This window comes from Saimiri boliviensis, chromosome 5 (assembly GCF_048565385.1).
Source record: "Saimiri boliviensis isolate mSaiBol1 chromosome 5, mSaiBol1.pri, whole genome shotgun sequence".
Taxonomy (NCBI): domain Eukaryota; kingdom Metazoa; phylum Chordata; class Mammalia; order Primates; family Cebidae; genus Saimiri; species Saimiri boliviensis.
In genome coordinates this window covers 116,693,790-116,837,968 of record NC_133453.1, presented here as the reverse complement: position 1 = coordinate 116,837,968, position 144,179 = coordinate 116,693,790, and the positions used below count along the sequence as shown (strand labels likewise).

Sequence of the window (144,179 nt, the reverse complement as noted above, 5' to 3'; positions counted from 1 at the left end):
AAATGGATCTGCTCTGTCCCAGCCTATAAATACCGGATCAATCCAAGAAGCTGAGGGTGAACAACATCCTTCTGCTTTCTGATCAAGTAAGAGATAAATCTAGGTTTTTCTTCCTGGATACTAGTCTCTTCTTTGCCAAATGGCTAGTCTTGTCTTCAAGGAAAAGGGCAATCCCAGGGGCTTTGTAAATTGAATATTCAGCAACTCCAGGTGCAGACATCCCTACATGCATGAGCAGAGCACCCCTCTGAGTCAGCTTTGCACCAGCTGGGGGGCATACAAAGAAGGAGAGAAGAATGAGCAGGAACTGTGGGGACACTTCTCAGAGATGCTAAAAGGGGCGAGGAAAGCTGAGAACGGATGTGCGTTCATGCAATAGGTATTTACTGAGCACCTACTATGAGCCAGGCAGTGCTCTAGACATTAGAGATACAGAACTGAATAAAACATAAAAATCCCTGCCCCAAGAAGAGCTCACATTTCTTTTTTGAGACGGAGTTTCGCTCTTGTTACCCAGGCTGGAGTGCAATGGCGCGATCTCGGCTCACCGCAATCTCTGCCTCCTGGGTTCAGGCAATTCTCCTGCCTCAGCCTCCTGAGTAGCTGGGATTACAGGCACGCACCACCATGCCCAGCTAGTTTTTTGTATTTTTAGTAGAGACGGGGTTTCACCATGTTGACCAGGATGGTCTCGATCTCTCGACCTCGTGATCCACCCACCTCGGCCTCCCAAAGTGCTGGGATTACAGGCTTGAGCCACCGCGCCCGGCCAGGAGCTCACATTTCTATGGTAGAAGACAGTTACTGAAAAACAGACCTAAAAACTCTATTTTATAGTGTTCAAAGGTAATACAGCCTATGGGGGAAAAAAAAAAAAGAAAAATAAAGCAGGTACATGGATGAGGACTGGGAGTGATCAGGGTGGGCGGAACAGAGATGACGACCTTTCAGCAAAGACTTGAAGGAGGTAGGGAGGGTCCAGGCACAGGGAACGGCAAGGGTCAGCATCCTGCCAGATCTATCTGAGGCAGGACTGAGTGTGAGCAGAGTGAGGGAAACAAGATGAGGGTGGCGAGCAGGCCAATCACACTGGGCTGTGGCTATTGTGAGGACTTTACTTTTGCTGGGAGAGGGGGTGAGTTTTGAGCAGAGGAGAAATGTGATCTGGCAAACATCTTAAAGGATGGCTCCGACTGCCCTGCCCTTGGCAGAGGACACCAGAGTCTGGCCCATTGAAGGTGCTCAACAAAGCTCAGCACATTGCACTCCTCCACAGAGTAGGAAAAGGCTCGTCTGCTTTGGGGAACTTGGCCCTCAAGTTTCTGGAAACACTGACCCCATGCCAGGTGAGACAAGCTCACACTCAAGGCCCTCTTAGTCTGGGGCAGTGGACAGAACAAGCACAAAAGGCCGACGGCATGGGTGGTGCTCTCACTGCCAAGGTGTGTGGGCCTAAGTAGGGCATTACTTTCCCTCCCTCCCTCTCTGTGGGAAATGTCAGGCCCCTCAGTTTTTTCCAGCAGGAATTCATGTTCCTTTTAGGATAATCCTCTATAGACCTCTGCCTCTCCGCCCCACCTTGCTCATGGAGAGCCCCATAAAAAGACACTGGTTCCCAGGGATTTTTCCAAAGATGCTGGAAGACCTCTCAGTGTTTGCATTTTCCAAGCTTCGTTTCCTCATGCTGTCCCTGGGCATTAACGGAAGGATATTCAGGGATCTCCATTAGCAGGAGAAGACATCAAATAAACAGCTACTGTGCAGGGGAGAGGGACATGCTAGGGGCACCAGAGGGGGCTGGGAACTGGGTCTTGTCTTCTCAAAGTTTACAACCCACTGCAGGGGCCACTCGCCAGCCCTGGCACCCTAAGGGCAGGAACCTCCACTGGGCACCTGTGTCCCCAGCACTGGGAACACTGTTTGGCACCCGGACACCGTGCACGTTAAATGGATAAAGGACCTTGAGAACTGCCACAGGAGGTGTTGCCCTGGGGCAAGGTGGGAGGGAAAGCTCTTGAAGAGAAAGAGAGGCTCTGGCCTTGGGCCCTGGAGAGCCAGGAGGTCGGTACCAGGCAGGAGGAAAGCTGTGAAGGGGAAAGCAAGCAGCACCTGGCCTGCGGGTGGGTCTTGGCGGGGTTGGGGGTGGAGGGAGAGGCCCTCACCACAGCACCCACCCCACAGGGAGACCAGAGCTTTGCCTCCTCCTCCCCACCGAGCCCTCTGGCCTCCAGGAGGCTTATCTCCCTGATAGAGGCTGACTCCCCAGAAAACAGGATTCTTCGACTTCCTAAAAATAACCTGAAGCTCCTTATCAGAGGCTAACAGAATATGCCTCCCCAGGAATACTCTAGAAAGAGTATCAGGGGTCAGGAACCCCCATCAGCCTCCAGGAATCTGAGCAGAAAAGCCCGGGTCTCGTCACCTATAAAGAGAACACCTGGGGGCAGCAAGTGTGACCGTAGGTGAGAAAGGGCTTCAGACCAGGGTGCACACCTAAAGAAAGGTGCCGGCAGACAGCCTCGCCTACTCACAAAGCCCTGCCTCACTGCTGTGCTGTGAAACCATCTGCATTGGAAGTGGAGAGGGCAGCGGGCAGTGCCCCAGGGCAGGGGGATGCCTTGAGGGGAAGGAAGGGACGGGTAGAGTTTCAGAGCCCAGAAGGCCTAGACAAGGAGGCAGCTCCAGGAGAAAGGTGCCTGCCATCTGCAGGTCTTGGAACCTGAGGACTGCTGGGAAGGGTCAAAAGTCGGCCCTAAGGGTGAACAAGTGACAGAGATGGGCAGAACCCCCACCGCCTGGGCACAACCTTGTTGAGAAGGAAGGGATTCGGACCCAATCTGGTGCCCTGATCTCTTCCCCCCTGCAACTTTGGCTGCTGACCTCGGTTATAAAATGGACAAGCATTCGAGGTGCTCCTTAGGTTAAGAGAGGGGGCCTAGAGGTCACCCTGGCCTCGGCGCCCTCCCTTGCCGGGTTAAGAGGCTGTCCCGGAGTTCTGCTCACTTCAGCTGTGTGCTGGGCACTGCAAATCAGGAAGTGGCGGGGCTGGCTGGGGACCTCACGCCTGGGACCAGGGGAGGAGGGTGGTTGGACACAGCCACCGCTGCCAGGGCTGCAGGGCTGGACCGGGAGCGAGGGCCCGGCGGCTCCCGATTGCGTTCCGCGGGGAGGTGGCCGAGCCGGATAAGCTGCGGCGGGCTGGCGGGCGGCCACCTAGTCTGCAGGTCCAGCCCTCCCGGGCGGGTGGGGCGCGGGAGAGGAGGAGCCTCGGGCCGAGCCACTGCCTTCGCCGCGGGCCTTCAGCTGCCGTGGTTGCTCAGAGCTGCGGGCCGCAGAGGTGAGTGACCCCTTCCCCGATCGCCGCGGGGCTGCGGGCTGCGCCTGGTCCCCAAGACGCCCGCCCGGTTGCACCCTGCGCCCTCGCCGCGCGGAACCTGGGTGCCGCCACACACCTGGAAGCGACCCCCGTTCCCTGGACTGAGCCACGTGCGCCAGGCGGCAAAGAAACCGGGTTCCGGCTCCCCCATCCAGCGTGCTTTCCTTCCCTAGGCGCGGAAGCCGCTTGCGCCACGCAGGGTGGGCAGGGCAGGCGGCGACAGTGGCGGGGAGCAGGCTCCTGAGCCCGGGTGCAGATGTGGGCGCCCCTCCGGGCGGCCCCGGCTGAGTCCACAGGTCCCGTGTGCCCCACGGCTGGGACTCTGGCCAGCGGTCCCAAAGGAGAGCTGGCAGCTGTGGGCGGGATCTTCCAGACTCTTCCTCGCCAGACTTCCCACTGCCTTCGCAGCCGGGCAGGGCAGGGACAGGGGCTGGGCAGGGGCGCCCGACCTTAGTCCCAAGGAAGAAGAGGTCGGCTTGACCAGTCCCTTCCTCTGCTCGCGTAGCTCTTGCCTGGCAAAGTTCCCCCTCCTCCTCACTTCCCCGAAATTTGGGGACAGCCTGCCCGGAGAGGTGTGGTTGGAACTTTGGTCACTCTGGGTAAATGAAAGGGAGGGTGTGCTCGGCTAATATGCCCTTTGGGGGCCAGGAAGCCAAATCCGTGGGGAGAAGCAGGAAGGTCCTGCTGGAGCCCTGGCAGAGGGCACAGAGAGGCCTCCTAGGTATCCAGGGCCACCTCAGAGATGGGCTCCAGAAGTGGGGGTTCTGGAAATATCCCCAGGGAGGTATTTCTGTCCATCAGAATGCAGCCATAATTTAATTAACAGCAGACATTCCCATTTATGTGTGTCAGGCATCTTGCTAAGGGCTTTGCACACAATATCGCTGTTAATCCTCACAACAGGAAGGCACCATGATCTCTTGTTAAAGATGGGGAAACAGCCTGAGAGTATCCACATATTTTGCAAGGATACACAGCTAGCAAGTTGCAGAAGTAGGATTTGAACCCAGATTTATCTGACTTGGAAGCCAAGAGGAATTTACCGGTGGGGTGAGACAGGCTATGTCCTCAAGAGGATTCTGGCAACCCCAAGAATACAGTGTTGGGAGCCAGAATGTCCGCAAAACCAAAAGGTCCCACCTGGGTGTGTCCTCTCAGTCACCTGCAAGGTTTGTTAAAAAGAAAGATGCCCAAGTCCCACCCGAAGCTGGCTGAATTAGCCAGGAGCATCTGGAGGACCCGAACTGTGTCTTCTCATCCCTGTCCCCGGTGGCCTGCACAGGGACTGGCAGAGGCACTTAATCAATGTCTGATGGTTAAATGGCCAGAATAGGGTAGATAGTGTCACTAAGGTCCTGAAGGGGCTTGAATGGAATAGGTGGCCTCAGCCGGGCAATCTGGCAGAAGGTATGGAAGTAGCACAGGCTGATCCTGGCCTCAGAGCCAGCAGGGAGCTCAGGCAGGGCCACCTGCCCACCTGGGGGTTGAACAGCCTGCCCCAGGTTTGCTGAGGTCCCCAGGACCAGTCCAGGTCAAGCTGGACCACACTCTCCAGCCTAGAGATATCAAACAGGTAGGTTCCTCTCCCATTTGTATCTCATGTCCTTGGCCCACAGCCCTTCCCTCCTTGAATTTATCAGAGACCAGGGTGCTGCGTAGGGCTTCAAGCAGTTAAAAAGCGAAAGTTCCTGAGTGAAGTCCAAAGGCGCACACCTGAGCCCTGGGTGGGGAGACTGCTGCTGGCTGAGTGCAGGGGAGAGAGTCTGGCTTTGGAGTCAGATGGATGGGTCCAAATCTCAAATCTCAGCTCTTTACTCTGTGGCATGAAGCCCTCAGCTCTCCAAACCTCTGTTCATCTGTAAAACCTTGCAAAGAGCTTCAAACAGGATATTACCATAAAACAAGGCTGCCTGCCTCGGGGACTAAGTGTGTGAAGTGCTGAGTTTGAGAAGTGTAGTAAATATCAGATCCCTTTCTTCACCTCAGGTTTGTGTGTTAACCAGGCCCAGTGCTTTACCAGACTGAACCACTGGGTTTCTTAGAGAAGGTAACTGAGGCCCAGAGAGTGGCCTCCGGGTTCCGTGTTCTGTGGCAGAGCTGGCCTTAGCTCCAAGCCCCGGGGTTCCCAGCTCAGTCTCAGCAGCTGCCTCCCAGCCTCGCAATCTATGCTGCCTGCTGCATTCCTTGTCAGCTGCAAATGAACAACTGAGCGGGCTGGGGTGAGGTTCAGGCAGGCTGGGGCAGGGGAAGGAAGCAGCCCGTTCAGGGAGTCGGGCTCCCCGGTCTTCCAGCTGAGGCTGGGTCCACTCTTTCCTGTCCACCCATTGTGCATAGTGCCCAGGTCTTCCCGGGCTGGGCAAGCCTGAGCTGAATAGGTTGAGCACTCTATGAAACTGCTTTCTAGCATCTAGACCAGGGAGGTGCCTCTTGATTTAAAATGAGCATGTTTACCAGTTTAAGTAGTTATTACAACCAAAGGCCAGCCTGGCTCCTTTCCTCTCTCTAGGGGTTGGAGGGGTATGTGCCTCTTTTTCCCATCCTACCCCACCCCTGCCAACTCTGTTCCAATTTGGATGGCTGTGGAGATTGCAGAGCTTGAAGAGGAGACAGGAAGGGATCTAGGTGGTTTTCAAACACTGGACTGCAGAAGTCCTGCTTCCTCCCATCTATCTCCTGCAGCCAGGCCCACCCACCTGTCCAACACAGCATTCCACAGATCCCAGGCCTCTGTGACATGCCACACCACCACCATCCCGCCTGAAATGCCAGTCCTCATGCCTCACATTCAGCCTCCCATGTGCCAGCTCCCAGCCAAGCACTTTATAGGAGCTCATTTGTACCTGGAGACTCTTGGGAGGTTGATAGTGTTATTCTCACAACCATGTGACTTTCCAAGTACATATGGACCCCAACCTCTTTTTTCTACCCCTAACCTGAGATTCCTAGCCACTAACTAACAGCCACATTCACCTGTCTAAATTCTGTCTCATTGTTTATTCATTCAACAAACACTTACTGAGCACTAACTTTGAGCCAGGCACTCTAAGACCAGCTGAGTCCTGCTCCTGGCAGAATGAGTGTCACTGTCATTAACCACCCCACAAACACCCATGCTCTCTGCGTACTTGTGAATCTGAGTGAGGAGACACAATGAGGGTGACACCCAGGACTATAGCGCATGTGAGCCAGGATGCAAAGCCAGAGACACGCCTCCCCTCACCCGCTAAGCTGGAGGGATCAAGCACTGTGCCTGCCGTCAGGGCCGACTGCTCATGGATCAGAAACCCTTGCATTGCCACTTCAACCCAGGGGCAGAGTGTGTTCCTCTTCAGATGTGGCCGGGTCTCATGAGCACTGCTCTGAACGGGTCAGGCGTTGGTTGCTTCAGCACTAAGAACACTGTCATTGGAGAATTGTTCCATACTCAATTCTTCCCAATCAGTCTGTCTTCCGCATGCCCACAGTCACCTGACAGTGTGGGCAACAGGTGCGCACTGAGTGTTCCGCAACCAGCCGGTCGCTTACTGCATCCTTCTGCTTAATGAGAGTCAGGTGGGAGTTCAGCAAAGAGCACATGCTTAAGCCTTCTTATTAAACACATAAAAAAAATACTGCCCCAAGATTATAAAGCAGACCTCGGCACATGTAAAGAGATTTGGGGTTGATGGATGGGCCCACTAAGCTTTATTTGATGGTGTCAGCTGTCTTGGTTCATGTGTAGACAGCAGGGCTCCCAAAGCCGGCATGCTGGAGTCTGTGAGGGAAAAAGCATCCCATTTCTTTTATTTGTTTGTTTGTTTGTTTGTTTATGTATTTATTTATTTATGACAGAATCTCGCTCTGTCACCCAGGCTAGAGTGCAGTGGTGCCATCTCAGCTCACTGCAACCTCTGCCTTCTGAGTTCAAGCGATTCTCCTGCCTCAGCCTCCAGAGTAGCTGGGATTACAGGTGTGCACCACCACACCTGGCTAATTTTTGTATTTTTGGTAAAGATGAGGTTTTGCCATATTGGCCAGGCTGGTTTTGAACTCCTGACCTCAGGTGATCAACCCACCTTGGCCTCCCAAAGTGCTGTGATTACAGGTGTGAGCCACCATGCCTGATGGCTTCCCATTTCTATAAGCATCTAACTGGTGTGGCGGCTGGTAGACTGGGGAGCAGTGTGTGATTTTCCTGGTGGGCTTGAGAAGGTAACGGTATACCCCCAGTCAGGGTGAAGGTTTCTGAAGGTGAACTCTGGGTGCACAGCTGGAGAATGCAGTGGCTGTGAGCTGGGCCCTCCCAGTGAGATCTGGCCTGCACATTGCCACAGTGAGCTTGCTGGCATCTGAAGAGGCTTTCTGGGTGACCGCCCAGGCCTACATGTGGGTCAGTACTACAATAGATGCAGTGGGTCTTGAGGTGACCCAACTGTCCATCGAATTGCCCCAACCTGGGTGTGAGGCCAGAGCAGCTGTGGGAAGCCACACCAGGCCCTCTGGAGATGGTCCTATGGCCCTTGGAGATGTCTCCGGATTGGCCAGAAAGAAGGTGGTGTCTGGAACTGCAAGGGAAGGAAGCAAGACAGTGCTGGAGCTGGCAGCCAGAGATGGGGGTGATGGGCTGGGAAGGGGCGGGTACTGGGGAAAGCCCTGCCTTCCTGGTGCTGCCAGATCTGAAGGGTGGAGGTTAGAAACCGTGCATCATCCCTCATGCTGGTGTGAGTTCCAGTGGGGCTGCTGCTGGTCCTCCCGTGACTTCTAACATCTGGTGTGGCTGTGGGGCGGTGCTGAGAGGAGGGGATGTCCTGAGGTTGAGGAAGCTCAGGGTGCAGCTAAGGTCTGAGAACGCCAGGGCGCAGGTGTCCCAGAGGACCTTGAGCCCTCCAGGAACACATACTCTCCAGCTCCTGTCACTCAAAAGTAACAGAAAGGTTTGCTTTCCCCAGATGTGGTTTCCTCACAGAGCAGCTTCTCCAAGGGCATCTGGAGATCCCCCCATCCCTGCAGCTTTGATAGGGAAACAGAGTCCCATCCACCCCACACCAACATACTGAATCAGAGACTCTGGGCCTGGGGCTTCCCAGAAACCCACCCACTTAAACTGCCCAGGCGATTCTGGTGCTGATGAACATTTGAAAGCATTGCCTGAGACCCACTGGCTCAACAGGTGTCTACCAGCTTCACCTAAGCAAAGCGCGATGTGAGGGGCTGTGAGGACGTGCAGGGGTGGAAGGCACATAGGTCCCTCCCTTGGCTAGCATGCCTGAGTGACCATGGAGCACCTAGAGTAGCAGAGGAGCCACTGGCAGTGAGTGGCCACAGCAGAGCAAGGAAAGGTGCACACAAGAGCAGTCCTAAGGAAGACATGTGTTTGGGTTTCACATTCAGTGTTTAATCTTCAGGACAGAGAGGGAAAGCAACCTGCCCAAGGTCACACAGCTAGCACATGGCTGGACCAGAATTCACACACAGCTCTGTCCAGCTAGGTCCACCAACTAACACAGCTGCCTCTCTAAATTCAAAGCAGGGAGAGATTGTTGGGGGCGGGGGGGTGGGTAGGATGGCAGGTGCCTTATGTGCCATCTTATGTGCTGGATCTTAAAGGAAGGGGGATTGGGATGGGCCAGGAGGATGTCCAGGTTTGAGATGGAAGGAATGCCATTGGCTATGGTGAGGGGTGGACTAGGCAGGGACTGGAAGGAGGGGTAGTGGAAGTCAGTTCCTGACTCCTGGCCAGTGCTAGACTCCTCAGAGATTCAGGAATCTAGTCCTGCCCACATGAGCTTCCACTCTAGCAGGAGACAGGACCCCCAGGGAGCCACAGCAGTCAGAGAATAATAAGGCTCTGTCCTACTGTTTGGTGATGATATAGGAAACCTGCCCAGAACCTGTTTACCAGATGCTCAGGGATACTTAGATGTGCCCTATTCCAGGAACACTAGGTTCCAAACAAGTTGAAAAACAGAATACGTTTGTCTCTAAGAACGGACTTGGCATAATTCACTTTAACAATACAACAGCCTCCAAACCTCCAGCCTCCTTTGAGGTGCTGATGGGCCCCTGGGACCCGCTGAAAAGCCATCCCCAGCCAGGAGAAACATGCCTGTGTCTTCTTCAGGCCCCGTCCGTGCTTTGCCCTAGAGACAAGTGCTGTCGTCTGTTTCTGGGTCTCTCTGTCTGTCTCCCCAGTGTGAGCACTGACAGGCGAGTAAAGATGACAGTGAAGCCTTTGTGGGCACCAAATGCTGAGAACGTTATTACTAAGCCAGTGGCAGCCATGGTGACTGCAATAAATTTCCCCCACAGAAATGGATAAATTGCCACTTTCTGCAGCCATTGTTTGCCTTTGTATCCCGAAGAGTAAATACCTCCCTTTCTTTCTCTCTCTCACGTGTGTGTGCTCATTAGATGACATTTATTCATTTCATGCATCCTGGGTTCTACTGGTCGTCCCACCTCAGTTCCTGTAGCAAAGAGACTTGAGTCTGAGCCACTAATTATCACCAGTGAGGTTCCCTCCCCGAGCAGGAAGCAGCAGGCCGGAGCTGCGCTCTCTCAGTGCACTCTCCAACCAAGCATCCGTCACCACTCCCAGGCCGGTCCCTGTGGCCAAGAGCTGGCGTGCAGGCTTCGGGGAGACAGCCGGCTGTGCAAGCCCCTGGCAGGCCCCTCGCCTTCTGAGAAACCAAAAATCGGAACCAAAGCCAGGCTGTCCTGGTTGTCCAGGTTGGAGACTGAGCCAGAAGGGGTACTTGCCTCACAGTGAGGCTGTCCAGTGACCTGAGAGCCTCAGACCCTCCCGTCAGCCAGATGTCACGCCAGCCTGCTGTTGGTAAGTCTGTCCAGGATGCAGATCCAAGGCGGCAGGGGTCCTGTTCAAGCCCCTCCCACCAGCTCCCCAATCCCCTGACCCCTGGCCTGCTGGAGGGTGCCCCTCAAATCTCCAGGAGGTCTGAGGAACTCACATCTCCCAGAGATCTGTACTGCCTTGGGTTACCTTGCACATTTTTATGCTGCAAAAAGGGCAATATAAAATGGGAAATGTGTATCATCTGCACATTTTTGTGGCCCCCTTTTGAAGAAGGGGAGTCCAGGTTATTAAGTCAGGAGGCTTTTAAAAGTAAAGGGTTCAAGGATTTGTCACACACAGTTGCCTCTGTGTGTGTGTGTGTGTGTGTGTGTCTAAGGATGTTAATGTTTCTGATGCATTTCTGTGGAATGCAGGCCCATTGGGAATTGTAAATTTTTCTTGTATAACCATTTCTGCATTGGTTTATCACGGAACTGCTGCTGCAAGTAATTGAACCGGATTTTTCTAGAATGATTTGAAAATCTAGTTGTTTGTAAAAAGCTCTCTAAATTATTCATTCACTTTTATTTTGCAAAGTGGTGTGATGATAAACTCTTTTCCATCAGACCAAACTTGAGCGCATGTGTATTTCTGTGGGGACTGACTCGAGTGTGATTGAGCTTTCTGTATTCTCTTTTGTAGGAACTTCTCAGCCTTCCTTTTAAAAACACAATAATTTTTTAATGATGTCTAAATAATGATTCCAGGCAGTATTACAAGAAATATAACAGTAAAATGTTTGTAAGAGTCTATCAGAAAGGGAAAATAGCCACAGAGAAAATAGAAATATACCAGTTAGATGTGTGTGGCTATAACCAAGCTTTTAAACCATGATTTCAGACTGGTGTCCTCTGTCCTCTCTCCCCTCAGGTCAGCTGTGGGAGGCTAGGGGTGGGGTAGCAAGAGGAACCTGGGGTCAGTTGGGGCCTCAAGCCCAGTGGGAATGAAGCCTGGGGGTTCTAGGGTAGGGGGCAGCCCTGCATTTGCAGAAACAGGCTGAGAATTACAGGCTGGAAAGTGTGAGTTGGGGCAGCTCAGTGAGGAGACAGAAAAGCTATGAGCAAGAAAGCAGAAGACACCAGAACCTTGTCCCAACCAGGTGACCAGCTGTTACTCATGTCCTGAGGAACGAACTGCGGGCCCTTGCCATCCCAGAGGCAGCTCAAATGCAGGGACTGGATGGGACCAGGGCACAGTAGATTTGGGGCAGGCAAGATTGGGGCCCAGAGAAGGTCCTTTAATCTGTCCGGACCTTAGTTTTCTCCTCTGCAAAGTAGAAGTAATGATAGCCTTCTGCAGGTCAAACCCTGTTCGAACATCTGCAGGCAGGATCCCTGACCTCGCCTCACCAGCACTTGACTCCTGATTATTGCAGCTGTACCCATGCCGGGCACTTGCTAGGTGCTGGGATGTGCCTGCCCAGCCCCTCTCTGTTGGGGAAGATGGAATTCATGCTGTAGGGGAAGCCCTGAGTTTCTACATGAAGCAGTCACGGGGTGGGGGACTTCCTGAAAACTTCTTATTTGCATAACATGTGCCCTGCTTTTAACTTATATTGTAAATTTCAGACCCATAAAATGGGAAGCACCTTGTAGAAGCTGTTACTCACTTTACCTGCTGAGAAATGTAGACTCTTCCTATCTAAGGGTGTTAGTTGTAATATTAGCATGGGGATGGTGAAACCCTGTCTTTAAAAATACATACATATATATATATTAGCATGGGGAGGGGTGATGGAGATGATGCGGAGTAGGGCCCCCCACCACCTACCCCCGGGACCTCTAAGGGAAAGTATGCACCGTATGCTGGTTGCATCCCGTTACCTGTGCTGCAGAGCCAAGGGGGCCGGAGGTGGGAAAATTAATTCTACCTTGTAGAGGCACTGGGCCTTCCTGTTGAATTTCACTAGTTGCAAGGAAGGTACTTTTCAGGCACAGAGATTAAGCCTATAACCTAAGCAGAAAGAAAGCAAGAGCTCTAGGTGGGGAGTGGCCAGAGGCATAGACCAGGCAGACCCAGGTTTGGAAGGGCCAAGCAGACAGCACATCTGCCAATGGTAGCAGCTGGGCCTCACCTGCTCTGACACCCCCACCTAGTGGAGACTGGGCAAACCCTTCCAAATGGTTGCTCTGCCCTGACCCAGAAGCCTCTAGAAACCCTGAGGCCATTGACTCGGCATCCCTGAAGCCTCCTTCCATGAGTACCTCCATACCAGGCTGCACCTCAGTGCACCTTAGATCTGATGCTTGATTTTCACTTTGATCAGAGCTGTAGCAGTCTCTTTCTTAATATTTATTTCCAGTGTTTAAAGTCATCTGTGCATAAGTCCTCAGGGTTACTAAGTTTATCAAATAGTGAAATGCTTGGCCAGGTCTAACAATGTCGCCAAGCTGCAGAAGGGATTAGAAATTCGTTGTATTATTATATCATCACCACTGGGCACAGGAGAGCCCCAGCTAGGTTCTAGGGAGAACAGCTATTACTCACAAATACTCCCCTCCCAACTCACAAATACTCTCCTCATTCAAACCGCAAACATTTATTGAGCACTTATTGTGTGCCAGGCCCTGGTAGGTGCTAGAGGCACAGAAATGAGTTTTCTATTGGCCCCCATCCAATGAGGTGACACACAAGAGAACCAGTGTATGCAGCCAATGGTAATGTGACGAAAAGTGTGTCCCAGAGTGTGAAGTCCTCCCTGTCCTAGGCCCCGGTAGAAGCCGGGAGCGGCTCCCCAGGCTGCCTGGACTAGCCCTTTGAGCTCTTGGACTCTTGCCAACATCAAAGCTGTTGTGAAAGTCAGAGCTCTTGGAAAAGTTGGAGCTGGCCCATGGCAGGTGGTTGGGAAGTGGCTGCATGACTCTCCCCATGCAGAGCAGTTAGAGGGTGGAGACCAACTTCCAGTATCTCTGGAAATCCAAAGAAAGAGGTCACTGAGGGGCAGGGGAGGGTCTCCCAGAGGCTTCCAGGAAAAGGCAGTGCAGTAGCTGGACAAACCAGGAGAAAGTGCACATCTCCAAGCCCAAGAATCAGGGGATGTGAGGCAGGCTGGGCTCCGTGGCAGACACCCTGAGCTGCCTCCGTGTGTCTTGACTAACTCTGCCCTTTCCTTACCCCCCATAGCTCACCCTGCCCAGGAGCAGTGCTGAGGCCCATCCCTGATTCAGCAAATCCTATGCCATAACAAGGGGAGTGGTGGGGGCAGCCACAGCCCACAAGACCCACCAGTCCCAGCATTTGCAGCTCCAGATCTCCCTGGAAAGCAAGAAACTACCCAGCTCCAGACGCTGAGACTGCAGATTCAGCTGCCGGATGGCCTCCAACCTGGCTGGATTAACAGGCCCATAGGGAGCTGGCTGCCCCGCAAGCCCTGGGCAAAGTGAAGCCCTCCTCCCTGGCTCCACAGTGCCCGGTCATGACCTCATTCCAGCACTTTGCTCCTTCCTGCATTGTGTAGCTGGCCTTTCTCCTAAGAGCCTCAAGAAGGCAGGTCATCTTTGACGACCCGCATGGCCCCAGCAGTTTGCTGGATGCTGGGTACACAGCAGGTACTCTGGGAAAAATGAATAACATAATTTCTCAGAGGAGGTTTGGCAGGACAGACCATTGCAAAAAATTGCACTGCACACCTCCAGAGGGCACTCTCCACAGGGATCACTATGTAAATGGCACCCCCTAAAGTTGTGCAGCATGGGGACCCTAGGGCTTAAGCATGTCCCATCCCCCTCCACCACTGCTTCAAGCCCCTGGCCTTGGTGCTGACTGCTGGGCTTTCCTCTTCCCCTTCCCAACTAGCGCTGACCATCATCTTTCCCATATGCTGGCAGTGGGTCGTAATGAACTGTCCCAGTAAGCAGTTCTCCCAGGCTGGGCTGTCTAAGCATGGTAGTGAGAGATTCCTAGATGGCAGGCAGGCCATCTGGATTCTTGGTCAGCAGGAAACTCTGTCCTTTGAGAATGTCCTCCCAGTCAGGGTGTTAAGGGGCTCCTGGATCCCCAAGATTTTTATGATTCCCTAGAACTGCTCTTCTCCCTGCGGTGGGCCTAATGACCCACTTGTAGCTGGGAAGTGGTCCCCATGGGGTTTATTTCATTGGCTTAGCTAACAAATGCCACAATGACTGACTTCCTTCTTCTCACCTGAAAGACCCAGCTCTGGGTGACCAAAGGGTGTGCAGGGACAGGGCATATACACGTGACTCTCAAGACCTAGAGGAGTGCAGAGAGAGAGCATGGATACGCAAGCCCCCGCGAGCAGGGAGGGCTTCCTGGAGGAAGTGGGCTGGGAGCTGGGCCAACTGTAAAGACCCAGTAAAAAAAGTCAAAACTGAGTTGCTCTTGCATGCAAATGATTGGTTAGTTCATTCGCCCCTTCCATAGTGCTTTCCTGAGCACCTACTGCAGTGGTTTTCAAAGTATGGTCCCCACACCAGCAGCACCGGAAATTCTGGATGCAGAGCCCAGCAAAATGTTTTCTAGGTCCTCCAGGTGACCCTGATGTAGCTCAAATTTGATCTAAGTGCTGGGGTTTGCAAAAGTGAGTTTTACTCAGTTCTCACCCTGAGGAGCTTGGAGTTGGGGAGAAGATAGACAGGAAAGAAAAAAGTGCTCTCAAGTGAGATGAATTGCTCTGGAAGGCCATGGAGGCAGAGGGGCAGCTGGTGTGGGCTTGATCCTTGCAAGGGAAAGTGGCCCAGGGATCCCAATAGCATGAGGATTATCCCTGGCAGGGAGTCAGATATTGGGACCAGCATCCCTAGAGGGTTAAAAGAGCGCAGTGCCCCAGTCCCCAAGCCCTGGGCAGTGGCCCTGAGCAGCAGGCCCTCCTACTCTTCCCTCTACCCCAGATTTCCTGCTCTGCTCTTCCCCGTTCTTCTTCCCATTCCCGAGTTCCGAATAGCAGCAGGTCTTTTCCTCCAATTGTCTTGGGGAGAAATGGGCGTGTGCCTCCAGGCCATTATCTTGGAGCACATTTTTAGAAAATTTTAAAGTAAATTTTTCCATTAGGCAGAAGACACCATGTATTGATTTGGGTGCATCTATTTCTGCTGTACCCAGACGAAACGATATACAAAAAAAAAAAAAAAAAAAATCCTAGAGAGGAATAAAATGAAAAATGAGTAAATTTAACAGGCACAGAGCATAGCACCTTGTCTCATGTAACCCTTGCAATACCTCATTAAAGTGAGGAACATTACCCCATGGTGCAGATGAGGAAACGGGGCTCAGGAAGGTGAAGTGACTTGGCAAGGCCACTGGCTAGCAAGTGGTCAGGTGGGATATGAAAGCCCACCCCTCTGCTGGGCCCTTGCCGACTGGCCTTGCAGTTTACTAAAGTGACTGGGCCTGAATAAATCCAGAGTGTTCTAACGTTTTCCTGAGCCCACATCCTGATGGCTGCATTGTGGGGAGCAGCCTGGCCTGGTTCGGGAAACTCTCAGTGACCAATTATGGCTTCAGCTGTGTTAGAGAGTTCCAGGGGCTGATATGATCCCCCGCCTACTTAGGGAAAGGATGACTTTGGGAGGAAGAGAGACCTCACACCCCACTTAGCAGATTTGCAGCTTTGTGCGTATTTCCACCTGTACATCCTTCTATAAACCCTCAGCCATGTGGATGAGTAGCAGATGGTACCTCTCCAACTCTCACTGAAACATCTACCCCGTTCGCTGACCCAGGAGCTGATGGGGTAGACCTCAGACCCCAGCACTTGGCACACACGCATTATCCCACAAACCCTGGAATGACTCTCTGCTTGCATAGATGGCAAAGAAGTAGCTGTGTGAGCAAAGGCTAAGAGGACAGTCTAGCCCAAGGCACCATCTTTACTACAACAACAGGTGATGGTATTGATGATATAAGCCTGGCTTATCCAGAGGTCATGGGGCTTAGGAACCTCAATTATATGGAAAACAAACAGTAAATAACTTCAGAAGGCTGCAGAGCCACTGTGTTAGTGCTGTCTTTGTGTTGCTTTAAAGGAATACCTGAGGCTGGGGAATTTGTAAAGAAAAAAGGTTTTTTGGTTCATGACTCTGATGGTTGGAAAGTTTAAGATAAAGCATCTGCATCTGGGGAGGGCCCAGCCTACTTCCACTCGTGACGGAGGCAAAAGGAAGACAAACATTTGAACACTCTGGATTTATTCAGGATCAGTCACCTTAGTAAACTGCAAGGTCAGCCAGCAAGGGCCCAGCAGAGTGGTGGACTCGCATCCCACCTGACCACTTGATAGCTGGTGGCCTGACCAAGTCACTTCACCTTCCTGAGTCCCATTTCCTTATCTGCACCATGTGTGCAAAAATCACTGGAGAGAGAGGAAGCAAAGAGAGAGAGAGTGGAGGGAGGTGTCAGGCTCTTTTTAACAAGCTTTTTAACTCTCGAGGAAACTAACAGATTAAGAACTAACACAGTTCTCACTTGCTCCTCTGCCCACCCCCAGCCAGGGAGGGAATCCATTCCCATGCCCTAAACAACTCTTATTAGGTGCACCTCCAATACTGGAGATCAGATTTCAACATGAGGTTTTGGGGGAACAAACCTCCAAACCACAGCAGCCACCAACATTAGTGTCACAATATCCACACCGTGACCTAGGCTCACGGAGTCCTTAAGCTCGCCTCCAAAATACGTTTACTCTTAGTTTACACACCTAGTAGCAGTCTGCTATATCTCAGTTTCCTTTTATATTTTAAGTAACAACGTTTTAAATAACTTTATTGAGCTATACCTCACTTACCATGCAACTTGCCCACTTAAAGTATGCAATTCATTGGTTTTTAGCGTATTCAGAGCTGTGTAACCATCACTATAATCAACTGTAGAATATTTCCATCACCCCAAAAAGAAATCCTGTACCCGTGAGCAGTCAATCCCCATTTTCTCCAAATCCCCCATTCTGGCAACCACGAATCTACTTTCTGTGTCTATCGATTTGCTTATTCTAGACTTTTACATAAGTGTAATTATGTCATGTCTGGCCTTTTGCAACTGGCTTCTTTCACTTAGCATAATACTTTCAAGGTTCGTCCCTGTTGGAACATGGATGCATACTTAGTACTTAGGTTCTCTTTATGGCTGAATATTATTCCATCGGATGGAGAGGCCACATTTTGTTTAACCATTCCTCAGTTGATGGACGTTCAGGTTGTTTCCACTTTCTGGGTATTTTGAATAATAGGTGAAAATGTTTTTCAGTGGATATACATTTTTCCTTCTTTTGGATATATCTAGGAGTAGAGTTGTCGGGTTATAGAAACTCTGCTTAACCTTTTGAAGAATTCCCAGGCTGTTTTCCACGGCGCCCCACCATTTTACATTCCCAGCAGCAGTGTAGGAGGGTTCTGATTTCTCCACATCCTCCCTGTCTTTTAAAAAGAATTTCATTGTAGCCATCCTAGTGGGTGTGAAGTGGGAATCTCATTGTGGTTTGCATTTGCATTTCCCTGAGGGCTAATGATGCTGAACATCTTCTCATGTGCATTTGTATACCTTTTTTGGAGAAGTATCTTTTCCAGTCTTTTGCCTGCTTTATCCTGTGGTGTAAGAGTTCTTCAGAAATTTAGAAACAAATCCCTTATCAGATATATAATTTGCAAAAAACTCTTCTCCATTCTGAGTTGGCATTTCACTTTCTTGATGTTGCGCTCTCTTGATTGCTTGTCAGAAGCAAATTAGCAGGACCTGGGGGCCGTTAAGAGGCAAGGAGGCAGACAGAGGCTGCTGGCAAAGTCCTGATGATGAGAAAAGAGGCAGAGAGACCATTCAAAGGCTCTGTGAAAACACAACGTGAAGCCCAGGCTGGTTGGGGTGATCCCTGGGGTGCCGGAAGAGGATCTGATTCTGTACTGCATTTTGGAAGGATTTCTGCCCCCAGAGGCAATATAGTTTTCAGTGGTATACAGTCAGTCAGAGAGATGCACAGAATCTCTGCAGCGTGCTAGGCATGGTGCAGGGTTCTGGGTGCAGGTGGAACAAATCACAACCATCTTGTCCTCCCAAAGCTTAGGGAAGTGGGGTGGAGGGTGGACAATGAGCCCATGAAAAGAAAGACCACAGCGGAGGAACTCCCAGAAACATCCCAGCCACAGAGCAGTGCCTGGGGTGTATACGGCCCTTGGCTACTTCATGCCCTTGAGGGAAAATTGGTATTTTCATTTTACAGATGAAGAAACAGGCTAGAGAGAGGACTGACTGACATGCCCAGTATTTCTCACTGACATGAGAAGATACTCAGGGTAAACCCCAGACCCAGGTCTTTCCCCCTTCCCTCTCTACACGTTTTCAGTCTAGAAAAGAGTTCCGTGCAAGAATTAGTTTTTTGTTTTTGTTTGTTTGTTTGAGATGGAGTCTCACTCTGTCGCCCAGGCTGGAGTGCACTGGCAAGATCTTGGCTCACTGCAATCTCCACCTCCCGGGTTCAAGTGATTCTCCTGCCTCAGACTCTGGAGTAGCTGGGATTATAGGCACGTGCCATCACACCCTGCTAATTTTTGCATTTTTAGTAGAGATGGGTACCACCATGTTGGCCAGGCTGTGTGCAAGAATTTGTGTTTTCACTTGTGGCTTGCTCAGCCCTGGTGCTGGCTGTGGACACGTGTCATTCACCCAGAGACACGCAGTGTTGACGGGTCTCTGCACTCCGGGCCATCTTGGCTCCCCTTCACTCATTGCGGGCTCCTCTTTCTGAAGTGCTTTTCTTGGACTCACTCAGTCTGTCAAGGCTCAGCTCAGGCCCACCTCCTGCAGGAATCCTCCCAGTCCCCACTGTCTCTGAAGTCAGTGCCCTTGTCAGGAAACCTTGAACACTTTGGTCTGCTACTTGGCCCTCCCATGAGGCAAAGGTCTCTGGGTATGTGTGGACCTCCCCAGGGCTTGTAAAGGCTCATTCTCTGGGAGCAGGGAGGACATATAGAGCCTCCTCCCTTGCATCTACATTTGTTTACACGTAATTTATACCACATACAACATTATAGGGCACTACTGCATAAGTACATTTTAAATGTATTTTACTTATAAAGAAATAGAGCAGTAATAGGAATGTGTGCCCCCAAGTGTAACTTTACCGACCAGATTAAAAAAATTGCTTTTAACTGACGATAATTAGCCAATTTAATTGACGTGGTGGCATGCACCTGTAGTCCCAGCTACTTGGTAGGCTGAGACAGGAGAATTGCCTGAACCCAGGAGGCGGAGGTTTCAGTGAGCCGAGATTGCGCCACTGCATTCCTGGTGACAGAGCGATACTCTGTCTCAAAAAATAAATAAATATTTTTAAAAACTGAAGATTAACTGTGGGCTGCTTGAGGACAAGAACTGGGTTATCTTCTCTCTCCTTGCTCAGTCAGCCCCCACACGGGCAGCGTCCGAGGGACCTCATTCTTGGCCTGCAGGCTGCCCCTCCTCCATCTGGCTGCAGGGCGCCCCAGCCAGTCTCTAATTGCCGGTGGCCCTGGCAGCCCCACCCACACCAACCTCACAGCAAACTCTCCGAAGCCACAGCCTGCCCTGGCCACCCATGTCTGAAAGGTGGTCGGTGCCCATGAAGAAGAGGCCACACGGCTGTGGATGTCATGCCACTAACCATTAGTGGCCTGCACAATAGCAGACATGAGCTGGCAGGCAGGCCCATGGGCCAGGCGTGGCTCCCAGCCATAAACACAGGCTGTAGCCCTGCTGGGAAGAGGGAGGTGACAGACAACCCTGGGCAGAGACCCAGAGGGGACCAGGACACCTGAGCCTCCATGCAGTTCTGTCCACAGCTTTGCGGGAAGGTGTGCAGGTCTGGGTGCAGGAGACAGTCCTCAGCCCACAGAGCCGCAATCTGATCCCCATCTGCTCCCTCTCCAGTTCTATAAATAGAACTGGAGTTAGTCACATCCTCACCTCAGCCCACAAGAACGGGCCTCTGGGACTTCCAGAATGTGTACCTCCCGTCCTGCCCCCAGCCCCTGCCAGCCCTCAGCAGTAGGGTTCATGCAGAGGACCAGGAGGCAGGAGGGCAGAAGGCTTGAACATGGCCACTGTCCACGAAGAAGTTAGAGAATAGTACACACAACACACATGTGCACAGGAATAGGACACGTGCACACACACGCTTGTGCATACAAGCACACATGCATACAAGATTAGGAAACACAAGTGCATACATGCCAGTCAAAAAAGAGCCCTGAGTTTCTACACATAGTAACTCATTTCATCCTCGGACAGCCTTTAGAGAGATGTAGTTAGAGTTCTCATTTTACCCAGCCAGTGTGGTCCCAGCTCTGCTGCTATCGGGGTCATCTCCAGACAGCTCGCTGCTCTGTCTGGGCAGTAAGAGGAGTGAAGCTCTGAGTGCAGAGGCAGACGCACCTGCGTCCTGCTCTTCCTTCCCTCAATTATCTGTGCTGCCTGAAGCAACTTCCTCAGCCTCTCTGAGCCTCAGTTCCCTCCTCTGTAAAGCGGGGATGAGAGCTGGATCTACTTCCTGGGGTTCTTGTGGGGACCAGAGGCCCATCACCGGAGAAAAGCCCTGACAGCAGCGATGGTGGCTGGTAGGAGCTGCCACTGCTGCCTCGTAAAAGGAGCAATCACAGTTTCGAAAATCTCTTAAGATTGCGTCGTCATCTGAGAGCAGAGATTGTGATCTCCATTGACAAAGATGGAAGCTGGAGCCCAGAGAGGCACACAGACTTGTCTGAAGACACATAGCTGGTTCATAGCAGAGCCGGGTCCAACCTCCTGGACCCCCCTGCCCCACCTTTTCATCAGTCCCTGGACTCACTCCCTCACCTGGTCAGGTGTCCAGAGGTTCCAGGAGAGTGTTGTGGAAAAGTGGGAAGAGGCGGACCCCTATGCAGGGTGTTGAAAGCCATCCCAGCTGCTCCACTGCTTCAGGATAGGAGTTACTGAGCCCTGTGGAACTATAGGCTAGTGAAGCCTCTGGACTTCTGCTCAGAATAATCTTCTTACATGCATCGAATAAAATAACCTAGGGTTACATAGGAAACGTGATATATGGAAGCACAGTGAAAATATTTTTCAAAAAAGATTATAGTAGCAGTATGCATGCCTCCTTATTAGCATATTAATGTCTACCATAATTTTATTTTTACATTATTTTTATTATTATTTTGAGATAGTCTTGCTCTGTCACCCAAGCTGGAGTTCAGTGGTACAATCACTGCAGTCTTCAAGTCCTGGGCTCAAGCAATACTCCCGCCTCAGTCTCCTGAGTAGCTGGCACTACAAGCGTGTGCCACTATGCTTGGCTAATTTTTTAAATTATTTTTTTAGAGACAGAACCTCCCTATGTGGCCTAGGCTGGTCTTGAACTCCTGTCCTCAAGCAATTCTCCTGCCTTGATCTAAAATGCTAAGATTACAGGTGTGAGCCACTGCATCTGGTTAGCATGGTTTTAAATTTGTGCTGAATTTAAACGGCATTAGCAAAAATTATTTACAGGTAAATTTATGATATGATCTTGATCAGTATTAATGAAAAATTATGTGTTGCCTATAAGGAAATAGCAAATTTTGGTTAGAAGTTGCTATATATATAATATATAATAATTTTCCCATCCGAGTTTACTGTAGACTCCTGGCCCAGGATTTCTTCCATATCCGCTCATATCTCGGGTTCAGCAAAGAAGATTGCAGGGCACCCCCCTATCTCAGGGGCCCATTCATTGTCATGTCTCTCCAGTCCTTCCCTCAGAGAGCCAGGCTCTGTGTTCATTCATTCATTCATTCATTCAGTAAACACTGAGCACCTCTTCTGTGCCAGGCTGTGATACACAGTAAGGTCCAACGTCAGATGAGCTGAGGTCCTGCCCTCAAGCTGTTCACCAGCCTTCAGGAAGAGCAAAAGAAGGCTGCTCCAAGCTGCAAAATGTAGACAAGCATAGGGACGTGCTCACCCTTCCTGCTCGTCGAAGATAACACCCAGCGACGGTGAGGTTGGGGTTACAGAGTCACTCCTGGCTAGTGACACTGTCCACTGCAGAATCCTTTTAAAAAGAAGTATAGACTGCATCACATTAGTCATGGAAATGTCAGAGTCCCCTTTCCCAGCACTCAACTCCGCCAGTTTTTCCTGAGGAAATAATTCAGCACGAGGGACAATGAATGGAGGCCAGAAGTCCTTCTCTCTGCTCTTCCTGAGTCTGTGCTCTCCCCAGGGAAGGGACAGGGTCCTGCTCAGCTTGTCCCCCTGGTGCTGACACGTGGTAGCACTTGGGGAACACCTGCTGGGTGAACGTCTGACTGCCGTGTTGTTACAATGTACAAGAGGACGGGGGTGGCAGAAGGGGCAGTCCAGAAGCCCTCCGCTGACCAGGTTCCTGACTTTTCTTGCAGCCACCAAAATGTCAAGAGAGATGGACAAGCCACTGATCAGCCTCCACTTGGTGGACAGTGATACCAGCCTTGCCAAGGTCCCTGATGAGGCCCCCAAAGTGGGCATCCTGGGTAGTGGGGACTTTGCCCGCTCCCTGGCCACACGCCTGGTGAGCTCTGGCTTCAGAGTTGTGGTGGGGAGCCGCAACCCCAAACGCACAGCTGGGCTGTTCCCCTCAGCGGCCCAAGTGACTTTCCAGGAGGAGGCAGTGAGGTCCCCGGAGATCATCTTTGTGGCCGTGTTCCGGGAACACTACTCTTCACTGTGCGGTCTCAGTGACCAGCTGGCTGGCAAGATCCTGGTGGATGTGAGCAACCCCACAGAGCAAGAGCACCTTCAGCATCGGGAGTCCAATGCTGAGTACCTGGCCTCCCTCTTCCCCACCTGCACAGTGGTCAAGGCCTTCAATGTCATCTCCGCCTGGACCCTGCAGGCTGGCCCGAGGGATGGTAACAGGCAGGTAGGTTCTGGGGGAATAATACCCATCATAACAATAAACATAAATGGCTGATTTTCACTGAAGGCTGCCAGCATGCCAGGCCTTTTTTTTTTTTTTTGGTATATTATTGTAGCTAATCTTGCATGACTGCAAAATTCCATTTTACAGAACAGGAAACTGAGGCTCAAAGATATTAATGATCTTACTCAAAATCCCATAGTTGGTGAGTTGGGGTTTGAACCCAGTTCATATGGATCTGAAACCTATGTTCTTTCTGCTACAATAACTGGGTTTCCTAGAAGGAAAGGAGGAAAAGCTTGTTGACTTTTTGCTATTTGGAGCCAAGAAAGAAAGAGACTCGGCTCTCAGGATTGGACTCAGAAGGAGGAAAGTAACACACTTATGTGCCAGACCCTGAGGAAAGCAGTCTTGTCTCAAACTTTATCTTGTTTATTCTAAGGGCTTCCAAGAACTGATTTCTCAGAAAAGTCAACAGCAGGTTTTTCTGGGGCTGGCTAACGGCTCCATGGAACAGCTAGAGCTGCATACATTTCTTGACACGAGGAGCTCTTACCAAGACTCCCGATGCTGAAGGTGGTTTTTAATGCCAAAGGCCATCTGCATTTTCTTGGCAAAAAAAAAAAAAAAATGCCAGACTCCATGTGTGTAAGAACTCCCACCAATAAGTCCAGCCCAGGTGCCAGGCTCTATGGGACAGTTTAAAGGTGCCCAGCCACACCTGACTACAGGGCCGTAAATGCAGGCTGCATCATGGGGCAACCAGGAGGAACAGTGGGGAGTGTTGAGTGCAGGGCCTGGAGGGAACAGAGCAAGCAGGCTGGCTGGAGAAGACTTCGAGGAGGGCTTTGACCTGAGCCAACCTCATGTTGTCAGGCTCAGGGAGCCGGGGGTGCATTCCGGACTGAGGGAACAATCTGGAAAGGTGCAGAGATAAGAAACAATGCTCCTAGACCTCTGTTTTCTCATCTGAAAAATGAGGGCAGTAGTACCTCCCTGCGGGCTCATGGCAAGGCTGAGAGATTATATATGTTAAGCCCAGTGCAGAGTCGTGTTCAGTCTGTGTTTTGAGACTAGACTGACCAATGTAGTGTCAGCAAAGCCCACGACTGCTTTAGGATCTGAAGACTCCCATGTACCTGCAGTGGGACCTCGTGGGCCAGAGCAGTGGCTTCAAGGTGGAGAGGGCAGGCTCTGGCTGGCTTGTGGAAGAAGGCCTTATGCACTGGCTGAGGGCCCTTTGGAGCCCACGGACATCATCAAGGGGCACGATTCCTAACTGAGGGATGGGGCTGCAGCCATGGCTGCACATTCTGCACCAAACACAAAAGTCTTTTGCTGAGCAGAGCAGGAAGGAAGTAGCCATTCCAGGGACTCATGGGGGCTGCCTGGATGACCATTTTGCTTGTGGCTGCTGATGTCCATGAGCTGGGCAAGACGCTTACTGCTCACAGCTTCCCTCCTTGAGTAGTTGGCCTGGCTGGGCAGCTGGGCCAGAGGCTGGGAGACCCGGGAGGCAGAGAAAAGACCCCTGGCCTGGGAGCCAGAGCCCCATTGGCTCCCACCTACGCCATTGACTGGCAGCTCACTTGGTCAAGTCCCCGCCCCTCTGGCCCTGGGTTTCCCCAGCTGCTCAGTGAGGCCCTGCCCACTCCGGTGGCCTGTGACCCCATCTGACTGCCCCACTTTTTCTCCCACAGGTGCCCATCTGCAGTGACCAGCCAGAAGCCAAGCGTGCTGTTTCGGAGATGGCAATCGCCATGGGCTTCATGCCTGTGGACATGGGATCCCTGGCATCAGCCCGGGAGATGGAGGCCATGCCCCTGCGCCTCCTCCCTGCCTGGAAGGTGCCCACCCTGCTGGCCCTGGGGCTCTTCATCTGCTTCTATGCCTACAACTTTGTCCGGGACGTGCTGCAGCCCTACGTGCAGGAGAGCAAGAACAAATTCTTCAAGCTGCCCGTGTCCGTGGTCAACACCACGCTGCCGTGCGTGGCCTATGTGCTGCTGTCGCTGGTGTACTTGCCCGGCGTGCTGGCGGCCACCCTGCAGCTGCAGCGCGGCACCAAGTACCACCGCTTCCCCGACTGGCTGGACCACTGGCTGCAGCACCGCAAGCAGATCGGGCTGCTCAGCTTCTTCTGCGCTGCCCTGCACGCGCTCTACAGCTTCTGCTTGCCGCTGCGTCGCTCTCACCGCTACGACCTGGTCAACCTGGCAGTCAAGCAGGTACCAACCCCACACCCTTCCTCCCTCTGGCACTCAGCACGTGCCTGTCCAGGGCCCTCTACCAACCAGGAGTAGCCGATACCCATGGGTGCAGCCTCATGTTGCCAACTGCAGATTCTGTTCCGATGGGGCAGCACCCGTGTCCTGCCCAAGAATTTGAGTATCAGTGAACAAAGCAGATGAAAATTCCTGCCCCTGGAGGTACAGCCCAGTTGGGGCAAACTTAAACAAAAAAGCAGTGAGTTATAGTGGGCGTTGAAGAGGGTCAGGAGTGCTAAGGGGCAAAGAAAAGCAGGGATGGACAGTGGGGGTGCAGTTTTGAAGATGGCCCAGGAGGCCTTGCAGAGTGAGTGCTATGTGAGCAGAGCAGGAAGGAGGGAAGAGCGGCTGGCGGCCCAGGTGCTGGTGAGATACTTCTCATCCACCCCTTGTTCCAGCCTGGAGGCCCCTACAGCTCCTGCTCCTGCTTGGGATGCAGGGACCTTGGTGAGGCTGGGCCCTCCCCTGGTTACCTAGCACAGCACCATCCCCTCCGAGGATGGGGGATTGGCAGGACTGGGAAGCAGGGCTGGGCACCCCTCAAGAACCACAGACCTCAGCCCCTACTCACTGTCAGGGTTGCTGCTTCTCTGCCGGCAGCTACTCAACTGCCCTCATCCTTCGCCACCCACAGACACAAGCGTCATGGCATCTGTGGGCTCGGACTTTCCTAAGACAGAGTAAGAACCCCAGACTTCAGGCGGAAAAGCAAGATGCTTGACAGAAATGAGAGGAAGGGAAGAAATCAGAGACATGAACCCTTAACAAGAGCTCGCCGTGTTCCAGGAACCATTCTAAGAGCTTCATACATCACTGTGAAATCATTTAACTCTATCTCATCCATGTAGGCAGGTGCTATTCTATCCTTATTTCATAGATGAGAAATCTGAGGCGCAGAGGGGTTAAGTAACTTATTCAAAGTCACACAGCCAGTAAGTAGCAGAGCCGGGATTCAGATCCAGCTATTTTCCAGATGCATGCTTATACCCACGCTGCTTTCTACAGATTAACAGTTGAGTACGTGCTTCAGAACTAGGTCATTCATTCACTCACTCACTGAGCACCCACTCTGCAATGCCCTGGGGCCACAGAAAGGAATAAGAAAGACCAGCCTGGCTCCTTGCCTCAGCTGGTGTGGGGTGCCGTGAAGACCTGAAGCCTGGCTGTCACTGACTGGAATGAAGATCCTGACCCTGAGCCAGTCACCGCCCCTCTTTTGTCCTCAGGGTCCTGATGTTAGATCAAGCTCTCTCCTAGTGCTAATGTTTGCGATGCTCTTTGATGATATTTTCTTACTGACTTCTACAAAGAGCCAGCCCCTTGGCAGGAGGCTCTGCCAGCTCCTCGGGGACTGATACAATGTTGCTGCCCAGGAGGGGGCAGATCTGCATGGAGAAACCCACTCCCTGTATGCGGGAGCCCTCTCCCCTGAGCTGGCAGGTGTTTCCAGTGGCAGTGGGAAAAACAGTAATGATCCCCAGTACTCCCAAGGGCACAAGACACACCACTCCTCCCTCCCTCTGCTGCCACCATCCAACTGCCTTTGTCTAAATTCTCCACCCTGCTAAGGCTCTCCCTGATATTCTGTTAACCCAATTTTGCCCTGATGCAAATACCAGGGCACAGAGGGGTGCATGCAAGGTAATTTTCCCCAAGTCCCAACGCTCTTTAGGGCTGCAGACCCTGGTGAGGTTGCCAGGCAACCGTCCCTCCCGCACGATGAGATCAGTCAGAGACATGGAAGGCCTCTCACGCAAAGGGGCTTACACTTGTTCTGCAGAGTTCTTGAGGGCAGAACCAGGGCTGATGTGGGTATATCCGGGGGATGGTCAAAGGGAGTCAGGGGCTTGACACACAGCGGCCCAGATGTGGGGAGGTGGCCATGCCTGGAGACATCCAAGCAGATGCTGTATGATCTGTGATAAGCCATGCCCTTGGTTCTGGGCCTGGGTACCTCAGGCTGTTCTGTCTTCAGCCCCCAACAGCAGGGCCTCCTGGGCAGCTCAGGCCCACTGCCAGCCTGTGGGCACTTCACCACAGTGTCCCCACATGGCCACTCACCACCCCGGCTGCCCACTGGGCCCTTTGGGTCAAGGGAGCACATTAGTTCAGCCACAAGAAACTCCTCCAAGATTTCCTTACAGCCCTGAGTCTGTAGATTAGGAGGCAACACTGTATCCCAGCTATAGAGAAAACCTTTGAGACCATTTTAACAGACAGTACTGTTACCAACAATAACTGATATTTGTATAGGGCATTTGGATTTGCTTGTGTATTCCCTAGAGATATACATTTCAAGATCAAAATCAAAGATCAAGATCAAAGAAATGTTTAACCTACACACTGGTCTCCTATTGCCTTCACTACATCTGCACATGGCTACATCTGCACATGGCTGGCCTGGGATGGTATGAAACTCTCATTTGACCATGTTGCTCTGAAAAGGTTCAGTGACTGCCATGTCCTTGGGATAATGTAGAACCCTCACTATGTGGCTCTACTCCCTCTGAAGCCTCACCATCTCGCCTTCTGTGACAAATCAACACTTGGGTCCCGTACTATCCTCTAAATGGACAGAGCTCATTCCTCTTGGCTTGGAATACTCACCCTGGGACAACTCCTATTTCTCCTTCCAAACCCTACTTCTGTTAAGCTCCCCCGGCCTATCCCCTTATTTCTCCAGACCTGCCTCTGCAATCTGTTGTATTTTGTAAACACGTCTATTATTTTTCCTACACACCACTTCATACCTGACTCAGCAGTCCATGACTGGGTCTTCCACACCTCGGGGTCCATGATTCCTAACAAATGTTCACAGTCCATGTTCACTGAGTGACTGATTTTTAAATTGGCCCCCACAAAGCCAATACCAGGCATCTTAAGAGGAGCGCAGGTAGAGCTTGGAGCAAGAACCAGTCTAACTGCCTCATCGCCATCAAGAACAACAGCCATTCATTACATTAAGTGCCCACTGTGGACCAGTCTCCTGCTCCTCATTCCACAAAAGTAATCCGTTTAGTCCTTCAGTAACACAGCAAGACACAGTGATGCTATGAGCCAGGAAAGGGACCATCCAGGGTCTCATGATGGCCCACCAGTGGCAGCACTGGCATCAGAATCCAGGCCTGTGGTCTCCGTGCTCCCAGATTGCCCTTCCACACCCTGCCATACCTCCTCTGAGTCTGGCAGGCAGCGGGTCAGTACCACTCTCTTCCCATCCATCACCTGCTGTGAAGTCATGGAGAGGGGCTGATGCTGTAGCCTCACTGGTCCTTCAGTGTCTGGTCTGCAACCTAGAGGGACATCCCACACCTGAATGCTGTCTTTTCATCTCTTGTTGATGACCATTCTCCTTGGCCTTCTCGAGGTGGTAAACTTGTTCATCTCTAAACATAGACTTATTAGGGGAGCTGTTACACCTCCGTTCCAGTTAGCCATGTGTGGCACTGGTCACCAGGGAGCTCTGAGCACAGCGCTGTGGTTTAGTAAGCTGGCCGAGAATCTCATGGGCTCCGAAGGCTGACTTAGTTTCAATCCTTACACGGGTCTTCGCCATCCACTTCTCCCTTGCCCACATCATCCCTCCCTTCCCACCGTCATTGCAGAGTGGAAATATTAGAGGAAAAAAACAAGACATTTTGTAAGCAAATGTGGTATGTGTGTAATCATCCAAACTCTGACTTGTGACATTAACTGCCTGATCTTCCCGAGACACAGAGAGGAATGACTAAGGAAGGACAAACAGCTTCCAGCGCGGAGATGACTTACTCAATTCATGCTGCGAGCTGTGAGTAAGACTTCTCCGGGCAGAGGTGTGGAGGAGACCTCTCTGCCCCCTGCATGTCTCTCCAGCTAATGGTGACTTCAACCGCAGCAGGCACACAAGCAAAATCAAGAGAATTTCAGACACGATCTCATCCAAACCTCCTAGGTAGAGAAACTGAGGCCCAGAGACAGACTTGTCAGAGTCACATGCCACTGGTGGTCAAAACAAGAGGCTGGGTCCCCAGACTCCTGGTCCCTTAGTGGCTTAAAGTCCCCAAAGTGAGCCAGACTTGCCCTAACAGAAGCAATCGTTTTTCACAAATTGCAGGAAAAGCGCCCAATGGATGGCATTTTCTCTGTTTCTTTAAACCTTCTTTTATAAACTTTACAACCATTTTGCTCAGCCCAGTGGATCCACTTTTAATATTTTATCTGGTAACTGAGCTCATGTTATTTTTTTTTCTGCTGCGGAAATTGTTTCTCAAAAAACTTGTATGAGTCATTCTGTTTTGAGAGGCTGCCTATTAAAGTGCAGTCACATTTTCTAATGGAAATACTGTCCCTTGTTCTGCTGATATTACAGAATTAAAGCATTTCAGTGTTTCGCAGAGAACACCGTGACTTCCAGGAACTCTAATACCTGGTCTAGTTGCACCTTGATAAAAGTTCTTCCTCGTGAGGGCACTATGTGAGTGAGTAGCTAGGAGGGGGCTCAGCTGCAAGGTGGGGAGAGAAGGGGTAGAAATCTCCAGGTTCATGGAGGCTCCCCAGTTTATGTGTCCTGGAGCTTGGTGAGGGCCTCAGATCTCTGTGAGGGCTGGATGAGGGCTGGTTTCTTTATTTTCTGTAGCCCAGGGCCTGGTGCACAGTAGGTGCTTTCTAAGTGCTTGCTGAACTGCTTGGTGAATGGCCATCAGTCTCTCTTACCTGGCAAAGCTGAGCCCAGACCATGTGCCCCAGACAGAAACAGAGAACTGGGTAGGAAGACGGGAGGCTGAGAGCTTTGGGTCAGGAAATGTTGGGGGGGTCAGTGCCTGTATGTGTCTTGTATGTCCTGACTGTGAGCCAGTGACAGGGGCAGCGTGGGGGCCCACGAAGACAGAAGGCTCAGGGTGAGACAGGCTGGAAAGGGAAGCAGCCAGTGAAGGTGTGAGTTCATTGGCTGAGGGGATTCAGAGCTAGGAGAGCTCCTCTCTCCTGTCCTGGGATTTTGGAGGCAGAAAACCCTTTGGCGGAGCCATGCCTATGAGCTGTATTTCTGGTTGACTCCTTACTCTGCTGCTGTGACTGTTCTGATTGGCTGATGTGTGAAAGACCCAGGAGCCCCGGTCATTGGCGCCAGACTGCGTAGGTCCTGATCCCAGCTCTGCATCTGTTAGCTACCTGTGACCTTGGAAAAGTGACTTGATCTTTGTGTCTCATTTCCTCCATCTCTAAAGTGAAACAATAGCGATCTCTAATTCATGGGGTGGTTTTAAGGATTTGATGAGTTAGTGCCTGAGAAACGCTCATCCCAGAGCTGGGTAGTGGCAGGTGGAGTGTGAGCACCCGCCATATTGTCTTTCTCCGTGTCCTTCATTGTTGCCCGACCAGAGCACCAGCCTTTGGCGCAGCGTTCATGGTTTTCCTTCCATCCATGTCAGGTCTTGGCCAACAAGAGCCACCTCTGGGTGGAGGAGGAGGTCTGGCGGATGGAGATCTACCTCTCCCTGGGAGTGCTGGCCCTCGGCACACTGTCCCTGCTGGCCGTGACCTCACTGCCGTCCATTGCAAACTCGCTCAACTGGAGGGAGTTCAGCTTCGTTCAGGTAAAGTAGTGTCTTGTCTGTCAGTGAGCTTCAGCTTGGCCCTGGCTCACCTCTCATGAGCAAGTACTCTGCCTTCAAGACCTGTCTGGGCTCTGATCATCCGCACAGCAGCCACTCAGTCAGATGCCAGGCCTTGCTGGCGCAGAAGGCCTATCCGAGCCTTCTGATAGGGGCTGCCCGCTACAAGCCTAACCTCCCAGCACATGAGGAAGCCAGACACAGGCATGTGAAAAAATTACAGACCAGAACACTGAGCCCTGGGTCCACCATTCTCAGCTTCTAGAATTCTTGAGCTTTCCAAACAAAATTGAATGACATGAAGTCACTGGACATTTTGCTGCTGTAGGTAGGAGTCAGTGGCTAGGGAATGAAAGGGCCTAGCCCACCACCCTCTACCCCTCATCTCAACCTGGCTCTGTTCCCCTTAACCCCTTGATTCATGCAGGGTGGATGGGAGATGAGCAGTAGGACCCCAGTTTATAGGGGATGCCACACAGCTTTTTCCCAAAAATGCCATTCCTATGAAAAAATCCAGAAAAAAAGGTCTGTCGGCCAGGTGCGGTGGCTCATGCCTATAATCCCAGCACTTTTGGAGGCCAAGGCAGGTGGATCACCTGAGGTCAGGAGTTCAAGACCAGCCCGGGCAACATGGTGAAATCCTGTGTCTACTAAAAATACAAAAATTAGCCGGGTGGGGTGGCAGGCACCTGTAATCCCAGTTACTCAGAAGACCAAGGCAGGAGAACCTCTTGAACCCAGAAGGTGGAGGTTGCGGTAAGTCGAGATCGTGCCATTGCACTCCAGCCTGGGGGACAAGAGGGAGACTTCCTCTCAAAGGAAAAGAAAAAAAAAAAGGAGGTCTGTCATCAAATAAACTTGAGAAAAGATATGCTTCCCCCTAGGAGATCATAATGCACTCTGGCACATCAAAGATTCTAATAACATCTACCACAAACAAACCTTTGTCAACCAGGCCTACTGGAGCGTTAGCACCCTCCCCCTCCTTTTTTCCAAATAAGAGCTGACAACACTCCACAAGCTGGGCACTGCGGCGTGTGCCTGGGATCCCAGCTACTCACAGAGGCTGAGGTGGGAGGAACCTTGAGCTTGAGCAATCCTTCCAGGAGTCAGAAGTTCAAGTTTCTAGCCTGGACATCATAGCAAAACCTCGTCTCTCAAAACAAAACAAACAAAAAAAAACACTCCACAGAACAGACTCTGGGAAATGCTGCTAGTGGCAAGAGTTTCTTTATGCATTTGTTCATTCAACATTTATTGAGCGATTACTTCATGCCAGGCATCCTGCTAGGCCTGTGATGCAATAGAGAACAAGACAGGCAGAGCCATCTTTCCATGATAAAGGGAACGGAGGCGGGGACATTGTTTACATTTCTTTGGCATCTCCCACTGTTCTCCACACAGAATCTGCAGGTCAGTGTTGGCGGATTAACTCCTCCCCTCCCATGGGTGGTAGCTGACTAATGCTGTATGCTGTCATTGCATCAGGGCAGAGAACAGCCATCCTATCCACCCCCACCATCAACAGAAATCTGTGCAGGGAGGACGTGGTACAGGACTCAGGGACAGTGACAGCGTAACGCTCTTATGTAATCCAAATTAATTGCGCCCGACCAGGGATGCTTCACATCCATTGGAACAACACCAAGTTGTAGCCGTATGTTTTTTAAAGTGTGTCTGTCTCTGAATCTTCCTGGCTCTGCTCATCTCGGAAGGTCCCTGGAGGAGTGCTCAGGGCTGACGCACGCTAGCATACGAGAGAGGGAAGAATTTTAGTTATCTGCTGCTAATCCTTATGCGTCTCACACCCAAATCTAGGATTTTCCTCTTCCCACCTGGAGTATCCGGAGTGCATGGTTTATTCACAATTAAAACGGACTGCAGGTTGCTTCCCTCACCAGAAAGCTGCTCCCTTAAGCAGCCGTAGATTACATGCCCTGGCTCTGGCTGCCAGAGAAAGCCGGTGGATTTGATTTTGTTAGCAAGAGCTGACTGAGACCCTAGCAGCTGCGTTCTACTTTACATATTAAAGAGTTGAAATACAAATAGGACAGTCCTTTTGCCACTGCAAGAGCAGGGAGGGGCTTAGGTGGGTAGAAAGGCAGGATTTTACTTGTGGAAATCAATGCCTGCCTTCCATCCATAAAAACCAGATGCCAATACGGAAGACGCACTGTCAGTGCCAGGGAAGCCTGGGTTCTAGCTTTCCCTCCCCACAACCCTGCTCTGTAACTGTGGGCAGAGCAGGTCTGCTCCAAGAGCCTCAGTTTACATGCCTGAAAAATGGAGTTAATGCCCTGCAGGGATTTTATGAGCTACAGTGAGATACTGTGTGTGAAAGAAAAATAAAAAGCATTTTGTTATTATTCTTAGGGTATCTGGTCACATTTCCATTATCCCCGACTAAGCTGCCAACCATCCGTTTCGGAGTTCAGTGGGGGACAGTGAGACGGAGACCAGGGAACTCCAGCCCTGGGCCTCAAAGTGGTCCAGGTCAGTGTTTGCAAACTGGTGGACACTCACTAGTGAGTCATGCCATTGATTCAGAGGATCACAACCAGCATTTTTAAAATGAAATAAAATATAACAACCAAGAAAACAGTGGAGTGTTTTGCATGTTGTAAGGATATTTTTTCAGTTGCCTGGGTTTGCTAGTTATATTTGCAAATATAGCATACCTGGTTGTCTACCACGCAGCAGAGTAAAACATTCTTACTGTGAGTCCCTGTCAAATAGGTTGAAGCCAGAGCTCTCTCAGAGAAATAAGAGATACCCAGGCTGCCTCCCATCTATGGACTCAGATGCTGAGGGATGGCTCTGGCAGTCCGTTTTTGCAGCTCCCTGGGTGGCTGATAAGTGCGCGTGCTGCGGTATGTGGCAACCTCCAGTGGAGGGAACACAGGCAGTGGAAGTGGAAACCCTGAATTTCAGTCCCAAGACCCCCACTTACCTGCCCTGTACCATCAGACAAGCGCCCTACGTTCTCGGAGCTTCTGCGGCTCACTTGTGTCTGTGTCCGCCCCATACGGTCATCGAGAGGATTTGAGCTGGACATGTTAAATGCAGGATGCGTGCAGCCAACAGTGGCATGCTGGCTTCTGAGGTAAGCTGCAACCCTCTCCTGTAAAGTTAGCACGGCCAGTGAGAAGTTACCCGAGCACCAACACCCTCCCCTATCACACATGACCACAGCAGACACCAGGCTATGGGGACAACCATGGTTCTTGAGGTGCCTTGGCTGACCCCTAGATCCAGATCTGTAATGTTTTTGTTACCAGAAAGGGGTCCCGATCCAGACCCCAAGAGAGGGTTCTTGGACCTCACGTGAGAAAAAATTGGGGGTCTCTCCATACTCTCCGTAAAGTGAAAGCAAGTTTATTAAGAAAGCAAAGGAATAAAAGAATGGCCACTCCATAGAGCAACTGCGTGGCTGCTCAGCTGCTTCTACTTATTGTTGCTTCTTGATTACATGCTAAATGAGGGGTGGATTATTCATGAGTTTTCCAGGAAAGTGATGGCAATTCTCAGAAATAAGCGTTCCTTACCTTTTTAGACCATATAGGGTAAATTCCTGACATTGCCATGACATTTGTAAACTGTCATGGCGCTAGTGGGAATATCTTTTAGCATGCTAATGCATTATAATTAGTGTATAATGAGCAATGAGGATGACCAGAGGCCACTCTCGTTTACCATGTTGGTTTCGGTCCGTTTTGGCTGGCTTTTTTGCCGCAACCTATTTTATCAGCAAGGGATCTGAAGCCGACCTCTTATCTCACCCTGTGACTAGCGATGTTTAACCTCCTGGGAAGGCAGCCCAGTAGGTCTCAGCCTCATTTTACCCAGCCCACATTCAGGGTGAAGTCGCTCTGGTATGAGCATCTCAGACACTTTGTTCAGCTAAAAACCATTGAAACCGTGTGTTGATTCCACAAAGAGGTGACTTGAGCATGCATTTATCCTTTCGTTCCCGAAGCTGTTTTCAAAGTTTTACATTTTGTTTTGTCTTTCTTTGGGTATTTTTTGTTATTGTTTTTGTTTGGTTTGGGTTGTTCTAAGTGTTCCAATTCAGCCAGTTAAATATTGTTAGATGTTAGATTGCAAAATACCCCAGTCAGAGCAGCTCACCTGTGCAGAAAAATGAGGGTTCAGCTTTTAGAACCTAAGTTCTCTCCCAGAGCTAGAGGAACTGCGTGTGACCTTGCCCACTGCAGCCACCTGCCTGAAATAATGACAAGACCAGCCTGACCCCAACTTCATGAGCCATTGTCCAGAGCCCCTTTGTGCCATAGTAATTGGGCACCAGCAGGAGCTCCAACCACCTGGCTGTTTCTTTTTTACTAACAAGCTTACGTATAATAAAAATGGCCCTAGCTTGGGGGTCTTTATTATTTGCCTCATGACAATCCCTCTCCTTCTTGTGGGCTTCTTTGGGTTCTGGGATTTTTAAATTGTTCCCAAGGAGAGAGAGTTTTTGGAAACAAACACTCTGGAATCATGCAGGCTTCCCACTGGGACTGGGAAGTCAAAGGCCCTGTGTTATTGGCTGGCCTTTGACTGTCAGCCCTTGCTATGAACCACTAGCCCGAGGCTGGAGCTTCTTGCTGTCTGCACCATGGGATCTTGGATGGCACAAGCACGAGGCTATATGAACAGAAGGAGCTGACTGCCGCTGGTGGGCCTGGGAGCAACGTCTCCACACTGTCCCCGAGCAGAGCCCAGAGTGTCCAGCAAAATTCATCACTCTCCAGGTCAGGGGCTGGGGACGGTGGCTGACACAGACCACTGGAGCTACAGGGTATATCACCCGAAGGAGATTCAAAGGTCTTGCTGTGGCCACTAAGGCTGGCTTTCCCGGTCTGCATGGGCTCCCACTGCTACACCCTCTGGGAAAGCCCCACGACACAGAGGTGGACACCAAAGGCTCTCTCAGTGTGGCTCTAAGGAAGAGATAGGTCCAGACCCTCCCCAGTCAAGTGACCTGGGCAGAGGGGCCGGTGTGGACTTTTCAACCTGAAGCTGGCAGGGTGTGGTGACGAGAGTCTCCTGAATGAGTGATTTAGTCCTGGCTGCACATCAGCCTTCTCTGCCGAAACTTAAAAAACAACAGATGCCCACGTCCTGCCCCAGACGAATTTCATATGAATTTTTGGGAGTGGGGCTTGGGCACTAATATCTTACCCAAGCTCCCCAGGTGATTCTAATGTATAGCAAGTTTTGAAAAACACAGTCTGATAGCCACAGACTGATAAAGTCTCCAGGATAAAGCACATTTCCCAGCCATCTTGGCAACGCCTGTAAGTCCACAAAGAGGAGGGATGGGAGGTCCCACAGTTAGTTAGGGCTGCGCACCTGGCTGGGGAACGACAGGGTGATTGACTTCAAGACCTATTCCTGATGGTCAGTGCTGGGGACCTTTTTAACCACAGTCTTCCACACCAAGAGGTTCGCATTTAGAAAAGTCGGAGTGGTTCAGAAATTGCAGGGGATTTGGAATTGGACACTTCTGGCAATGGCAAGGACTTGTTTATGTGTGGCTAACAGTCAAGGAGGGTTCTCTTTGGGAGGTGACCACATTAAAATGATACAAATACACTGGGGGTGACAGCACAAAGGCGACCATGGCTTCTTCACGCTTCATGGTAAGCCAGGAAGTTGTTAAAGACAGGCCAAGAAGGTTCCAGAAGTGGGAAGAAGAATCAGAGAGGGTGAGGAAGGATAGAGAAGGTTTTATTTGGTTATTTTACCTGGGCCCAAGAGTGTTGTATGTGAGAATCTGTCTGTGAAATTATAGTGTGCAGCCATTGGAAAATGTTTATTACTATGTTTGGCAAAAGCATGACAAGCAATTCTCTCACACCATGTTCTTTCACTCACTGACGTTCACCATCCTGGTGTCTGTCCTCGAGCAGATGCAAACGAAGGGCCACACACACACACCAGGGAGGGGCAAGAATGAGGCCCCATGTGGAATCAGACCCACTTAGAAACACTTCTGAGGGAAGTGCAAATGAGACAGTGTCTCAGCCGAGCCTCTGGATTGACGCCGACAAGCTGGTTAGAAGAGAATCCAGGAGGCTCAATCCATACAGAGGACCCAGAGGTCTCAGTGTGCCGCCACATTCAGATTAAACCCTCGCAATGTCTCCTTGGAGAAAATGTCTATGTGTTCATTGCTTGATGGGTCACTGCTATGTCCATCCCTGTGTAATAGACATGGAAGGGCTCTCCTGCCCCAAATCTCTCAGTGGCTCCCTGGTGTACCAGAATTCAGTCAGAGCCCCCCTGTGCCGCTCCTCCCTTGCCCTCGGTACCCTCTGCTGTGTCACTGACTGTCCTGTCTAGGGGACTGGATGGAGGCTGCTGCATCTACTCAGCACTCCCCCCACCTCTAGCTTTAGCTTTGGGAAATACTTACCTCCCTGAAGTTGGCTAAGTGGCTTGCCCAGAGTTCACATCAGTTGAACCAGCACCAACAATAGAACCTGGATCTCTTCCCTGATAGTCCATAAAAACTTGTACATGCAAAGAGGCTGGAGCCACAGAGCAGCACTTTCCAGCCATTTCCACATTGTAGCTCCTACAGAAAGTCATGTTTTGGGTGGTGGGTGAGCCGCTCTTGGCTGGAAGTGACCCACAAAAGCCCACACGTGGTTCAAGGGGTGGGAAGCTCCATTGTAAAAGGGCCGAGACCATTTCCATTTGGAGTTGGGATGGTCTCTTCTCCCCACGGTCACTAATCTCCTCCAGATGGAAGAGGAGACCTGGCGGGGTTACCACCTGGGATGTTTATAACCCAGCCTGGGGCAGGAGGTGAAGGTCTGGTGTGCACAGAGAGCATCTGTGTGGTGTTCTGGGGCTTTGGATACGGTGCCAGTTCACACAGACTGCAGGCCCTGTGAGTCCCCCTCACTGCTGGTGCCAAATCCATGTGCCATCTGTAAATTATTTACTCTGCATTTATCTTCAAGCTAATTTAAAATCAATCCACTTTTTATCTGATCTTAACTTAGGCCAAATGTTATCTGTGAAATTATGATTTTGGCAGACACTTGTTACTCTAATATATATTCAAATGCCCACTAAACTAGTAATAAATAAATATATATGTATTTAGAGACAGGGTCTTGCCCTGTCACCCAGGCTAGAGTGCTGGAGTGCAGTGGCACGATCTTGGCTCACTGAAGCCTTGACCTCTTGGGCTCAAATGATCCTCCCATCTCAGCCTCCCAAGTAGCTGGGACAACAGGCACATGCCATCACAACCTGGATAATTTTTTTGTATTTTTTGTAGAAAAAGGGTCTCACTATGTTGCCCAGGCTGGTCTCGAAACCCTGGGTTCAAGCACTCCGCCCGCCTAGGCCTCCCAAAGTGTTGGGATTACAGGCAAGAGCCACTGCAGCAGGCCTTAAATGTTTTTGAAACTTCTTCGAACTTAATTCCATCTGAAATCATCCAGCATCCTCCAGAGATACAAATAACAAAGTTAAGGAAAAAGCATGGTTACCGTACAGAATCCACATGAATTGGTCAGTCCTTAGACACCTTCAGCACAGAAGCATTATTCCCATTTTCCTGTTGTGGAAGCTGAGGCACAGAGAGTTGAGATAATTACCATAAGATCACACAAAGAGAGTGATAGGGCTGGGATTCCAACCCACCACCGTATTAAAGCCACCCTCCTTCCCCTTTGCCAGGCCAGCAGATGAGTCGTTGGCAGGATCACTGCATCCGTCATCCTCGCCCTCACTCCAGCCTTCTTTTCCCTCCACAGTCCTCGCTGGGCTTTGCGGCCCTGGTGCTGAGCACGCTGCACACGCTCACCTATGGCTGGACCCGCGCCTTCGAGGAGAGCCGCTACAAGTTCTACCTGCCTCCCACCTTCACGCTCACGCTGCTGGTGCCCTGTGTCGTCATCCTGGCCAAAGCCCTGTTTCTCCTGCCCTGCATCAGCCGCAGACTCGCCAGGATCCGGAGGGGCTGGGAGAGGGACGGTGCCATCAAGTTCATGCTGCCCACAGACAACGCCCTGGCTGAAAAGACGAGCCACGTGTGAGGTGCCTGCCCTGGGCTCTGAACACTAGGCACACAAGGGGTGGTGCCCTGAGCCTGTTAGGTTTTCTTTTCTTGGTGGTGCAAAGCAGTGTAACTGTGTACAAATAGGAGGTTTGAGGTCCAAATTCCTGGGACTCAAATGTATGCAGAATGATATACACACATATGCGATATGTGTGTGATGTGTATTTACATATATTCCACATATATAACAGGATTTGCAATTATACGTAGCTAGCTAAAAATTTGGATCTCTGAGATTTCAACGTGTAGACTTAAAAGCAAGTGCCGTAAGTTAAGAGAAGAGCAGATCATGCTACTGTGACATTTGCAGAGATATACACACACTTTTTATACAGGAGAGGCCTGTGTTGTGGTAGGTCCGATTTATCCCTGCGTTCCCCACCCCTGCAACTCCCTTCTTGCTACTTCCCCAAGGCTCTTGCAGAGCTGGGGCTCTAAGGGGGAGGGAGGACAACAGCTCTGCCCAGAGCCACACCCCTGCAGCCATGCACGGGGCTGAAGAGCCACCAGTGAGCAGGGGCTATGGGGGCCGGGGGGAGCAAAAGCAGGGAGTCCGCCTGGAGTCTGTGCCTGGTCCTTTCCCCAATGGTAGGAGGATGAGGGGGTTGGGCTGAAGCTGCTCCACCTCATCCTTGCTGAGTGGGGGAGACTTTTACCCTGAAAGTCAGAAGTCACCATGGAGCCTGCAAACTGATCCTCCTGTGAGAGTGAAGTCACCTCCCTGCCAGAGCCATTAGTGAACCCTGGCTTGAGAACAAGTGTTAATTTCCTTCCCTCCTTTAAGCTGGTGATGAGCTTCCTTTAAACCACTGTGCCTTCTCACCCTTCCCATCTGTTGTTTGAACGTCTCCCAGGAAGGCCTAGAACAGACCCTTTAGAAATCAGCCCAAGGAGGAGAGAGAGAGAAAACACCCTAGGGAGTAAAGCTCCCTGGCGTCAGAGTTGAGCCCTTCCAGGGACCCTGCCTGGGCTGAAGGACTGTCTTCATTAAGTCGGTCCTGGGGAAAGATACTGGGAACTCCAAAGGTTCACTGGCAGAGGACCCAGAAAACCACACTGGCTCCAACTTCCTCCTCACGGAGCATTACATTTGAAAACAGTGGGGAGCAACTTTGCCACCAAAGCTACAAACCTAAAACGCTGCTGTCCCAAGGGACAAGAGGAGAGAGCACCACTGGAGCCACAGGATATCTGCCAACCAGTCACATGCCAACCTCTCTGCTTCCTCCTGACTCTAGCTTACCTCCCCTGTGGAGAGGCAGGTGTTCTCAGCTGAGCCCCAACCCCCTGCAGAACCAGGTGATCTTCCATCAAAAACAGCATCTTTGAACACAAAGGGGATGAGGTCTCGGTGAGTCTCCTGGGCCTTAAGGCATCTTCTGATGGAAGGAAGAGAGTAGGGCCGGTGAAGGCTGCCCAGAGAGAGTGTCACAAATGAGGCCGCCCCTGCCCCCCAGGGAGGTTTTGTGAGCTCATGTCTATGGAGCTCTTGAGGGTTCGTCAGTGAAAAGCAGGGGAAGCCCACTGCAAGGTTAGCTCATTAGGCACATGACTGATAGAGGGAAGGTCATGCCGGGGAAGGTCTTCCTGCAGGTAGTTTCCATCTGGCGCCCCAAGGCTGAGAAACAGAAGCTTGTCTCATAAACTGGCACTGATGGAGCATCAGCTGTGGCCCACAGAGCGCCTTGCCAAGAAAGGGGCAGGTGAAGCAGAGATTTTAGCATTGCCTTGGCATAACAAGGGTCCATCGATTCTTACTAATGAGAGGCAGGGAAAGCATGGGCAATGGAGACCCACCAATGATCGCCAACGACAGTGTGTACTGGCTGCCTGCCCTGGGCCAGGGAATGGTTCCGTATACCAAAGATGTTGACACAGAGCAGAGCCCAGTGCATGGCCTCCCTGTCCCACCCACCTGTGGCTGAAGGTGCTCATCAAGAGGGAAGTGATTCCAAGGTGGGTGGCAGGAGGGAACAGGTGCCACCTGCTGGACAATCAGCTCTCGATAGGCAGGCAGGCTGTGTGCTGAACCCTGAGTGTGCGTCCATTGCTATTTTCCCTACCTCACCAGGCTACTGGCAGCAGCAGCCCCTGAGAGCACATCACTCCCTACAGCCTGGCAAATTCCATGTGCCTCTGGGTACAAAAGTGCCTCAACAACATGCTCTGGAAATCCCAAATGCCACGGTCTGAGGTTCATGTCTAATATCTATGCCTTGGAAAGAGTCTGTGTGCTTTTTTTTTTTTTTTTTTTTTTTTGCCTGGTAGATAGTCTAAAAAGCAGTGCAAATAAACACTTAACCTTCTGCGAACTCCAGGTGTTTATTTCTGCCATGTAGATCACATATCCATTCATTCACTGATTTGAGCAGCCTTCAGCTTGGAGCTGGCTCTCAGTCAGGCACTGGCAAGGTCTTGGGACTGGCAAGGTGAACACAGTGATCTGTGCTAGAGCTGACCAATGAGGAAGGGCAGACATGCAGACCTAAGGGACTAAGGGACATGCCAGGGAGGAATGGGCAAGATCCAGGTGACAGAGTGTGGGGTGGGGGCGAGGGGATGTGAAAGGAAGGCTTACTGGACTGGTCTGAAGGGTGAGGGCTTGAGTATAGGTAAAAGCAGCACTGCTTCTCGAATTATAATGTGCCTGGGAGTCACCTAGGAATGTGGTTCAAACACAGGATCTGATTCATGGTCTGGGGTGAGGCCTGAGATTGTGCACTTCTAATAAGCTCCTGGGTGACCTGGACGGTGATGATCCTCAGATACTCTGAGTTAACAACAGCTTAGATGGCTTTCTTTGCCTCTGCTGTGCTGTAGTCTATGGCACGCTAATCAGTGCGCACACATTTCTGCCTCCTCTATCCTCCCCATGAGCCTGCATCCCCTGGCAGCCCCAGCAAGGTCCACATCTGCACACTGCTAAGCCCCCTGTGTTCTCTTAAAGGCAAGGGGAGAAGCACTCCGTCCTGGAGCCACAGCCTCACACTTGGCGTGCTTCCCAGGGCCTGGGTCCATCAGGAAAACAAGAGGCGCTCTCTTCAGGGACCACCCACCTGTCTTGCAGCCGAGCCTTCCTGCTGAAGCAACCAGACTGTCTTACTGTACAGGGCAAGGAGACAAGAAACCCAGTGCAGAAAGTGGTCTAGTGGCTAAAACCATTTCTTGGGAACAATAACCAAAAGATGGCCCTGCCATTCTGAGTTCATGATAAGGATTTTCCAAAGAAGGAACCATGTCAGGAAGTACATTCATGACAAACAGTTTTCAAGGTGAAAAGCATCTTGGGCTTGGAGGTTTACTTTTGCACTGTGTCCTCCCATGCATAAAGCTAGAAGAGTTTACGAAGAAGCAATCAAATTGATGAGAAATACCCCCCACTAAGGTCGCCCATGTAAGAACTAAGGAACAACCAAAATAACTCATATCACTCGAGGAAAGAAAGTTAGTCAACTTTTGACATGTCGAATCTTTTCTAAAAGCAATGAAGCTGGCTCTTGGAGTGCAGAAGCTCTCTCGTGCTGGGTCACTTCCTTGGTCTCAACCAAGAGACAGTTGGCTCCACTAGAGCAGAAATTCTCAGTCCCATAGACCATCACTGACTTCTTCTAACACGTATTTTGAAAATCTCTTTACCAATATCTGAAATGAAATTCAGAAATAATATAACCTACCCATGCGTATAATTTTTTTTTTGAGACAGTCTCACCCTGTCTCCCAGGCTAGAGCGCATTGGCACAACTTTGGCTCACTGCAACCTCCACCTCCCAGGTGCATGTGATTCTCCTCCCTCAGCCTCCCATGTAGCTGGGATTATAGGTGTCAATCACCAAACCTGGCTGATTTTTGTATCTTTAGTAGAGATGGGGCTTCACCATGTTGCCCAGTCTGGTCTCGAACTTCTGACCTCATGATATACCCACCTCGACCTCCCAAAGTGCTGGGATTACAGGCATGAGCCACCACACCTGGCCTATGCATATAACTTTTAAAATCAGTATAAGGCCTAAACTGAAACACAAAGTAGAAATAATTTATACTAAAACATATATATATATATATATATATATATATATATATATATATATAACAGTAATCATGAATAATTATTATATTAATAGTCTTACAATAAATAAATTGGTTTTTAAATACAGTGATATTCAACTAAACATTGTTGACTCTCTTGTAGCTGACATTTTAAGATAATGACTAAAGGGGTGTGTGTGTGTGTGTGTGTGTGTGTGTGTGTGTGTGTGTGTATGTGTATTGTGTCCACTGTGTTTGAAATCGTGTTGAATGCTATGAAGAAATCACGTATGATGAAGACCAATAAATGTCAACTAGATTTGGAAACATGAAAACCTAATGGTGAGAATTTCAGTGGGATGTTGAGGGTAAAATCCAGATTGAGTATGAATAAGAAGGAAATCAAAACAGTAATTCTGGACAACTCTTCTGGGATTTGGCTGTAAAGCCAGGGAAAGAGAAAGGATTGGTAATGGGAGGGATATGAGGGGTTGAAGGAGGGCTGGTTATCTGGTTATTTTTTCCCACGGTTCTGACCTGAACATGTTTTAAATGATTCTGGGAAATAAACTAGGTGAAAAGCAATGGTGGAAGATGAGCGATAGAGAGAATGATAGAGAATCACAAAGCTCTGGAGGACATGGGAAGAGATGGAGTACAGAGTACAGGTGCTTTTAGAGAAGGAGGAGGAGGAGCTTGTCCATTACAACTAGGAGAGGAGGGGAAAAGAAGCAGCATAGAATTGAGGGGAGGGGCTTGCTGTGGTGATGCAGCCTGTGACAGTTCCCTTCTGATGGTGTCTGTTCATGAAAAAGTGACCAATGCCTTCTGCTGAGAATAACAGGGGAGGAGGAAGGTTTGCCTCTGAGGACTGAAGAGGGACAAAAAGGTTAAAAGTAATTGTTGGAGAAAATGAAAAGGGACTGGACCAGAAAAACTGATGGGGTTTAAAAAGCAAAGGCTAAATTTGATTATAACCGTTTTTTGGCCAGGGTGAACTATACCAAATTGCGTTTCCTGGGAAGTATGTGAAGTAGATTTTTGTTTAGTTAAATTCTGTTTTCTCCCACCAGTTTCTTTAATAATTCTAGATATTTTGTCTTAGCTCGGTGTCATCTCTAACAGTTACTCAGAAATGCCTTGGCTTCATTTTTGTTTTCTCCGTTCAGAAATGAACCGTCACAAATGGAACCTTTGATGCACTAGTCAACCAAAAACCTCCACTGCCAATCCTCCCATGGAGTGAATAATCACCACTCTTGCTTATTGAGTGCTGATTTTATTTCTTGGACCAGAAACCTAGCTTATTTCTATAATTTTCATATATGTAAAGTTTAGTCTAAAAAATCTAATTTTAGCCAACATTTAAAACTTTCTCAACTAGAGAATTCCTTTGGGCTTTTAACTTCTTCAAGGATCTTCCTGCTTAAAACACAATTAGTTTCTAAACAAAAGACATACTTTTTAAGGTAATACTAAATTTGCAGGAAGTAAGGGAAATCACCAGGACAGAAAATAAATGGGAACACACACACAAATAAAAAATAAAATAAAAAGTTCTCCTTGGCTCCTGGCAGAAGCAAATTCAAGTCCTTTCTGAAGAAAAACAACCTCAGTTCAGACCAACCAAATAAGAAGCTTAATATTTACAATTAACAAACAATAGGTCAGAATCAGTGGAAACAAAAGCTGAAGACTTTGAAGAACAGAATTGTCAAATCTAGGATAATGATATATTAAATATCTAAAGAATTAAAAAATAGATTTGCAAAAAATAAATAAGCAATAAGATACTATAAAGACACAGGCATGGTGAAAAATAGAACTTTCAGAAATTAAAAAATTGTCAGATACAAACCTAATTTGGTGCGCTTAACCGCAGATTGGAGAAAATTATTGAATTCTAAAAGAAGCTACGAAAATTACCTCGAATGCAAAAAAAGAGACAAATGGATAGATAGAAAACATGAAAGAGTGGTTAACAGAGCTAAAGGTTAAAATGAACAACTCTAACATACAAATAATTGAAGTTCCAAAAGGAGAGAATGATGAAAAGGTAAATTTTAAAGAGATCGAGGATTTTCTAAAACTAGTGAAATACGGGAATCCCAAAACACTGAAAGTGCAATGCATACCATCAGGCAGGAAAGCAAATTTAAAGGTAAAACTACAGTTAGCAACACTAAGCAGCTCTTAAAAGCAGTCAGAGAAAAATTATAGATGACCTACAATTGTGGAATTATAACAGACTTCTTAATATCTATGGAGATTAGAAAATAGTAGTCTAATATCTAGAAAGTGCAGGGGGAAAATAATTGCCAACTTAGAATTTCAAATCCAGCAAAACTGATTTTTCAAGACTGAATGCAGAATAGTAATGTTTCCCATTACAGAAATTGAGAGCTTACCAACAGTTCTTTTCTGAAGGACTTCTAAAAAGTACATGTCAGATAGAAAGAGAATGATCCCAAAGGGGAATCTGAAAACAAGAAGGAACAGTGAGTGACCATCAAGATAAATCTGAACAAACCTTTTCTCTATAAAAGAATAATATCGATTTATGTGTTTGTTTTAAAAGAACATATTAACTGGCTAAAAATCATGGTATGTAAATAAAGGACTCAGTTAAAATGTTCTGAGGGTCATATTTGTTTAGGGCTTGGGAAACTTAGGGGCTAATTTAGATCTTGTTAAGTACATCTAGAAAAATATCAAGGGTAACCACTAAAAAGCTAAAAATATAATGCCCAAATCCCTAGGAAAGAAAAAAAAATTAATTGGATTTTTGAGAAACAAGAAAAATAGCATAGATAAAGCAAGACACAGAAAACAAAAAATAGATATTAGAAAAATCCACATATATTCATAATTGTGCAGCAGAACGCCATGCACTGATATTAGTCCTTATGAGGGGGACACCATACACTGTTACCAGGGAAGGACTCTAAACACCTTGCCATGTTTTGTGAAGATTCCTGTATCTGATGCGTGCTAGGTCTGACAGGAGTCTTTACACAAACCCAGCTTCTAAAGGTTTTGCACAAACCCAGCTGCCAGAGTCTGAGTCTGGTATGACAGAGCACCTGCGCAAGTCAGGCAAAGCTGACTTATTACTTAGAGACCGGTCACAAAGATAGACAGAAGCCTAGAATCTTCAGTGAGCTGGTCCTCCAGAACTCAAGAAAGCTGCCCAGGGCAGACGGAATCTCACCTGTATATCCTCAACTTCACACCACTGCTGAGGGACCCTGAAAGCAGTCCACTCTGGGTTTTATACCCTACAGGTACTTAAATCACTGAGCTTAAGCGCTACAGAGCATCTTGTTCTGGGAAGAATATGGACCAAGCCCAGGCTGTTCTGGATGGTTCTTCCTTATCTCAGGACTTCCCATTCTCAGTACATTCTGCCCAAGAATTGTACCAAAGAGCAGGGAGAACTGAATCAGCCAAGGCCATTCAAGGACTTGTCTTCCTGCAGTAATCACAATAAATACAAATGAATTAAACACTTCATTTGAAAGATAGAGATTGTCAGACTGGATTTTAGTTATGTTTGTAAGTGGCATACCTAAAGACTAAAGGTAAAGATATGGAAAAAAGTATGCTAGGCTAAAATAAACTAGAGTGGTTAGATTATTATTATATAAAGCATATTTAATGACAAAAGACATTAGGAATAGAGAGACTACATAATAATAAAATAAAGATTTAACTATTCTTTTAATAATACAGCCTCAAAATACGTAACGCAAAAAAAAAAAGTGAACAAGTCCATCATTATGCTAGGAGATTATAACAAACAGAAAATTACACACATGTTTGCACATGCGTGTGTGCGTGTAACAATGCAAGTTGGACATAAAAAGAAATAGAAAAATTACATTTTTCTCAAGAAAACAAATTGAAAACATATTAGACCATGAAGCAAATTTCAATAAATTTCAAATAATAGGTATCGGCATTCTCTCAAGTGAATGCAAGAAAGTTACAAATCAAGAACAAAATGCTATATGTATGTGTGTGTATATATATATATATATATATATATATATATATATATATATTTATATTTTAGAGACAGGGTCTCACTTTGTCACCCTGGCTGGAGTACAGTGACATGACGATCACAGCCTCAAACTCCTGGGCTTAAGCAATCCTCCCGCCTCAGCCTCCCGAGTAGCTGGGACTACAGGCATGCGCCACTGTGCTCAGCTAATGTTTAATATTTATTTTTTTAGAGACGAGATCTTGCTATGTTGCCCAGGCTAGTCTCAAACTCCTGGCCTCAAGCAGTCCCTCTGCCTTGGCCTTCCAAAGTGGTGGGATTACAAGCATGAGCCACTACATGCCTGGCCTAAAATGCTATATTTTAAATGTCTATGCATTTTAAAACTTTGAATATACAGTTCTAAACGTCATTAATCAAAGAAAAAATTAAAATGAAAATTCTTCAGAATTTTAAAATTGAATGATTTTTATTATTATTAAATTTGCTGCAACTCTAAATCAACTATTTAGAGATGCAGGAAAAATATTACTTAGGAGGAAATCAAAAACCTTGATGAAAATTAATACAAAAAGAATCCAACCCACAGAAACTAAAAGATAGATATACACAGAAAGATAAACTGAATGTAAGAGCAGAAACTGGTGAACTAGGAAACAAAAATATAATAGAGAGGACTGACAAAGCCAAAGGTTGGTTTTTGGATGAAACTAATCAAACAAGATGAATCTCTGATAAGGCTGATCCCGAAAACAATAAAATGCTCAAATACTTTTAGGCATAACAAGGATAAAAAACTACAAATGGGACAGAAAATTTAAAAATAATGAGAATATTATATATGAGATTATGCAAATAAATTTGCAACTTAGAATGAAAAATATAGCTTACCAAAACTGATTCAAGAAAACAAAACATGAGCATATAGACCAGGTGCAGTGGCTGACACCTGTAATCCCCAGCACTCTGAGAGTCCAAGCCAGGCGGATCACTTGAGCCAGGAATTCAAGACCAGCCTGGGCAACAGAGCAACACCCCATCTTCACAAAAAAACAGAAATTTAAAAAAATTAGTCACGTGCAGTGGCACATGCCTGTGGTTTCAGCTACCCAGGAGGCTGAGGTGGGAGCATCACCTGAGCCCAGATGGTGGAGGCTGCAGTTAGCCATGACTGTACCACTGCACTCAGCCTGGGTGACAGAGTGAGACCCTGTCACTTGAAAGAAAAAGAAAAGAGAAAGAGAAAGAAAAAACAAATGAACGAACTGTATATCTGTGGTGATGGGTATATAGTGTATAATGACATAATAAATTCTGACTTATCAGTAATTACATTAAATGTGAAAGAATTTAACACTCCAAGAAAAGGCAAAGATTGGCAGAACAAATAATTTTTTTAATGACCCATCCAGGCAGAAGGGCATGTGCTTGCAGTCCCAGTTACTCAGGAGGCTGAGGTCGGAGGATTACTAGACCCTACGAGTGCAAGTCCAGCCTGGGCAACATGGTCCAACCTCATCTCTAGATGAAACAAAACAAAAACAAAAAATACCCCAAAGATTAGAAAGTAAAAGGATGGAAAAAAGATAGGCAAACAATAATTAAAAAGAGAACTGGATGATTCCATAATAAAGAACATTTTACAACAATAAAAGTTTCAATCCATTAAGACTATATAAATTATAAATATATATGCAACTAATAGCAGTCTCAAAATATATGAAGTAGCTGTCAGAATTGAAGGGAAAATAAACTATTCAACAATGATAGTTGGAGACTTCCATACCTCATTTTCAGTAATGGGCAGAACAACCAGACAGAAGATTACCAAGAAAATAGAAGACTTGAACAACACCGTACACAGCTATACTTCACACACACCTATAGAACGCTCTAGTCAACAACAGCAGAATATGCATTCTTTTATTTTTTATTTATTTTGAGAGAGAGTCTTGCCCTGTTGCCCAGGTTGGCATACAGTGGCACAATCATGGCTCACTGCAGCTTCTACCTCCTGGGCTCAAGTGATCCTCCCACCTCAGCTTCCCAAGTAGCTGGGATCACAGGTGTGCACCACCGCACTCAGCTGATTTTTTAATTTTTGTAGAAACAGGTTCTTGCTGTGTTGTCCAGGCTGGTTTTGAACCCCTGACTTCAAGTGATCCTCCTGCCTCAGCCTCCCAAGTGCTAGGATTACAGGCATGAGACACCATACCCAGCAAATAATATACATTCTTTTTTTTTTTTTTTTTTTTTTTTTGAGAAGGAGTCTTGAACTGTCACCCAGGCTGGAGTGCAATGGTGTAAACTCAGATCATTGCAACCTCCACCTTCTGGGTTGAAGCAATTCTCCTGCCTCAGCCTCCTGAGTAGCTGAGATTACAGGCACACACCACCACACCTGGCTAATTTTTTGTATTATTTAGTAGAGACAGGGTTTCACTATGTTGGCCAAACTGGTCTCGAACTCCTGACCTTGTGATCCACCCACTTCAGCCTCCCAAAGTGCTAGGATTACAGGTGTAAGCCACTGCACCCAGCCAGAATATACATTCTTAAGCACATCTGGAATATTCTTCAGAATAGATCATCCATTAGACCACAAAATAAGTCCCAATAAATTTTAAGAGATTAGAATTATAAAAAGTATGTTCTCCATAGAATAAAATTAGATAAATAATAATAATTAATTTGGGAAATTTAAAAATATGTGGAAATTGAAAGACACTCTTCTTAACCAATAAGTCAAAGAATAAAGAAGAGAAATTAGAAAAAAAAAATTGAGATGAAGGAAAAAAAATAGCATACCAAAGTTTCTGGGGTACAGCTAAAATGGTAGGCACTTGGAGGGAAATTTACAGCTGTAAATACCTGTATTCAAAAAGAAAAATCTCCAATTAACTACCTAAACTTTCATCTTAAGAAACTAGAAAAGCAATAGAAAACCAAACCTAAAGAAACCAGAAGGAAGGTAGCAACATAAATTGATACAGAAACTTGAGAAAACAATTGAGCCTTATAGCATTGAACCTTTCCATACCCTAACAGCCTGTAAGTTCTCCCCAAATTTTATTTAGAAAAATTATTGTAGGTAGGCAACAGTGAATGTACATAAAAATATTCAATGTAGGCCGGGTGCAGTGGCTCACGCCTGCAATCCCAGCACTTTGGGAGGCCAAGGCTGGATCACCTGAGGTCAGGAGTTTGAGACCAGCCTGACTAACATTGTGAAACCCTGTCTCTACTAAAAATACAAAACTTTGCCAGGCATGGTGGCACACACCAGTGATCCCAGCTACTTGGGAGGCTGAGGCAGGAGAATTGCTTGAATCCAGGAGGCAGAGGTTGCAGTGAGCTGATATCGTGCCATTGCACTTCAGCCTGGTGACAGAGCAAGACTCTATCTCAAAAAAAAAAAAAAAAAATCAGTATATATGAAAATAATATGAAGATTCTGAGGAGGTGGCAGCCTTGATGGTATAATTATTTAATCTCTCCAAATCCCCCATCCATAAAGATACTCAAAGCAGCCAGGTTTGCAAAACTAAAAGCCCATGGACAATCCCTAAAACAAACCAGATGACACGGAATCCCTGCCCACCCTAAAACACAAATGGGTAGAGACATACCTACAAGATCTGCATGGTATCAGCAGCTGTGTCGAAGGAAGCGGAAGGAAGCAACAGAGCATCTGGCAGGCCTTAGAACTGTGGGGTCTTAACAAGGGAAAAGAAGTCAGGCTGGTAGGAGCAGGGAAAGCAAAAAACAAAAAGCAGATAAGCTCTAGGGATTTTTAGAAGGCCCAGAACACATAACCCTCCTGCACAAATAACTCGCAGTCTTCCTGTGCCCAACTGTCACCAACCCTCAATGAACAAAATAATGCAAGTTAGCTCACTGCAACCTTGGCATTACTGATACTGCACAAAGCCTCTTCAACACACAGTGCGAGCGCCATCCTATAAAATCCCCGGCAAGCCTTTGTTTCCTTGCAGTCAGTTCCTCTGTTGCTCACCTACCTATTGCATCTTTGCAACATACTTGCCTACTTTCTCTAATAAATCTGCCTTTTTTTTTTTAACCTTGGTAAATTCTTCTTACCGCCCATGCCACGGGCCCAGATAGTCACCGATCACCTGCAACAAGAACTTCAAAGTTATCAAGAAACAACCATTGTAAAGCCAGCAGGCAGCCGGAGGACAGCACCTGACCCAGGGACATATCTGTATCCTTTAGTGAAAGCACGTGAGTTCCAGAGGTAAAGTCAGAAGAGGCCAGAGAAGACTGGGCCTAATAAACATCCCAGACTAACCAGCCCAAGACCCTATCCAGAACAGAACCCCAGCTGGGGAAAGACTCCAAATTGAGCAGGTCAGAAAAATAGAGAAAAGCAAAAAAGCGAACTCAGACCACAGTAGGGGAGAACTAAATGGAAGTTCTCAGGAAGTGAGATGCCCTATTTTTAAAATCCTGAATAAAAACAACAGAAGTGAGTGCTCTACCATTATGAAAGGAGAAAAAGCCTTAAATTTATGCTTCCTTTCAAAAAGTTCAGGAAATCTAATGTTATGTAAACATAAGTAGCAGAGAAGGATTGAAGTCAAATCCCACGCAGGTATTCAAAGAAAAAAAAAAAAGTAGAATAACATCCCTGCAGACGATACAGGCATGCCAGAAAAACACACAGGTGAAAACTCCAGCCTAGTATTTGACATAAAAGAAAAGAGAAGGGAAGGGAGGGGAGGGGAAGGGAGAGGAAGGGAGAAAGACGAAGCTCATCTGTAGTGTTCGGGAATGGATAGCACAGCTGCAAAGAAAAGAGGCGATTAGCACAAAAGCCACGCTGGTGTTTACTCTTGGAGGAGGGGCGTGGCACTGCATTTGGGAAAGAGAGCCCCGGCGGACTACTGGGGTCAGAGTCAGTTCCCTTTACTTGGAGATGTTTAAATGTGTTTACCTTTTAATTTGGTTAACCTCTCATTTTGTCTTATGCTATATACATGAATGTGTATAACGGATTTTTTTTTTTTTTTTTTTGGCGGGGATGTTTGTTTTTGGTTTGTTTCGGTTTTTGGTTTGCTTTGACACGGACTCTCACTCTATTGCCCAGGCTGGAGTGCAGTGGCACAATCTCAGCTCACCGAAACCTCCACCTCCTGTGTTCAAGCGATTCTCCTTGACTCAGCCATCTGAGTAGCTGGGAATACAGGCGCCCACCACCACACTGGGCTCATTTTTGTATTTTTAGTAGAGACAGGGTTTTACCAAGTCAGCAAGACTGGTCTCAAACTCCTGACCTCAAGTGATCCGCCTGCCTCAGCCTCACAAAATGCTAGGATTACAGGCGTGAGCCACTGGGTTTTTTTTAGCAACTAAATTTGTTTAAAAGAGTGTTCATCTCAGTATTGTTCATAAATGCCCCATTGACAGAAGTGCATGAATTAATTGTGCTCTTCATATGATGGCCTGTTATTCAGCAATCACAATAAATGACCTATTCCTCCCGTGAAACTTAGAGACCTGATTATGGAGTGGGGGAAAAAAATCATGCAGCTGCACTCAGTCTGGGGCGATAGAGTGAGACCCTACTACAAAGAAAAGAGAGAGAGAGAGAGAGAGAGAGAGAGAGAGAGAGAGAAAACAGTTTCTCTTTTTAAGGTATTTAAAACAGATCTTCCACAGAGTAAGTGCTATATAAGCATTTGCTAAATAAACATCTCTAACATAACGGAAAACTGTTATTACTTGCTATAAGACCTTAAAGCAATTAGAACTTCAAAATAAATAAAAACAAAATAATATGATTAAATTCTATCTGGATTTTTTTACCTGCTAAAATGCTTGGCAGAGACTCACTCTCTCCTAAAAAAAAAAAAAAAAAAAAAAAAACAGAGAGAGGGAGGCGAGTGAGTTCTTAAGGACACGCCATCACCAGCTGAAACCTCCTCTTCACTCAACCAGAAGACCTGAAAGAAAACTGAAATAATAGTAACTGCCTTACTGCGTTACCCACCCTCAATCATCCCCAAGCCCACTAGGAGTATGTTGTACATGTTCTGGAAAGTTCTGGAAAGGCCATTAAGATATAAAAAGTTGGTAGCGGGGCGTGGTGGCAGCCACCTGTTATCCCAGCTACTTGGGAGGCCAAGGCAGGAGAATAGTTTGAACTTGGGAGGTGGAGGTTGCAGTGAGCCAAGATGGTGCCATTGCACTCCAGCCTGAGTGATAGAGCCAGACGCCATCTCAAAGAAAAAAAAAAAGATATAAAAAGCTGGGAACGTGAGAGGTGGGTGTCCCAAGTAGCCAATATACATGAAAAACATGAAACCAGGCCATCCTGTGTGGATCTATTTATCACAAACCCCCCGGTCTTCGAGTGAAATATCTTGCACTGATAGGTCAGCTCTGATGCAGAGAGGCTGTTTTCACTTTGAATTGAAGCTCTGCTGTCCATGGCACTGCCAGGGTGGGACGGTTATGCACCAAGCCTCCTTCCTGTCCTTGGTCTCCGGTGATTGGCACTTCCCAGTAGGTGACTCCAGGTGACAGCCGAAAGTCAGCTTGCTCCTGTTCTCTTTCGAAGACAGAACTGGCTTAATTTTCATGCATTTATTCTTTAGCCAACTGAGGTGCCAGGATGAGTAAGAGATTTGGCATCTTGGTGCCTCCATGCCTCCTGTCTGGCATGGTCCAGGTTACAAACACCTGTAAACCATCAGTCTCCGCCGGCCCTGACGGACAGAGTGAGCACCCCGGTGCATCCTCTCTCCTAAGAAGATTAAGGGGGGTGTTTGGAAAACAGAGCTGCATCCCTGGAAGGAAAGTGCCACAGAGACATCAACACAGGGTTCTGCATAATCAGCTCAACAGCAAAACAACAAAAGGGGGAAGAGAAGATTTAAAAATAATCCAAATTTCATAGTACTGAGGAGTGTGATGAAATGGGCAATCGGGTGGAAGCACTAAACCCAGAAGCACTAACCACCCCCGCTTCACTCTTCGAAACTCAAGGCTGCAGTGGGAAACAACACCCTGGTCCTTGGGAGAGCTCCGCTAAGTCCCTCCTGAAAGACTGAGGTTCTGCCTTTGAGGATGGGCGCAGGGGAAGCTGCGGCAGTCCAGCCATCTGCAGGGGTGTCATGAATAATTAGCTGGGCCTTTCACAGTGAAGGGCAGCCCTAGTTAGTCCCTATCCCTCTTCCTCGGTGGAAGGGAAGTCCAGGTCCCTGAGAGACGCTGGTGGCCATCTCCCTGGAGGCTGTGCAGCTCAGGGCAGGGCTGCAGGCACTTAGCGTTCGGCAAGCTCTTTGGGCCCCCTCCCTGCCTCCCATGCTTTGTCATGAGCTTGGCAGGGGATGCTTCCAGCCCACCTCTCAGTGCGGCACCCCCTCTGCCCACACTCCTGGGCGTCCAGCCCAGGGCCTGCCTTGGTGCCAGCTGTGCCCTTCCTGCCTCCTCCTTCCTGCTCTGCCTTCTCCTCCTCTCTCTTCCCCACATCCATTTCTATTTTACAATTTTTTTTTGAAAGGGATTCTGGCTTTGTTGCATAGGCTGGAGTGCCCTGGCACCACCTTGGCTCACTCATACCTACCTGTGCCTCCTGAGTTCAAGAGATTCTCCTGCCTTGGCCTCCCAAGTAGCTGGGATTACAGGCATCCACCAACATAACTGGCTAATTTTTGTATTTTTAATAGAGACAGGGTTTCACCATGTTGGCCAGGCTGGTCTTGAACTCCTGACCTTAAATGATCCAACTGCCTCAGTCTCCCAAAGTGCTGGGATTACAGGTGTGAGCCATCATACCCAGCCCTATTTGACAATGTTTAATAACCCAAACTTGAAGATTTTTCCACTTCTTTATACCATGTAATCAAATCAAAAATCAGATCTTGGGGTTTGACAATGGGACTGAATCTTGAAAACTGCAAAGTCCAGTCTCAGGATGTCCCGGAAAGTCCAGCACACAAGCAAGCCCCATGCAACTGCCTGACGGAACGGCCCCACACATCCAAGAAAACAGCTAAGGTGTCCCATGTCACATTCCTGGTAGAATCTGGCTTTTCAATTTGCTCACCCATGAGAGGAAAGCAGTTTCAGACATCAGGCTCACCCCTCTCCTAAGCCACACCGTTTTCTCTCTCTAAGGTTCCCAGCTGAGGAACTAAGCCTGAGACACTGAGGTGTCCAGCGGCTGCCATGCTTCAGTTTCACGACCTCCCAGTCGTCATAGCCAGGAAAGCAGGCCTCACTGACCACGAGGGAATGTCACATCCCACCCGACTAAGCCATGCATGGACAGCCTCCGAGCTAAGCACTTGCCTGACACCCCAGTATTGAATGCTGACACCCCAAGAAAGCATAAGTAGCCTAATTTTGCGGATGATGAAAGTGAACTCAAACTAAATTGCTTGCATTTGTAGGGCTTATTAAGGGCAGCAAACTTCTCCACAGCAGGTCTCTGGCAACCCAGAGCCCCTCCCTGCACTCTACATCTCTGTCACTGTGCCCGTAGAACCTTCAAGAGGCTTCAATGGATCACTGGGCTTGTATAATTTTTATCTGGGTATATATTACCAAATTCCCTCCACCCCAAAAACACTGTTCCAGTTTTCTTGTTACTATGTGGGAACACTGATGTACATCAGCCTGTGTTCATTTCATATACCATCCATGTAGTGGGCAGGTTGTTTTGGTAGTTGCTTTTTTTTTTTTTTTTTTTGTAATCTAAAAGCTAAAATATTTCTCATGTTTATTTAACACTGAAAGACGTGCATGGACAGAACATTTTAAAAAATAAATATATCCTCGATATTTGCCAACAGAATCTTATAGTTGATAACTTTGTAAACCATTTAACCCATCATTTCATGTGAATGCATTTAGATTTGAGTATCTGTAGGTAGCATAAGGTGAAAAACCTCTAAAATTCGAACCCATATTCTGGGATGGGAGACCGCAGGCAAATTAACCTGTCTGGGCTTCGGTGTTTCTCATTTGTGAGAAGGAGATGCAGCATCTGTGTACCAGGATAGTGGAGGAGGTCGGAGGAGGCCATCTACAAAAAGGCCCCCACCATCCTCATAAAATAGCCTCCCTCTCATCATTTCATTCTTAGGTTGACTTAAATAGGGGATGCAAATGTATTTACATATTCTTATTAAATTCTTAAAAAATAGAGAATTGTATCAAATCCAAATCATAGATAATAAAATTATCTACTGTGCATAAAACCATTAGAAAAGAATGACTCAATAACTATCACCTGACATTTTATTTAACATGATATAGTGCTACAGTCTCGGCACAAAGTGACCTTAACTGCTTCCAAATTCCTCCCTTATTTTTCCTGTAACAAATCATACGGTGAAGGAAGACCTTCATCAGGGTCACGCAACTTGGAGGAGCTTCTTGGGGGAAGTGCACAGGCATCTCCGCAGGCTATGGAGGAAAGGCTCCAGAATTGGCTTTAATGGGGCTTTTTCCCAATTAAAGGATCTGTCCCGTCTCCCTTTTCATGTGTCAGGTCCTCAGTAGCTGGGACCACGTTTTCTCTGTCTGTCCTATCTCACCCCCAACACCTGCCAACTCAAATCAGCAAATACAGTTGAAACAGGTCGTGTATATCCAACAGTGAGTCACGGCATGGAGAGGATGAAAAAGAAACAGAAATTGTGGTCCTAGCGCTGAGACAAACATCATCTCATCAAGCAATTTGGGCAGAGGCTGCATTACCTGGATATAACTACTGGTATCTGAATTTCTTAATATAAGTTCCAGAAAGCCTGGTAACTTTTAGAAGAGTATATGACACAGCAAGGAAAGGGAATCCGTCCATTCATACATAAATAACAGACCCATGCATTTATTAACTCCCAGTGTGTGCAGGCTGTGGAGATGCAACAGTAGGACCTGATCTCCTACCTCAGGGAGAGCCGCATCTTTTGAGAAGGTCAGTATATGAAAAGGCAAGGCCACGGTGTGTGATCAGTGCTGCAGGGGACTGTCGGGGACATGGCAGGACAAGAAGGAGAGCAGGGTCGAGTCTCCTGCCTGTGAAGTGCTGGGAAGATGGGATGGAAGGGACCTTACGGACACGATGGCCCTTGACTGTGCTGCCCAAGATGAATGCTAGGCTGGTGGAGCATCCAGGGACCAGAGTGGGAAGTCTGAGGAAGTGGCAGCATGGTGTACCCAGAGAGAACAAGGGGAAGGGAAAGGGGAGAGCTGGGGAGATGGGGTCGGGGGTGCTAAATTCCATAAGCTGGAGGAGAGGCTGGAGATGTAGCCAGAGAGCAAACCAAGGAAGCGCCACTACGCCACGCCAGAGCGTGCACATGACATGGAAGCAAACAAGGACCCGTTCCATGGTTCTGAACAGGGAGGGATGCAGCAGTCAGATTTGCATTTTTGAAAGATCACTCTGGCAGTGGCATGAAGGATGGACTCGGTGGATGAAAGTCTGCAGGGAAGGACACCAGACGGGAGAGTGTCTCCTTGGTCAGGATAAGAAATGATGAGGCCCAAAGCAGGGCAGTGGCAGTGGGAAGGGAAGGGAAGGGTGTTCTCATGAGATGTTCATTCCAGCAATTCTGAGCTGACTCCTGTTGAGGAGGTATCACCAAGTACTGAAAGGCAATGAAGGGTATCACTTGCTCCAGCTACGACTAGGAATTTCTTCTTAGTACCCTCAGTGAGCGTTAAGAACCTCCCTTCAACCGGGAAGTCCCTTCTGATGGTTGGTTCTGGCAGGCTCCATCACTTAGGAGCTGGGAAACCTTGGGCAGGTCACTTTACCTTCAAGTGCCCCTTCCCCATCAGAAAGATGCAGATAACTCGTACCTACCTCACAGGGGTCGCAAGCAGTAGTGAGTAAATATCTGCAAAGTGCTTTAATGAGGCCTGGCAGGGCAAGTCCTTGATAAATACTGGCTGTTCCACGCCTGGCTCAGTCTCACTTCTGATGGCTTGTCCTGCAGAGCTTGCTGGACCTTGCTGGAAAAACACTTGAAATTTTGAAATATGGCTTCTGTCACTAATTCAACATCTAAATAATGGAAGTGACCACCAGCCAGAAACCAGGCAACCATCACACCTCAGGCCTCACAACTTACCACCACAGGTTCCCACGTACACACATGCACACAGCCCAAGACCTGCTCCCCCAGCCCCACCACAAGGGCCTCTGCCCACAACCGTACAACTTTGGAGGGTTATTTGAAAGAAGCGCTAATAATATGTTTTTGATAAGATGCCAGATATACATTTTTAAGATGAGAAGCCTCTGTTTTTGTTGGGAACGGCAAAGGGGAGTATGATAGTGAAGATCTGTGAAGAGACGTGATGTTTGTCCAAAGGCACTGTGGATCTTTCTTGATTACTTGAGTTTTTTTTTTTTTTTTCACGGAAGAAGTTTTTAACTGACATGAAGTTCTTCTGGTTATGAAGGAAATTCTAGAAGACAACAGAGCTTCTCTCCTTACTCCTGAAGGAAAAGGTTAGATTTGGACACAACTGTGTGTGTTTTAAATAAAATGACATTATTCTTACTTAAATTCCAGTTTCTTATCATTGTAGAGTTGGTCTGCATTTAGTTAGTTGTGTTGGGAGACTGATTCGGACTATATACATTACCCCCAAAAATTCAAAAATGAAGGCCCCAATTCACCTATGGTGACAGAAATCACAGCAGTGGTGGCTGATGACAGAGGGGCAGAGAGGGAACACAATGACACAAAGGAGGTTCGGGGGGTGGGTGTGTTCTCCATCTTGACTTAGACGTGGTTCGTGCATTTGTCCAAACCCAAAGAGCTGCGTGTCTAAGATCTTTGCATTTCACCGTCTGTAAACGATACCTCAATTTTAAAAAAGAAAGGGAGCGCGCACGCAAGCAGATTACCAAAGTTAGACCTGCTAGGCCGATCTGTTCATTTACATCATCTCCTCTGAAAACCCCACTAAGACGGAAGGAAGGGGATAATACAAACATAAACCCGTGAAGACAAAGAGACGCAAAGAGAAGACACTGGGGACAAGAGAGTTGATCCAAGTTTTAAAGGTGAGAAGTGGATGGAGGGGTGGAATTGTCAGAGCAGAGAAAGCTCCCACTCCGACACTGGCAGGAAGAACCATCCTCCGGAAGCTGGACGCTCACCCTCAGGACCTGGGAGCTGCAGGCCTTGCTCAGGCCTGAGACTGGAGAGGAAGCACTCGCCTGCTGAGGGTCAGCTATTCCTCTCTGAGGACAAGTCATCTCCCCACAGCCAGACACCTGGCAATGGCAGAACCCGCAAGCTCCGTCCTCCCAGCCTTAGTGACTCACTCCAGCCCCCAGCCTCCTCTCCCTTCCCTATACCTCAAGCCTAGTTCTAGCAAAATTTCCCTGACTCCCGAAGGCTTTCAGGGGAGACTGAAGTAATCTGTCTTCAAGCTGCTCTGCTTTCAACTGTACGAGCAACCCTGGGCCAAGACACTGAGAAACCCAACACCTTGGAAAGAGAGGAAGAGAGAATGCAGAGAGAATTTCTGGCTCCAGAAACTACTCTGTCCCTTTGACTTGGAGCCCGAGGAAGGCCAGTTATCAGGACCTTTGCAGGCAGGACCCAGCACATTTTTAGCAAACAGAGGGGCCTTAAGGCTGCAGAATGAGTGCCAGGTCAGGCGGTCTCACACAGCCAAGAGGTGTGGACATATTGTACTCTGCCTTAAATCAGCCTTCTTACGATCCTCCTCTCCTGGGTTCAGCTTCTGCGTTCCATCTCGCAGTTAACCAAGTCTCCTCGGCATCTTAGTCTGGAAGCATCTACCAGCTATGGTGTCTGCATTAAAGTGTAGGGTGACTTTGACAGGACTGGGGACTGGAATTAGACACCAAGGGGGTCCACAGAGCTGCAAAGAGACCCTGCCACTTCAGACCTTGTCTCAGGCCCCACTCGTTAGCCCCGACTCAGCCCTCTGCCAGTAAGAGTTCTCTGCTGTCAGCCACACCCACCTAAGCCAGGAAGAGAGCCCACAGAGGCACAGCTCTGCACCGGGACAGATTGGCCTTTATTCTGTCTGCTGCCTTAAAGTGAGAGTTCTTCATTTTTAAACTAACCTAGAAACAAACATAGGGTTTTGTACACTATCCAAAGAGTTACTGGCATTGCCTGATCATGTGTGAGAACATTCAGTCTTCAGGAGGAAAGAGGGACATCCTCTCTGCAAAGTAATTCCTGCACCTGTGCGCCTGCACGGGAGTCACCCTTTGACCCCAAAGCTCTGGGCACTGCTTACAGGCTCACATTTGCACAAGCTAAAAGACAGCATCCACGCCCCTCCACCAAGCAGAAGACTCCCTGCAAGTGATTCGGGAAGGAGTTTTTTAAGCACCTCTCCTGGACCAAATGGAGGAGGCTGCCTATAAATTGTTGCACTAGGAAGCCTTTAATAAAGGAGCTACAGAAACCTGTTCACCACCTTTCAACCCTCAGCCTTAAGGAATCCTCGACAAATAAACAGGGACATTTTCCAAAGCATGAACATAGTTTTGGTATTCTTTTTAGAAATGGCCCATTATCAAATAGACTGGTATAAAAGAAAAAGAGGGCACTAAGACGATAGACGTAAAACTGCCTAAAGTTAGGTATTGGCTTTGAAATAATTAAGCTTTGACTTTTAAAAGAAAAATAACATTTTAGGCTGGGCGTGGTGGCTCACATCTGTAATCCCAGCACTCTGGGAGGCCAAGGCGAGTGGATCATCTGAGGCCAGGAGTTCAAGACCAACCCAGCCAACATGGCAAAACCCCGTCTCTACTAAAAACACAAAAACTAGCCTGACGTGGTGAGGCGCGCCTGTAATCCTAGGTACTCTGGAGGCTGAGACAAGAGAATTGCTTGAACCTGGGAGGCGGAGGTTGTGGCGAGCTGAGATCCCGCCACTGCCCTTCCACCTGGGCAACAGGGTGCGACCCCGCCTCAAAAAAAAAGAGTAACAATAAATAAAATAACATTTTAGGCAGTAGCAATTGCATGATCGCTTTGGGGCACTAGTACAACATGCCGCCCCATCTACAAGCTGATGGCTTTGACTTTCAGCTGTCGGACGCCAAGGCTGACTCACAGGGGGACAAACCTGCTGAACACGGTCCTTAACCAATGACTGACGCCGGCTCGGCCTCATCAGTTCCCAGGCCCAGACGGACTCTGCTGCCACCTGGTGGCTGAGGGCAGGCAAAGGCAGACAAGCGCAGAGCCGATGGCCGCAGATTGTCATTACACGGAGAAGTCCAGAACCGGGCAGCCTGACTCTGTGTAATGAGAATCTGCTAAAACGGCGGCGGGAAAGGTTTCCTACCGGAGGAGGAGCCGCTCGGCAAGATGTAAAGATGAACGGCTGGGCGTTAATCGGCTGGTTCTTTTCAGGTATCTAGAAAATTCAAACTACAAAATTTGCCTTTGCAAGATTTTTCTTCCCTGAGATACTTCCTTGGACAACCTCTGTATCCGTTCATTCTACCATCCTACTCCACCCCATCCCACTTTAAGCAAGTTACAGCCAGAGAATAGGGAAAGGGATGGCTTTATTCTTACAGAAAGGAAATTTAAATTGCCCGCTGTTGTTAATGAGCCCATTAGTCCTAACTGGGGGACATTCCAACGAGAAGGGGACACGTAAGGAAACATGTGACAGGCAATGCGTTCAAGGCTAGCTGAATCCAAGGGCAAGGCTCCTTGGGAAAGGAAATGGGAAGAGAAGGGTTCCTGGAAAATGAAAAAACGAGTCCTTCCCCAGGTCCAAGAACACTACTGGGTGAGTGTGGTGGGAGCTGACAGGTGGGGGGAACTGGTGGCGGCTGGACACCCCTGCCTTGTAGGAAGAGGCCTGGCTCTGCTGCCCAGCGCTCATGGGGGACAACCTCCTATTCAGTGTCTAAATGTTCTCTCTGCGAGATGGAATTAATAGTCTTTCTCTGTAAAATAGCAGTGTGGCAGAAATTATTCCCCAAAACAGAATACGTTTATGCAGGCAGCGAGCTAGGTCACCTTACCAAAACCACAGAGAAATTCTGGAAGGTCAGTGTTATCATCCCCATTTAACAGACCCAGAAACTGAGACCTGGAGAGGCCAAGCAGCTGGCCCAAGGTCACACCTCCAAGCAAGCAACAATGCCTGTGTTCTTCCAACTCAGGGCTGCCTGACGTCAAAGCTGAGCTCTCTTCTCCCCCTCACGCTTGCCTAGAGCAAACATAGAAAGACAAATAATTCCAACACATGCAAAGTGCACCATTTGCCTTTTCCAATTTGTATAATTTTAAATGTCACCACAAGTTCACTTCTAGGTCATTTTTAAAACAAGCAACTTTTGCTTTAAGGCAAGTGGGGAAAAAAATTCTGCCTTCATTTGCACAGTTGTACGATCCACTGTTCAGTGTTCTCAGTTTTCCAGGGAACAGTTCAAACAGAAACAAGCAACCATCTAGGGCACTTACCTTGCCTATTATGACTACTAACCACCACAGCGTCTGGGTTGTTTTTTTTGTTTTTTTTTTTTTTTTTTTTTTTTTTTTTTTTTTTTTTCCCTCCAGCTGGTAAAAAAAGCCCTCACAGGAGGCTCAGGACTGCCTGCGGGCATATGCAGCAGCCGCGTGGCAGAAAAAAACTGTCAGCCGCATGAAAATGGAAGTGCAGCAGGGACCAGAGTCAGACCTGCAAAAACGAACTAACTTTCAACACAGGCTTTCCTCTCATTTCCTCAACTCCATTTGAAACACACATGCACTTGGGACTGCCGACCAATTATTCCAGAGCATTTGCTGTTTTATACAGGATAAGCAGAGAAGGCTGCTTTGATGGCATTTGAGCAGACATCTACACCACTTTACACATCTGGATGATTAATTTCAACCAAAGAAACACCTAGAGAGTGTACTCAGTCTATACAGATCTATTACTACACTGAGAGAGCTCCAAAAATCTGTAAAGTTTTGCTTTAAAATTCAAATACAATCTTAGGCCAGGCATCGTGGCTCATGTCTATAATCCCAGCACTTTGGGAGGCCAAGGTAGGCGGATCACCTGAAGTCAGGAGTTCAAGAAAAGCCTGGCCCACATAGTGAAACTCCGCCTCTACTAAAAATACAAAACTTAGCCAGGTGTGGTGGCACGCGCTTGTAGTCCCAGCTACTTGGGAGGCTAAGGCAGGGGAGTTGCTTGAACCCAGGAGGTGGAGGTTGTGGTGGGCTGAGATTGTGCTACTGAACTCCAGCCTGGGTGACACAGTGACACTCCAGCTCAAAACAAAGCAAAACAAACAAACAAAAAACAAATACAATCTTCAAGTCATTCACTCATCCCAGGAACATCCATGCTGGCCTATGAACTGCCAGCCACTGTTCTATACACTGGGGACATTCTAATAACAGAAGACAGAACAGAAAAAGATTTTTTTTAAAGTAAAACATAGACAAATGAGTTTTGCAAGAGCAAGCATTTGCAATTTTACATAGGATAAGCAGAGAAGATCTCTTTGATGGTATTTGGGCAGACATCTGACAGAAAGGAAGAGAACCATGCAAATAAATGTAGAAAAGTCATTGCAAGCAGAGGGAAGAGACGTGCAAAGGCCCTGGGGCATGCGGATGTTTACCAGCTGGCCCTGGGGTGTGCGTATGTTTAGTGTGCACTGAGATGAGGACCAAGGCCAAGGCTCTTTCTCTGAGTAAGGGGTCTGAGCTAAGGCGAGACAAGATCTGACTCATGTTCTAGAAGAATCACTGTGATGGCTGGGTAGAGAATTGCAGTGAGGCCGGAATCGGAACAGGAAGAATTGTAGTGGGGTAGGAGTGAGAGCAAGCAGCTCAGTTAGAAAGGTGACTGCAGTAATCCAGGTAAGATGGCGGTGCCTTGAACCCAGTGGTAGTAGTAAAAATGGTGAGAGGAGCCTGGCCCCTTCATATGCTCTGAAGGTGGAGCAAACAGAGCTGGCCTGGGTATGGTGGTAAAATAAAAAAGAGTTATGTCTCCAAGGTTTCTGGCCTGAACAAATGGAGGACTGGAGTTCACGTTCTTCGGTGGAGAAGACTGAGATGGCCCAAGTTCAGGAAGAAAGCTCAGAGGCTCAGCTGGGGCGTGTTAGCGTCTGAGGCCTCTGTCAGAGGACGCCTATCAGCCACCTTCGTGGCAATGGGGAGCACCCAGCAGGGACTCCAGTGGGGAGCTGGGCTGTGGACTGAGATCGGGAGTCTGCAGCATTTAGTTGTTATTTAAAGCTGGAAGCACGCATGAGGTCAGCTAGGGAGAAGATATAATTAGAGAAGTCAGAGGACTGAGCCTGGGGCCTTCCGCATTGCAAAGGTTAAGGGATGAGGAAGAACCAGCAAATAAGACGGGGAAGAGTGGCCCGTGAAGCCAAAAGAAGCAACTGTTGGCAAAAAGGGTGTCCGTTGATTGTGTGCGTCCAAGGCTGCTGAGAGGCGAAGCAATTCCAAGACAGAGAATCCTATTCCTGTGGCAATGGGGACCTTGGGTGTCCTTGGCAAGAGCTGTCTCAGCAGAGTGCTGGACGGAAGCCCTAGCAGAGGAAAGAGGGCGTGCTGCAGGAATTGGGCTGTGAAGGGGAGATGGTGGCTCTTGTGGGAGGATGGATGGGAGAGCCGCCCCTATGCTGGTCGCTGCGGAACTTGATGGCGTGGAAGAGGAAGGACAATGCTGAAGTGTGCTCGTCGGTGTCCAGAGGTGGGGGGCCCGGGCTTACGGGAGGACAGACTTAGAATCAAGCACTACTCACTCGCCCACCCACACAGGAAGGCCGGTGGGGGACATGGCCAGGAGCCGGAACATGTTGTCTAGGACGGCCTGAAGTGAGGACAGCTGCTGGGAGCGAGAAGAGGGGTCTCAGGGTCGAGGGTCTAAAGGAACCTGGAAAGCGAGGGGAACTGCAGGGCAGCGTGAGGACCTGACTGCAGCTTAGCAGCCGTGACCGACAGTGTGGCCAGTCAGCAGGTGCTCTCCGCCCCACCACCCGCAGAGCAGCTCAGGTGCACGTGGAGAAGGTGGAGCGCAGCAGGGCTGGGCTTGGGCCGGAGGGGTCAGGGAAGCAAGGGTCTAGGCGGAGGAATGAGGAGAAGGCACAGAGGACCTCAAGCCAGCGGGTGGGACAGTGAGAAGACAGCAGGATTGATGAAGTGTCGTTCAGGTGGGAGCTGAAGAACCTTGCGGGGGCACCAGAGGCAGAGAACTGGAAAGACAGGAGACAGGGGTCAGAGGGCTGGAGGTATATATTGAGATGGCGTTGTGGACTCGGGTGCGGTTTTAATGACTACGGCTAAGGTGTGCCGCTCGGAGTAGGTGGCTGAGACAGAGAAGACAGGAAGGTTGCAGTGAGGTCATCAATGACCTAAGAGGCCCCAGGGCTTGTCTATGTCCATCCTGAATGATGAGAGACAGCAGCAGGGAGCCAGGAGCTAAAATCATCAAATAATAAGGGAGAGTACACAGGGCCTGCAGGTGTCTGCAACAGGGTTGGGGGACAGCGATCGTGTGTAGTCTGATGGCATAAGGCTCAAAGTCACAGGATGGAGGGAGGAGGAAGGGGCAGTGATCAGGAAATTAAATGAGGTCGTTGTGCTTTGCTAAACAGAACTAACACTGAGTGGATTGAAGACGACAGCTCCCGACCCTACCGCTCTCATTCCCCACCAAGTCAGCGATGAGGAGGGGAAGCCCTCGCCACCCTCCCTCCCTCCCTTAGTCCAGTGAAGGAGCCACAGACTTAAGAGGGCTCTGGTCACTGCTTTGATTGGCCAGATTTGATTGATCACAAGAATATCATTATGAATGGCAGTTTTTTTCTCATGTATTGGACATAATAGCAATGAAGTTAAAACCTAAAGCTTGAGTCTCTAAGGCAGCATTCCCAAATCAGTCTGCCCTGACTTATTTCCAAAGAGTCACATGACTTCATCTGGGACCTGAAATGGATTTTCTCCATCTTAAATCTCACAGCCTGCAAATGACATTGTTTACTGAACACTCATCCGAAGTGGCAGCAGCACAGAAGAGAGGAGGGTCACTGCTCCCTAGCAAACCACACGGCCGAGTGGGGTGACACACATCCTGCGTGTTTCCTTTAAGTCATTACAACTAAATGACCCTCTCGCTGGCTAATGACCAAAAAACGAGTCTCCAAAGACCATTATCAAAACTCTTATGTTCATGTTCTAGCTCCAAATGCACATTTGGGGATGGGGAAAGTAGTCTCAGGTCTGATTCATTGAATAAATGTATGTCCTTTGATGGAAAAAAATGACAAATGCCATGCCTTCGTCTTCCACGGGTATAAATGCTGGCGGGGCAGTGAAAGGAACAGAGTGGCCACGCTGTGGCTCCACGTGAGAGACGGGTTCTTTCCAGGCCTGCAGACAGCAAGGCCCACTGTCTTGATAGTGGAGTTCAAAATATTAACCTCAGACCAATTAAGTCGATATTCCACTTCAATTGCCTTTGCTACTCTGAGCAATCATGAGAGCTTCTGAAAGTAAAATGCGGTGAAACTGCCCAGAAACGATACTCAGAGTCCTTCTCCCAACACACATGCCTTTGTACATGTACACATGTATACGGGTACAGTGAGAAAAGGATGGTAAGATGGCCGGGCCACTTCTCTAGTGGGCAGAGGGGTCCAAGTACGGATCCTTGGATACTTGGGCCCACGATGCCCCCTTCTGCATCAGCAGAAATGGGGAAGCCCTGCTCTTCCCTCTCGTCCATAACAATCAGCAGCAGGTTTCCAAAGAGGCCCAGGTCAGGCCAGTTCTCTGGGTATCCAAATAGGCAGGAACATCACCACCTCTCCTGCCTGTGTCTGGAGCAGGTAGAAAAAGAAGGAAAAGAAAACCCGTTCGCTATGGCAAAGAAGTTCCTCAAAGTCACATGAAACCTGGCCCAACTCGTGGGGCCACGACCCATGTGTTCCTTTGGCACCGGCAAATTCTCTTCAACTGAGAAACAGAAAAATGCATGTAAAGGGGCCTCCACAACGCGGGTGGGGAACTGTCTCTTGGCGGTGGGGGATGACCTTTCTACCACGTTTCTCCAAGTGCCTGACTCTCTTTGTTTTCAAAGAGTGGCAGAAGGTAGGATTTGAAGCCAGAAGAGGCTTGCTCTTTGACTTACCAGATTTTAGGCATTGGGCAAGCGGCTTACTCCCTGAAGGTGAGGGTTTCTTGCTCAAATGAAGCTGCTGCTGTTGCTGCACTCACTGTAAGCACTCTAAGACATGTAATGAGGGCTCACTTCCTGCCAGGCTCTGTCTGTAAGTGCCTGCTAGGCAAAGTCCCACTGGATCACAAAAGTCTGCGAAGTGGCCCTTATTTTCTCCTCCATCTCACAGATGGAGAAACCAGGACTCATCAGAGCTCTATCACAGTCGACTGTGTAGATTAAATGAGATAATATAAAATACATACAGTGTCTGACACATGGTGACTGAAAAAAAAAAGAAACTTCTCAACCTTGAGAGTGATCATGCTTTGAAATGCATACAATGACAATGCCTTTAAAATACACCCCTATATGTTTAACTAGCATATGTGAAAAAAAAAAATATCTGGAAGTATGCTCACCAAGCTGGGCAAAGGTGTGACCTTGCAAGAAGAGGATTTTTACTTTTTTTAACCTTCAGGATTTTTTGTTGTTGGTGTTGTTTTGAGACAAGGTCTGGCTCTATCGCCCAGGCTGGAGTGCAGTTGTGTGAACTCAGCTCACTGCAACCTCTGCCTCCTGGGCTCAAACCGTCCTCCCACCTCAGCCTCCTAAGTAGCTGGGACTACAGGAATGCAATACCATGCCCAGCTAAATTGTGTAGAGATGGAGTTTCACCATCTTACCCAGGCTGGACTCAAATTTGTAAGCTCAAGTGATCCACTGGCCTTGGCCTCCCAAAGTGCTGGGATTACAGGCATGAGCCACCATACCCAGACAAGAATTAGTTGTTTAAACAAGGAAATGTGACTTAAATCACATAAAAAAGATCAGAAACACTAAAAAAATACATAGAAAAAATAACCTAGATGGAATATGTCAAAATGTTCATGGAATTGCCTGATGGGTTTTTTTCTGCTTTTGATTTCTATACATGTTTTGGCTTTGTTTTTACTAATTCATTTTTTTAAAGAGACAGGGTCTCACCATGTTGCCCAGGCTGGTGTCACTCCAAGGCTCAAGTAATCCCCCCGCCTCAGCCTCCTGAGTAGCTGGGATTACAGGCATGCATCACCACACCTGACTCGCTTTTAGTCATTCTTAACACACATTCTCCTTATAAAATTATGGCATATGCCTTTTGTGTTTTAAGAAGGCCTTCTCTACTCCAAGGTCACAAATATAATCCATTTTTTCTTCTAATAAACTCATTATCTTGTTTTTCATGTTTAGTTATTTAATCCATCTGAAATTTTAGTGAATGGTGTGAAGCAGGACCCTTAACTGGTTTTTTTTTTTTTTAAATACCTGGCCACACGCTAAATAATCTTTCTTTTCCTCATAATTACAAATACTACCTTCATTAGATATTGTTTCCATGTAAATTTTATCAGTTTCTATGGTCTATCCCATTGATCATTTTATCTATTTCTGTATCATTACCAGCTTGCTTTGATCACTAAATGTATTTTGACATCTGGTAAGCAACCACCCTTCCCTCTACCCCGTCTTTTGTTTTTCCAAATTGATCTTGACTATTCTTGCACATTTATTCTTCCAAATGAATTTAAAAATCAATTTGTCGAGTTCCATGATAAATCCTTTGGGATTTTGATTGAGATTGCATTTACTTATAGATTAGGTAGGTATCTTCCAGCTATAAACATGTAATTTATCTCTAGTTAGGTCTTTTATAGTCATCTAATAACAGTATTTTACAGCTTTTGTGAACAAGACATTATAGGTTCAGCACTCAAGTCTTAGTTCAAAAAACTTAATTCTCTTGCAATCATATCGTCTACAAATTAATGTTTTGTCTACTCCTTTCCAATATCTGAGACTCATTACTTTTCCTACTGTGTTGGCTACAATAAGACTTGCCGAAATATACTGAACAGTAATGGCAATAGTGTTCATTCTTGCCTAATTCATTTTTGTGCTGGAGTGCAGTGGTACAATCACAGCTCACTGCAGCCTTGACCTCCTAGACCCCAGGGATCCTCCCACCTCTGCCTCTGAGTAACTGGAACTCCAGGCACAAGTTACCACACCCGGCTAATTTTTTGTATTTTTTTGTAGAGACAGGGTTTCGTCCTATTGCCCAGGCTGGTCTCGAACTCCTGAGCTCAAGCAATCTGCCTGCCTCAGCCTCCCAAAGTGCTGAGATTACAGGCCTGAGCCACCACAGCCAGCCGCAGCCTTTTATTTAGATTTGCTGAAACACTTCTCCACTAAGTAGGTTTTCTATGAGCAGCCTTCATCGTATTTCTTTCCCTTGCTAATTTTTATATATGCATGGACAAGAATATCATCAAATGCCTTTTGGTATCTATTAAGGATAATTTTTTTCTCCTTTATAGATTCTTAAAATTATATTGGTAGGTTTTCTAATTTTGAATCAATCTTGCATTCCTGCTAATAGTCCTTTTTAGTCACACAATATATTTGTATTTATTGTAAAAACAACAGAAATGTATTTTCTCATATTCTGGAGGCTACAAGTCTGAAATCCAGGTGTCAGCAGGGCCCTGCTCCCTCTGCAGGCTTTAGGGAACAATCCTTCTTTGCCTCTTCTAGTTTCTGGTGGTTGCTGTCTGTAAGTTTATTTTTGATTTTTACAACTGTGCGTCTAAGTGAAAATAGCCTATATGTACCTTTTATAATAAGGAAAATACACACCAAAAAAGGTAGTACACGTATGTATTTTTGCATTGTCTACTTAAAAATGCACAGGTAAAGATACACTTAATATTTTGAAAAAGCCTGGTATGCAAACTGAATGTGTGCAAAGAAAACAAATGAGTAGTTTTAACCTCTACTTACCGAGTTCCCTGTTTGGGTTACTGCTGTCGTCATCAATCCAGCTACTCAACCCCAGCAAGAATCACCGAAGGCTCCATTCCTCCCTCCCTACACTGTTCCCATCCTAGCATTCACCAGGTCCCAAACCTTCTAAGGTCATTCTACTCAGGTCTCTGCTGGGAGGCTTCAGGATGGAATGGGGGGGAAGTCAGGATTTTAAGACAGACTTGGTTCCAATCCCATTGCACATTACTGCATTCGCTTGAGCAAATAACTTTACCTCTCTGGGCCCCAATTTCCTCATCTATAAATACACACGTTCCCATTGAAGAACTGTGGTAAAAGTCAAATGAGATAACATGCGTAAATTAACTACCACGCCGTATTTGTCACAGAATGCATGATCAAATGGTAACACCAAGAACCTTTCCACTCCACCTCTTCCCCTCTGCCCCCGCCCTGGGCCAAGCTTCTTCCAAACTTCACCTGCTCAATGATGTCTTCTAGTCTTTCTGCCATCTGGACATTGCTGACAAAGGTCACTTTCTAAAATGCAAATGGAATCAAATACCTGTTTAAATCATGCTACTGGCTCCCATCTACCTACTAGACACAGTTCCAACTCCTTAGCATGACTTGTAAGGACTACATCAACCTACCTCTCTGGCCTTACTTTCCTCTACTCTGCTCTGTGTCCTTCACAGTCCTGTATAGATGCTCCTCAACTTACAGTGGGGTTAGTCCCAATAAACTCATTGTGAGTTGAAAATATCGTTAAGTCAAAAACGCATTTAATACACCTAATTTACCAAACATCACAGCTAAGCTTAATCTACCTTATATATGCTCAGAACATTTACATTAGCCTAGAGTTAGCTGGGCAAAATCATCTATAACAAAGCCTATTATAAAGCATTAAGTATTTCATGTGATTTATTGAATACTGCACTCAAAGTGGAAAACATAACGGCTGTACGAGTACTCAATGTACGGTTCCTACTGAATGCATATTGCTCTGTACCACCGTAAGGTCGAAAAATCATTAAGTTGCACCATCTGTGAAAGTCTTGGGCTTTCTCCTGAAACCTCAAGCTCATACACAGTGCTTCGCCTTTGTGTATGCTATTCCCTCTTCCAGAAAGCCTTTCCCGTCTTTTCTTCTAAGCAAAAATTCCTATTCAATCTTCTAAGACACAGCTCAACTGGTACTTCATAAAAAACAAAAATAAAACAAAACAAAACAAAACAAAAAAAACAGAACTAATTTGTGTCAACAATGCTCCCACGGCAGCTTTATCTGCTATTGTTAAAATCACTTGCTTGTACTTGTGTCTTTCCTCATTCACAAAGGCAAAAACTGGGTCTTATCTTCTTTATTAACTCCCCAAAGAGCTATATCACCTGTGTATCAACATTTTGTTCATCGATGAAACAATCAATAAAACAATTTGTTTTAAAGACTCTATTAACTTTTTCAACAAAGCAAAGCATCTTCTAATCATGTGAATCAGACTTTCAAAGCTGATTTTTAAAAAAATAATAGGTTTACATAAGTTAGATGTGACCATAATGAAACCAATTTGCCCTCCTGGCAACTCTGAGGACTCAGGGAGCAATGGCAGAGCCAGCTAAGCTCTCTAGAACCCACGGAGCATTCGCAGGGCCGGCTAAGCCCTCCAGGACGCAGGGTGCAATGGTGGGGCCGGGTAAGCTCTCCGGGAGTTCTGATTAAACGCAGGCTGACTGAGAGGCCACTGAAATAATGACTCCCCAGGTGCTGGCGGTCAGCCATGACCAGGAGCCACAAGTATTATACTATTTAGAAGGAACGTATCTTCCAGGACATTTCTTCCAGAAAATGTTCTATGACAGTTTGCTCCTGAAGATGGAAAACACAGCTCAAGAAAGAAAAGGAAAAAAATATCAGCAACATTATATGTATGGGCTGCAATCTTTTTTTTTTTTTTAAACCTTCTTACATCATAAAAACTCTCTAAAATATACACGATTCAATTCCACATATGGTGATATGTATCAAATGCCCGAAGCTAAAAGGTAGCCATGACAGTCCTAAAAACCTCAGAATTTCTGGTAGCCACAGACAGTAACAGTTGCTCTAATTAGAAACTACAGAAAAAAATAAAAAATAAACAGTATGACTAGTCATACAGTCTTTTTAAGGAACCCAACATGTAGGTCACCAAAATGATTTACAATTTTAGAAAACAAACTATGATTTAAGAATAAATATTCCACAATAATTTTTAATAACAATTTATTTCACTTTCAGAAAATCTAATGTTTTTCTCATATCATTTTACAACAAGAAAGAGAGAAGCAAAGAAAGACCTAGAGAGAAAGAAATCACAGATTTTAGCTCAGAGAGTAGAGCCTGGGATTAATTTTTTAAGATTTGTTTGTCAATTTCAAAACTCAGCAGTGGAATAAGAGCTTAATACAGGTATGCAAAAAGGAAGCCCCCAAGATGTTTTCACCAGGATGAAATGGGATTAGCTTTGTAGTTCTTATAATCTTCTTCACAGAAAAATGCAATTTCGGTTTCACTGGCTGAAAAAAACAAAATGGAAAAAAGATTTTAATGTAAATCTAAATTTTAAACAAGTATGGAAATCCATATTACTTTGATTCGGTGGCTTAGAATAGCTTCAGATGCCTAAAGTGAAAAAGATGAGTTATTTGTTGGGTTGCACAATTGCATTTTACCAAATCAACAAGAAGTTTCAGGTGAAGTTCTAAGAATCGAAGACTCAAACAATTTAAAAATACATTTTAAAAACCCAAAAATTAAAATCAAGAGTTAACATAAGAATCTGGTTTGCAGAAAATCATAAAACTGCTCATTTATAGTACTCTTTACAGTGCTACGAAAGAACAAACCTTGATTTTTTTTTTTTTTTTCAAATATGCTACTCAGGTACGGAAGGAGGGGGAGGGAAAACTCTCTTTCCCCCCTGAAATTAGCCTGTAGGTATAATAATTTAATACTTAGAGGATCAGTAGAATATTTTACAGATCACTTTACATTCTCCCTCATGACCCATCAAAATGTGTGTCTGAAGAAGTTAATTTTTTGCCCTGCTTATGATTAATTCATGCGGCTTCAACAATATGCAAAGTGAAAGACACAAATTGGCTTCTACCTCAATACCTTCAAACACCTCTAATTATTCACAGGGGAGATGGCACAGCTAAAGGACCCACGAAGGTTCAGACCAGTCACAATTCTTTCAACCTAGCAGGTCAAGGACTGCGTCTTCTAAAACAATAAGTCAGCAACATTATTAATTCAGGCTGGAGACAAATCTGATGGAAAGCCTTCCAATTATTAAACATGCAATTCTTTAAGGTGTTGTGCCAACAAGTTCCACATTCGTTTTTTAAATTAAACCAGAAGTTAATACAGTCTGCTTGGCTTTTACAGAAAGAGCAAAAGGGCCTTCACAATCTCCACAAGAAAACAGACCAGATTATTCGTAATGAATACTGAGCACTCAATTAACATACTCTCTAAAAACAGAGAAGTAAAACTCTCCAAGTCAAATAAATAGGATAATAAGAAAGGGTGCCAAGGATTACCACTGGTCTCTTAGTTTACAACCCTCATCTCATCATTAGACTTTATCACAAAAGAATGAAATTAATGAGATTAGCATGCCATTTCATTAAAAATGTTTTTGCTGTTTCTAAGAATATCAAATTTAATGTTTGTTAATCATAAGCTACCCACACTCATTACAGAAAATAAACAAGTGCCAAAAGAAGAAAATAAAGCCACCCATAGTCACAGATCCTCATTCCAGTCCTATACTCTAGCTTCAAGATTAAATTTAATCTGAGTAGATGAAAATCAGATTGCAACCTTGAATCACAAGGAGCTTGTGAGGAATACAGCAGAGAGAAAATGGAGATCAATAAGGAGGGGCTGTAAAAAGATGCACCCCGTGCAGACGGTGAGCTAAGGTACAGTTAAATTTTACAAGCAAGTGGCAGCTAAAAGAATGGGTAAAAGACTCCACACTTGGCATGAGTGGGAAAAAGACAATCAAGAAAGGAAGCTTCAAAAACTTCCATATCCAAAGATCTTTGGAAATCTATCCTTTATACAAAAAGCTCCTGGGGTTTCCCTCTTTGAAGGGAAGCATGCCCAGAGGTAGACTTATATAATTTGCAAGTGATTCTAATCAACCTTCTAATGGAGAATGAGCAAAAGACACCCTGTTCTTAATAATCACAGGGCAAGGTCTTATCCGCGATGTGCTATTTACATATAGAACTTTACACAGGGCTTTGCCCACACAGCACTTCGCTCAATCCACGCTAACTGTAATTACAATTTTCACTTACTGCAGTTGACATTTATCTGAACTCCTTTTGAGAAACTAATATGTTGTACACTTCTTTAGCACAGCAATAGTAGGTTCAGAGAAGCTGATGGAAGGCAAGGACTGAATAAGCAGTTCCGTTTTGACACATAGGTTCTCTTGGGTCCAGTTAACTTAAACACCAATCCATTATTTACGTAAGGCATTTGTGCTAGCTCTCATAATATAGACTCAAAATAAGAGTCTGCAGTGTAAAGATTTTATTTTCAGATGATGGCACTTTTTTTTAGGAAATCTAGGTAAACAAATGGGCTAAAGTATAATACCTCAGGTTGATTTAAAAATTTTGTCATCCTTAACAAATTGGAAAATACACAAATTACAAGTTACTGTGAACACTCAAAAATAAAACATCAAATGGATTTTAAATTTTAGTAATGTGGTCCTTAGAAGTAAACTATAATGTTTTTTGAAATCTGTAAAACTCTGCTAAAAATGTTTGAGAGAATGATTTCAAGGACTTATGCTGCAAATTTGCCAATTTACATGAAAACCAATTATAAATGATTTTTAAGACTTCTACGTAGTCCCTCTTTCCACCATTATCCCTTAAATTCCTGCTTCCCAAATACTATTTAAAATGGCTCCTTTAAAACTGGCTGGGGATGAACCCTCAGGAAGTCTACCTTGTGCTGGTCCCCCAGGGCACCTGATTTTAAATTAAATGTGCTGCAGGCGGCAGTGCAGTCAGGTGCAGAGTGCCTTGGCATGGGAATCTGAAATGAATGTGCAATCTAAAATCCAATAAATACACTGCCACTTCATCCCTTCGTCTAACTATCAAATGAAACTGAGAACCCTCCAAATACATTTGTAAGATCATTTTAATACTGATGTTCAAGTTTAATGAAATAAACACAAGCCAGGGCTTTTAAATTTTGGATATAAAATTAATAATTTTATAATGCTTCCAGACACACAAACACACACACACACACACACACACACACACACACACACACACAAAACTTTAATAGAAAAATAATAATGACTTTAAATGAAAGAATACAAGAACAATCCATTTTAAGTATAAAATCTCAAGAAAAAATAAATGCAATGTATTTAAACTCTTCAACTAATTTATCTCAATAAACTTATCAAACAACAAGGATTCATCCATACGTTCTGAGTCCCTAGTCTCCTGCTAGTCAGCACCAAGCAGTATGAGGCACAGCCCCTGTTGTCTGGAAAAAGGAGCCCGAGACACACGTACTGACTTTGTGATACAAAAAAATCCACGATCAGGGAGGCTGCCATGGACAGTAATGGCAGACTGTTGACAAAAAAGTACGTGAAGGGCGAGGTGTGGCTTCTGTGACAATCTGAGACCAAACGGACAAAGTTTCACCCTCTCTCACACTCTGGGAGTACAGCCTATCCTCCCAAATTTCACAAAATCCTAATCTACAAATCATTCAAAGCTGTGCTCGCAGCTGAGTTATATCTCTAAGTTTTTTACCACCAACAGAAGTCCCAAGTGCTGTGCCTTTTATTTAATAACTTGCTTCAGATGTTGGTTTTGGATCTGCTAGCAGAGATTTCAAACTATAGTTTGAAGAAAACAACTAGAAAAAAAAAAAATCTGGTCTTTGATAGACTGGGCACATGCCTGTAATTTCCACCACGGTGTGGGGAGGTGAAAAGGGAAACGCTCTACGGAGGTGCCCTCTGAGTCCTGGCTCTGGGATCCTCCAGTTCCCTGGGCCCGACACCCACATTACCGAGTAAGCGGACGATCACTGCTTCTATGCAAAGGTGAAGAATGGCCACCATAACGTACTGTCAAAGGAAGAAAACACGCATGAACTAAGACACTGCTACCCAGAAACAAAAAGGGAAAGGGGCCTACGCCTTAAGGAAACACAAATCAAACATGGACCCTGAAAGACAAGGGGGAGCTGCAGAATCCCACAATACAGCTGAATGGATGAGATCACCCAAAGGGGTGAGGCATGAAGACAGGGTTCTGGTTGGGGGCAGATGGCAGAAGGGACACGCGAAATGAAAACAAACCACAAGGGAGTTTGGGAATTATTACAAGGCCTGGCTTGCCGAGAACGCTTTCCTCAGATAAGCACTTACGGTTTGGCCACTGTATCTTGTTTTAAAATGTTTCCAGTGAAACACAACTGGCTTTGAAGAATTACTCAGCCACAGTTTCTCTCTTAAACCAGGCTAGATTGGAAAGACAACAGTCGTAGAATGTAGCAAAATAAAAGAGAGAAAATAACACTTAAAGAAAAAAAAGCATACATGTAAATGTATTACTTAAGGGAATCAGTCCATAAAGCTGTAATTGCTGGTAACAAGGTAAAAACAATCTTTAAATTCTAAGTAACATTTCTAGGTAAAAGTCTCTTTTTGCTTCCACCTAGCAAATCTTTTTAAAGTACGTATTTTCATACTGAGTCCACAAGCAAAATCTTCCACTGACGTCAGATGTAAAATGTTCCACTGGGATCTGCAGTGCAGATAAAAAGCCAAAGAAAAGAACTAGAGGATTTCTCCATGAGAAAAGAAATCTTCAAACATGTTTTTTCCCCTAATTTCCCCACTTGCAGCCTTTCTTTTCCTTTCACAACTCCAGCAAAAAAACTCCTAATGATAAATTTGTTACCCTGGCATTATTCCCATGGCAACTCACTGTGATAGCAGAGTGACAGCTCTACAGCAAGATCAAGTGGTGAAAAGGGAGACAGGGAAGGCTTCAAATTTTTCTCTTAAGCCTCTTAAAAACCTAACCAGACACGGCATTGAGGGAGAAAAAATTCCCTAGAAAATTCACATATTTCAGGCCGGGTGCAGTGGCTCACGCCTGTAATCCCAGCACTTCGGGAGGACAAGGCAGGCGAGTCACTTGAGGTCAGAAGCTCGAGGCCAGCTTGGCCAACATGGTGAAACCCTGTCTCTCTAAAAATACAAAAATTAGCCAGGCGTGGTGGTGCACACCTGTAATACCACTTACTCGGAGGCTGAGGCAGGAGAATCACTTGAACCCGGGAGGCGGAGGCTGCAGTGAGCCAAGATCTCGCCACAGCACTCTAGCCTGGGTGACAGAGCGAGACTCCATCAAAAAAAAAAAAAAAAACAACACATATTTCAAGTATCATTTTCACAACTCAACTCCCACTTTGAATTTTTTGTTGCTCTCCAGGTACCCTCATCTCCTTCCCCAGGTATAACCTCAGCTTGTCCGCAAGAGCATAGCAACAGCACTTTAGATAACAAAGAGAAAATTGTTCCCTGTAGCCCAAAGCTGCTGGCTTGCCAGAGTCAGGAGGGCAGTTTGGAGTCCTCATACCACCCTGAAATGAGTGGAGAATCTGGGAAAAGAATCTGACTGATCCAGAACCAATATCCTTAAAGTAAGAGGACAGAAAGAGGAATTTGCTTCTCACCTTTACAGATGGTTAATTACATAAGTCAGTTTGAAATTAATCACAATGAGACCAACAACTCAATATTTTAGTGAAGTCAAAACATTTGCCAATTGTCTTCTCCAGGACAGTTTCCAGACAAAGCAGTTGTTCCTAAGAGCCTTTTACGCACATTCCTCCCGATGCCCTCATTGTTTTACACAACCTCATGACATCCTTCTACAACAGGTTTCATTATTCCTATTTTTACAGAAAACGAAATAGAATTTCAGAGAAGGTAAGTGGCTTACAGAAGGCCAGAAAGCAAGCAAAATGCACAGCCTTCATTCTAACCAATTTCCCCCCAATTTGATGGGTTTATACTTACAAAAAAACAAAAAAAGTCCTTTAGTTACAAGGAATACATGTAAACTGTAGAAAAATTTTTAAATCACCAGAAGAGCACTTAGATAATACAGAAAAGAAAAGAAAATATCAATTACTGGCAATGCCACCACCTCAAGAAACCATTTCTATAATTTTGGCATATGTTCTTTTCTCCATATACACACAAACAATAATCTTACATGTATATTTTAAACATTTTAAAACAATAATGAGGTCCAGCACAGTGGCTCACACCTGTAATCCCAACACTTTGGAAGGCCAAGGCAGGTGGATCACCTGAGGTCAGGAGTTCAAGACCAGCCTGGCCAACATGGTGAAACCCCACCTCCACTAAACAACACAAAATCAGCTGGGCGTGGTGACACACGCCTGTAATCCCAGCTACTTGGGAGACTGAGGCAGGAGAATAGCTTGAACCCAGGAAGTGGAGGTTGCAGTGGGCCAAGATTGTGCCACTGCACTCCAGTCCAACTGACAGAGCAAGACTCCAGTCTCAAAACAAAAACAAAAACAAAAAAACCCAAACAATAATGGAATCACACAATATGTTCTATTTCTAGTCAATAAATCAAGCTCTACTGCAGTGATTCACATAAAGGGAAGGTCAGGACTAACCCTACCACCCCTCTGAAAGACCTATCAATAACCTCATCTATAACCTCACAGCTTGTCCCTGTTGACTTAGAAACAAGTATCACTGAAATTCGAACTTGAGAAAGTTTTATTGATCAAACTGACCTGCAGAAAATCAGAGGTCATATTCATTCCCAATAGTGGTAGGAGAAATGCCAGATATAGGTGATGGGGAAGAAGGCAGCAAATCACACTGCCACATGTGTACCTATGCAACAATCTTACATGTTCTACACATATACCCCCAAACCTAAAATGCAATAAAATAAAAAATTTAAAAAAAAGAGTATCCATTCCCTACACCATGCACTCCCCTGGGCAATGCCATTTTTTTCATGTCTGCTAATCTTAAAACAATTCCTGCTTGTCCAAGGTCACCCAGACAGTAAGAGACAGAATCAGGTTTTGGACTCAAGCACTCTGGCTCTAGACTCTAACTTTTATTTTTATAGAGATGAGGTCTCACTGTGTTGTGCAGCTAATCTGGAACTCCTGGCCTCAAGCGATCCACTAGCCTTGGCATCCCAAACTGCTAGGATAAGAGGCGTGAGCCACTGCACCTGGCCCCAGACTAGAGTCTTAACACTAGACTCTGCTATATAAACAGTACCTATGTACTCATTTCTAATAAGCATTCATTCTCTCCTAATAAGGTGAAACTACTTTTCATATGTGAGTTATTTCTTCTATCAGTAGAATTTTTCTTTTTCATAGTAATTACGAGGGCTCTTTATAAAGTTAATAACTTCTTTTCCTTTTTCTTTTTTTGAGACAGAGTCTCACTCTGTTGCCCAGGCTGCAGGGTAGTAGTGTGATCTCAGCTCTCTGACACTGCTACCTTCCAGTTCCAAGTCATTCTCATGCCTCAGCATCCCGAGTAGCTAAGATTGCAGGCATGTGTCACCATGCCTGGCTAAATTTTGTATTTTTAGAGAAGATGAGGTTTCAGTGTTGGCCAGCGTGGTCTCAAATTCCTGACCTCAAGTGATCCTCCCACCTTGGCCTCCCAAAGTGCTGCGATTACAGGCGTGAGCCACTACGCCCGACCCCAGGCTAATAACTTTTCATCTGTTGCATATGCTGCAAATATTTTTCAATGTTTATTGCCTCTTCTTTAACTCTGTTTAGAGTTTTTAGTTTTTATGTAGTCAAATCTATCATGTCTTCCCCTTTATGGCTTCTCTCTTTCAGGTCATTCTTAAAAAGCTCTTCTCTTTCCAAAGATTATAAAATTATTGAACTACATTTTCTTTAAAAAATATTTTTTTCATTATAACATTTAGCCCATCTAGAATTTATTTTGTAATAAAAAAAGAGATGCGATAAGGGTTTGAATTGTATTTTCCTGAATGCTTTGGCAATGAGCTTGACATAATTTTCTAGCTAAATCATTCTTTCTTTATTTGAAATGTCAACTTTATCATCCTGTGAAATATTATTCTTTTTTTAGTTTTTGGATTTTCCAGTGTTTTCCATGGAGCTGTCTGTCAATTACCCCATCAATGTTGGTCAGTCTGTAATATTCATTGTGCCGTATGCTTTAACAACAAGCAGGGCTACCTTCTGGGTACCACATGCCCAATCACAAAGGTGCCACCTGCTACAATAATAAAATAGCATTTGAAGAAACAAATGCCAAATTTAAAAGCATTCTTCAAAATAATAACCTTATATATTCATAACATGGAAAGACATGAATACTCTAGCAAATATTGTAGACGTCAACACAGAAATCGAGTCTAAGATTTCACAACATGCTCTTTAAGATAGTGTTTAAATCAGATCTATGTCAGGAATTCATGCTAGTCACGAGTCAATCAGAAGTAAGTTCCTGATACATGTGATTAAAGTAACTCAAAAGAATACTCGTCAAAAAAATCTCAGGCTTCCCAGTGTGCACCTCACTTACTGTATTCCTTAACCAGTGCATATAAATAATTATGAACAATGTGAGGCCGAGGCAGGTGGATCGCCTGAGCTTAGAAATCCGAGACCAGTCTGGCCAGTATAGTGAAACCCCATCTCTACTAAAAAAAATATAAAAATTCGCCAAGCAAGTGGTGCACAGCTGTGGTCCCAGCTACTCAGGAGGCTGAGGCAGGAGAAGCACTTGAACCTGGGAGGCAGAGGTTGCAGTGAGCTGAGATTGCACCACTGCACTCCAGCCTGGGTAACAGAGCGAGACTCTGTCTCAAAAAATTAATTAATTAACAAATAATTAAGCAGCAGCATGGCTTGTGACACTGCATCAGTCACCGACCGCAGAGGTGTGTCAGGAGCACACTGCCTTCAACCATTCAGACCTACCGAACAATCTCCACTCCCTCTTCTGCCAGATCAGCTTTAGGTCTACATATACGTAGAATAACAGTGACATCTAATGGTCACAAAACATGTCAGATAACATTTCTTTATAATAAAACCACAGCACATTCTAGGCTGGAAGGCCCAATCAGGTACTTTCCAGCTGCACACACCAGGCTCCCATTTTCAATTCCATGCCTTGGTGAGCTGTGAGTGACTCAGAAGACTCTCAAAAACCACACTGCATGTGATACAAACAACGACATGTTTCATTATTCCTCATTAGTTCTACTACGTCCATTTCTCTCCAACCATCGGCTCAAGTGACAATAGTAAGAGTAAGTAGACATGGTACTAACAACCCATCACTTAAAATGACCCTCAGGGGAGTTCTGACCACACTTTCTGAAAAGAGCCATTTGCATTCTGCACACTTGGAGAGCAGACACCTACTGCCCTCGATGAAGAGACCAGAATGCACATCATTCTCGTCCTCCTCCTCTGAACAGTTACCAGGCAGTGTCAAGGGGGCCAAGGGCAGCATTTACTTTCCAGTGAGTTATCCAAATACCATCAGCCAGGCCTTAGCATAGGCCGGGAGAGTGAGTCTCCCCTCCAGCAACACAAGGCCCCCTTCCTCACCGATTCCAGCTGCTTTCAGAGTGCTGCCTTCTTTCAGCAGGAGTCTGTCATCATCCTCCAAACTCAACACAAGTTCATTTGTCTAAAAAACAAAAAAGAAAGAAAATCTGCATTTCATCAGTACTTAATAGGCTTATCTGGTGAGACTTTTCAAAGACACAGAGTTGTAACTTTCAGCACAGCAACAGTCTACGTAGATTCCACTCTCCTGGCCGTAATGAGAGCAGTGATCAGAGGCACCGTGAGGATCTGCCAAGTGCACACACCACGTAAAGCACTGGGGAGAGTTCTGTGGTGTGGGTGTGAATGCAGATCAGGATGCAAATCCAGATTCCACTGGCACCCAGCTGTGTGTTCTCAACAAGCTACATGACCTCTCTAGGACTCGATTTCCTCATCGGCAGAAAAGGGGAGGAGAGGGCCCTTTCCTCATCACCTTGTGGTACGGGTGACACGATGGAGCATATAAACCCTCAGCAGTGCTGCTCGCAGGGTGAGCACACTCTGTTAGCTGTCACTGTTGCGTTGTTGCACCGTCATCATCTTTTCCTGTCATCCTGACCTGGTCAGCAGCTGAGCTGAGCTTTCAGCTCTGGTCAGTCTGACTTCTGAAAGAATCAAGTGTGCTTCCTTTTTTTGTTTTGTTTTTTTGAGACAGAATCTCAATCTGTCACCTAGGCTGGAGTGTAGTGGTGTGATCATGGCTCATGGCTCACTACAGCCTCAATCTCCAAGGCTCAAGCAATCCTCCCATCCTAGCCTCCTGAGTAGCTGGGACTGCATGCATGTGCCACCAAGAACAGCTAATTTTTTTTTTTAGTAGAGATTGGGATCTCACTATATTGCCCAGGCTTGTCTTGAACTCCTGAGGTCAAGTGATCCTCCCACTTTGGCCTCCCAAAATACAGGGATTATAGGCATGAGCCACCATGCCTGGCTACAAGTATACTTCAAATGGCCAAAAGTCCACATATCTAAAAACCTTGCTCAAGCTAAATAGCATTTGATTCCATGTCACATTAATTGGAATATTTCTCTATGTGATTTGGGGTGGAGGTAAACGAGAGTGCTCTCCGGTGATATTTACAAATCCAGTGAGACTCCATAAATACAAGTGAAAATTTAAAGTTGGCTATCTGCTCCTACATAGCACAAAGACGTGACCACTGGTTGGGCACACAGCACCCTCGTCAACCAGAACACACCTGTTTAGCAACATATTCTATTTCTAGAATACAGTTGAAACAGAGAGTCAGCAGAAAGGCCTCTTAGCAGCCAAATCAGAAGCCCTAGGCATGCAGGATTCATGGACCTCATTCACTACAGAGCACAGGGGCTTAAATTCCAGAGCATACAGATCAAAAGAAAAAATACTTCACTCAATCATTTTAGAATAGGGAATACAGTCTGTGATCCCAGCACTTTGGGAGGACAAGGCGGTAGGACTGTTTGAACCCAGGAGTTTGAGACCAACCTGAACAAGATGGCAAGACCCCATCGCTACAAAAAAAAAAAAAAAAAAAAAAGTTGTATTTAATTAGCTGGGTGTGGTGGCACATACCTGTAGTCCCAGCTACGCAGGAGGCTGAAGCAGGAGGTATCTCGAACCTGGGAGGCAAAGGTTTCAGTGAGCTGTGTTCATGCCTCTGCACTCCAGCCTGACCAAGTGTGAGACTCTGTCTCAAAAAAAAAAAAAAAAAAAAAAAAAAAAGTAATATCTACTCATTATACAAAGTTCTCCAAGCACATATGAATAGAAAGTGAAGTCAGTCTCCTCCCAATCCCCATCCACCAGCTATCTAGTTCTCCAGGGAGGACAGGACCACAGAGAGGACCTGTTTCTCACAGCCTCCCAACAGTGTGTTAGCAAAGCCTTCTGATTCTTGCCAATCTGACAGCTGTGGGTTAAGCATGGAGTTGTAGACTAATTTAGCCAATAGAGTTGCAGAATATCTTCATAGGTGAAGGAAATTCAGCCTCTTCCATAAGTTAGAAAATTCCCCCCAGTTTTCATTTGTTCCTCTCTCTCTCTCTCTCTCTCTCTCTCTCTCTCTCTCTGTGTGTGTGTGTGTGTGTGTGTGTGTGTGTGTGTGTTTGGAGAGGGATTCTCACTCTGTCGCCAGGCTGGAGTGCAGTAGCACAATCTCAGCTCACTGCAACTTCCACCTCCCAGGTTCAAGAGATTCTCCTGCCTCAGCTTCCAGAGTAGCTGGGACTACAGGTGTGCGCCACCAAGCCCAGCTAATTGTTATATTTTTAGTAGAGATGGGGTTTCACCATGTTGGCCAGGAAGGTCTCCATCTCTTGACCTTGGGATCTGCCTACCTTGGCCTCCCAAAGTGCTGGGATTACAGGCATTAGCCATCACGTCCGGCCATTCTCAGTGGTTTTTTGTTTGTTTGTTTGTTTGTTTACACAGAAGGTGTTAAATAAATTTTGGTGGAATAAGTTAGTGAATGAAGTAAAATGTACCAGTCTCATATTGTTTCTCAGTTTTCTGTCATACTTAGAAAAACTTTCCTCACTCCAATATTTTTTAAATTCCCTATTCTCTTCAAATGTTTTCATGAATTTTATTTTTTGAATTTTTCATCATGGAGAATGTCAAATATAATTATATACAGATAATAAGCCCCCTGCCCTGTACCCGTGGCCCAACTTGAACAAATTATGAAATCATGTTTCATCTGTTTCATCTCTATCCTCATCTAAGGGTTTTTTAATCCAAGGGGTATTTATTTGGGCATAAAGAAAAATACATGGATTTAACTTAGCTGTTTTTTTAGATGTTTACCCAGTTATTCAAATACCATTTTATCAAGCCTCCATCTTTTCTTTACAGACTTGAAATGCCAAATTTACTATACACTCCATTTCCATATTTTAAAATACTGGGGTCTATTTTTGAACTTTTAATTCTGTGCCATTAAATTACCAGGTCATGTGACAGTGTTCTAATGCCATGTGACATACTGGTCTAATTACTATAGTTTTATAATATGTCTTAAATGTTAGAGCTAATTACTCTCATTTCTCTTTTTCAGAATTCTTCTGATTATTATTTTTTACATACTGATTTAAAAATCAGCTTCTTTAGTTTACATATATACACAAGTATTTTATTGGGGCAGCATTAAATACGTAAATTAAGAGAGAATGATTTTATGCTGTTGCATCTTCCTATTTAAAATATCCTAAGCATTTCTATTTAAGTCTTATTTTGGAACCCTCATAGCAGGTTTTGTTTTGTTAAGTTGAAGTACAGTTTCACACAATAAAATGCACAGATCTTGAGAGGAGTTCACTTTAATGGGTCTGAAAAATTAATCCCAGAGTTTAGATTTATATTTTCAAGTATATGTGTGGTGAGGGGTGAGGAAGGACAGCCTCATTTTAAGTTTTTAAGTTTTTTTTTTTTTAAGATATTGCACATTTCTTATAAAGTTTATTCCAGGGTATGATGTCCACACATAAGATGGAAATTAAAGTTGTTATTTCAAACTTTTTAATAGAAATTATTGTGACTTTATAAACCAAACACTGATTATCATCCATAATACACACACGCACACACACACACACACACAGAGAGAGAGAGCGAGAGAGAGAGCGAGAGAGAGAGCGAGAGAGAGAGAGAGAGCAAGAGAGAGAGAAGGCTCTGGTGGGAAGGTATACAGTCAGTCTTTGTGGGAATAGGAAGAAATTTCTGAGGATATCTAGTAATTATAATCAGGAAAGTCTCTAAGCCTAGAAAATTAGGAAAATGGGGAAAATGCCTTTCATGAATGAGTTATTAAGACTCAGGAATTATTTAGAAGTCTCTCCTTTTGGCTGATGAAGGAGATTAAAGTCACAGCTGAGCTGGAACACTGACAGGGCAGGCCAGCGATGCCACAGACCCCGCAGACGGGAAACAGAAAAGGCAAAGGACAGCCATCACTTGGGAGTGAGAAAAATGACTGTGAGCTGGATAAGGCACAAATGAGGACATGTGGATGAAGTTTCTCTGAAGGTTTAAAACTGTATCTGTAAAAATATATTGAACTCTTTCCTTAGAAAAGTTGAAGCAGAAACTTGCAGAACCATCCCCAGTGCATAATACAGTCTGTACTTAACTAGCATCATTACGGTTTGGAAGAAAGTTTATAAAGCCAGATTCCAGAAGCACTCTAAGTGACTTAATTGCTTTGGGAATCTCCCTTAAACAAATACATTGTTCAACTGGAAAAACAAGCCCTAATTTTAAAACTAGAACCTGCGGTGTGAAACATATGTCTTAAATGTAAGTAACAATTCTAAGATTTTTTTTTTTCTGTCTTCCAATGACAGAATTTCCAGATTTTTAAAAATGTTATAATACTGATAATTTGAACACGATGAACTATGTCTTCACTAAGATAAAGGAATAATTCACTACTTACTCCGTTTCAGAAATACGATCATATGAAAAGCCAAACAATGTAAATCATCCAGCAATGAATGGAGAATGGGGACACACTTCGCTCAACAACCTCTTCAAAGAGCATACTGTTTTAACTTTATTTTATATTTATATTTGTATTTTAGATATATATAATATATAAAAATATACAATAGGACATTTCCTATTCTCTACATTTTAGGAACGAGGTTGAAAACATTCCTGTCCCAAAGAAGAAAAATTGGACAAAGTTCCAATACAGTGGACATACATTGTAGTAGCAATCAAAAGGGCAGATTCCATAGCACAGCCCCAGACACGTGTGAGCATGACAAATTTTGAGGCATTTCACAACAGATATCCTAAAATTGGCATGTATAATCCTTGGTATAAAAAATGAAGTTACTAGAAGGAACCAATCCTACTAAACCCTTGGCTTTTGCTCAGTAAAACTGATTTTGGACTTCTGACCTCCAAAATTGGAAGATGATAAATGTGTGTTGTTTTAACCCACAAAAAAAATTTAAATAAAATAAATTTTAAAACACAGTTACTAATCAATAGTCAACAGGCATGCCCGCATGCCATTTTCTTGTGATCTGTGATACTCATTTATTTGAAAGGTGATTGAGTGTATGGAGTACATCTACAACTAGAGAAGACAATGAAATAAAATGAACTCATAAATACTTCATTCAAAAATTGTTATGGAAAAACTCCAATGAGTCAGGCATTGTGCCAGGTATTGGGATATGATGAATAATAACTTGTTCCTGAGTAGTTTATATAATATGGTAAGATTACTGCTTCAGTGAACAGCCAGGTCCTACCCTGCTTAGCTTCTGGATGGAGGCCAAAAGGACTTTAATGAGGACTCTATAGAAGGCCACTGTGATTAAAGAAAAAAGATCACTCTGCTCTGTGCGTATGAGAAGCAAATCTTTGATTGTGGCTTCATAAAAACAGAAACATAAACACACAACAAACCCATAAACAAACAGCTCTCTTTGGGAAAGGCAAGACAACTTCAGAACCTTGGTGGAGCCAAAAGGTGTGCTCCCAGAGCCACAGTTCTGTGCCTTCTCTTATACACAGCAAGGATCAAATCAGAATAAGTGAATTATTTGCATCGGCTTCTGGCCCTATTGTCCTGGTAGAGAATTAAGAAAATCCAAGAGACTGGATTGAGAAGTAATAAGTAGTTTCTTTTATCTGTAAAATGAATTCATTTTCCAAGTTTTATGCTTATTTTATGTTAAATATATGCTTCATAAACAAAATATGGTATACTTTATTTTTTTAAATTAATACTTTTTTAAAAAGGACCTACTACTAACAGGGAAACAGCTTATTTTTTCTTCAGTGAAAATGCTAAGGTGGTAGAAAGGGTACCTACAAAATAAAAAGCGCTACTATAATGGGAAACATTTTAGATGTACATGTATTCATTCACTTATTCCCAAATTCAACCAACATTGATTACTTGCTATGTGCCAGATACTGTACCTTTGGAACATACCTTTGATTTATGGGCTTGATGAATAATCTTCAGTGTATCTGAAAGAAAAAAGTAAGTTATCTTTTTACATGGGTTATTCTAAACTTTTTTTCAAATTATTAAAATGAGTAGAGTAGAGGGTGGTTATGAAACTGAGAAGTGTAAGTTCTTGTTTTATAACCAGACTCACTTAGAAGTATACTATACAGTAAAAGAAAAATTACTTTTATAGATAATGAAAATTGAAGTAAAAGATCTTTCTTTGTCTTTTAAAGACTTGGTCTTTGACACACAGCAGCGTATGTCAGAATTTTATGTCAACTCAGCACATTTTTTCTTAGAACGGAAGACAAGAGAATCACATTACTATATCTTGTTTTTTGGAGTCACTACAGATCAGCATTAGCAAATAATGTAAAAGGAAAAAAAGTCTTAAAATAGACATTAACAAATGCAGTTCAAAAAAATCTACTCAGATGAGATACAACGACAAGAGCAAATGATGATACAGGTGTTACCATCTCAGAATTCAAACACTGTATTTGGGACCACCAGTAATCTGAGCAAGGCTGCTAATGCCCAAGAATATTAATATCTGGTTAATAAATATTGGTTAATACTGGTTAAAAACTCCTGGTTTGTAAATACTGCATGGGCTCACACCATTTAATCTGCTCTATTCAACCAACTTCACTCTAATTTGTTTATCTTAAAGTCGGGCTACAGTGTGCATTTCCAGTAATTTCTCCTTACTTGGGTAAAATTCTAACTCAGCAATCAATCAGCCCTTAATTATATAATGTATGCAGCCATTCTACAGGTTGAAATGCAGAAAGTTTCCAATTCTTTATTCATTTTTATTTAACCATTTAATGCATGCATTATGATTATAATGTATTATTGACTAAACTCCCAACCTTAATCTAAAACTCATTCCTATCAATCACGTTGTAACAAGGAATTCCAACAGTGACATGAAATGAAAGAATCTATTTTTAAAACAGACCTTATTTAACTATGTTCTCATAATACAGAATAAGGTGGTTATTGAGATAAGAACTAGCACCCTGAATTTGATCATTATTTTAAATAGTCAACTTTCAGTTATCTATTGCAATTTTTCTTACAAGGTCAACATAATCCTCAGACTCTGTATTCCTAAGAAATAAAAATAAATATAACCTAAGTAAAATATGCATATTAGGGATGTAAAGAAACCATAGTTGCTGAAAGTAAGCTTACAATGTGTGTAAGAAAATGAAGTTGACTTTCAGCTTACCTAGTATTCTGACTTATCTATCATGCTCTTTATCTTACTATAGATATGTTTATTATTTGAGACAAGTGAGCGAAGCCAATAGTAATTTTTTAAATAACAGGAGTTCAGTCTATTACAATCAACCTGCAAAACTGTAGTCTGACCTTACTAAATATTAATTACGTTCTATACATTTTGCTAATGAGCCTTTAAACTAGAAATCCTGCTGTTCTAATATGTTTGGCCACCACATAATTAAATGGCTATACATTTTAGCAGAAAAAGAAATGTTTTGAACAGAAGTTTTTGCCAGATTTTTCTCTCCAACAGAAAGGGGTGTGGCATGAGGAGTGGGTAAGAAAGGAGAAATGACAAACCAGCAAAGAGATGTATTAATGTCCCTTTCTGTGCTGAATAAGCTACTTCCCTTGTTCTTGCATCTTTAAATAATCCTTGTAATTATCACAAACATCACCTGTGGGCATTGTTTCCTTCATACAAATTCCTTGAGGAAAGCAACCTCATAAACATAGCATCTTATATTTGTGGAGCATCACACACAGCTTTATGAAATAGGGATGAGCAGTCCACACTTTACAACAACCACATTTTTGTATGCCCTCCTGTCTAGACAATAGGGATTTAAAGATGAGTAGCATACATGGTGAGTCAAGAGATGTGGATGCCAATTAAATGGGAGGAGGGCTCTGAGAAATCTCAGGCTCTTGGTGGCAAAGAGAACCAGCCCTTTGCCCTAGGGGAGGGAGATAGTACCTGGCAAAACTGAAATCTGACTCCACACTCTTTCTACTCCCTAATAGCCAACAAAGTGCTCTGTCCACAGACCGTGAGGTGGCAATCCTGGATGACAATGACAGGTGAAAACAATACTACAGGCTTTCTTGTTTAACACAAAGCAGAAGATTGTTAAAGAGCCAAACTCGGACAAAGCCACTTGAAGTCTATCAAAACTCAAGTGGTTCTATAATTTCTTCATAGATAAATGTATTCATTTTTTCTGACAATTCATCTGAATAGTATAGAAATTCTAGGACAGAAGGATGCTAATAAGGTAGAATAGCCTAAAAGGTACATTATCTACCACAATAATGCTTAGCAACTTGGATATTCTAATGCTTTTATTATATAAAATTTCTTTCAAAAGAACTTAGATGGAACACAGCTTTGCATACACGTACACAAAACACACACCATGAAAAAAGGAAACCATATGTAACTATTCTAATTTAAAATGGCATTTGTAAGTTGATTCAAGTTTAAGGCTATATTTCAAGACATTATATTTTGAAAGCCTTGAAAGCCACAATTGAGAAGTTTCATATTTACCTTAATCATGTTTTTTATTCCTTTCTCTTATTCAATATTGAGTATGTAAATTCTTTAAGCCCAATAAATCAAAGTGCTTTCCACTCAGTGCCTTCAACTTCTGCTTGACTACCCCTTATAACCTCACAATTAGTTTCTGGATATTAAAATGCATACACACGGTGAAGACTGTGATTTCAAAGGATTTTAGGTCATAAGTTGTTCTATCAAATAAGAACAGAATGAAAAGCCACTCCAAAAAAAAAAAATCTAAGGTAATAAAAAATTGATACTTTAAAATGTCTGCACCAATTAACAGAAATATTTATTAGGTGCATCATACCTTTCAAATGAAGTCTCCAGTTCAAAGTTTTGTAAGTGTCACTCTGCTGAAGGTTAATAACTGTGCCATCTTTACAACAAATCATGAATGACATCTAGCTTCTTGCCTTATTACTCCATTTTTAAATCATCAATTGTACCATATGAAACTACTGTATAACATGCTCAGATTATTGGCATTTAAAATGTTAAACCCCTTCTTTTAATTATTAGTCTTCAATCATTTTTCCTTTTCTAATTACTTGGCAGAAAAACGCATTTTAAACACAGTTTTGCCAAACATGCTATTCCTTGCAAATATTCTACTTCCTATTACAATTGACTTGAGCAATATAATAGGATTCCTGTATTTCTAAATAAACTTCCAAATTGGCTTTTATTTACAGATAGTCAATTCATTTTTGAAAACAAAGCATAAGTTCGTAACAAACTAATGTAAAATTGTATTCATATATATTTTTAAAAATAAAAAAATTGGTTACCATATTTATAATTTCTGAATGGTGGTGGCAGACTGGTCCTTAAGGGGACATCTACAAGAGAAAGATGATTTTTATTACACAATAAGCAAATAGGCACTCATAGAACATGTATAGTATGTTGATTCTATTCTTCTCTATCTACAGACTAAGTTACTTCAAAAAAACTGATAGAACATAGAATGAATACATCACTGAAATCCAAGGGCCATCTATATTAGTTCATTTTCACACTGCTATGAATAAATATCCAAGACTAAGTAATCTATTTTGAAAAAAAGATGTTTAATGGGCTGAGGAGGCCTCGCAATCATGGTGAAAAGTGTAGGAGGAGCAAAGGCATGTCTTACATGGCGCCAGGAAGAGGGTCTGTGCATGGGAGCTGCCCTTTATAAAACCAACAGATCTATGACACTCACTATCGTTAAGAACAGCATGGGAAAAACCCACCTCCATGATTCAATACCTCCCACCAGGTCCTTCCATGACAGGTGAGGATTATGGGAGTTACAATGCAAAATGAGATTTGGGTAGGGACACAGCCAAACCGTATCACCATCTAAAATATTAGAGCCATTGACAAGATGTTGAGCTGTTACTATCTGAACTAAGACTTCAGTAACACTATTAAAATAATTTTTAATTTCATTAAAGACAACAGTATCTATGTATAGCTAAAATATATACTAATACACTTGTGTGATATGTACATATATATATGGAAGACATATATATATAGCTGATGTTTGTTTGGCATATGAATCTGAGAACCTCTTATGAGTCTTTGGCCATTAGTGGAAACCAATGATCTAGAAAATCTTACTACTCTTATCAAAATTCATATAACCAACAAAATAACTCCTCTAACTCCACAAAGACAACAAAACAAAACACAGTAAATATTCTTTTAAAAACATATTCCAAATGCCAGTACTAATTTTAATTAATAAGATCTACTGGTACAACACCTAATAGAGAAATGTATAACATATATCAAAATTACATATGCATATACTTGACCTAGCCATTCCACTTCAGGATGAATGAGTGAATGAATGAATTTATTGATTAATTGACTGAGACAGGGTATCACTTTGTTGCCCAGGCTGGTCTTAAACTCCTGAATTTAAACAATCTGCCCGCCTTCGCCTCCCAAAGTGCGGGGATTACAGGCGTGAGCTACCATACCCAGACAGAAATTTATTATCATAGAGCTATACTATGCACACATGTGATTATAAAACGACATACAGAGAAGGGTATTAACTGCAGCATTGCTCACAGCAGAAATGTAAGGAAAAAACCAAATTTCCTTCAATTAGGTACTTGTTAAGTAAATCATAGTAGGCCCAAACAATGAAAAATACTTTTCAACTGTTAAAAAAAAAAAAAGAAAAAAGAAAAGGAAGCTCTCTACCGACACGATAACATCTTCAAGATATGTATAGGCTAAAGAGAGAACATTATTTTTAGGAAGCTACCATTAGGGTAAAAAGGGGGTAAAATTAGAATATATGGTTGGATTTGCTTGTACTTGCTGACTGGGGGGTAGGGAGGGCACAGGGGTAGTGCACTGGTCAGACAGGGAAAAGAAGGGGAAATGAGACTTTTCACTATATTCCTTTTTCCATTTTGATCTTAAAACCACGTGAATGTGTTATCTACTAAAGACAAAAACAACGACAAAAAATCCACATATCTAAATTAAGAAATATAGAGGTTTTTTGAGACAGGGTCTTGCTTTGTTGCCCAGGCTGGAGTGCAGGGATGTGATTATGTTCACAGTAGCCTTGACCTCCTGGGCTCAAGCAATCCTCCCACCTCAGCCTCCCAAGTAGCTGGGGACTACTCACCATCATGCCCATAGTCCTGGCATTGTGTGTGTGCGTGTGTGTGTGTGTGTGTGTATGTATGTGTGTGTGTGTGTGTGTGAGAGAGAGAGAGAGAGAGAGAGAGAGACATGGGTTTCACTAGGTTGCCCAGGCTGATCTAATATTCCTGGGCTCAAGCAATCCTCCCACCTCACCCCCAAAGTGATGGGATTACAGGCGTGAGCGACTGCACCTGGTCAGGAAATGTGGGTTTTTAAAAAATGCTTTTCCAAGGATTTTCAAATACGTATCAAATTAAAATACAATTTATTCATTTATGTTACAAGTATTTAAAGCACCTACTACCAGGTATCCCAGGAACAGAGTAAAAGAGGAGCCGCCCACTACCGACAGCGTGTGCTCCAGTGGTGAATGCTGTAACAAAAGTACATTTACAGCCAGTGCTACAGTCCTAGGAGTGTGGTCCTCACCCTGGCTGCACATCAGAATCACCCAGCCCGGCACAAGTAGATCCGACTCCAAGTCGGCTGGTACCAGGCACAGATATTTAAACACAAAACAAAAAAATTCCCCTCAGATGATTCGTAGTCAAACAAATTCACATGGGGGCCAGATAGGTGACAACAGGTGAGTGAAGCAGGTCAAACAAGGAGAAGCAATGAGATCTGAGAGCACATGCCCATCAAAGGAGGCTCTGCCAGTCAGTACTGACTGATCACAAGCTGTAGGAACATGAGCCTGGAGTGGCCACACCTAAAGATTTAAATGGCAATGCCACAAGTCTAAGGTTTTAGGTGAAATTTCTTAACTTTTAAAATACCATAAGCCAAGAGAAACCTCTCTGGATTCAGGATTTGCCTGCTAGACACCAATTTATGAAATCTCTGGCTTAGGCTTACCAGAGGATATACACTTCATTTTATTCTTCTTGTGCCTCAATCATTTGTGAATTATGGGCCAAAGTAGTATTCATTAAACATCAGAAAGGAGAATTAATTCCATTTAATGTATTGCCATTTATATATCCTGAATTAGACAATGAAAATCCCTGAAGAAAGCGGTGAGGTGAAGAACAGATGGCCCCATGAAGCTATTATCATTTAGAGATGTCTACGACTGAAGAAATCAAATCAGTCTTATGTTCAATCCAGACTTCCGAGAGAAGAGACAACGACCAGGACACAGTGAGCACCTTTTCTCTTCCTGCCTTTAAATCTCAACTGAAGTGCCACCTCTTTTGACAACCCTGCCTAAAGCAGGGTCTCCTCTGATATTGTTTCCTTCCTAACACGTTTTACATTCATAGTTTCGTCTTTTAACTTATTTTTGTCTCCATTTCCTATGAATACATAAATTCCTCGAGACAAAAACATAGGCTGTTGGCTGGGCACAGTGGCTCATGCCTGTAATCCCAGGACTTTGGGAGGCCGAGGCTGGTGGTGGATCACCTGAGGTCAGAAGTTCAAGACCAGCCTGACCAACATGAAAAAACCCCATCTCTATTAAAAATACAAAATTAGCAAGGCACAGTGTTGTCTGCCTTTAATCCCAGCTACGTGGGAGGTTGAAGCAGGAGAATCACTTGAACCCAGGAGACAGAGGTTGCAGTGAGCCAAGATCACACCCCTGCACTCCAACCTGGGCAAGAAGAACAGAACTCTGTCTCAAAAAAAAAAAAAAGAAAAAGAAAAAGAAAAAAGAAAACATGGGCTGTCCTGTCAAAACCCAGGACCATGTCCTGCACAGAACAAATTAACACAAACTGGTTCGATGAGGGCAGGGACCACAGCCTGTTTTCTTCATTGCGTTGTCAGGACCTAAAATCATGCCTAGTACACAGCATGTACTCAAAAACATCCATGGAAGAATACATATAATTTAACGCATACAATTGCCAGAAGAGAACACTGAGGTCTCAGGAAGTGCCTGGTCAGCCCAAGGTGTCAAGAGCTGGGACCAGAATCCAGCCCTCTTGTCTCCCCTCCTGCAGCACTGAGAAGGGTGGGAACTAAAGCGGTTATCTTCCACAGTGGCAGAAAGACAGATTACACATTAGACACATTCCAGTGAAATAAGAGCTTTGGCAAAAATACATATAAAGATGCCTGCAAAGGAAGTGGAAAAAAGCAAACATGTTCCTTATGCTAAAAGAACATAATTGTGCTAATAGTATAATACTGCTATCTTGCATTATTACGAATAAAACTGGGAACATTCACATGGAGATAATTACTTTCAGTTTTCACAGGCACATATGTTCATTCCACCTACAAGTGGAAAGGCTGAATCATAGGTGTATGTTTAGCTTTCTAAGAAGTTGCTGGCCGAGTGCAGTGGCTCATACCTGGAATCCTAGCACTCTCAAAGGCCAAGACAGGAGGATCACTTAAGCCCAGGAGTTCAAGACCAGCCTGTGCAACATACTGAGACCCTGTCTCTACAAAAATAAAAGTTAAACAAAGACACAGCTATAATCTCAGCACTTTGGGAGGCCGAGGCAGGTGGCTCACCTGAGGTCAGGAGTTGGAGACCAGCCTGACCAACATGGTAAAAACCCATCTCTGCTAAAAATATAAAAATTAGCTGGGCATGGTGGCGGGCACCTGTAATCCCAGCTACTCAGAAGACTGGGGCAGAAGAATCACTTGAACCCAGGAGCCAGAGGTTGCAGTGAGACGAGGTCACGTCATTGCACTCCAGCCTGGGTGACAAAGCAAGACTTTGTCACACACACACACAAAAAAAACATGGTGGTGTCTGTAGTCCCACCTACTCAGGAGGCTGAGGCAGGAGAATCACTTGAACCCAGGAGTTAAGGCTATAGCGAGCTATGATTGCACCACTGTACTCCAGCCTAGGGGAGACAGAGCAGTAGCTATTCCTTTTAATATACCCACTAGTGGTGTATGAGAGTTCCAGTTCTTCCGCATCGTAGCCAAAACTTGCTACAGTTACTCCTTTTAATTTCAGCCAATCTTGTGGTTGTATAATCTCATTGTGGTTTTAATCTCCATTTCTCTAAGGACTAATGATGAGTATTAAATATGCTTATCTGCCATACATGTCTTCTTTAGTTAAGTGTCTGTTCAAATCTTTTGCTCACTTTTAACTGTGTTGTGTGTCTTCTTATTGAGTTATATTGAGTCATAAGAGGTTTTAGTTTTGGTTTTAATTATTATTATTCTAAATAATAGTTCCTTTTTGGGCATTATGTTTCATAAATATTTTATCCACATCTGTGGTTTGGTTTTTTATTTTCTTAGTATATTTTGAAAAGAAAAAGTTTTTAATTTTGCTAAAGCCCGATTGATTTTTTCTTTTATAGTTTGTGTTTATTGTGCTGTATTTAAGAAATTTTGACGAAAATCAAAGCCTCTATGGTTTGTTGCTGTTTTCTTACAGATGTTTTATAGCTTTACCTTTTACATTTAGGTCTTGGCCAATTTTGAGTTATTTCTGTACATGGTAGGAGGTAAGCATTGAGGTTCATTTATTTGCATATGGCTATCAAACTGTTCTAATACCTTGTTTGGGAAAATTACACTCTCCTCAAAAATACCTTCAGCAAAAATTAATGTAACACATCTGTGTGTCTATCTCTAGACTCTGCTTCCCATTAATGTATATGTTTAACTACACACCAACACCACATACGCAGTACTGATCACTGTAACTTTATAGCAGTAAGTCATGAAATCAGGTAGTGTAATTTCTTCAACTTTTTTTCTTTTCTTTTTGTGAATTATGACTATTTTAGGTCTTTTGCCTTTCCTTATAAATTTTAGAATAAGCTTGGTATTATCTGAAAGGGAAAAAAAGCCTGCAGAAACTTTGATTGGGACTGGAATCAATACCACAGTTTGAGACATGGCATCTTCAGTTTTGAGTTTTCTGATCCACAGTATATATCTCCATTTACTTAGTTCTCTTCAAATTTCTCGCAGTGATATATAAAGTTTTCAGAGTAAAAGTCTTACACTTCTACCAAATGTATCTATTTCATGTTATTTGATGTTTTATCATTTTTTTCAGTTTCTCACTGTATATTGCTTGTAACTATAAATACAGTTAATTATTGTATACTGATGTTATATCTTATAACCTTGCTAAGCTCAGTTTGTAAGTTCCGGTAGCATTTGCATAGATTTCATAGGATTTTCTGCATAATCATATTGCCTATGAATAATGACAGTTTCACACCCTCCTTTCAAACAGGGTTGCCTTTTACTTATTTTCTTGCCTTAATGAACTGACTAGAACTGCAGTACAATGTTGAATAGCAGTGATGATGAACAGACGTTGCTACCTTAGGAGAAAAGCACTCAGGCTTTCACTATTAAGTATGACGTTAGGCAACAGTTTTTCATTTCATAAATACCCTTCATCAGTTAGAGGAAGTTCCTTTCTATTTCTAGTTTGAAAAGAGTTTTTAGCAGGAATGGATTTTGGATTCTGTCTTTAATTAAAATAATCTTACAGTTTTCTTTTCTTCACTATTAATATGATGAATTACATGATTATTTTTTTCCTGTGGACCCAGCATTGCATTCTTAGGATAAACCCTACATGGTCATTGATATAGTTTGGATGTTCTGTCACCTACAAATCCCATGTTGCCATGTAACTCCAATGCTGGAGATGGGCCTACTGAGAAGTGTTTGGATTGGTGTTCTCTATGATATAATGGATGAGTTCCTCCTCTATTACTCACATAAGATCTAGTTGTTTATGGATCACAAGCTCAAGAGATCAAGACCATCCTGGCCAATATGGTGAAACCCCATCTCTACTAAAAAAAAATACAAAAATTAGCTGGGTGTGGTGACACGTGCCTGTAGTCCCAGCTACTCGGGAGGCTGAGGCAGGAGAATTGCTTGAACCCAGGAGGCGGAGATTACAGTGAGCTGAGATTGCGCCACTGCACTCCAGCCTGGTATCTGGCAACACAGCAAGACTCTGTCTCAAAAAAAAAAAAAAAAAAACAGTGCCTGCTATCTTCTCACTTTCTCTTGCTTCCTCTCTCATGTGACATCTTATGTGGCATGCTGACTTCCCTTTGCCTTCCACCATGATAGTAAGCTTCCTGAGGCCCTCACTGGAAGCACATATCAGCACTAGGCTTTGTGTACAGCTTGCAGAACTGAGAGCCCAATAAACCGCTTTTCTTTATAAATTACCCAGCTTTGGGTATTCCTTTATAGCAATGCAAACAGACTAACACACTCACGATGAATTGTCCTTTTTAAATATTGTTGGCTTTGATTTACTAAAGTTTGGGTAAGAATTTTTACATCTCCATTCATGACAGACATTGGCTGGTAGCTTTAGTTTCTTCTAACAACTTTCTCTAGTTTCATATCAGGGTAAGAATGGTCTCAGAGAATGAGTTGAAAAATAACCCCCCTGCCTTTTTTTTTTTTTTTCCTTAAGAGACAGTATCTCCCTATGTTGCTTGGGCTGGTCTCAAACTTCTGGCCTCAAGAGATCCTCCTGTGTCAGCCTCCTGAATAGCTGGGATTATAGGAAAGAACTACCATGCCTGGCTCCCATCCTTCTTCTGGAAGAATCTCTATAAAATTGAAATTATTTCTTTCTTAAAAATATGGTAGAATATACCATTGAAACCATCCGGGCCTGGAGCTTTCTTTGTGGAAGTGTTTTTTTAACCATAATTCCTTTTAAAATACAGAGTGGTTCAGGCTATCTGTTTCTTTTTGAGTGAGCTTTGATAGTTTGGGTCTTTCAAGCAACTTGTCCACTTTAGGATAATGCATTTATTAGCATTACATTGTTAAGCATATTCCCTTATTATTCTTTTAATATCTGTAGAAAGTCTGCAGTGATATGACAACTCTCACTCCTTATACTGGTAACTTGTATCTTCCCTCTCTCTTTTATTTCCTGATCAGTCTGGCTACAGCTTTCTCAATTTTATTGATCTCAAAGAACCAACTTTGACTGCTATTGATTTACTCTATGGTTTTTCTATTTTCTGCTGTGATAATTATTATTTCTTTTATTCTGATTATTTTAGGTTTAATTTGCTTTTCTATTTCTAGTTTCTAACAAAGACTGAAATCATTGATTTAAACCCTTTTTTAAATTTTAGGTGTTTTAGTACTATAGACTTTCTTTCAAATACTGTTTTACATGGAACCCCCAAAATTTGAAAAGTTGTATATTCATTTCCATTTAGTTCAAAATACCTTCCCTTTTGATCTTTGATTTGACCCGTAGGCTATTTAGAGGTGTGTTATTTGGTTTCCACGCTTTGAAGACTTTTCCAAAGATCCTTCCATTATTGATTTCTAATCTAATTCTATTGTGGCCAGAAAACAGACACTGTCTAATTCGAATCCTTTAAAATCTATTAAGACTTATTTTATAGCATGAAGTCTGGACTACTGATAAAGGTACCATGTGCATTTGAAAGAAATGTGTAAATTCCGTTATTGTTGGATGCAAGACTCTATAAATGTCAATTCAGTTGACTGGGTTGCTAGTGTTTTTAAGTTCTCTGGATCCTTACTGATTTTCTATTTTACTCCATTCATCTATTTCTCCCTGCAGTTCTATGAATATTTACTTCATTTATTTTGGAACTCTGTTGTGTTAGGCACATCATTACGTCCTCTTAGTTGATGCCTTTATCATTATGAAGTGATAGTTTTATCCCTAGTAATATTTTCCTCTCAAATCTACTTCAACTGACACTAACATAGTCCCTCCACCTTTCTCTGGAGTCATATTAGCATGGTATAACTTTCTCGTCCTTCTATTGTTGATTTTTATCTTTAAAGTACATTTCTTATAGGCAACATATAATTGAGACTTCCTATGATATGTCTTTATTTTAATTGGGGTATTTAGACCATTGACTTTTAATGTGATTATTGATATGGTTAAAGTATTGCTATTCTTTTTAATTTGTCCATGTGTTTTCTAATTCCTTTTTTACTACCTTCTTTTGGATTGTCTATTTGACAATCTTTAATGATTCCATTTTAATTCTTTTGTTAGCTCATTAGCTGTAGCCCTTAGATTGTGGAATTAGGAGGCGGGAGTTGCTTTGAGGTTTACAGTAAACATCTTTATCAGTCTACCTCCAAATGATACTATAACACTTTGTAACAGCAAAAGATTTTTCCATTTCTCCTCTGCTGGGCTTCATGCTACTGCTGTCATAAATTTCCCAGAAAACCCGTAATACATTGTTACTGTGTTTCTTTAAATGCCCAAACATATTTTTAAATTATTTTTAAAATAAAAAAAAATATTTTATATTTATTTTATTTACCATTTCCAGTACTCTCTATTTCTCTGTGTACATCCAGATTTCCATCTGGTGTCATTTTCCTTATGTCTGAAGAAGGTCTTCTAACACTTCTTACAGTACAGCTCTCCAGGTGATGAAAGTTTCCCGCTCTGGTATGTCTGAAAACATATTCATGTTGCCTTCATTCCTTAACTGCTTTAAAGAACTTACTCCAGTATCTTCTTTCTGGCATCCATTGATTATGATGAGAAGTCAGCTGATATTTTCATCTTTGCTCCTTTTTAAGTAACGTGTTCTTTTTTCTCTTTCTGTTTTTAAGATTTTTTTTTCTTTATCACCACTTAAGCAATCAGATTATGGTATGCCTTGGTGTAGCTTTCTTCATGTTTCTTTTGCTTGGGATTTGTTGAACTGCTTGGAACTGTGAGTCTCTGGTTTTCAGCATAATTGTAAAATTTTCAGCCATTATTTCTTCAAACGTATCTTCTGTCCCCCTGTCCCTCTCTCCTTCATCATCTCCAATTGCATGTATATTTGGCTACTAGAAGTTGTCCCATACCTCCCCACTGCTTTAGTTTTTCCAATTTTGGGTTTCATTTTGGATTGTTTTGTTGCTAGGTTTTCAAGTTGACCAATCTTTTCTTCTGTAGCATCTAATCCGCAGACTACTCCTGTCCAGTGTATAGCCATCTCAGACACTATTTTCAATTCAGGTATTTTAAATATCTTCCATTGCTAACATGCTCAATCCTTCCTCTATCTTCTTGAACATTTGCAATGTAGTCATAATTATCTCTATTATCTTTGTTTACTAACTTTACCATCTGCAATATTTCTGGGTTGGTTTCAATTGATTGATTTTTTTTCTGCTAATTATGGGTCAAACGTTTTTGCTTCTTTGCATATCTGGTAAGTTCCAGACACTGTAAATTTTACTTTTTTGAGTGCTGGATATTTCTGTATTCCTATAAGCTTTCTTCTGGGACACAGTTAAATTATTTGGAAACAGTTTGATCCTTTCAAGTTGTGTTTCTGAACTTTGTTAGGTGGGACCAGAGTAGAATTTAGCCTACAGCTAATTTTGTCCAACTACTACAGCAACCTCCTTCTGGATACTCTGCCCATTAACCTGTGAATAACAAGGTTTCCACTCCAATGGGTAGAATAAAAACTTCCCAGACCTGTATGAGTTCCAAGCATTTTTCATTCTACTACTTTTAGGTGGTTGTTTCCCAAACTTCCAGTGGTTTCTTTACATTCTTGCACTGATCCATACACAACTGAAGACTCACACTCTGCATATATTCAAAGATGCTCTGCAAATCGTCAGAGCTCCCCATCTCTCTGTACAGCTCTCTCTGTTTCTGTACTCTGCCCTGTGAACTCTCCAGGTTCCACTCCAGACTGCCAGCTCTGACTCCTAAACTCATGGAACCCCCCAGCTTTGCCTGAATTCCCTCTCCCTGCTCTGTGGCCTGGAAAGTGGCACAATCATAGGGGTCACCTTGTTTGTTTCTCCTATTCCAGGGAAATGATTGTTTTTATATATGACACACAGTTTTTTAGTTGTTTCATGCAGAAGAGCAAGCCTGGTCCCCAGGCCCTACTCCATCTTGGCTGAAAGCAAAAGTCTATGACATAACCATTATATTTTGGAAATTATTTCCCAATTTGCATGGAGTTTTTCTTTCATTTTATGTTTTCCCACCTTTGAATTTAAGACTTGAATGTTGCAAAAACTAATTTAATATTTCATTAATAGAAAGGAAGGTCATGAGAAGGTAACCATTAACTTTTCTCATACAATTAAGTCTCCATAAAAAAACGTCAGTGGAAAAATTCAGGCAACTTAACAAATATACTATTGGAAATTACGATGCCCCAGGGGAGTCTGAAATGTTAAAACACACATCTCAATACAAGAATCAGTAAGGTCTGGGAAACTACTGAAACATCAATAGGCAATAAAATAATTATTTGCCTCACAGTAAAGGCTCTAAAAATAGAAGTGGTTGAGGCCAGGCACGGTGGCTCAAGCCTGTAATCCCAGCACTTTGGGAGGCCGAGGCGGGTGGATCACGAGGTCAAGAGATCGAGACCATCCTGGTCAACACGGTGAAACCCCGTCTCTACTAAAAACACAAAAATTAACTGGGCATGGTGGCGCGTGCCTGTAATCCCAGCTACTTAGGAGGCTGAGGCAGGAGAATTGCCTGAACCCAGGAGGCAGAGGCTGCGGTGAGCCGAGATCGTGCCATTGCACTCCAGCCTGGGTAACAAGAGCGAAACTCTGTCTCAAAAAAAAAAAAAAAAATAGAAGTGGTACAATTTGTAACTTATTATTGGATGCTGGATCGACATTAGAAGACCTTTGGGAAAGCGTAAACAAAGGAAAAAAGCGAAACTAAGCCAATGACTCATCTACATGGACAAAGAATACCAAACACCTAATAATCAAAACAACACACCATACCTTATCAGATATGATGGTAAGATTCCAAGGCTAAGCTATATTCACATGCTTTTGACTTTAATTATAAAATAATTTCAAGTATACAAAAGCACATAGTAGGACAAAAAAATTCATTTAACCCACCAACCAGATTTTACAAATGTTTACATGTAGTCGTATTACTTTAGAACCTTTACTATTCTTTTTTTAAATAAGTAAAACAATCTGGATACAGCTGAAACCTTTCTATCTTTCCCCAGTCCCACTGTTACTCCCTCCCTAGAATAAACCACCTGCCATCCTTAGGTTAGCACACTCGCTCTGCTGTTACACTCTCATTCCAAAGGTTAATAGCCAGAGATGATAAAATATTGTTTTGTTTTGTTTTGTTTTGTTTGAGACGGGGTTTTTCTCTGTTGCCCAGGCTGGAGTGCAGTGGTACAATCACCGCTCACTGCAGCCTCGACCTACCAGGCCCAAGCAATCCTCCCATCTCAGCCTCCCAAGTAGCACCATCCTCGGCCAATACTTTTAGAACAGTCTTGCTATGTTGCCCAGACTGATCTCGAACTCCTGAGCTCAAGCGATCCTCCCACTTTGGCTTCCCAAAGTACTGGGATTACAGGTATGAGCCACCATGCTAGGCCAAATATTATTTTGTGTATTAAAATTATAGAGTTAATTACTTTAATGAAAGAATCTACAATACATCCTGTAGTAGAGTAGTAGAAAAAAGAAAGGGCCAGGCATAGTGGCTCATGTCTGTAATCCCAGTACTTTGGGAGGCCGAGGGGGGCGTCGATCACAAGGTCAGGAGTTCGAGACCAGCCTGGCCAATATGGTGAAACCCCATCTCCACTAAAAATACAAATATTAGCAAGGCATGGTTGGTGGGCACCTGTACCCAGCTACTCAGGAGGCTGAGGCAGGAGAATTGCTTGAACCTGGGAGGCAGACGTTGCAGTGAGCCTGGATTGCACCACTGCACCCAGCCTGTGAGACAGAGCAAGCCTCCATCTAAAAAAAAGCAAAAGACAAGAAAACATTGCCTCAACAGCGTGTTGAAGGAATTGCCCCATGTCATAAGGCAATAATATGTTATGACTGTGCTACAGCCAAATTATTGTATTCCTTTCAAAAAAAAAAAAAAAAAAAGACTTCAAGGGAGTGTTTCTTTACACAAGAGTGCCAAGTAATATATGTAGAGAGAATCACCGAATTAGAAAAACCACCATTTTTCAACTACCAATGATTCAGAAAAGGATCATCGACAAATGCTAAACCATTCAAAACAAGATACACAAATAGTCTCAACGTTCATCACTCCAGAGACTATTGATAAATTAGAAAGACACGTTTACACCAGGAAAATCTGGTGGATGGAACCTTTAGCCAAAGGATTTAAACCTGCATCACCAATGAAGGGATAAACTGACATTCAGTGCTTCCTGATGTGATACAACAAGAAGGAATCATCTACATCAAGGCCAGCAAACTATTTTGGTAAAGGTCAGTGAGTCGGTATTTCAGGCTTTGTGGGCCAGTCTCTGTCTCTGTCACAACTATTCAACTCTACGACTGAAGCACAGAAGTGGTACATATATGGTCCACAGGCTGTAGTTTGTTAACCCCTGATCTGCATGGTAACTTGCTAAAACTGCTCAACCTGAATCTAATCATGAGAAAACAATCTAAACAAATGTAAATTATGTAACATTCTATAAGACACTTGCCTAAATTTTTTTTTAAACCAATATGATGAAAAACAAGAAAGTGGGAAACTGTTCCAGATTAATGGAGTTAGAAAGACATGACTTGTGGCAAAAAGACTTGAAGTACCCTTCAATGCATATTCAATGCATGTTTATTTATTTTTCCTTTTCTTTTTTTTATACAGATGGGGTCTTATTGTGTTGCCCAGTCTGGTCTCAAACTCCCAAGCTCAAGTGATCCTCCTACCTCCGCCTTCCAAACTGTTGGGATTACAGGTCTGAGCCACTGTGCCTGACACCTTTAATGTATATTTCTAAGCAAACGAATCCATTCTGAAAAGCTTACGTACTGTATGATTCCAATTCAATTAACATTCTGAAAAGGATACAGAGATAAGAAAAAATCAGTAGTTGCCAAGGATGCAGCATGGAGAGGGAGAGGATAAAGAAGTAAAGCACAGCGGGTATTTTAGGCAGTGAAACTATTCTGTATGGCACTGTAAGGGTGGCTACATGACGTTACCCATTTGTCAAAACCCGTAGAACTTTGTAGCACAAAGAGTGAACCTCAATGTATGCAAAGGAAAAAAAAAAAAAAAAAAAGAAAGAAAAGAAATGGTTGGGCACAGCAACTCACACCCATAATTCCAGCACTTTGGGAGGCTGAGGCGGACAGATTGCCTGAGTCCAGGAGTTTTGAGACCAGCCTGGGCAACACGGCAAAACCCCGTCTCTACTAAAAATAAAAAAAATAAAAGTTAGCCAGGCATGGTGGCATGCATCAGTAGTCCCAGCTACTCAGGAGGCTGTGGTGGGAGAGTCACCTGAATACAGGAGGTTGAGGCTGCAGTAAGCTGAAATGGCACCAGTGCACTCCAGCCTGGGCAACCGGAGTGAGACCCTGTATCAAAAAAAAGAAGAAAAAGTTTATTAAGAGGTCAGGGGATCCAAGGAAAGAATGCAGGTGGTGACAAGAGAATCTAATCTATCTGTACTGAAAATGCTACAACAACCTTACTGAAGGGAGTAGAAGGGAGAAGAAGAAAAGGTGCTGACCTTAATAACTGTGGGAATGAACAGATTTTATGACTACAGTGCTTACGGTGAAACGACACAGAAGGACTGCATCTAACCGATATCAAGTTGTTTCCCATGGGGATACACTGCTATACCTGTATGCTAGAATTGAATAATTAAATAAATGGATAGCAGATGGTGGAACCATGTTTCTCACTGTTGGTATGGGAATTAACAGATAAGGAAAGAAAGCTAGAATGAGCCATTGGATAATGGATCAGAGATGGAAAGATCAGTAAGAATTCATGTTTAACATATTTATATCTAGATGGTTACATATTAAAATATTTGTAGATGTGTTCATACGCACAGGTTAATACAGACACATAAATTTATTTGCCCTATCAACTGAGACAGTCTAAAATAACACCCCTTGGTCTTTAGATATCTACAATAGAAAAACGAAAGAAAGAAAGAACACTCTAGTAGTAATGAAAACATCTAGTACCTAGATCCTGGTTTCTAATACCATTTTCCAGTGAAAAGAACTAAGACTCCTTGGAAATAAAGCTGATTCTAGGAACAGGATATGTACAAGGTGAGCCTGGAGCATCCTGTAGTACCAGAAAGTAAAAATACTGAACACATGCACCCATACACACTGAGGACATATGTCAAAGGAGCTCAGGAGGCCACTGAAAGAGCTCCCAAAGCTAGAACAATCTGAGCAACAAAGTAAAGCCTGCCAAGCAGAACTCCAAAGGATTTTTGTAAACGTTTTATTCTAAAGGAAGGAGAGCATAACCCCCGAGTCTTTAAGTGTGGATATGAATTCCTTCTGAAAAGCACAATTTGAAAAGGGAAGGAAAAAAGAGTACATTTACATTAGAGAAAACTGACGTGACTTCAGCCACTTAATCAAGGTCAACATCAATAATCATACGTCATGTGGAAAGCGTATACCTCTCATACGATCTGATAATAGTCACTCCGCCTCTGTGACCTTTCTCCCAAAAACCCATTAAGCCCAGTCTAACCATAAGAAAAACATCAGACGGAACTGGACAGTTGGACAGAACTTCTACAGTGTTCTTTTTCATAGTTGAGATAACTTTACATTTCGAAACCAGATCTGAAGTATTAATAAGTATTAAAATGCTTCCACATTAAGAATACTTAAAATAAATTTATGTTATCTAGATAATTGGTTTGTCTAGTATTCTGAATCTAAAGAATATAGTCATCTACAGATACCTCTATGATCATAATATTTGATTAATAGCTGTTTCCCAGGATGGGTGCAGTGACTCATGCCTGTAACCTCAGCACTTTGGGAAGCTGAGACAGGCAGATTACTTGAGATCAGAAGTTTGAGACCAACCTGGCCAACATGGTGAAATCCCTTCTCTACTAAAAATACAAAAGTAGCTGGACATAGTGGTGCATGCCTATAATCCTAGCTACTCGGGGGCTGAGGCAGGAGAATCGCTTCAACTCGGGAGGTGGTGGTTGTTAGCGGAGACCACGCCGTTGCACTCCAATCTGCGTGACAGAGTGAGACTCTGCCTCAAAACAAAACAAAACGAAATCAATTTCTCATACATCAGCAATAGGTTTATTATATTTATATGTAAATATACACCATTTATATTTATTATATTTATACGACTTAAGGTTTTGATGACCTGATGCTCTAAGTCCATGATTCTCAATAGGGAATGAATAAAATCTAATAACCAAAACTTTGTGGCTGAGGAGAAAATACAAACAATGATGGCAGGCGACTAGATTAACCTGTGGATGCCAAACATGACTGCAAAAGAAAAGAACACTTAGAAAGACTTGGGGAGGGAGTGGGGTCACAAAATAAAATTTAATTTAAAAAGAAAGGCAATAAAGTACGTTAAAAAAAACTCCAAGAGATCTTTCTTCACAATGACTGTTTCTGTATCTGCACAAAATTCCCTATGCCACTATGTCAGACAATCTCTATAGCACTCAGTATGCAAAATGCTAGAGCAAGATGAACTAAATTCAAAGACCCTTTTGACACTGAATCCATCCATTTATTCCAGAGATTCCCACTCAACCAAATGAGACATTAAAGAAGAATAAAGAATCAGTTTTGTGCAGTGTTTAATAAGAGTACACATTTGATAGTTAACAAGCCTGGTTGATCTGCAGCTTTGCCTTTTATTACCCATGCAACATCAGTAAAGTTTTTTTTTTTTTTAATTCATTTATATTTTTGAGACAGTGTTGCTCTGTGGCCCAGACTAGAGTGCGGTGGTGCAATCAAAGCTCAGTGCAGCCTCAACACTGGGCTCAAGCGATCTTCCCACCTCAGCCTCCTGAGTGCTGGTACTACAGGTGTATGCCACCATGCCCAGCTAGGTTTTTTTTTTTTTTTTTTTTGAGAGACAGGGTCTTACTATGTTGCCCAGGCTGGTCTCAAGTTCCTGGGCTCAAGGGATCCTCCCACCTTGGCCTCCCAAAGTGCTGAGATTACAGATATGAGCCATTGCACACGGCCAGGTAACCTTCTTAACCTCTGTTCCTTAGTTTCTTCACCTGTAAAATGGTTCCTAATTTAAAGGGATGCTATGAGGACGAAATGAGATAATCTAGGTAAAATTCTTAGTATAGTACCTGATACATGGTACTGTTTGCTATCATCATTATTACATATTTCAAAATTCCCTCACTATCAAACTATCTGGTCTTTGTTACGTATAAAAGGCAAATACGTGACCCACCAACCTTTCAGAGTTCCACAGTATCTCAAATCAGATGACAAAAACAGGCGTGGACACAGAGCCCACAACTCAAATAAGTCTGTACCTCAAAAGTTCACCTTTTAGTCAGTGGAACACATTTCCCTAAGTGTACAATTAAAACAAGCCGTGGCTGTTATTCCCACTGCAGGTGAAAGGTGTGAGGAGGCAGGTCTGAGCATCTCACTGACCAGTACCACTGCTCTGCTGGGGAAGGCATCTTAGTACCTAAGAAGAAAAGAACACCGTGATCCTGGGAAAAAGACGTCTTCCCCTGTCATTGTAGCGGCTTGAAAATACATCTTATTCTCAAGGACTTCAAGACCTTAGTCTGCAGTGTTCAAAGAACATCACAGCACTTGCTGTATTAAGAAACACTCCAACCCATAATACACAAAGATTATAAAATAAAAAACTAGGGATTTGTTTCTATTTCAAACTCTGACTATGCTTTGGGTAACAACCTTTCAAAAGCAGGACACTTTCTAATTGACACTGTCAGAGACCAGGAAGTGTCCCCCAAAACATGCCTCTTTAGCATAAGGACTGTTTTGAGCTAAAGGCAATTAAGCAGCAGCAGATGGAGGAAGGCTCTCGGCCCTGCCGCTGTTTGCCTAAAATCAGGACAAATAATAGATTCACAAAGACAAAAGGTATCCTGCCCACCTCTCTACCAGGGAAAAACAAAGGTTAACCACTGAAGACAACCTTAGACCCTTATCAATCTGGAGATGGCACAAGAGAATCCACATTAACGAGCTTTACTCATTAGCCTTTATCTGTCAGTTGCTCACCTTCTCACAAGTTGTCACCCTTAGAAATTCAGAGTCCATTTCCTTTGTCTTGTCACTTCTCTAAAATTTTACTGCTCTTTGTTGAGGATGCTACCTAATCTAGGGGGAGTGTGCAGAATGAGAGAGAAAGAAGAGAAGAGAGGGGAGAGTGTGAGCGGAATTGTTTCAAGGTGAGCAGGTCTATGTGAACCTACCCCTAAAAGTCTGAGGAAGCTGAGAGGCCGAAGAAAAGCGGCTAACATATTCAGTTTCTTAGAAAGACACATTTAATGAGAACTTACAAACAGAAGCCATGTCCCTGTCTCAGGCTTTGGCAGGACAAGACAATGGATCTACATGCCACTAACCCCCAGACCCAGGGCTTATATCATAGGAAAAGGGTGATTCTGAAGCAATGTGTAGGACAAGCAATGTACAGTAACTCCAAGGATGTTTGACCTCAGGTCAGGATTTACAGTAAGTACCTGTTCTTACACAAGGAATACTATATAACCTGGAAATCTTACAGGTATCTAAAAACTAGGGCTAATGAGAAGTCAACAAGGCAGATCAGCATCCAAGATGGAGTTGCTTTGGCCTCCACAGGAATAAAACAAATATAACAAAATGTTAACACAGGGAATCTGTGTGAAGAGCATCCACGAATTCTTTGTCCTGTTTTTGCAACTTGTCTATGAGTTTGAAATTATGTCAAAGGAAAAAAATTACATTGGATATAAAGCAATACATTTGTCAAAACCAGTGGAACTAGCTGTGAAATCTGAGATTGCACCATATATAAATAACACTTCAATTAAAATAATAAAACCTTATTTTAGATGTTTGATCAAATGTCGATGACTGGAACACTTCAATAATTAAAAACAGAGAAGATAAACCCATCAAGGATGTAAGAGAATGAAGATGAACTTCATGCCTACTTTTAGTTCGAAACAATAAACGAGCACCACCATTTCTGTGTCTGTGACCACAATTACCAGCAGCTCTCACGATTTCCTCTGTGCAGCCTCTGCTCTCCTCCCACCATGCTTCCCCCTGCGACCACCCCACACTCTCTGTGCTCATCTGGGTACCACAACTAGCTATACTACACTCCCTTGCTAATCAACCTCCAAACACTTAAACCCATTAACAGCAAACCTGGATATTACCTGTTTTTAATCAAAAAGTAAAAAGCCAAAAATGATGGTCACAATCCCTCATGAGGACACAGACTGTTCAGTGAGAACCCTTGCGGAAGGCCCTCCGCAAACGCCAGGGCATAGAACAGGGGCTCGCCCAGCACCTGGCTTAGAACCCAGGTTAAGCTTCCAAAGTACTTTAGGATTTATTAAAGATTACTAGATCATAATCAGCAATTTTTTAAAATACCAATAAAATAAAATGGCTTTCACATCTCATACCTTGCTTTAGAAATACTATAAATTCCTTTACAGTTTGGTCCAAATTCACTCCACGATACACTACAGGTTTGAAATTCCGATGTTCAAAAGAACGGATGAGGCGAACTGTGACGGTCACTTCTTCAGGAGCCATGTGAAGAAATTCCTGTGCCAAGAGACATAAGAACCATCTAAATGAAGCCAGTTCACAGCTGTCCACTAGCTCTTACCTGCATCTCTGTCATCAGCTCTGTGGCACCAGCACCCTCTTCCCTGTGGCATGATCACTGACAGAGTCCCCAAACAGAAGCCAGGTTCCAGGGCCCCCGGAAGAGTCCTAGTGATTAAGCCTAACTATCCACTGCAATCCTGGATGGCTCTGTCACAGTCACAGATGTTCTGAACAGCAGAAAACTGACAGGGTAGAGAAGATGAACTGAAGTAACACAGGGGCATGTGTACATGTGGAAGCAGAGAGGCAGGATGGCCGAACACAGACACACAGCAGACACACGCCTACTGTGGGTGCCCTACGTCAGTGAGCTCCTCAGCTGGCCCTGAGATGGAAGCACATTTACATTAGAATCAACTATCAACAGACAGCATTTAAATCACATAAATGCTGCCAGATTTCAGGGCCAATTTAATTATATACGATGGTGTTACCCATCTTTCACATTACTAAAGCTGAGTATGTATATTTCATCCTAAAACTAAGTGCTAGGCGCATGTGTCAGGTCTTAATGTTACCTCATTTAATTCATTTAATTCTCTCACCAAACCATGAAGCATTTTGCCTCATGGTTTGGTGAGAGAATTTAAAGAGATAACATTTTAAAGATGAGAAGACTGACTTGGAGAAATTGTTAGTAATGATGGAGTCAGGATTCAAGTATCTATTTTAATTCCAAAGCCCATGATTTCTAGTGTGTGTGTGTGTGTGTGTGTGTGTGCGCGCGCGCGCACATACATTTGTGTGTGTGTGTATGTACGTGTGTATTCCACACAAATTGGAAAATTACCCCAAATTATTTCCTCCAAAAAGTTTCTGCACAGTTGCCAATGTTTTCTTCTATGCTTAAAAAATATTTTTGTTTTAAAATCTTTTAAGCATACAGTTAAAAAAAAGAACCTGCTACACTATCCTGTCAAATCTTAACATTCTGATGCATCTATACCAATTTTTAGAATGGAAAAAAAAAAAAAAAAACACCTGGGAAGCCCTGTGTACCCTCCCCAATTCCAACAGCACTTCCTGCCCTGGGAAGACACAGCAGTAACTCACACACACCATTCCAATACATCATTTTACACTCTGATTCTCTTATCATTTGAATATACAGAAAATAGACTATTATACAAAGCAGTTACAACACTTTCTATGTTTTTTTTAACTTGGTTTTGTTTGAGACAGGGTCTTACTCTATCACCCAGGCTGGTCTCTAACTCCTGGGCTCAAGTAATCCTCCTGCCTTGGCCTCCGAAACTGCTGGGATTATAGGTGTGAGCCACCGTGCCCAGCAACACTTTCTTTATATATCAACAATGCTTACATGCCAGATGCTATTTTAAGTGCTTAGCATTCACTGTATTGACTGCCCACTTACCTCCAATCACCCTGTGAGGTTGGTAAGATCATCTCATACAGAAGAAGTGAAACACAATCTGAAGCACTGTGCCCACAGATACACAGAATGGTTAACTTTACATACATGGTGTATTATATGTAGCTTCCGCAAGCTTCTCAGCATTGCTTTTCATTTATCTGTGTTGAAAGATGTAACTCTAACTCTCACATTCACTTCCTGAAGTATCAAAAAACTATTTGTTTTAAAGATACAAGCAGGGCATAGTTCTATCCATAGTAGCTACTTTGTGCTACTTACAACTTTGCATGTAACTTTCAACCATAATACACAATATGAGTATTAGAAAAAAATACCTGTAATACTGATGAATGCAAAAAAAGATACACAACCTCACTAGCAGTCAGGGAAATTCAAAATAACGAGATACATCACTCAGCTAACTGATAAATTTAAAAATCCAATGATACCTACTATTGACAAGGGTAGAGAGCAATGAAAACCTCATCAGTGATGGCAGGCACTCTAAGGAACAGGGTTTTTGGAGACAATTAAGTAATATTTAGTAAAACTGAAGATACATATACTTTTTGATCCTACAATTTCATTCATGTGTAGGTACTCTGAGGAATGTCACATATATCCACAAGGAGGAACCATAAAAGAACATTAATAGCACACTGCAAAAACTGGAAACAACTGTCCATCAACCGCAGAACAGATAAGTAAATGATGGTGTATTCATAGAATGGAATATGACAAGCAATAGAAATGAATAGATTGGAACTACAAGCATCAACATGGACAAATCTCAAAAATATTACTGGAAGTGGAAAAAAAGTAAGTTGCAGAAGAATCAGAGCATCCCATACTATCATTTATACAAAGTTCATAAACATAGTCTTTATTTTGTTTGATAGGAGACAATAGCCAGGCACAGTGGCTCAAGCCTGTAATTCCAGCACTTTGGGATGCCGAGGCAGGAGGATCATTTATTGTCTGGAGTTCGAGACCTGTCTGACCAATGTGGTGAGACGCAGTCTCTACTAAAAACACAAAAATGAGTCAGGTATGGTGGCGGGCACCTGAAATCCTAGCTGCTCAGGAGGCTGAGGCAAGAGAATCCCTTGAACCGGGGAGACAGAGGGTGCAGTGAGCAGAGATTGCACCACTGGACTCCAGCCTGGACAGCAAAACGAGACACTGTCTCAAAGAAACAAACAAAAAAACAAGTTCCATGAATTTAAGAAATTAACATACATTAAACACAACAATTCCTCGCACACAGAAGGAACTCAATAACTAGTGCTGCTTTTATCATTATTATTCTATTTAAACTAAAATAGATTTGGGTATAAAGATAGCTCATACAAGCAGCAGATAAACATAAATTCCTGAATGTAATGAAACAAAGGCTGGGCAGGCTGGCAACTGTATTCCTCATGAAACTGTTTTTCACAATTACAGGGTTGTTATTTTCACTTAATAAAAAGCTGCCCATATACTGTACTTAAATAGTTAAACTTTTCCATTTAAACCCCAAAAGTTGTGTTATATCTAATTTTGGACAAGTATTGCCATCTTTCTAAAAAATGTGCTTCAATTTATACTCAGTAACAAAACAATAGCTACCATCAGAAGGACCATTATCTAATTTGCCCTAAGGACAGTGGGACATACAGCTTGCTTGCCTAGAGAGGCTGATATACTGAAGAGCCAGCTCAGAAGACTGACCTTACAACTAATAAAATCTGACATTTTTCCCAGAAGGTTTGGTCTAGTTTTTAAAAAATGAATCCGATCAATTTTAAAAAGCATTCCTCAAATAAAAGGACAGAGAAGCCAACAAAAATAAACTTCAGAGTAAATTAATAAAAAATGTTCAAGGACATAAAAGATTTAAATAAATGAAATGATAGACAATGTCCTTAACTGCAAAGGTTCAAAGTAGTAAAGAAATCAAGTTTCCCTAAATCAACCTATGCATTTAATAGAACCCCAATCAAAATATAAAAGGGCTGTTTGGGAATCTTGACACAAATAATTCCAAAATTCATCCAGAAGAATGTGTGAGCTTTATCAGCAAAGTCGTAAAACAACAAAAAAGAAAAGAGACCAGTGACACTAATTATTAAAACACAGTATAAAGCAACCATTATAAAGGAACAAGTTTGTTTGGTTTTCATAATCTTACAAAATCCAATAACCATTTTAATGCAAAATCAAGCTACAGTAACATAAACTGTGATATTGGAGCATAAATAGATGGACAAACCTGTGAAATCTAACAGAAAACTCAGACTTAAGATTATAGAAAATTTAGTATAAGACAAAAGTGGCATCTCAAATCAGTGGGGAAAAGATAGTTTCCTTAATAAACGGCATTGAGAAAACTGTTCAGACATTTGGAGAAAAGTAATACTGGATTCGTATCTCACTCCTTACATAAAAATAACCTGTCCATGAAACAAATATTTAACTATAAATTCATGGAGAGACACCAGAAGAAAATAGGTACGTATTTTTATAACCTTAAGATGAGAAAAGCTCTCAGCAAAGACAAAGCAGCAATCATCAAGGAAAAGATGGACAGTTGTAATAACATAAAAATGTAAAAAGAGACCAATATCCTAATAGAAACAAGGATAAAGGTAATTAACAGAGAACTGGCTAAATTTAAGCCAATAATGGGAAAAGATCAGCTTTACTTCTAACTAAAGAACTGAAAGAGAAACAGGTATCAATTTTGCCATCAGACTGGTATAGTAAGAATAATTAAAAACTGGCCAACCAGTGTTGGCAAGAATACAGAGAAATAAATATTTTTTTATAAACTACTGGCAAGAACATAAAATGAAACAGCCTACCTCGAGGTGAGTGAGTAATCTTTATCAAAATTTTAAATTTGTCTACCCTTTGATATGGTAATTTCTCTTCTAATAATTCACCCTGAGAAGATAATAATATCAATTATTTTATAAACCCATGAGTTCATAATAACACTTTTTTAAAAAGCTAATTAGTAATTCTGGAGGCTAACAGGCCACTAATTTGTTTTTCTGAAAAGTGGCTTTCCAAAGTGAGGGTTGGTAGAAATAAGAAAAGCAATCAAACATTTTACCCTTCCTTTCTTGTACAGACAGTATTTCAGGGTTATCAAACAGCTAATGGAAAAAAAAAAAAAAAAGTTTCTTCTTTATAGAAGAATTACAGATAAAAAGTACTAAAAGAATAAAATTTTTAAATCATAATTTGCATACCTATCAGGATGGCTAAAACGAAACACAGCAATAGCCCCAAATGTTGGTGAGGGTAGAGAAATTCACATACATTGCTGGTAGGAATGTAAAATGGTATTAGCCAGTATAAAAAAAGAATATGGCAATTTCTCACAAAGCTAAACATACCCATTATATGACCCAGTAATTGCATTCTTGGATATTTATGCCAGAGAAACAAAAACTTACGTTGACACAAAAACCTGTCTATGAATGCACATGGCATATCCATGTGTAATATCCAAAAACTGGGCAACAATCCAAAGCCCCTTTAACATATGAATGGTCAAACAAACTGCCATATATCCATATCATGAAATACTAGTCAGTAATAAAAAGGAATAAACTACTGATACAGGCAGCAATCAGGGTGAATCTCAAGGGAATTAAGCTGAATGAAAAAAGCCAGTCTCAAAAGCTTGCAAACTGTATAATTCCATTTTTATGTCATTCTTGTGATGACAAAATTACAGAAATGGAGAATGTATTAGGGTGCTGCCAGGGGTTAGGGAAGGAGAGGGAAAGAAATGTCTGTGGCTCTAAAAGGGTAAAATGAGAGATCCTTGTAATGGAAACGTTCTGATTCTTGACTGAAGTATTACCCATTTGTATCCAGACATGTGATGCAACTGCACAGAACTAAATGCATATACATGCAAGCATACACATATATAAACACGCAAGTGCAGGTAAAACTGGTGAAATCTAAATGAGGTCCATTGCTTGTATCAATGGCAATTTCCTGGCTGTAAAATTGGACTATACTCAAGCAAGATGTGGATGAAGAGGAAATGGGATCCCCGTATTATTTCCTACATCTACATGTGAATCTACAATTATCTCAAAATAAAAAGATTCTAAAAATTATCATTCTGAAAACCCTAATGAAATGAATGTAGATGATGATCATAAATCGGTGTTAAAATCATCAGATATAAGACTGATGGGGAACTTTAGCATGGGTACATCTGGGGCTGAAACACCTGAACTTACTAATCAATATTAATGAATGAACCAAGCCTCCAGATCTCACTCCCAGTTTATCAGGTGTGGAACTGATACAATAAGGTGTGGAAGAACATGTTAAATGACACCAAAATGAGGCCATCAGCCAAGTTCAGACGGTGGAAAATTCTACTGGAAAATGACTTGATTTCCTCAACAAATAGCATGAGAAATAAAGAGAAGAGAGAAAGGCTATATATTAAAAGAGATAATATCAACCAATGCAACGTTTAGTCTTTGTATGGATCCTAATTTGTATAATATAAGATGATATTAGAAATTAATGTTAATTCTGTTTATATGATACTATGGTTATGTTTTTAAGTCCTTATCTTAAAAGGCTGAGGAATATACAGGAGAAATGAAATTATGTCCTGTAGTTGCTTTCAAATACCTTAGCAGAGGAAAAACAATTATAGAAGTGTAGATGAAAAAAAGAATAGTAGAGACCAATCATGGTGGCCCACACCTGTAATCCCAGCACTTAGGAAGCCAAGGCAGGAGGATCACTTAAGCACAGGAGAGTTTGAGACCAGCCTGGGCAACATAGCAAGACCTCATCTCTACAGAAAAAAAATTTTTTTAATTAGCTGAGTGCAATGGCACACATCTATAATCCTAGCTACTTGGGAGGCTGAGGCAGAAGGATCACTTGAGCTAAAAGTTTGAGGCTGCAGTGAGCTATGTACTTGAGCTCAGGGCAAGACTGTCTCAAAAAAAAAAAAAAAAAGTAGACCACTGTTAACTGTTGAAGCTGGGTATATATGAAACCTCATATACTATTCCATTTGTAAATGCTTGAAATTTTTCATAATAAAAACATTTTGCAAGAAGATTATAAGTGCACAAAGGTGTACATTTAAAATTTTTCTCTCATTGAAATGTTTCTAATAGTTACCAAAATTAGAATCCAATTAAATGTCCACCAGTAAAGAAATGGTTAAGTAAATTAAGCCACACAATAAAATAAAATAACCTGCAGCCATTAAAGGGTGATATGGATGTATGGATACCAACTTTGAAAGATGGCTATGACATATCAGTAAAAAAACAAGTTGGTCTGGGCTCAGTGGGTCACGCTTGTAATCCCAACACTTTGGGAGGCTGAGGTGGGTGGGTCACCTGAAGTTAGGAGTTCAAGACCAGCCTGACCAACATGGTGAAACCCTGTCTCTACTAAAAATACAAAATCATCCAGGTGTAGTGGTGCATGCCTGTAATCCCAGCTATTCCAGAGGCTGAGGCAGGAGACTCGCTTGAACCTGGGAGGCGGAGGTTGCAGTGAGCTGACATTGGGCCACTGCACTCCAGCCTGGGTGACAAGAGTGAAACTCTATCTCAAAAATAAAAAAGAAAAGAAAAGAAACAATTAAAGGGCTAATCACCGTGGCTCACACTTGCAATGCCAGCACTTTGGAAGGCTGAGGTGGGTGGATTGCTTCTGTCCAGGAGTTCAAGAGACCAGCCTGAGCAACATGGTGAAACCCAATCTTTACTAAAAATACAAAAATTAGCCAGGCTTGGTGGCATAAGCCTGTAGACCCAGCTACTTGGGGGGCTGAGGTGGCAGGATCCCCTAAACCTGGGAGGAAGAAGTTGTTGTGAGCTGAAACTGCACCACTGCAGTCCAGCCTGGGAGACAAAGCCAGAACCTGTCTCAAAAAAAATAAAGTTAGAAAACTGCCTGTGTACAGTTTCGCTGCATGTTTGTAATGCAGGTGTACTACATGTGAACATAAGCATGGAGTGATGTCCAGAAAAGCCTTTACCAAAACATTAACAGTGGCTGTCTCTGGAGGGACAGAAATCCAAGAGACTTGTTATATATACTTTCTAATATTGTTTGATATTTTACCAATGATCACGTGTTTTTAAATTAAGCTATTTCCAGTATATTTATATTTGCACTTTTCTGATGTATGCATATGCATCAACAAAAAGTTATTTTAAAAACTCAGCTATTTCCATATCTTTTTAAGAAAGAAAGGATAACTGAACAAAGCCAACAATATCAACCTTACAGAGTACTGGAAAGGAAGTGAAGGGCTAAGAACTTAGTCATGCTCCTGATATGTACCAAGAGACATCAAATAAATCCAAACAGCATTCGGAGGCACCAGAAGCAGGTCACACGCCCAGAGGAGTCTAAACTTGTTCAGGATGGTACAAGCCCCTTGCTGCCTCTCCAGTGGTGTATATCACCATTAAAATCTGCTTTTCACATATCCCTCCAGCCACAATGACAGCTCACAGTTCCTTACACGCACCATGCTGTGGCCAATGCTCTGCTACACCTCTCCAGCCCCAGCTTCTCTCCAAAATCTCTCCACCCCTCTCCCTCTTTGCTCTCCCAGAGGCTCCTTCAAGACCCAGCTCAGGGGCTATCTTTTGCAGGACACCTTTGAGAGGGGCTCCTCCTCTCCCCCAGGCTGAGCCATGGGCCCGTCTGTATGCTGTAGCACCTACCACTCCCTATTGATGTCATCTGTTTAAGAGGTCTGGCCCACAAGCTCCTTAAGGGAAATAATGCCATATGGTTTGTTTATGTGGACCCAACAGCTTGTGTAGCACGAGGCACCTCAGAAGCCCCATAAATGTTCTTTTTAAAATTGTTAATTTTCGGTACAGCTAGGGTCTTACTATGTTGCCCAGGCTGGTATTGAACTCCTATGCTCAAGGAATCCTCCTGCTTTAGCTTCCCAAAGCACAGGATTACAGATGTAAGCCACCACGCCCAGCCCCCATAAATGTTTGTAGAACTAATGAACAGTTAAGGGGGCGGGGGGGGGGGGGGGGACCAAATTCTTCCATTTCCAAAGGACACACTAACACAGCATTCTCACTAAAGACACAGGACCCAAGAAAATGTGTGAGACACGGAAAAAAATCTTTTTTCTACAGAATATAAAATTTTAAAAAATAAAAATTCATATTAATTATATACATATAAAATGTAACATTTCAACAGCACCTTGATTCTAGTCATAATTATATATGTTAGATTTAATGTAGGATATGGGTATATTTCAACACATAGGGCCCAGGTGGTGCTGTGAAAAGTAAGAGTGCCTAGAGCTTGAGAAGGTCTTTAAACCTCTCTGCCTAAAACTCCTGTAGTTCTAGCTAGTACTTACCCAGCTGGTTTGAGGGAGTGAAGAAAAGCCCATATGCAAAGCAAAACAAAACTCTTACAAAGTAAACATAAAACTTGTATAGCAACTGCCTTGTGTGGAGGTCCCTGTTTGCTGGCCAGTAACCACTGCATCAGAGCAGCCCAGCACCCTCCCCTCTGCGGCTGCTTTTTTGGTCTAAGCTACAAGGATGATGAGGAGGGAAGCACAGCTTGGAAGCTTTGTGGCCCCATAAATGAGATGGGCCTTCACCCTTCAGTCCTGAAGCCTGTGGTGGAAATTCAGCAACCAAGGAAAGCCAAAACAAGCTAAATGCAAGGCTCCTTAACCAGCCCACTGGCTCCCCTTCCCAAGCTGGTTGGTCTCCCCCAGGGCAGAGCTCTAAGCTGCAGAGCTATAAGCAAGCAGGGGAAGGCTTCTGGGTGAAAAACTAGGCAGCACACATGAAAGCTCAGAGCCAAGCATCAAGTTATGCAAAAACACTCACAAGATACTTGATTGTTGACGTTATACTAATCTTCAACAACTCAAAAAAAAAAAAAACCACACACACACACACATCACTGCAGTTGATTCTGGTTGTCGGTAGTAGTTACGGTTTATAAAGTTGGCTGTGAACACTGAATTAGCAAATCCTGAACCGATGCTCCTAGGGGAAATACAGGAACCTGTGAGCCTGTTGTCACATTTTGGCAAATGATCAATACATAATCTTGTTTCATGCGTGTTTCTGTTGTAAGAGACACTATGTTTTGCTGATCCATCAGCACTGAACTCACAGCCAACAGCACTACAGAACCTGCCTGAACAAAGCTTACTAACACAGTATTTTCTCCAGAAGGCACATCACAGCCTTCCTGCACCTGGGAACACTTGACTGCATGTCTGCACTATGCCTGGGGGACATCTTAAATAGCAGAATCACCAACAGAAAAGTATTCAAATGAAAAAAAAATATGGCATTAAATAGACCACAAACTGGTCACTTGTTCACAATATAAGAGCTAAAACAAGAAGGGAGAGCGACTGAGCACAGTGGCTCATGCCTATAATCCCAGCACTCTGGGAGGCCCAGGCAGGAGGATCATTTGAGCCCAGAAGTTCAAGACCAGCCTGGGTAACATAGCGAGACCCCACCTCTACAAAAAAATTACCAAAATTAAGTGGGTATGGTAACGTAATCCCAGCTGCTCAGGAGGCTGAGGTAGAAGGATCACCTGAGCCTGGGAGGTGGAGGCTGCAGTAAGCCAAGAGTGTACCACTGAACTCCAGCCCCAGCCTGGGCAACAGAGCAAGATCCTGTCTCAAAAAAAAAAAAAAAAAAAAAAAAAAAATGGCAGAGCGTTTTGTCTTGTTTGACCTCAGCTGAGAACATACTGAGTGATTCAAAATTTTCACTGCTCTGCCCATGTCTAAGAATGACCAACAAAGTGCCATGAGTATTGTGTTGGGGGTTACAAATAAATGTTAGTATATAGGTGACTTTGCAAATACAGAATCTGAAAATAATTAGGATTAACTGTACTATCAAAAAAACACAGTATATATGCCTTATGGTAGTTGAAGAAAGCATGTTTTTGACCTTTTTGTAAGAGAATGGAATCCCAAATGAGCTAACTATTAGAAGCTTTAAGGGTAGGAAAACCACTCTAAGCACTAAGGCAGTTAACATAGAGAAGACCTTATAACCACTTGCCTACTGGCTGAACTTCCTTCGTGCCACAGGCAGGTTTCCAATCGATTATGTTTATGACAAGAATTTTAACAGACTCCTACAGAGAATCATTTTGAAAAACTGAAATATTTTATAAAGCGTATCTACTCCCTAAATTTAAGTACTGTAAAATCGCACTTGTCATACGTCAAGTTTACTTTAAAGTTTGTCTTATCCAAATGAAAAAGGTACAACTTTCAAAAACGCAAGGTTCTAACCCCTGTTCAATTAAATTTGGCCTAAAGCTGCCTCCATAGGTAAAGAACTGCACCCTATCTTACTATGTAAACAAGCTGCAACCTAGCTTGCTAGTGTATTCTTATAATAAGTAACTGAGTCTCAGCCAATCACAGCAGCCAAACTTTCAGCCCATACAGGCTACAAACTGCCAAAACATGTCAAAATAAGGCAAAAGCCAAGATGTAACCAATCAGACTACTTCAGTCTGTCACTTCTGTTTTCTGTCTATAAATACTGCCTGCTGAGTATTTATAGACAGAAAATAGTATTGCTGCTTAGAGCTCTCTGAACCTTTACTGGTTCAGATGCTGCCTAATTCCTGCAGTTTCTTTACTCAAATAAACGCTGCTAAATTGAATTTGTCAAAAGTTTTCCTTTTAACATCATAATATCTCTCTCTGAATATATATATATAGATAGAATATATATGTGTGTGTGTAGTATATTAGCGTTATTACATATACATATCACACTAAATGTTTAATTCTCCTCTAGATTTAGGAACAGTATCACAGGGCACAGAGTCCATCATCTTACTTTTAAAACAACTAAAATCAATACAAAGAATATATTAAATACAGTTGTTACTGTTTTTTTATGTGAGGAAACTAAATTGGTAAAGGTGACTAGGTATAAAAGGAGAAAGAGCAGGAAACTGCTAAGAAAAAAAAATCACTGAATATGTAAATGATTTTAAAACTGCACCTTAATCATTTTGAAGTAAATAATCCTTAAGTACAACTAAATAGCATTCAAATATGTCATTTTACCAAAAAAAAAAAAAAAAATGTTATTTAAGGCCAGGGGTGATCTAGGGGAGCCAAAATTATTTCTACTAACCTTCTTTAAAAGACCAAACACCTAGCATACTGTTAGTAGAGATGAATGCTATAGGCTCACCATTTGCAGAAAATTTAACCTTGGCAAATCAGTAACTTTATATTAAATTTCAGTTTAAAGTTTATAAGAATGACAAACTAAAATTAATTCACATGTAGGACTATGATTAAAAGTAAAATGTTAATTGCATTTTAATCTATCCTAGCCTACTTCAAAAGCATAATTTTAACTCTTAGATGGAGAACACAATTTTCTTGTAAAAATAAATCTTGGTAACGATGAAATATCAAGAGCTGGACATTATAATAAAAAGAAAAAAGGTAACAAGAATTTTATTTATTTATTTATTTTTTAAGTCTCACTGTAGTCTTGCTCTGTCACTTTGGCTGGAGTGCAGTGGCACAATCTCAGCTCACTGCAACCTCTGCCTCCTGCATTCAAGCAATTCTGCTGCTCAACCTCCTGAGGAGTTGGGACTACAGGCGCATGCTGCCATGCCTGACAATTATTTGTATTTTCAGTAGCGCTGAGTTTCATCATGTTGGCCAGGCTGGTCTCGAACTCCTGATCTCAGGTGATCAGTCTGCCTTGACCTCCCAAAGTGCTAGGATTACAGGCGTGAGCCATCGCACCCAGCCCCAAAAATTTCCTTGTTACAACAGACTGGAGAAGGGATGGAAGGAGGATTGGTAGACGCTGGTTGAAGATGCTGGTCTGAACTATCTTTCAAGAATATGTGTATAGCAAACAGCTTGAAATAAAATAGAAAGAATAAGTTCTGGTGTTCTATGGTTAACAGTACATTACAAAATGGCTAGAAGAGAAGTTTTTAAATATCCTCACTGCAAAGAGATAAATGCATGAGGCAATGGTCACACTAAGTACCCTGATTTGCTCATTCTACAACATATATATGAATTCAAACATCAAATTGTACTCCCAAAATATTTAAATACATGTCAAAGAATCTGCTTTAAATTTTTTCAAAAGCACATATTTTTTAATATGAAACTCAGTATTTATAAACTACATTTATAGCAGGACATGGTGGCTCACGCTTGTAATCCCAGCACTCTGGGAGGCTGAGGCAGGCGGAAAACTGACAGATCACTTGAGGTCAGGAGTTTGAGACAAGTCTGGCCAACATGGTGAAACCCCATCTCTACTAAAAACACTGAAAAAAATTAGCCAGGTGTGGTGGCACACTCCTGTAATCCCAGCTACTCTAAGGGTTGAGACATGAGAATCGCTTGAACCAAGAGCTGGAGGTTGCAGTGAGCCAAGATTACACCACTGCACTCCAGCTTGGGAAACAGTGAGAGACTCCATCTCAAAATATAAAAACTTAATAAAAAAAAAAAGTACATTTATAAACTAGGACTATATGAGCGTTAAATAACATTTGAAACCTTCTTGGCCTTTTCTTTAGGTTTAGCTGCATAATACAAATGAAAACATCATTATTCCAGAAGAGTTGGTTAAATCATCTTTCACTGACAGAACTTTTGAGAAAGATATTTTCAACATATTCATTTATAAATGATTTCAGCATCTTCAGCCTCAACCATTATTCAGAGAGGTTAAAAAAAATAAAATCTTCCACCTTCACCTCTAGGGGTTTAGGTAACACAGTAGGTACAAGGTGAATTTTAGTTAATCTGCAGACTGGCACATGCTTCTCCATGCTGTAACAGCTTTACTGCATAATGACATTAGCAGCTGACCTTCCCTGAGAAAGGGCCATAATCAGTTCCAAATAAACACATCCTTGATGACTGTTCACATCTACAATACACCACCCACTGACAAATCAACACCTACAACTCCTCAGACCTGCCATTATGACCTTCAATTTGGAGCAAATGCACAAAACCATAGTGTGTTTTCTCTGCTCAAGACATGCAAGACTCTCCATAAACCATTCTGCACAGTTGAGTTTTCCAAAGGGTTGGAGACGTAACCATTTGGAAAGAATATTTCACACACTTTCTTAAACAAGGTATACTGAGTATAAATTCTATTTTTCTTCATTCACAATCACCAGTGAGAATGTTAATCCTTGTACTGTGCGTTGGGAGACATTTCTCCATGGGTCTCTCACACTTTGATATGTCTTATAAGCAGAGGAACTGGCTGCTTTTGTTCTGAACTATCTTTCAAGAATATGTGTATAGCAAACAGCTTAGAAAAACAGAGACAGTTATTTCCCACCAGACTGTCAAGTAAAATGAAGATACCTCACTCCAGGGTAAGGCTGGGCAGGTTTGCTTGCAGCCCTTTATAAAGAATTTGATTTAACTAAACCTGGGGTTCTGCAGCTGAGACACATACCCACTGCACCTGCAGCAGCACCTGAGCTACTCTGATTCCCCCTGTGGGACCTAGAGGCAGGAGAAATGGAATAAACACCTCCTCTCAGTGCTGGCATTAAATTCTCATAGGAGCGAACCCTATTGTAAACTGGGCATACAAGAGATCTAGGTTACATGCTCCTTATGAAAATATAATGGCTGATGATCTGAGGTGCGGCAGCTTCATCCCAAAACCATCCCCACTACCACCCCATCCATGAAAAAAATTGTCTTCCATGAAACCAGTCCCTGGTACCAAAAAGGTTGAGGCCCGCTGCTCTGCAACATCATCCACCCAACAGGAAGTGATGGATATTTATAGAACGCCCCACTCATGACTGCAAAATGCACATTCTTTTCAAGTATCCACAAAATATATGTCAAGACATCCATATCCTGTACCACAGGAAAAAAACCATGACAAGTTTAAAGAAGTGAAATTAAACAGTGTGTTCTCTGACCACAGTGGAATCAAATCAGGAAAGGCTTCAAACACTTGGAAACTAAGCAACTGGACCAAAGAGGAAGTCTCAAAGGAAACTAAGGCCAGGTTCGGTGGCTCATCCTGTCATCCCAGCACTTTGGGAGGCTGAAGCAGGCGAATCACTTGATGTCAGGAGTTACAGACCAGCCTAGCCAACATGATGAAACCCCATCTCTACTAAAAACACTAAAATCAGCTGGGCGTGGTGGCAGCACTGTAATCCCAGCTATTCAGGAGGCTGAGGCAGGAGAATCGCTTGGACTCAGGAGGCAAAGGTTGCAATGAACTGAGATCGTTGCATTCCAGCCTGAGTGACAGAGTGAGACTGTGTCTCAAAAAAAATAAAAAGGAACTAAAAATACACTGAACTGAATGAAAGTGGGACACAGTTAAAGCACTGTGAAGAGGAAAATGTATAGCATTAAATGCATTAAATGGGGAAAAGTCTCAAGTCAATAATCTAAGCACCCACCTAAAGAACCTAGAAAATCAAAAGCAAACACAAATCAAGCAGGAGGAAAGAAATAATAATGAATAGAAATCGGTAACATTGAAAACAGAAAACCAATAGAAAATCCATGAAAAAAAAGAGCTGGTTCTTTGAAAAGATGTTTTCAACACAGACAAATCTTAAGCAAGACCAGCTAGGGAAAAAAAAAGAGAAAGAAAGAAAAGAAGGCACAAGTATTGGGAATGAAACAGAGGATATCATTATAGACTCTGCACATATCAAAACATAATAAGAGAATACTATGAACTAAGTACATACATACCTTTCACAACACAGACAAAATGGACCAATTTCTTAAAAAACAGAAACTACCACCACTCACCAATATGAAATAGACAATATAAACAGCCCTATAACCATTAAAGAAGTTAAATTTATAATTTAAGAACTCCCAAGAAAGAAATCTCCATGAGAACTTGATCGAGTTCCTGGAAAAAAGAAGGGAAGGAAGAGAGGAAGGAGAAAAGAAAATAAATCTCCAGGCCTAAAGGTTTCAATAGTGAACTCTTCAAAACATTTAATGAAGAATTAACATCAATTGTACACAACCTCTTTCAGAAAACAGCAAAGGAAGGAACATTTCCTAATTCAGCTTTTGAAGCTAGTATTTTTCCACAATAATAAAGCCATTACTAAAAAAAGACAATGGCAGACCAATATCCCTTATAAACATGAAAATCCTTAGTAAGACATTAACAAATAGAATTTGGCAATACATAAAAATACACACCATGACCAAGTGGAGGTTTTTCCAGAAAAGCAAGGTTAAATTTTTGAAAATCAATCAATGTAATCTACCACATTAACAAGTTAAAGAAGAAAAATCACGTGATCATATCAAGGGATACAGAAAAGGTACCTAACAAAAATCAAAGGAGACTCAACATCCATTCCTGATAAGGACTCTCAGAAAAATAAGAATAGAGGAGAACATCTCAACTTGATAAAAAACAAAACCAAAAAAAAACTACAGCTAACATTAGACTTCATGATTAAAGATTGAATGCTTTCTCCCTAAGATCAGGAACAAGGAAAGACAGCCCTTCGCACCACTCTTATTCAACGTGCTGCTGGAAGTTCTAGCCAGTGAAATAAGGCAAGAAAAGGAAATAAAAGGCAGAGTGATGAGAAGGGAAGAAATAAAACTGTCCCTATTTGCAGATGACATAATTATCTACACAGAAAAATCCCAAGAATTCTCAAAAAAAAATCCAGAATTAATGAATTTGGCAAAGTCACAGGATACAAAATAAACATACAAAACCAACTATATTTCTATACAGTAGCAATGAACACATTTACACAATTAAAAATACAGTAACAAGGCCAGGGCAGGGGAATCACAAAGTCAAGAGTTCGAGACCAACCTGGCCAACATGTTTAAACCCCCGTCTCTACTAAAAATACAAAAAGGAACTGGGTGTGGTGGCACGCACCTGTAATCCCAGCTACTCAGGAGGCTGAGGCAGGATAATCACTTGAACCCAGGAGGTGGCAGTTGCAGTGAGCTGAGATCACACCATTGTACTCCAGCCTAGCAACAGAGCAAGCCTCTGTCAAAAAAAAAAAAAGAAAAAGAAAAATACAATAACATTTGCAATCACTCAAAAACAAGTATTTAGGTATAAATCTAACAAAATACGCACAATATTGAAATTAGGCCAATTAATAACACTGCAAAGGCCTCTAAGTGTTCAAGGGACAGAAAGAGTTGTTAGTCACAGGAATCGTTGTTAGTCTCTCATTTTAAATCAAAAGTTAGAAATGATTAAGCTTAGTTAGGAAGGCATGTCAAAAGCCAAGACAGGTTAAATGAAAAAAAAAAAAAAAAAAAAAAAGGTTGAATGCTAGGCCCCTTGCACCAGTTAGCCAAGCTGTGGCAAAGTTCTTGAGGAAATTAAAGTGTTATTACAATGAACACACAAATGATTAAAATTAGGCAGGAGTCATGGCACGCACCTATAATCCCAGCTAGTTGGGAGGCTGAGGCAGGAGAATCACTTGAGCCCAGGAGGTGGAGGTTGTAGTGAGCTGAGACTGAGCCACTGCACTCCAGCCTGAGTGACAGAGCAAGACTGCCTCAAAAAAAAAAAAGCAAAACAGCCTGTCACTAATATGGAGAAAGTCTGAGTGCTCTGGATAGAAGATCAAACCACCCACATTTCCTTAAGCCAAAGCCTATCCAGAGAAAGTCCCTAACACTCTTCAACTCTCTGAAGGCTAAGAGAGGTGAGAAAGTTATGGAAGAAAAGTGAAGCTAGCAGAGGTTGGTTCATGCTGTTTAAGGAAAGAAGCAGTCTCCATAACAAAAAGTGCAAAATGAAGCCTCAAGTGCTGATGTTGTAGCTGCGGCAAGTTATCCTGAAGATCTAGCTAAGACTGACGAAGCTGGTAGATTTTCAATGCAGACAAAACAGCCTTATATTGGAAGCTGATGCCATCTAAGATGCATAGCAGGGAGAAGTCAATGCCTGGTTTTAAAGCTTCAAAGGACAGGCTGACTGTTGTTAACAGTTAATGCAGCCGGTGACTTTCAGTTGAAGCCAACGCTCAATGATCATTCCGACAATCTTAGGGCCCTTAAGAATTATGTTAAATCTACTCTGCCTGTGCTGTAAAAATGGAAAAACAAAGCCTGCATGACAGCACATCTGTTTATAGCATCGTTTATTAAATATCTTAAGCCCACTGTTGAAAGCTAATGCTCAGAAAAAAAAAAAAAAGATTCCTTTCAAAATATTACTGCTCATCTACGATGCACCTGACCACCTGAGCATTCTGATGGACACGTACAAGGAAATTCATGTTTTCATGCCTGCTACCACAATATGCATTCTGAAGCCTACGGATCAAGAAGTAATTTCAACTTTCACGTCTTATTATTTAAGAAATACATTGTGTAAGACTATAGCCATCATAGATTGTGATTCCTCAGATGGAGATGGGCAAAATAACACAAAAACCTTCTGGAAAGGATCCACCATTCTAGAGGCTGTTAAGAATATTCATGATTCATGGGAGGAGGAGATCAAAATTGCAACATTAACAGGCCTTTGGAAGAACTTGACTACAGCGCTCATGGTTGACATTGAGGAGTTCAAGACTTCAGTGAAGGAAGTAACAGCAGATGTGGTGGAAGCAGCAAGACAACTAGAATTTGAAGTGAAGCCTTAAGATAGAACTGAATTGCTGCAATCTCATAATGAAATACCAGCAGATTAGGAGTTGCTTCCAACGGACAAGCAAAGAAAGCAGTTTCTTAAGACAGAATCTACTCCTGGTGAAAATGTTCTCCCTGTCGCCGAGGCTGGGGTGCAGTGTTGAAATGACAACAAAGGATTTAGAGTACTGTATAAACTTGTAAAGCGGCAGCAGGGATTGAGAAAACTGACTTCAATGTTCAAAGTTCTTCTGTGGATAAAATGCTATCAAACAGCATTCATGTTACAGAGAAGTCTTTCCTGAAAGGAAGAGTCAATCAACACAACAAACATCATTGTTTGCTTATTTTAAGAAATTGCTACAGCCACTCCAGCCTTCAGCTGATGTCAGCAGCCATCAACGTTGAGGCAAGACCCTCAACCAGCAAAAGGATCATGACTCGCTGAAGCCAGATGATAGCTGGCATTTTTTTTTAGCAATCAAGTATTTTTCATTAAGATATGTACACTTGAGGCCAGGTGCCGTAGTTCACACCTGTAATCCCAGCACTTTGGGAGGCCGAGGCAGGTGGATCACCTGAGGTCAGGAGTTCAAGACCAGCCTGGCCAACATGGCGAAACTCCCTCTCTACTAAAAATATAAAATTAGCCAGGTGTGGTGGCACATTCCTGCAATCCCAGCTACTTGGGAGGCTGAGACAGGAGAATCGCTTGAACCTGGGAGGCAGAGGTTGCAGTGAGCCAAGATTGTGCCATTCCACTCCAGCCTGGGCAACAAGAGCAAAACTCTGTCTCAAAAAAAAAAAGATATATATGTTTGACATAATGCTAATGCACCCTTTATAATAGACTATATGTATAGTGTAAACATAATTTTTATATACAGTGGAAAACCAAAAAATCGTGACCAAACCTGCAATATCTCTGAGGTCTGCCTATAGACAAGTGATTGGCAGCAGCTTTATTTGTAACAGCCAAAAAGTGGAAATAATAGAGATATCCTTCAAAGGGTGAATGGTTAAACTCTTTCATCCATATGATGGAATAGTACTCAGCCATAAAACAGAACCAAACTATCATTCACTCAACAACCTAGATGAATCACTAGAGAATTATTCTGAGTGAAAAAAAATCCAAAAAGCCTATATACCACACGATTTGATGATATGACATTTTTGAAATGATAAAATTACAGAAACAGAGAAGAAATATGTGGTTGCCAGGGGCTAAGGAGGAGGGAGGAAGGAAGTGGTTGTGGCCGCAAGGCAATATGGGGAATCTCTGATGATGGAAATATTGTTATCTTACTTACACGTATCAACGTCAATGTACAGACTGTGTTATGTATTCTATATGGTTTTGCAAGACGTTGCCACTGAGAGAACTAGGTAAGGGGTACAAGAGATCTCTCCGGACTACAGCAGTCCTCACTTGCAGTTCCACTTTAGATGGTTTGCACAGGGTCAACCATTGTCCAAAAATACTAAATGAAAAATTCCAGAAGTAAACAATCAAATTTTAATACAATGTATCATGCTAATTGTTCAATTTTATTATTAATTTGTCACTCTCTTTTATTATAGATATGTATGTACAATTAGCCCTACGTATCTGTGGGTTCTGCCTTTGCAGATTCAACCAACCTCAGGTGAAAATGTCCAGGGAAGAAAACAATAGAGAAACACAAATACACTTAAAAAAAACACAAATCGTAAAATACAGTATCACGACTATTTATACAGCATTTATATTGTGTCTAGTATTATAAGTAACCTAGAGATGATTTAAAGTGTACAGGAAAATGTGTATAAATTGTATGCAAATGCTACATCATTTTATATAAGGGACTTGCACATCCATGGATCTGTGGCATCCACAAGAGATCATGCACATATATTGACAGATAACCATATAGAAAAAAGCATATATATAGGGTTCAGGCCTCCATTGAGGTGGGGCTTAGCACTTAGCCTCTGAGGATAAGGAGGGACTACCGTATTTTTTATAACTGCACGCGTCAATCTAGAGTTAGCTCAAATTAATTTTTTTTAAACATTGTCCTTCAAAGAAATTATTAGCCAAAGCGTGTCACCAGATCTTTTTGCTTTGAGGCAGGGTCTCTCCCTGTTGCCTAGGCTGGACGGTAGTGCAGGATTATACCTCACTGCAGCCTTGTCACCAGATTTTAATAGTGTCCTTTTGAACAATAGGGGTTCAAACTGTATTTTTTTCCATGTCTGGCACCCCTGAGGAAGATCAACCCGTTCCCTTCCTCCACAGCCTACTCAATGTGAAAATGACATGTATGAAGGCCTTTAGGAAGATCTACTTCCACCTGATGAACAGTAAATAATTTTCTCTTCCTTGTGATTTTCTTATCAACATTATTTTCTAATTTACTTTTAAAAATGCAGTATATGAAATATAAAATATGTGCTAATCAACTGTTTATTACCAGTAATACTTCTAGTCAACAGTTGGCTATTGATAGTTAAGCTTAGGGTAGTCAAAAGTTACACACAGATTTTGGACTGTGTGGAGGGTCAGTGCCCCTAACCGCTGTGTTGTTCAAGGGTCAGCTGCATTTCTAATTTTCTTGTTGACAGTCAGAAGAGTTTACTAAGAAAATTCAGCTAACAACCTAGTTTTGAAGCATTTTCCAGATGTTTGTCATGCATAGCTAGGAGCCAGAGAAACAGGCAAAGATGTAGAAGACAATGCAGATTTAGAAGGAAATATATATACTAACATATTTTTATTAAAGTATGAAGTTGAACAAGAACTCAGTACTGAACTCAATATTTTCATTATTCCTGCCCATAATCATGAATGCTTCTAAACAGAGTGCAGGCAGCACCTGACCAGTGTACAATCAACTCATGGAGAAGCGTTTTTAAAGGAAGTCCTCTCTTTCTTACTCCCAGCCAGCCTAGGACACTTTCCTATCAGAATCTTCCACTCCCAAGCCTTCTCTGCATCTCACCTCAACCCTAACCACCCCCAGCCCAAGTTGGCCAGGCAGAAAGAAGAGGAGGAAGAAAATGGTACACATGTGAACATGTGCATGCCCTAACCACCCCCAGCCCAAGTTGGCCAGGCAGAAAGAAGAGGAGGAAGAAAATGGTACACATGTGAACATGTGCATGCCCTAACTACCTCAGCCCTAACCACGCCCAGCCCAAGTTGGCCAGGCAGAAAGATGAGGAAGAAGAAAATGGTACACATGTGCATGCCACACACATTTACTCTTCTCTCATGTCCACTTTGCTGCAATTCCTCTGAAGATGAACACCCAGAGAGGAAGGAGAGGATAAGAATAGCAAAGGGCTTGCTAACACCTCCAGCTGCCAGGCCTCCTCTCTCCACAGTTATGAGGAAAGCCAGGCTTCATTCTTACCCCTCCTCCACCCCCACCACACACACACACACACACAAACCAACTCTCACCTCCCTCAGGCTTCACAAAGCCCTCAACTCCACTCCACCCATACCTCCCCAATCCGCATTTCCAACGTGCCCTCTTCCCTTTAAAACTAGTCTCCTCCAGCTTTGCTGGAGCCCTGCCACAGAAGTCACATTCCAAGCAACTGGAAAGAAAATACAGAATAAATGTAATTTGTTATTTGTGGATGCCCTAACCCTTGCCATCTAGTAACTCTAGTTACTAGAGCAAGTAGGAAGCTCTCCTGTAATTGTAGTTCATTTTCTGGTGATTAGGTTACTCTTAGAAATTAGAGGTTTCATTTATACTAAGAAACTTAATATTAAAGTACTATTCGGGCTGGGCGCGGTGGCTCAAGCCTGTAATCCCAGCACTTTGGGAGGCCGAGGCGGGTGGATCACGAGGTCAAGAGATCGAGACCATCCTGGTCAACATGGTGAAACCCCGTCTCTACTAAAAATACAAAACATTAGCTGGGCATGGTGGCGCGTGCCTGTAATCCCAGCTACTCAGGAGGCTAAGGCAGGAGAATTGCCTGAACCCAGGAGGCGGAGGTTGCGGTGAGCCGAGATCGCGCCATTGCACTCCAGCCTGGATAACAAGAGTGAAACTCCATCTCAAAAAAAATAAAAATAAAAATAAAAATAAAGTACTATTCTTACCCACTGAGCAAGAACTGCTTTCACTTATTAACATATCTTGCCAGGGCCAGGCACAACACCTCAGTTCTGTGATTCCAGCACCGTAGGAGGTCGAAGCAGGGGGATCACTTGAGCCCAGGAGTTCAAGACCAACCTGGACAACATGCAAAAACCCACCTCCTCAAAAAATACAAAAAATTAGCCAGGCATAGTGGCATGCACCTGTAGTACCAGCTATTGGGGAGGCTGAGGTGGGAGCAATCAACTGAGCCCAGGAAATCAAGGCTGCAGTGGGCTGTGATCGTGCCACTCTACTCCAGCCTGGGTAACAGAGTGAGATCCTGTCTCAAAAAAATAGATCAGGCCAGCCATGCTGGCTCATGCCTGTAATCCTAGCACTTTAGGAGGCAGAGGCGGGCAGATCATGAGGTGAGGAGATAGAGATCATCCTGGCCAATATGGTGAAACCCCAATTCTAATAAAAATACAAAAAATTAGCCAGTCTTTGTGGTGCATGTCTCAAATGCCAGCTACCTGGGATGCTGAGGCAGCAGAACTTGAACTCAGGAGGCGGAGGTTGCAGTGAGCCAAGATCATGCCACTGCAACACAGCAAGACACTCCATCTCAAAAAAATAGATAGATAGACAGACTGACAGACAGACAGACGGCTAGACAGACAGACAGACAGACAGATAGATAGATAGATAGATAGATAGACAGACAGACAGATAGATGCAGAGGGAAGAGGGGAGAGAGGGAGGGGGGATAGGGAGAGAAAGGGATGGGGAAGAGAGGGAGTGGGGGGAAGGGAGGGGAGGGAGAGAGAGAGAGAGAGAGAGAGAGAGAGAGAGAGAGAGAGAAAGATTGATCTTGGCCATCTGGCCTTATACTGAGACCAAGCAAGTGAAACCTGTGGCAGGCAAGAGTGTTATCTATGATAAAAATAAAAAATAAATAAAAAGTGGTATCCCCAGATGTGAAGGCAAACTATAACAATGACAACGGCCTCTCTATTGATTGGCAGGGTCAATATGGCTGACAAGTTGGCTGGTCAGGTTTCTCATCTCCAGGTGCTGTGCTTCTAAAGCTGGGAGTGGCACAAAGAGATTACATGGTTCTTGCACCAGAGTTCATCTACTTTACTCAAGCCCATAATTTTACATTCAGTTCTAACAAATTTAGATGGTTTCCCAGTTCACAGTTAGATCAGAAGGGAATAAATCTTCACAGAGAGAAAAACACTTTATTCATTCAACTATTTGCTGAGTGCCTAAGAAGTATCAGGCACTTGGAAATACAGCAGTGACTGATACACAATGACCCCATCCTCCTGGCTTATGTGTGTTTGGTGGGAGGTAGAGGCAAGGGGTTAGACAGTAGAAAAGTAAATTAAAATAATTGTAAATAAAATAATTACAACATGTTATGGTTGTTAACCAGGACATAAACTGAATATGGATCTTGCACTCTCAGAATTATGAAAAGCAATACTCAAGCAAGGCCACACAGTGGCTTACACCTGTACTCCCAGCACATTGGGAGGCCAAGGTGGAAGGATCACTTGAGCCCAGGAAATCAAGACCAACAACACAGCAAGACCCTATCTCTACAAAAAACAAAAATAGAAAATTATTCAAGCATGGTGGTTGTGCCCACAGTTCCAGCTACGTGGAAGGCTGAGGGGAGGATCACTTGAGGCCTGGAATTCAAGCCTGCAGAGAGCTGAGATTGTGCCACTGAACTCCAGCATAGGTAAGAGTGAGACCCCATCACACACACACACACAATTTGAAAACCAAAAACTAAAAAACTAAAGTAAACCAATTAATCTTTGAGAAGTGATAATTGCATTATTAAGGTACATAACCTCAGCAATACCCTAACTTAAAACCTGCTGACTAGGAGATGTATTTGACTGCAAATCTGGCCCACACAAGCAATAATCTGAGTTACATCAAGGAAGCTGTAAAGACCAAGTAGATCAAAATCAAATCCAGGATTCAAATGGAAAAGCACCTCTGAATTGTGATTTTCAAAGAAACTTGCATTTCTTACACTTCAGTGTACTTTCCCCATATTTAACGCCACAATTTTTGTTAATTTCTTTGGTTTTCCTTTCTCAAACAAAATTATTCTTAAACTGAAAATTCTAGATTTGCTCTCTATTGCATCTTCGTTTCTTCCCAAACATTCCATAAAACCTGACCTACATTAAGTTAGCAAGTCTGAAAGCTTCTACCTTCCCTGTTGGGGGTGGGGTGGAGATATAGGGAGGGCAGAGACTTGCAGTCCAGCTCTCTTGCCACAAATTAGGAATTAGAGAGGTATGAGTTTGCTTTTATAATGATCTCCAGAGAATTTTCCAAAATTTCCCTCTCTTCACCCAGCTCCTTTGTAACCACTGCCAGAGAAGTCTTCCTTTAGCTTAAGCATCGATCCTAAAACACTTCCACACATACACCTGTGCTGCTCCTTTCTGTTCCCATGGAACCTCTGTAACAATCTTGCAAAAACATTCCCCTCAGTCTCATCCTCTGATCAAACCCTCTTAGGATTTCCCATCTCACTTAGAATGACAGTCAAAGTCCCAACTTCTGCATCACCTAGCCAGCCTGCCACCTCCAGAACTCTCCAGCCTCGTCTTTCTACTCTTCCCCGGGTTCCCTGCAGACGCCTTTACCTTGTTCTCAGCTTGGAATCCTCCCTCCCCTCCTTGAGGAACTTTCTCAAATGTCACCTTCCCTCAATACTCCCCTTTCCCTATTTAAAACTACAAACTTCCAACTCTCTAAGCCCCTAAATAACTCTATATTTAACTTACTGTATAAACTACTGTCCCTACTTTTAAATTGCAAGATTGCAGGGATTTATTGTTTTGTTAACTGCTGTCTCCCAAAGTCTAGAACAGTGCAAGACACCCAACAGTTCAATAAACAGCCATTCATTTAACAAACGTTTGCTGAGCACCTGGTCCCATCCAAGTTTGTTACATCAAGACAAATAAGATACTGTCCCTGCCTTTAACGCACCAGATGGAGAAATGCACCACAAACACAAACGTGCAATACAGGACTGATAACTAAGGCCACAGGCAAGTCAAAGAACGTGCCAAAAGTTCCGAGGAAGAGGCCTCGGCCTCGCCTTTCTGGAGACCAGTCCAGCTTTCCACCATCACGCAGCTCACCAGGGACCATCCCAGGGGGTCTCCTCTAGACCTCAAGAGAGGAGCTGGTCCCGCCTGCCATCCCCAGGTCTGAGAGTTTACTTTTCCAAAGATGTAACTTGCGGCCTCTTCCTGCCAGGCACAAGAGATTTAAGGAAAGAAAAGAAATATAAGGACTTCCGCTCTTCGGTCTCCGTCCCCTCCCCTTCCCCCGCGTGCCGTCCCCACAGCAGTCCAGTACCGAGCACAACTCTCGGCCAACTCGGGGCCTCTGGACTAAACGCCCTGCTTCCGCGAGCCCCACCTGCTCCCGGCGTCCCCTTCGGCTCCTCTCAGCGCATGCGCGAGCGGGCCCACGTGGGTTCGGGCGAGGCTGGCGCAGCGGCGGGGGCTGGGCACGCCCCTAGCGCAGAGCTGGCTTCTGATTGGCTTCTCGGTCCTCGCCCCAGCAGAGTTGGGACCAGCCCACCGCGCCTCTAAAGGCGCCTGCCAGCTCAGTCCGGGCGATCGCTTCCTACTCCTCGCCTTTTCCGCGGGCTCCGTGGAGTTCTTGCAAGCCGGCCAGGATGTCTCAGGTACAGCGCCTGCACAGCCAGGCTCCGAAGCTGCAGCGGGCTGGGGGTGCCTGTCGGGGGCTCACCCGGCAGCCGGAGCTCTCGGGCTCTTTCCTTCCGTGCCCCACCGTTCCTCCTGGACCCATGCCTAGCCCTGATTCGTTGGACAGAACCTTGTGAGCGGGACTTTTCGTTTGGGGATTTCTCAATCTGCTGCCCACCCGGCCACTGCTGGAAAGTTGCCCATGGGGTGGACTTCGCGGTGTAGCAGGAGAGGGGTGGCAGTCTAGGGTGCTTGGTGGAAAGATGGGGAAAGGGGTTGCACGGATTGGAGGAGCGAGGAGACTCAGTCCCCATCCCGAAGCACCAGGCAGGGCGTCGCGGCGGAGTGGGGGAGCGCGTAGGCCATGGCCGGGAGCTTGGAGGTCAGGGGAAGTACAGGGCCGGGTGCTCCGCGTGCGGGACGGGAGTCGCGGCCCGGGGAGAGGTGACCCAGGGAGGGGCTCCTCCCTTCCCTCCAGTGTAGACCCTTGTCTGGGACCAAGCTTTGTGGGGCGACCTCTGGCTCCTCCCGCCTGCCTTTCCCAATCCGGGCACTGAGACAGAGGTCGGTGTCAAACGCCCGGGCCCCAAGGGAGGGGAGGGGACCAGCGGGCTCCGGCGCTGACACCGCGGCACTGGTGCCCTGTCCCCTTTCAGCTGTTTCGAGCGTGCTGTGCCGCCCCTATCCCCAAGCCAGAGCTTCTCTGGAACCCCGACCACTCCCTAGTGCCTGGCCCGGTGGGCAGTTGGCCGCACTGCTCCTCGCGCAGAGTGGAGACCCACTGCGGGCAAAGGGTTAGCCCGCCTTCTTCACCCCTGTATTTCCAGACCAGATGCCTGCGTTAGTGAGAGCACTGGATATATGGTTTTCGATTGAATGAGTGAACTGGACAGGCTTCCCATGCTTGTGCTGCTGAATCTTTCTAGCTGCCCTGTTGGGGCAGGGCGGGGCAGACACACTTGAGGGTCTGCCTTGCAGGAAGGATGCAGCCTTTCCCACCTCTCCATCCCTGTAGCTGGGCTCTGTTCAGGCCACAGCAGGACTCCCGCCCTCTCACACCCAGAAGAGGCCCTCAGTCCTCTCCTCTCCCTTCCATTTAGGCTGAGTTTGAGAAAGCTGCAGAAGAAGTTAAGAACCTTAAGACCAAGCCAGGAGATGATGAGATGCTTTTCATCTATGGCCACTACAAACAAGCGACTGTGGGCGACATAAATACAGGTATGTGGAGCAGGGATTGGAAGGACCTCTGCTCATCAAAGCAGTACCTGGGAACTTCACTACAAGTACCTGGGAACTTCACTCTCAAACTGCCTGAGGCTCTGCTCTGCACGTGGGTATGGAAGGATGGTGGAAGGGGTTGCACAGATTGAAGAAGAGAAGAGACTCAATTCCCATCCCGAAGCACCAATGGTTCCTGGGGTGGAAAAGACCATGTTCAGGATTCTCAGTGTCTCCAGTAGCAGAATTCAAATCCTGGTTTTAGAAGGGTTTTACTGGTTATCACCAGCGGCTCCTCTCTGCTAGGGAACAAGCAAAGGCTGCAGCTTGGAAAAGACTTGCTCTAGGCTCTCAGCTCAGTGGTAGCATTGTTGAGCCATTCAGCTTCTACCCTAGATGGGCAGGATCAAAGTTGGAGTATTGGCAGCCTGGCCAAGCCTGATGTCAGGAGCAGAGAAACACCTGGGCCAGGTCAGAGCATTTCACTGACAAGTCTGTGCCTTCCTGACGATACCTGTTCCCTGTCCCAAAATCTCAGCATAGAGTTTGAGGCTGTGCTTTGGACTGTCACATCTGTAGTAACATCATCTTTCCTGCCTCGGGCAGGTTTCATTCTGCCCCTGAGTCCTTGAAACCAGTGAATCCTGAGGCAACAGCACAGTGCATTCTGTGCAAGGACTCAGAGTTGTCATGGCAACACAGAAACAAGGTCTCTCCTGCCCCTGATCAGGAGGAAGGTGAGCACAGTCCCCATTTCCACAGAAGCTGGGTAGAAGATGGAGCAGGTAGGCTGGCTGTCAGCCAGTTGGAAGCAAGAAATGGCACCCAGAGCGAAGTATCACAGGCAGTGCCAAATCAAACACTGGGGCTCACACGGAACACTTAGCTGAGTAAGGTCTTGTGGCAAAGATGAGTTTTACACTGAGTTTATAAACTTTCCTCCCAGGGAGGGTAAGGAAAGGTGAAGCAGGGGAGGCCAGAGGTGCTGAGATACTTTTGGGACAAACAGTATTTTCACAGAGACTGGCCTGTGCCCATTCTGGAGTTACCAGTTTTCACATGAGTCTAGGTTGACTGGTGTGGGAACCTATCACTTCCTGATCAAAGAGGTATCATCAGCACTCTCTAGGGCTTTACTGTACAGCCCTATTACACGATTATAAAACATGATAGTGCAAGCATAACAGTTTAGTGTAATAGCCAGTAGCCACATATGACTATATAAATTTTAACTGAGGCCGGGCTCAGTGACTCACACCTGTAATCCCAGCACTTTGGGAGGCCAAGGTGGGTGGATCACAAGGTCCTGAGTTCAAGACTAGCCTATGTTGATGGGGCCAACATAGTGAAACCCCGTCTCTACTAAAAATACAAAAATTAACCGGGCATGGTGGCATGTGCCTGTAGTCCAAGCTACTCAGGAGGCTGAGGTAAGAGAATCACTTGAACCCGGGAGGCAGAGGTTGTGGTGAGCCAAGATTGTGCCACTGCACTCCAGCCTGGGCAACAGAGCAAGACTCCATCTCAAAAAAAAAAAAAAAAATTAACTGAAAATAGAAATAGTTAAATAAAATCAAGTTTATTCTTCATTCACAGAAGTCACATTTCAGGTGCTTAGTAGTCATTTGAGGTCCTCAGTGTGGCAGGTGGCTCCTGAATTGGACGTTGCAAATGTACATGCACATTTCCATTCCCAGGGCTGTGGAGAGAGTGTTCAGGGGTGCTGCTCTAGGATTCTGACGATGACCGCAAGTACAGTTTGTTTCAGATGTCCCTGGGAACACTTTCCTGAAAGCACTCGGGGACATTTTCTCAGGCACAGTGCTCAGGCTATGGACTTTGATCGTTCACTTTGGCTCTGGAGCTGGGCATGGTAGTGAAATAGGATAACAGGGAAATGGTGAGTGTGTTTCCTAACTGCAGATGATAACAGGTATAGAAGCATAAAGTCATCATATAACTTAAAGAAACCTAACCCTCAGTGAAAATACCCACACAGATCAGCAAGAAATAGACTAACAATTTGGTAGAAAAATGGGGCTAGGATATAAACAGATAGTTTATAGGAAAGGATACCTGATAACATTAATGATTAGGGAGAGAAATTGGGCAGCTAACAGTGGAGAAATTTTATAGTATTTTTCTCTGTAGCTATATGAATGTATGTCTTTAAAAAATTATAATTAAAGTATAATTTTTAAAAGGAGAAATTTTGGAGTCATTTCACTTGTAAGACAAAGACTGTCTTGTAATGAGAATAGTATTCTTCCTATTTCCTCTAGATTTAAGTTTGGATTGCCATACATCTGGTTTTCTTAAGGCAGAACCCACACTGGTAGCCCCATTTAACCCCATGACAGAGTCTAGAAGGAACAGGTGTAATAGAAGATGGCATTCATGGCAAGAAGGTCTATCAAGTTCTCCATTCAAATTTGAAGCAGATCTAATGTCTTTTCTTCTCTTGTTTAAGAACGGCCTGGGATGTTGGACTTCAAGGGCAAGGCCAAGTGGGATGCCTGGAATGAGCTGAAAGGTAATTGTTCTAATCGGTTTCCCTCATTTGTGAAACCCAGTAATGAAAGAGTCTTCATTATGAAGTGCAAGGGAAGAGGAGAAAAGAAAGTCAACGGAGCACATGCTGGAAACCAGTCTAACCTGTGCCAGAATGGGAAAAAAAACCGGGCCACCTACTTTTTCTCCTGACACTGTTTATGCCTTTTCTAAAAGCACCATCTCTGAGCAAGAGTATCATCTAGAGAGGAGGGTCTGGGGACCAGGCTGTCGAAAAATAGGTTGGGAAGTGATGTAGTTGGTGTGGGCTTCAGACGTGTTCAGAATAAGGGGTGGTTTCCTGTCTACAGCTCCCTCTCCCCGACAGGCTAGGTGAGGACCCCCTATCTCCCAGGGCCCTCCACAGTTCCCTCCCAGCCAGGAGAGTACATAAAAGAAGGGAATGAGCTAATGCATGGCAAGCTGCTGGCATCGTAGGCTCTGTGAATGGAGCCATTATATGCTAAGCACCGGCAGCCAAGAAGTATCCAAGCTCCTACTTAATCACGTGCCACCTGCAGCAGCAAGACCCAAGAGTTGGCACTAAAGCTCCTGGCAACATTAGTGTTCCCGCTGGCTAGTTTCTGAATAAGCCCTCTGTCTTTCTACAAATGAGAAACCCTTGAATTCAGAAAGGACCACAATACAATAAACACACTCCTAGGATCTGCAAGTAACTGGGAAGGGAATGCCTGGCCATTTTCATGGGACATTTCCATACCATCCTCAGGCCCCATGTAGTCTCCCGTGCTTCAGAACAAGCTCTGAATTTCAGGGGGTCTCTCTCCTTCACCATAGAATCAGGAAACTGTGTGTCACTGTCTCTGCGGATACATTCAGTGTCCTTTCTACTGCAGCAAGAAGACAAAGCTTTGTCTCATTCCCCTCCAAGAAGCAGCTACTTTTGCTCAGAGTTTCTGAAACTTTTCTCATAGCCTGTCTCTGGGGAGAAGGGGGTGCCTGCCTTTGCTTTTCCACTGACAGCTTAACAGCCCTGGGAGATTGGAGCCCAAACACAGAGACACTGAAAAGGCCAAAGCCAGTGCCAGCCACAAGAGTTAGCAGGACCAGTAAAGTCACCAGGAAACGGTGACAGTTTCCTGCCTGTCTGGAGGGAGGCTCACACTGGCCATTCCCCCAGGACGGGTGGAGGATGCAGGTGGCCAGCAGACGGGCGACAGGTCTCGGCCAGCCCCACCAGGCTTTCTGAGTACGGTGGTTTGTGGAGCATTCACTTCGGATACTGTCTCCTCCAACATGTCATTAGTAGAAGCCCAACTTTCTAAGTAAGAAACTGAGCCTAGGAGAGTGCAAGCAGAGCTGCCTGGGGCTCTGGAGGCTGCCTGTTTCCTCCCACGCTGCCTCCCTGACAGATAATCCTGTTGGTTCCTTACAGGGACTACCAAGGAAGATGCCATGAAAGCTTACATCAACAAAGTGGAAGAGCTAAAGAAAAAATACGGGATGTGAGAGACTGGATTTGGTTGCCAGGCCATGTGTTTATCCTAAACTGAGACAATGCCTTGTTTTTTCTAATACCGTGGATGGTGGGAATTCCAGAAAATAACCAGTTAACCCAGCTACTCAAGGCTGCTCACCATACAGCTCTAACAGATTAGGGGCTAAAACAGTTACTGACCTTCCTTGAGTAGTTTTTATCTGTGATCAATTAAAAGTGTATTTGTTAATTTCAAGAATTTTAGTGATCTGAGTTCTTGAGATAATTTACTCTGTCTGACCTCGGCCTTGTTTCCTTTTTCTAAAGGCCTCCTCTGGAAGTGCTTCAGCTGCTTATGTAGCAGAGTAAGAGGCAGGCAGTCCTGCCCTGAGCGCTGGCCCAGGGTGTGCTGGCCCTTTGTGGGGAGGAAGAGGATGGTAGAAGCAGCCTTTCTCTCCTCCTCCCTCAGTTCAGCCATACTGAGGAAGGTGAGGCAGGCTGGCTGAGTACTTCAGTCTGCAAGTACTTCTGTCGGGGGCATTCCTGGCCCGGGCCCTATGCAAGGCAGGGTTTACAGTCTTTGAAGTTTGTCTGAGGTCCAGCCAGTCCCTGATTCCAGAGTGCACAGGCCAGGTTGGAAGCCCCCATCAAGACTGGAGTATGCATCTGACAGGAGGGATTCCCTGAGTCCCAGGGGAAGCCACAGACAGCTGTGTGGGCAACAGTCAGTGGGCAAGGGGTGTCCTCTGCAGATAGTGGAGAGCAGAATCCTGGGAGCTTGCAGAGGCTGGAGCTTGACTCTGGAGGACGCAGAACATAGGTTGTTGAAAAGTGATAATGAAAAAAAGGAGACAGCTGTCTAAACCCTTCTTGCCTCATGTTCCTCTCCAGCTCTTGAATTTACAGTCCCGCTGTCCTTTGCAATAGGGATTGTATCTCATTCTTGTGTAATGGGTATTACTGTGCCTGTTATTTGAGTGAGGAAATTAAGGCTCAGAATTGATTTAACCCGATCCAAGTCCAGGGCTCGCCTGCCAGGAAGGCCCTGTTTGTCCCCCTCCACCATGTTCCCTCTCATGGCCCCTGGCTGCCACGTAGTCTGCGTCTCTGCTGTGTTGCAATGAGTGGCATCTGTCCCTCTGAGCTAGCATAAGGTGCTGGTGTGAAATCCGTCCCTTGACTGTGCAGTTCGTTTTGGAAGAGCGGCTTAGACAAAGAGGTCCCACTTCCAAAGCTGGAGTGAGGCACAGATGAGAGAGACTTTTTAGGCACTCAGATGACTGGGACATAGCCAGGTTTGGGAGATGCCCTCCCCTCTCACTAGAAAGTAGTTGTACTGGTTTCTCAGAAAGCAGTGTTTGTGCAGTTCTGAGAGCACCATTAGCCTAGGGCTACACCTACTCCTGTGGCTGCCGCAGGAGCCCTTGTACTACCCAGGGCTGGCTCACAGGGTGTCACTTGGAGACAAATGAGATTGGCAGTGGGGGTATCACCAAGTATCACCTCCCTGAAGAGCCCACAGCACCTCTGGTCCATCTTAGCTGGAATCTGGCTTTGCTGACACGCTGACTTGTGAATCCTGCTTAAGTCTCTCAGTGCTGAATCATGTATCCTTTTGAGCCACAGTTCCCTCATCTGGAAAATGGGTAGAATCTGCACCTCACAGTGCTCACAAAATGGGTCAGTGCTTAGTGCAGTGCCTACCAAACAGCAGCTGGTTCATGGCCCAAAGTTCTCCCCGGCAGGCCGGCCTGGCCTGGCAGCACAGTGCTGCTCCTCATCTCAGCAGGGCTTCAGCAATGTAGGGGTCAACCATGCAGTTAAGTGTGGGCTCTCTAAGGATGTCTTCCCCAGAGAAATATTCCAAGATTCATAAGTCTGGAAACCAGGACTGAGGATCAGGAGCCGGGCATAAGGGAACATGGAAAGGCCGCTGAATTACAAGTTGTGGGGCTTTGACTCAGTTGCTGCCCAAATTAAATAGGCATGGAACAAGGAATGTCACCTCTGTAAGCCTCATATTCTTCAGCAATAAGCTGGCTCTGAGCAGAAGGTCATGTGTCCATTGAAAGCCACAGAAGGAGAAAGAGAAAGCTCCCAGGGCTGGCTGGCTTGATCAGAACCAGACTTGGGCTGGGAAGTGTTGAGGGGGTAGTTGAAGTATCCACATGATTAAGGGTGCTTAAAATTAAGGTATAGGTATTTGAAGTTGAGAACGAGCCAAGAGACATCACCAGTGGGAGTGGCTTTTGCACAGATGTGCCTTTGGGGTCTGGGTCAGGGCAAGACAAGGCCTGTGCCCTTTGCAGCTCCCATGGAAAGAGAAGTGCTGAGAGCAAATTCTGATGTGTGTGATGAAATATATTGTTTGCTGAGAGTGGTGGCAAGGCAAACCAAGCCCCCCAAAGCAGAAAAACTGCTCAAGGTGTTCTAAAACAGTAAACAATATGTATACATCTCACCCCAGAAGGAGTAGTTTTTTAGACACAGGACCTGTGACTCTGCCTCCATTGTTCCCTCATA

The 144,179-nt window shown here is 44.2% G+C and overlaps 3 protein-coding genes and 1 long non-coding RNA gene across 19 annotated transcripts; 2 read left to right on the top strand and 2 right to left on the bottom strand.

Annotated features, from left to right (window-relative positions):
• Nucleotides 1-3,264: 3,264 nt before the first annotated feature.
• On the top strand, nucleotides 3,265-42,995 carry STEAP3 (STEAP3 metalloreductase). 2 transcript variants are annotated; one of them, XM_074399877.1, is made up of 6 exons: nucleotides 3,270-3,337; nucleotides 9,767-10,190; nucleotides 22,547-23,046; nucleotides 24,744-25,271; nucleotides 30,719-30,883; nucleotides 38,677-42,995. In XM_074399877.1, exons 2-6 carry the CDS (start codon nucleotides 10,169-10,171, stop codon nucleotides 38,956-38,958), a joined length of 1,497 nt encoding a protein of 498 aa, XP_074255978.1. In that variant the 5' UTR covers nucleotides 3,270-3,337; nucleotides 9,767-10,168; the 3' UTR covers nucleotides 38,959-42,995. The 2 variants fall into 2 exon arrangements, with proteins under 2 accessions (XP_003931594.2, XP_074255978.1); XM_003931545.4 differs by lacking the exon at nucleotides 9,767-10,190 and having other exon boundaries at nucleotides 3,265-3,337.
• On the bottom strand, nucleotides 32,132-38,684 carry LOC141584635 (uncharacterized). Its single transcript, XR_012517795.1, has 3 exons — nucleotides 38,410-38,684; nucleotides 33,852-34,022; nucleotides 32,132-32,648 (listed from the first exon to the last, which is right to left on the bottom strand). It is a non-coding gene; the product is annotated as an uncharacterized LOC141584635 (long non-coding RNA).
• A 29,259-nt stretch (nucleotides 42,996-72,254) lies between the features above and the next one.
• On the bottom strand, nucleotides 72,255-136,224 carry C5H2orf76 (chromosome 5 C2orf76 homolog). Of its 15 annotated transcripts, XR_012517794.1 has the most exons (10): nucleotides 136,095-136,176; nucleotides 135,875-135,985; nucleotides 127,404-127,523; nucleotides 126,881-126,997; nucleotides 110,326-110,470; nucleotides 91,069-91,119; nucleotides 87,682-87,719; nucleotides 83,304-83,418; nucleotides 81,743-81,824; nucleotides 72,547-72,564 (listed from the first exon to the last, which is right to left on the bottom strand). XR_012517794.1 is itself a non-coding variant. In XM_074399867.1 (9 exons), the coding sequence occupies exons 5-9, from the start codon at nucleotides 110,456-110,458 to the stop codon at nucleotides 72,488-72,490; spliced, it is 381 nt and encodes a 126-aa protein (XP_074255968.1). In that variant the 5' UTR covers nucleotides 110,459-110,470; nucleotides 126,881-126,997; nucleotides 127,404-127,523; nucleotides 135,875-135,985; nucleotides 136,095-136,176; the 3' UTR covers nucleotides 72,255-72,487. The 15 variants fall into 15 exon arrangements, 14 of the variants coding, with proteins under 14 accessions (XP_074255968.1, XP_074255969.1, XP_074255971.1 ...); XM_074399867.1 differs by lacking the exon at nucleotides 83,304-83,418 and having other exon boundaries at nucleotides 72,255-72,564; XM_074399868.1 differs by lacking the exon at nucleotides 83,304-83,418 and having other exon boundaries at nucleotides 72,255-72,564; nucleotides 127,404-127,519.
• Nucleotides 136,225-136,300: 76 nt separating this feature from the next.
• Nucleotides 136,301-141,915, top strand: DBI (diazepam binding inhibitor, acyl-CoA binding protein). The gene is made up of 4 exons (XM_003931548.4): nucleotides 136,301-136,428; nucleotides 137,551-137,668; nucleotides 140,139-140,201; nucleotides 141,615-141,915. The coding sequence occupies exons 1-4, from the start codon at nucleotides 136,420-136,422 to the stop codon at nucleotides 141,686-141,688; spliced, it is 264 nt and encodes an 87-aa protein (XP_003931597.1). The 5' UTR covers nucleotides 136,301-136,419; the 3' UTR covers nucleotides 141,689-141,915.
• Nucleotides 141,916-144,179: the final 2,264 nt, after the last annotated feature.

Bases quoted from the DNA above. Each gene is read 5' to 3' on its own strand.
- STEAP3 (XM_074399877.1), top strand. From the start codon at position 10,169: ATGTCACGCCAGCCTGCTGTTG. The intron at 10,191-22,546 runs GTAAGTCTGTCC...CTTTTCTTGCAG, and splicing joins GTCACGCCAGCCTGCTGTTG to CCACCAAAATGTCAAGAGAG. The intron at 30,884-38,676 runs GTAAAGTAGTGT...TTCCCTCCACAG, and splicing joins GGGAGTTCAGCTTCGTTCAG to TCCTCGCTGGGCTTTGCGGC.
- C5H2orf76 (XM_074399866.1), bottom strand. From the start codon at position 135,884: ATGGTCCCTGGTGAGCTGCGTGATGGTGGAAAGCTGGACTGGTCTCCA. The intron at 91,120-110,325 runs GTATGAGATGTG...TTTCTCTTGTAG, and splicing joins TATAGTATTTCTAAAGCAAG to ATGTCCCCTTAAGGACCAGT. The intron at 81,825-87,681 runs GTATGTTCCAAA...TTTGTTTTTTAG, and splicing joins ATCAAGCCCATAAATCAAAG to ACAAATGAACTTGTGTTGAG.
- DBI (XM_003931548.4), top strand. The intron at 137,669-140,138 runs GTATGTGGAGCA...CTCTTGTTTAAG, and splicing joins TGTGGGCGACATAAATACAG to AACGGCCTGGGATGTTGGAC. The intron at 140,202-141,614 runs GTAATTGTTCTA...GGTTCCTTACAG, and splicing joins TGCCTGGAATGAGCTGAAAG to GGACTACCAAGGAAGATGCC.